Genomic DNA, 144,179 nt, shown 5'->3' with positions numbered 1-144,179 from the left:
GGCCGAGTGCACTTTTGGAAACAGTTCCCCGGCCCACAGTGCTATAGGCAGCACACTGGCAATCTGCACATCAGAATAAAGGTAACTGTATTAACCATGAATCTGTTTGCATTATACATGACTCTGGTCGTTCTTCTCAGCCACATGGTGGAGAAACCTCCAGGTCGGATGTATGTGACGTGAGACTGAGATGCTTAGATGCAGGAGAGCTCATCCACACAGGCTGACTTCTGGCAAAGAAAATAGCCTTTTGCTACATTTCAGAAAAACAAGGGCCCAGGTCAGGAAGCCCATTGGCCATGAGGAGTGTATGTAGGGAGAAGGGATCCACATATCAATTGGGACTAGTCTGGCAATGTCTGGAGATATTTTGGGTCGGTATGTTACTGAGGTAACCAGCCAACTAGAAGCAGGGATACTGCTCCCCAATAGAGACTCACTCACTGGTCAAACACATTGGTAGCATCAGTGCTCAGATACCTGGGTCTAAGGAGACATGTATTCCTTTTCTTATATAGAACATTTACTGAACTAAATGAATGAGAGATGGCGGGGAGCTGCCTCATTTCTTCTATATAAATGAACCCTGTATGATAACTGGAATATTAACATTCTAGACTGATTGCAGGGATGGTTTTTCAGCTGCACACTTTCTGTTACAGCACCAAGCAGCAAAGCAAATACATCATCCTGAATCTGGAGAATATCTACCTCTCTGTGACATTAAAGAAAGAAAAGAGAAATGGAACACAAGGTTCTGGCCCCAGCATGTGACAGACACACTGACGTTTTCAATTTGCAATACCTTTAATTACGTGTTCTTTAAATAAATTTTTAGGTATTCTTACAACTATTTGATGTAGTCATGTCAATGTCATAAGGACATGAGGACTCAGAGGGATCTGCTGTAGGGTGAGGTGGGACTGTAGGAAGCAGTTGCAGTTTTGCTTGACACTCCCCAATTTCCTTTGTGTCTGCTGAGACTCGTATACTGTGCATTGTTTTTCCTCAGGCTCTGATCCTGCAGGATGTGCTACCCAAGCCTCCCAGCTGTAGTTAGGGAATTCTCCATGTAGCAGATAATGTTACCCAAGTCTCCCAGCTGTAGTTAGGGAATTCTCCATGTAGCTGATAATGTTACCCAAGCCTCCCAGCTGTAGTTAGGGAATTCTCCATGTAGCTGATAATGTTACCCAAGCCTCCCAGCTATAGTTACAGAAGTGGTCCCCTTCACTGGGTATGACTTTTCTCATGCTGTGACAAAAATTCCTAACAGAAGCAACTTAATAGGAAAAGAGTTTACTTTGGTTGTAGTTTATCATAATGGGAAAAGAATGGTGGGGTTCATGGCAGTAAGAACTTTGAGCATGGACTCCTCATACCTCCAGAGACCTGGAAGCTGGCATCTGGAATGCTGGCTGCCCTCTGGATTTCCTCTTTTCCCATCTTGTTGTCTGGACTCAAAGTCTATGGGATGATTTTCACTCTTCAGTTACTCTTCTCTGGAAACACCTTCATGGACACATCAGAAGTGTGTCTCCTAGGTGATTCTAAATCTCAATGAAGACTATTATCCCAATATATAAAGACTGTGTGGAGTTGACTTCCAAAATGAAAAAGATCTTTTTCTTTTTGATTCATTTTAACCCTCATCTTGGTTTTCAGAGGAATGGGTCCTGTCTGACAATGTGGTATAAATCAGATGGGCATTTATGTGATGGTTGGCTTTGTTCTTTGCATTGGTAACTTTTATCTTTAAAACATTTTTCATGAGTATAGAAACTGCTGGCTTATTTTAGTCCCATGAAGCCTTAAGTACTAAACCAATCTGGAAATCTCTGAGATGAGTTAGAACTGTATCTCAGGTGGAAGGCATCTTTATATTGATGCGGTGATATATAACACAGCTCTGGTTTCCATGAGACTGAGGAGCAACTGGAGATATCTCATGAGGCAGCTCAGCACAGTGATGGAAGGTACCCTGGCAGGAGCTACAGCTCCATCATGTAGTTAGCTGTGTGGGAACTGAAGATGTCCTGTTTATGGGAGGCCAGGATTTCATTTAATGCTGGTTAGGTTGTCATGAAGCTTAGAAAGAGTTCCATAAATCATAGCTTTGAGAACATGAGAGATACCGTACATTGTCCATGGGTAATCTTCTCCACGACCCTCCTCCTTCATGCTGGTGAGAACATTTGGTCCTCCTCCATGCTGGTGAGAACTTTTGGCCCTCCTTATGTTGGTGAGAATGTTTGGTTGGCAATGAGAATTAGATGCCTGCCTTCTTTATCTGACCATTGCAACCCCCTCCCCCTGCAATCCATTAAGAAACTCATCAATTTCTCTTCTACTAATCTGTTTGTTTGCTGTCTATGACAGAAGTCCCAGGCCCTTTGAGATATCAAAGCTAATGTTTCTTTACTTCCAAGCTACTCCACGCCCTTGATGCTTGGGTGAGCTTAAAACAGTCACCTTTCAGCCCTACTCTCTCTGCTCACTGTCTTCAGAGCAGAGCAGACCTGGTCTTGTCCATCTTTTTCTCCTCTTCCCATTAAGATTAAGAATCTGATGACCACAAAGATCTGGTCTACAAAGGGATTTCCCTTCTATTTTACTCTGTAACCCCCGATGATTGTCTACATGACTTCTCATCTTCTGTTGGCTTGGGTTTGGCTGTGAGAGATCTTTAGAAATTTTAGTATTTGTCATTTCATGAAGAGTTCAGCCTTTCTCTTCTTGAGGACTGGAAAGAAAGTGCATCCTATTGTCTTTAGAGACAATGACTGACCAGATTATGATCTTTTGGATGAGAACAATGTCCTGCTCATCATTTTGTCCTTAGTGTTAAACAGATGTCTGCTGCATGAACAAGGGGCCATGGGGAAATGTAAGCATATAAACCCTAGTTTTTTTGACATATATGAGAAGTTGAATGTTCTTTGAGGGAGGTTAGTGAGAGGGATAATAATCAGGAAGTTCAGTGACCAGAACAGTAGGCATGCACTCTGTGGGTCAGGCAGGACCAGGAAGTATGGTGACCGGAACAGTAGGCATGCACTCTGTGGGTCAATGCTCTCTTCACTTTAAATCTCCCTTGGAGACCTAAAAATGTAAGTCCACTGAAAATCAATTTTAGCTGACTTTTTCTTAAAATAGCCACATTCCTGTAGCTGCCTTTTATATTATATAATTAATGAAATTATATCAAATAACAGGGCTGGCTGCCAACCACATCCATGGATGTGAAAGGTCCCTTTTCATGCCAAATTATACCCCCATCTTTCTTCTTACGATATTTGGAGTTTGGGAATTAGAGGGCCTAGGGCTGACAGGTTGGAGGATGCTGAACTCGCTCTTGGGAAGTTGTTTCACAACACAACTGAAGCAAAGGCAACTTGCTAACAGAAATCCTAGAAGCAAGGAGACTATGAAGCTGCCCATCAGTCATTTTGGCAACTCCAGACTCATATGTCTCCGTTGTAATCTAGACTGTCGTCTATCTACAAGAATATGCAGAAAAATTATTCAGCAAACTCATAAATTATTGTAGGTTTTTTAGCTGTAAAAATTGCCATTATTATATTTCATGTAGGGAGGACATGTATATATGCATATACATTTTATAGATTATATATACTCACAAATAAGTATGTATATATATATACATATATATATATGTATATATATACAGTTTTTAACAATAAGAACCTTTTGGAGTAAGAGCTATTTTCCTTTCTTTTCTTTTTTATTAGATAGTGTATTTATTTACATTTCAGATGTTATCCTCTCTCCCTAGTCCCCTCCCAGAAACCTCTTATCCCATCCTCCTTCCTTCTTTTACTTCTATGAGGGTGCGCCCCCACCCATCCACCCACTCTCACCTCTCTACTCTTGAATTCCCCCACACTGGGGCATCCAGCCCTCACGGGACCAAGGACCTACTCTCTCACCCATGCCCAACAAGGCCATCCTCCACTACATATACAGCTGGAGCCATGGATTCCTTTATGTGTGTTCCCGGGCTGGCAGTTTAGCCCCCCAGAGCTCTGGTTGACTGGTATTGTCACTGTCCCCATGGGGCCGCAAGTCCCTTCAGCTCCTTCCTTCAATCTTCTCTCTAACTTCTCCATTGGGGACCCTGTAATCAGTTCAATGGTTAGCTGTAAGCATCCACCTCTGTATATGTCAAGCTCCGGTAGAGCCTTTCAGGAGACAGCTATAATCAGGTTCTTGTCAGCATGTATTTCCTTGCATCCACAAGAGCCTCTGCATTTGATGACCACACATTGGATGGACCCTTAGGTGGGGCAGTCTCTGGACGGCCCCTTCTTTAGTCTCTACTCCACCATTTGTCTCCATATTAGCTCCCGTGAGTATTTTGTTACTCCTTTTTTGTTTGGTTTTTTTATTGGATATTTTATTTATTTACATTTCAGATGTCATTCCCTTTCCCCATTTCCCCTCCCTAGAATCCTCTATCCCATTCTCCCCCCCCCTTTTATTTTTTTAAAATGTTAATCCAAAGGCTTTATAAGTTTGGTAATGCTCAATAACAAGATGCCCACACAATCAGAAGTGTAACCCAATACCCAACCTAGATATATCAACTATTTTTGACTGGCAGAGACATGTGAACATCCGTCTCCATGTTTCTCTCTCTCTCTCTCTCTCTCTCTCTCTCTCTCTCTCTCTCTCTCTCTCTCTCTCCTCGTCTCTTAGCTTCTCCTCTTCTCCTTACTCCTCTTCCTCTCTTTACTCCTACCACCTTAACTCCTCCTACATATCATCCTTTCTGTTAAAATAAAAAAGCCTTTTCTTTCAAAATACAATTAGAGTAAAACTATACCAATTTGTATCAGTAAAGTACAAGATAGACCTAATACCCAGTTCATCATTTTGTTGACTAACCAGAACCTCTGTCATCTCTCTTAACTAAAAGACTTAGTTCTGAGCCTGGCTTTTTTCTTGGCTTTAGAATGAATATCGGCTGAAAACTATCAAATCTTTTCTCTCAAAGTAAATAGCCGGGACTGGCTATGAGACTATAAGTCTTCAACCCCGTCAGAAATCTAGAATGACTTAGTTAAATGAAATTATGGGAAGCACAAAGCATAGCTTCTAAAACTTAGCCAATTTATAGAGACCGCTGAACACCTGGACAGTCCCTATACTACAACACGTTGGAGCATTCGATCTTTAGCTTTCTGGCCCAAAATCATCTGACAGACCTAGTGATGCAGAATTATTAAGGGCTGATTACTCTGTCTTTGCAGATATAATCGTTCGATTATTATGCAAGTGTGTGCTTTTCTGGACAGTGATTTGTCTGTAGATGAAAAGAGGCAATTCTTGCCTAGTGGCTGTCTCACCACAACTGGAGTAACTCCAAAGATGCTCAATTTCTTCTTAGAATTCAAGACAGGAAGCTTTCAGGAGCAGACAGGTCTCTAGTCAAAATGAACATTAATACAGAAATGTTTGTAACATCAATTCTGTGGACTTCTGATGTTTTAAAAACCAACTATCCATGTAAGGCAGTTTGGACTGTTGTCTGTTAACTCCTCTCAGCTATTTCTAAATAAAATATAGAAAACACCTTAACAATAAACTCAGAGCCATGAATTTGGTGTAGGCCCTTAACTCACAGGCTAGCCATCTCAAAGCAGTTAAAAAAATTAAAGAAAGACTGGGTCTAAGCCTTGTGTTCCTAAATGTGTTATATAGACACAATGCATATGAGAGTAACAATATTTATCTCACTTTTATATCAGTAAGAAACTCGTACCAATGAAAACCTTAAATTTGAAATCAAAGTAAATTTTGTACCATTTAAGAAATTATAACTTCAGCTTAATAACAATTATACAGTTTTCTACCAATAGGTTATGGCTATGCAATAAATCCTAGTTAATTCTCCCTGTTCCAACAAAACCACTACTTTTCCCTAGAAAGACAACCCAATATTAACCACCTCAGTCCCCAAGCCCAGGGAATAGTGGTGTCTATAGAGCATAAGCCATTGGTGTTCTGTTCAGGAACTTTCCCCCTGTGCCCGTGTATTTGAGGCTCTTCCGTACTTTCTCTTCTGTTAGTTTCAGTGCATCTGGTTTTATGTTGAGGTCCTTGATCCACTTGGACTTCAGCTTTGTACAAAGAGATCAATTTGCATTCTTCTACATGCTGACCTCCAGTTGGACCAGCACCATTTGTTGAAAATGCTGTCTTTTTCCACTGGATGGTTTTAGCTCCTTTGTCAAAGATCAAGTGACCATAGGTGTGTAGGTTCATTTCTGGGTCTTCAATTCTATTCCATTGGTCTTCCTGCTCGTCTCTGTAGCAACACTGTACAGTTTATATCACTATTGCTCTGTAGAACAGCTTGAAGTCAGGGATGGTGATTCCCCAAGAAGTTCTTTTATTGTTGAGAATAGTTTTCACGATACTGTTTTATTTTTGTTATTCCAAATGAATTTGAGAATTGCTCTTTCTAACTCTATGAAGAATTGAGTTGGAATTTTGATGGGGATTGCATTGAATCTGTAGATTGCTTTTGGAAAGATGGTCATTTTTACTATATTAATCCTGCCAATCCATGAGCATGGGAGATCTTTCCATCTTTTGAGATCTGTTTTGATTTCTTTCTTCAGGGGCTTGAAGTTTTTGTCATACAGGTCTTTTACTTGCTTGGTTAGAGTAACACCAAGGAACTTTATATTATTTGTGACTATTGTGAAGGGTGTCATTTCCCTAATTTCTTTCTCAGCCTCTTTAGCCTTTGAGTAGAGGAAGGCTAGTGATTTGTTTGAGTTAATTTTATATCCAACCACTTTGCTGAAGTTGTTTATCAGGTTTAAGAGTCTCTGTTGGAAGTTTTAGGGTCACTTAAGTATACTATCATATCATCTGCAAATAGTGATATTTTGACTTCTTCCTTTCCAATTTGTATCCATTTGACCTCCTTTTGTTGTCTAATTGCTCTGGCTAGGACTTCCAGTACTATATTGAATAGGTAGGGAGTGAGTGGGCAGTCTTGTCTAGTCCTTGATTTTAATGAGATTGCTTCAAATTTCTCTCCATTTAGTTCAATGCTGGCTACTGGTTTGCTGTATATTGCTTTTATTATGGTCCTTGGATTCCTGATCTTTCCAAGACTTTTACCATGAAGGGGTGTTGAATTTTATCAAATGCGTTCTCAGTGTCTAATGAGATGATCATGGTTTTTTTTTTTTTTTTTTTTTTTTTTTTTTTTTTTTTTTTTTTTTTTTTTTTTTTTTTAGTTTGTTTATGTAGTGGATTGCATTGATGGATTTCCATATATTGAACTATTTCTGCATTCCTGGGATAAAGCCTATTTGATCATGATGGATGATTGTTTTGGTGTGTTCTTGGATTCGATTTGTGAGAATTTTATTGAGTATTTTTGCATTGATATTCATAAGGGAGATTGGTCTGACTTTTTTTTTTTTTTTTTTTTTTGGTTGAGTCTTTGTGAGGTTTAATTATAAGCATACTTGTGGCTTCATAAGATGAGTTGGGTAGTGTTCCTTCTGTTTCTCTTTTGTGGAAGTTTGAAAAATATTGGTATTAGGTCTTCCTGGAAGGTCTGATAGAATTCTGCACTAAAACCATTTGGTCCTGGGCTTTTTTTGGTGGGGAGACTGTTAATGACTGCTGCTAGTTCTTTAAGGATTATGGGTCTGTTTAGATAGTTTATCTGATCCTGATTTAACTTTGGTACTTGGTATCTGTCTAGAAAATTGTCATTTTAATCCAGATTTTTCAGTTTTGTCGAGTATAGGCTTTTGTAGTAGGTTCTGATGATTTTTTTTTGAATTTTCTCTGTTCAGTTGTTATGTCTCCTTTTTCTGTTCTGATTTTATTAATTTGGATACTGTCTCTGTGCCCTCTGGTTAGTATGTCTAAGGGTTTATCTAGTTGATTTTCTCAAAGAACCACCTCCTGGTTTTGTTGATTCTTTGTATATTTCTGTTTGTTTCTACTTGGTGAGATCTTTTCTTAATACTAAAGCAGTATTAATGTTACAACATGCAGCTCCTTTGTAATAAGCAGTGTTTAGGAGAATTTAACTTCTACATCTCTTTATTTTCATGTAGTTGTAGTCTGAGGCATATACTTGGGTGTGGTGGCAAATGCCTAAAATTCCACTACTCAGGAGGTTGAGGCAGGAGGATTCTGAGTTTGAAGTCAACCTGATTCACATAGTGAGACTCTGTCTTAAAAAGACAAAGTGAAAGAAAACAAAATATTGAGAAATAATCATATCTATCGCTTTTGCAAGCAATGTGTTTCATTGAACTTCTGTGCATTTCTATGCATGGGGTGATAATCTGAAAACAAACATTTTTATTGACTTTTAATAGATTCTTTCTCACATACAAACACTCACAATCACAGCCCTTCTAATTATAACAATACACACACACACACACACACACACACACACACACTCCACAAAGTCACATACATTCATAGTTATACATCATACACTCAGTTATACACACACAGTCACACACACCTTCCTATACTCACAGTTATACACAGTCTCTCTCACACCACATTCACACACACACACTCTCACACACTCCACAAAGTTACATACACTTACAGTTATACATCATACACTTATACACACACAGTCACACACATATTTGTACACTCACAGTTATACACAGTTTCTATCTCTTGCAACACACACACACACACACACACACACACACACGCGCGCGTGCGCGTGTGCACCCATTCTCACTCAGTCATCCACAGACACATACCTGTGGTTTTTGAAGAGAGTGACACTGAGACCGTACTTTAAAAAAAACTGCTTTAAAAACATCAATGAAATGATTCCTAATGATACTCTGCTATCGTCATAGATCAGTGCTTAGCCCAAGTGTCCTCAAAGCAGTTTCCTTCAACAGCTGGTGGGAGCAGATGAACACTAAGTGAGACCCACAGCTGAACACTAAGTGAAGCTGGGGAACCCCACCGAAGAAAGGGAGGAACTATTATAGGAACCAGAGGGGTTGAGGACACCACGGAATCAACTAAGCAGGGCAACTCACAGAGACTGAGGCAACAAACAAGGAGCCTGGACAGGTCTGAGTTAGGTCTCCTGCACACATGTTATGGTTGTGTAGCTTGGTGTTCAAGTGAGCCTCCTAGTATCTCTGATGCTTTTGCTTGTTCTTGGGACCCTTTTCCTTATTTTGTCTCACTCATCTCATTTAGCCTTGGCATGAGGGCTTGTGCCTAGTCTAATTTGTTATGATATATTTGGTTGATATCTCTGGGAAGCCCCCCCTTTCTTTCTCTGGAAATGGAAGAGTAGATATGGGGGAGAGAGGAGGTGTATGTCTGGGATGGGAGGAGAGGAGGTAGAAAAAACTGTGGTTGGGATATATAAAGAAATCTATCTATCTATCTATCTATCTATCTATCTATCTATCTATCTAGAATAATTTTGCCTTATTTGTTTGTACTGTGCCAATTAACCTAGTAGGAAAATTCCTAAAACACTGAAGGTAGCTTCAATGTAATTGACCTCTAAGATGACATTAAAGAAAATATCTACAAAGAATACAGTTATAATTAGTACAAATGTTTATTTAAAGCAAGTTCAGTGTAAACTACAGTTTGCATAAAACCATCTAAAGCAACTCTAGGCAAAGCGCATTTTCAGCTGGCCTCTAGTAAGGGTTGCGACCACACCCATGAGCTCTGCGGCTTCTCGTCATTCTGGCCTGTGCTTCACTTAGGTCAGCCATGGGCAGCATAAAGTCATGGCAAATTATTTAATGAAAAGTATGTGTTCTCTGTGTCCACACTGCAGAGGATGAGCTTTATGTCCACATAGTTCTGAGCATATAGTTCTGAGCACCACATGTGTGGGTCCTCTCGTTGACCAGCCTGTTTTCCTGGGGAGAACCTGAGCAGCTGGACACATTCCCCATCCGACAGTCTTCAGGGCCGCTCTGAGGTGCACTTTTGGCATCTGAACTAGGCTGGAGTGTCGGGGTGTAGCTCAGTGACAGAGGACTTGCCTAGCACGAAAGCCCGGGGTCTCTGCCCAGTACTGTATAAGTAGAACAGCTGTAGAACTGGACTGGACTGACTTTCTGGGAACAGGGCACTTGGAGAATCACTAACCCAGGACTTTGTTCATCTGTTTATAGAGTCATAAACCCTGAGCCTTGCTATGGGGCAGATATTGTAGTCAGTGCCAGAATGGGGATTCAAGTGCCCTTGAAGGCAGTTCTGGGCTGTTTTTTCTGCATTTTTGGTTTTGTTCCTGGTTTTTCCTTTTCTCTTGATTCCCTCTGGTCCATGCTTCTGCCTGTCCTCACTCCTGTACTCCTATGGAAACTCAGTACTGGCTCGGAGTTGGCGCTAGTTTATTTGCTTTGTTTTCTAGATGAGGCTACCAGGGCATCTTGTCAATGGAGTCCACCACAGCCACTAAGGCTGAAAACTGTGAGATCCATTGAAGTGTGTCTACACCCAGCACCCGGGTCTTCTTCCTTCCCTGTCTCTCCCTTCCTCTCCCCTCTCCTTTCTATCTCCCCTTCCTTTCCTTCCCTTCCTTTTGCTTCTCCTCCCTCCTCTCCTCTCCACTTCTGTCTCCTCTCCTTTCTACTTCCACCTCCTTTTCTTCCCCTCCCCTTCTTTCTTTTCTTCCCCCTTTCTGCCTCTCCCTTACCCTCCCCTCCCCTGCCTCTCCTCCTGTCCTCTCCATCTTTTTTTCTCTCCATCCTTTTCTCCTTCCTCCTTCCCATTTAAGTTGCCCAAGCTGTCGGTCCTCAAACTCATACTGATCTCCCTGACTCAACATCTTAATGCTGACATCCTAGGTATGAGACACCACATCCTGCTTCACACCTTTCAAAGATGACTTTCCTGGCCTAATTATTTCTAAATTTTGAGGCAACAACAAAGCTCACCCACGTATGACTCAAGTGCCCACTGGATGTCACTGTTGCTCCATGGTTGTGCTACAGACACGCCCACAGGACACCAGGCTGTGGGAGCCTCTGTAGGGCTGTCTCTGCATTCTGAACTGTCTGGCTTTGTATGATTTGCGTTTTGAACATCCCGAGCTTCTGGAAACAAGGCTGGACTGCAAATAAGCAGCTCAACCAGGAAATGACATTCCTTTTACCAAGGAGTGATCTCAGGCGGTGGTCTGGATCAAGCAACAAGGGGACTATGGACACACAGTGCCAGTCACTCACAGGCTGGTCAGGGACAGATGCCCCTTTCCTTTGTTTCTACACTTAGAATGTTGAGAATTTTTGTGACACAAAACCCCATTGGCAGGGCCCATGGAGTGAGAGAGAAGGGTAGCTCCTAGAGCTGGCTGGAGATTTTGGCCTCTCTGAAATCTTACAACATCCTAGATTCTCCTTGGTTACATGCAGACCCCCCACTCATTATGTGGTCCTCCTCGTAAGCATGGTAGTATGCCAATGGAGTCTCATCATCAAATGTGGTTTTCTGTCTACTTCTGGTGTGTGACTTGGAAAGCTTTGTGTTTTAGAACCAGGAGGAAGCTCCACCGAGACCATTTGTTGCCCACTTTTTCTCCTTTTGTGTAGACACACGCATGGACTTGGGCTCACCCAGGATGGGGGGTATCACTCTTATCACAAGACTTCTCTCACTTTGACACCCCAGCACAGGATCTCAGGTGCCCACAATCAGTCATTGAAGGCAAAGGACAGACGTAAGGAATCCTTGAGTTTTCACAGCCCAAGGCACTCAGAGGCAAGACAAATCCTCAGTGTTACTTAAGCTTGGACACCTGACTTTTTCCTTGGGTTCATTTCTGGCTCAGAACTTCTGTGAAATGCCTGACATTTGATGCTACCTCTGGAGTCTAACAGATGCAGACTTGCTGGCCCTCTCTCTGGCTGTGCAACCTCAGGCAAATTCCTTAAGTGTTTCTCAACTTTAGTTACCCCTTTGTGGAAGGAAGTCAATGAGAATCATTATGTCAAACCCTCAAGGTTCTGCTGAAGATGAAATGGAATGCATACAGGGTGTGTAGCCATTTTATATTTGGTTCCAAAATGTAACTGCTATTGTAGAGAGGACAGAAGAAGTCTATATTGTGAGTGCCAGTTTCAGAGAGGCCCAGATGGGCTATGCTAATCAGATTATGCTCTTCAGTCACGTAGTAAGTATTCTTTTTAATTTTAAATTTTATTTAATGTGTATGTATATGTACATGTTTGTGTATGTCACTAATGCATAGGTATCTGCTCAGGCCAGGAGAGGACGTTAGATATGGTTGTTAGGAACAAACCTCTGGTAAGTAGCAGGTGATCCTAACCACTGAGCGATCTTTTCAGCCCCATAATAATTATTCTGCAGAATCTTTTACTTGTCTGGCATGAAACATGAAGAAATATTTTGCATGTTTCAGAAGCCCAGACATTTAGAGACAGAGACACAGTGATGTTACCCACACAGTGCAGGGCAGTGGCTAATGGTGGTTGGCACCTTGATTGTGTCTGGAATCATTTAAGACACCTGCCTCTGGGAAGGTCTTTATATGTATTTCCTAAGGCTTTTTGCCTGTTTGTCTTCACCTCTTGTGGGTTTGTGCATCTACTCTATTGCTGCTGCTGCTGCTACTTCCATCTTTCCTTGATATCAGACATATCTTCTTTGGCCTTCCAGTGCAGACTGAAGGCCAGTAACTCTCCAGGAACATCTTGTCCCATGGACTGAGCAGCTATAGGGCTCTCAACCTCTCCAACATGAAGACAGCCACTGTTGGATTATCCAGACTCTATCATGTAAGCCAACCAAATAAGTACTCCTTTAGTGTGTATTCATTCCATCAGTTCTTCTTGGAGGAGTGGACTGAGCACACTGGAGAGCCATGACTAATACACACAGACATTAGTGTGTTGTCAGATTTGTTACAACAAAACACCTGAGATTGTTAACTTAGAAAGAGGAAATGGTTATTTTGACTCAATTTGTAGGCTTTGCACTATGGTGGTTAGATAGTCTTCCTTGTTTTTAAAACATATGATGATGGTGGTGATGGTGATTGTGATGATGGTGGTGATAATGATGATAACAACAACAATGATGATGTGCATGCATGCACATGCACATGTACCATGGCATGTGTGTGGAAGCCAGAGCACAACTTTTAGGACGACTCTCCTTTTACTGTGGCCTCTAGGGATTAAGTTCAGGTGTTTAAGCTTGTGTGACAAGTACTGCTATTGGCAGAACCACCACACTAGCCAGAGAAACCCTTCTTAAACGTTCTCACTACTTTCCCATGGTACCAAACTGAGGGCCAGCTCTTTAATGCATGACTCTTCATAGAACATTCCAGATCCAAATCACAGCAATTAGGTTGTGTGAGGTATAGAGACTCACTTTGCAAGTATGAAAACTTAGTGTGAAGAAATATCGAGCTAAGAATTTTAATTGTGTTTTAAATTCTTATTTTGTGTGTTTGTTCTTGCCGTGGTGCCCTTCTCTGGAGGTTAGAGGACAACTCCCAGGTATTTGTCTTCTCCCTCTGCCTTGTGGGTCCTGGGGTGTGAACTCAGCTCATCAGGCTTGGCCACAAGCAGCTCTCTCCACTGAACCCTGATTAATTTTTATCATTTGTTAGATTCTTTTATTTAATAGTCCAGGGGTACAGATAGAGGTACGGTAGAGGATGGCTAACGGACACTGTCTGAGGCCGACGGGTGGATCTGGGGTGTGGTGTGGTCACATAACAACACACCGGAAAAGCATTTGAACAAATGGAACTTTTCAATGCCGTCACACATAAATGTTTACATTTAGAGCAGAGCAATAAAATCAAGATGATCAGGAAGACAATACCTCTCTCATCTGAGTGCAGATAGCTCTTGTCATCCTTGCTGGGAGTTTAAACAAATCACCTCAATGTTTAAAGCAGCTCAGCTTTGTATACGAATGCACAATGTGTAGATTTAATAAAAACCCACACAATCAATTTTCTTTTGCTCACCTAATTACTGCAGTGGTGCTGTTTAAATGGCAGCACTGCCCCCGGCGAGCGTCGTTCCCACCAAACACGGAGCCTTGGGCTATCATCTTTCCCTCTCCTCTGCGATGTTTACTGCAGACAGAACTGAAAGTTTATTTACCAGCCGCACATTTTACAGCTTATTTAACCACCGCTACAGTTTACATAGTATGTCAGACTCAGGTAGAGTTACCCCACCCCCGTCTTTTTTCTTTTTTTAACTTGACAGAAATCAGTATATTGTTTCAGTTGACTGGATTGCTTGAGTGGAATTCCACCTGCAGAGACCACGACCCAGCATGATGTTTGCAAACACCAAACCGAGCCATGTTAGAACTCTGTGTACCTGAAAAGTCCTATAAAAATAATGTTGGAGGAGCTGAAGAGCCATCTCCTACGTCCATGATGGCTTGCCTTCATGAGGTTGTCTCTTCTGCAGTGTGTGAAGCCATTCTTGCAGATGATGTTCTGAGAGGAGGAGTGAGCACCCACGCAGCTGGAAGTGTGTAGACTGTCTGATGCTCTAACCCCAGTCTCTTGAATCAAAATACCAAGTAGCTTAGTGAGTGTGAACTTGCCCAGTAGCCTTTAAGAAAACCCTCACTAGGTGATAAGATTTTTTTTTTTTTTGTTAGCTAAGACTAAAGTGATCGGGGCTATAATAATTTTAGGCTATTTAAAATAATTCATCACAGTATTAGTTCCCATGTTCTTTCGAGACCTTAATAACTATTGGTGTGATTGAATCTCTCCCAAGCGGCTTAGGAAGGTGTTTTGGTACTCTGCTCTGAGTTAAGCAGTACAAAGGGGGACCTTTGTGTTCTTTGATTACCTTCTTAACACACAGGTTGGTAGGCAGGAGAATTTATAGAACTCATTACCCCACTTCCCGTCACTTTTCCTTGTTAGGGTTCCACAACTTATTTTTTTAAGATGTCTGGGTGCCAGTGGTCTTTTCAGCCAGCCCCACCTCAGGAACCTAGCCACCAATCAGAGTCCAGTTGTTTTAGGTGTTGCTCTGATTAACACCTTCCTCTTGGCCTCTTCACGCAGTTTAGAAGATGGGGTCCTGATGTTAACTAGTCACTGGAGAGACAGGAAGGCAGTTCCCTGAAGATGCTATCCCTGGAAAATACCAGAGCCAAGCGGAATGAGCATGCAAATACAGGTGAAAGGCTCCAGTGAGTTAATGAGGGGTTAAATGGGCAGAGATTCAAACACTGGGGTTGTGTTCAGAAAGAGCACCACCATTTCTCAGATTGGTAATTAAGGAGTTAAGCTTTTAGGAGCTCAAAGAATCACAGTTAGAAATGCCGAGAGCCCCACCAGCCATTCTGACCTTTACCTCCAGGGTCCAGATCCAGACAAGGGTCTTAATTAGCTGCAAAGAAATCTAGAGGTTTGGCAAGAAACCAGCAGACATTAAAGAGACAAAGCAAGGAGTAAATAGAGAGCTGTATTCCAACAGAAAAGTTTAACTTGGAGAAATGTCTATGTAACCTCCGTGTAGCAAGGTATGTTTCTGTTACCTCGTGTGTTGCCGTCCCTTCCTCATCTCCCTTCCTTCTCTCGTTTCTTTTTGAGATCGTAATGTAGTTAGTAATTATGGTATTTCCCATCCCCTTTCCCTCCTTTGTTTTATCTTTTAATATTTCCATCTTACCTACTCTTTTGCTTATATTTTTCCTCTTAAATTGGTTCCCCCTCCCTCCTTTGCTCCTTCCTCCTTCTCTTCTTCCTCCCCTCCCCTTCCCTCCCCACACCAACTTAACTTGATTCTTTTCAGTGGCTTTCATTTTTCTTTGCTTACCTTATCTTTTATAGTTCTGTAACCCCCTGGATGCATTTTGCAGCATTTGTTGCATTTTCATAGAAAATGAATGTATGTTTATTGTACAAATAAACTCAAGCTATATGAAGTTCACAAAATCACAAAGGGCCTCCCACACATTCAGATTTTTCTGTACATTTATAGATGAGTCTAATAACTTATATAGTTATTTAAAATACTTTTTACATTATTTTATGTGTGTGTGCACATGTGCTACAACACCCACGTGGAGGTCAACAGACAGCTTTCTGGAGTGTTAACTCATCTACCCTATAGGCCTCATGGATAGAACTTGGCTCATCCATAAGGCTTGGTGGCAAGCACCTTTGCCTGCTCAGTCACCTTGTGCCCACTCTCCCCAAAAGACTTCTTAACAAAGAGAAATCACAAACAATTCAGCAATGTGCTATTTTTTACTCTGATATATCATGTTGTGGTTTTGTATAGATTTATGTAGGTAACATGCCTTTCTATATAGATTAAATTTTAATTAAGTTTCATTAGCATACATAGTACCAGTTTTAGAATTTTATTTGAAGAATTCCAGCATCAATTTGAATCCTCTGATAAGGATGTTTTAAGCTGTGTCCCAGTACAAATGCATGTAAAATCTGATTTTATTTATAAGTCTAGCGTGTCATTGTTGGCTCATGTCTTTGAAAACTGTCTTGGGAACATGGTGTAACTATGACACTATGTTGATCCTGGAACAGAGAGGAGACATCTCAAAGAGATACACTTGCTCCTCATTGACTATCGGAAGTTACCTTTTAATTTTACTTCCAAACTTAGTGTGTTTTAGTACATGGCAGAGATGCAGGAGTCTGATCTTCTCCATGGAAAGATACTAATGGCTTCTATGTGACAAAGGAACCTACGGACAAAGAATTCTCCAAGATCCAGAGTGGGAACTTAATCTTACAGCATACTACTTACCCTCCCCACAAGCCCCAATGTGTGCGAGTGTTTTGTGTCTGTGTCTCTAGACAGGGTCTTCTATGTAGCCCTGACTGGCTTGGTACCTCTACACAAGCCAGGCTGACCGCAAACTCTGTGCAATCCTCCTGCCTCAGATTCCTGAGTGTGAGGCTACAGGGATGAGTCACCATGATTGGCTGCGTACAATTCTGTCTCTCAAAAATGGAGGAACTTTAAGACTACTTTTCCTCATCCTGCGTGTGAATAAAAACTGGTATAAGAGAGACAAGAACGGAGACAGCTAGGGGCCTATCCGCCTAGGGAAAGACTGCTTACCCTGTTGTACAGCCAATGTATGTGCCACGGTGTCATGGTTTTCCACAGGTTATAAGATGACCTCAGGCAGGGTGAGAGAATATTAGATCCCACTGGATTTGGTCAGACTTTAAATAAAGCTCTTTTCTTTGACTAATTTCTCTGGACTATAAGGGAATGAGGAGATGGGGTTATGGTCCTAGGTAGCCAGCTACAATGTTCTACTTTTTATGTGTGGGTGCACACTTATTTGTGTGCAGGTGCACATGTGTATACAGACTCAGAGGACAGCATTTTTTTTTGCAGGCATTTATATCTTACTTTGAGACAGGGTTTCTCACTGGCTTGGAGCCTGCCAAGTAGCCTGGCTTGCCAGCAAGTTCCAGGGATCCAGCTGCTGCTCCCTCGTGCTGAGCTTCCTTGTGCACGCCACCCACCACACCTGACCTTTATGTGAGTTCTAGGAGTTCATCTCAGGTTCCCGTGCCTGCAAGGCAAGTACATTACAAGCCATCTTCCCAGCCTCCTATGATTATATTCTTATCCTCGCTGCTATTTTAATCTTTTATTTATTCAGTGATGCTTTTCCTCTTCAAGTCTTCCTGTGACTTGATTCATAGAGTTCCCTTCCATTACCCTCTTCTCTTTGCCTGGAGATGATGGGCTTGCCTCTCCTATCCCCCTCTTGCTGTGTTTGCCTGCAGCAGGCTATGGACTCGCTAGGCTTCCTTGAAGCTGTCTCTGAAGAACCTCATTCCAGAAGGGTCTGTTTCGACTCCAAAGAAGGGAAAGCAGGCACAGAGGTGCTGGAGAACTTGGGCTAGCAGGCTCTGGTGAGTCTCCCCTTTTCCTGTAAGCCTGCCTTTGTTCAAACACCCTTGAACTAAACTAGTTTTCTTTTCAAAGGGGGTAAGGGTTAGTTTATTCTTGAGCCAAATGAGAAGGTCTGTAGCTGGAAGGAAGGAACCAAGCTGCCCCAAATGACATGTTTCAATAAATGGTTTATGACATCCTTAACTTTCTAATACATTGGTGGTGTTAACTCAAGTCCCAGGAAACAACAAGAAACCAACAACAGTCACCTGTTTGAGAATCTCTGGCTGACCGATTACATCTTGTGATTGTGGTGATCTGGAAAGCTGCCGATCCAGAGACAAATTGTCTTGGTTCTCATGTGCTGTCAACAAGGCCACCCGATGTTTCTCTCACTGTATTTGGAAACCTCATAATTTATGTCTTCCTTTGTTCTGTAACCTTTACAACACTGTTGTAATGTTGGAACATCATATCTGGGGTAATTTAAATTCATGGTCTTGGGCTGTGATCATTCATTTTTGGCTTGAGGTAAAGGTATGGGTTTTGTGATGACAGCTGGGTCACATGTAGGCAGCTTACAGCAGCCCTCAGGATCGTGGCTTTAGATGTCAGATGCTCTCTGATGACATTCTTAGTGTGAGGTTGGCAGAAGCATGTGATCTGCTGAGTCACGACATCCTCACAGGCTTTATGTGCTGGTTACAGGTATAGGGGATAGAGATGGGCACCGAATGGCTTTAGATGCTTCAAGATAATTTGGCTCTAATCAGCCTTGTATAATCTTTGACATAGTGGTGGCTGCTTTTTTTTCTCCTTCTGGGGACTACAATTCATATTTGTACTTGTTTACATTTTTTGTTAACCCTATGCATAAAACAATGTTCTGGTTCTCTGGGTCTTCCTCCCTGAGGACTCATATGCTGTGAAGACCTTACATTACATGGATGCCCATGTTTTCTGCTTGCTCTTCTGCAGAGATTTCTGAAGGGACTTAGTAACAGGAGGTGAAATTTCCATTGTCATTTCTCTCCCACCCCACAGGACTTTTGACAGAACTTCCTGTCTTTTAAGTGTTTCTCCTAGAATTTAACAAGCGCATGCAACTTACCATTATTTGGTATCTGGTCAGGACATCCAAACCCGAAGAAGACTAAGTCAAAGAGAGTTGCACCTTTCTGACTTAGATGCTACTGATGTTGATGGTTTTGTCTCGATTGCTCCCAGCTTCCAGGTTACACCTTTTCATTGAGTTCTGCACCTAATGACTCTCTCCTCCCCTGCGCTCCTGTCCAATGTCCCTGATCATATACTGGGATAATTATCCTTCTTTCTGAAAGACCTGGTCTAGAATTTTATTTTGTCAAAGTGATCTTCCTTTCTATTTTTATTTTGGAAACTATTTATCTTGCCTTTACTCTTGATCATTTTTTAAAACTCAAGGCTGGGGCTGGTGAACTGGATGCATGCTAGTGAATGGTGCTTGGAGCTTGGAGACCTGAGGTCTGTGATTGACTGCCCTGTCCTCGGGGACATCCAGCTGTGGGGCTTGGGGAGATTACTCACTGGGAGATGCCGTGTTCCTAATATACACAAGGCCCTGAGTTTGATCCTCAGATCACACACACACACACACACACGTTTTTACAGCAAAATTAAAATTTTGTGTACCCAAGGACACTATCAATAGAGTTAAAAAGCCAACACAGGGAATAGGAGAAAATATTTGCAAACCAAATATCTAAAAGTAATTGATATTCAGAATATATTAATAATTCCTATAACTTAACAATTAAAAGGCAAGCAATATGACTCAAAAGTGGGTTTGCATAGACATTTCTCCAAAGATCTAATAAGCATATGAAAGGGTGTTGCACACCACTGATCACTAGGGAAATGTCAATCAAAACCACAAGGAGACACACTCCACACCCACTAGAATGGCTAATTAAAAAGCCTCCAGCAAATTACACCTGTTGGTGAGGATGTGGAGAAACGAGAGCCCTCATGTACTGTTGGCAGGATGGAAAATGGTGCAGCTGTTATGGGAAGTCAAATGATAGTTTTTTCAAAAAATTAAAAGTCGAAATACCATACGATCTGGGCATGTTGTCCAAAGAACTGTAAATAAAGACTAGAGCCTGTGCTGGCATCTTCACTGGCAAAGCGCCAGGCCTCAGGTTAGCAAAAAGGTGGAAGCAACATGTGTCCACAGCACGAAAAGATAAAAAAAACGAGGTACGAATCGATCACCGAATATTCTCCAGCACTAAGAAGGAAGGACATTCTGACATATGCTACGCCATGAACGAACTTCGACGACAATATGCTAAGGGAATAAGCTTGTCCCTGAAGGACCATTATTGTGTGGTTCTGTGTGCACGAGCTGCCTAGAGTAGTCAAATTTACAGAGCAGAAAATACAGTGTTGGTGTCAGGAGATCTTGAGAAGGTTTATTGCTTAATGGATATAGCTTCAGCTTAGAAAGATCAAAGGGCAGGAAGATGGTAGAGTGGGTGAATGGCTTGTTGCGCAAACATGGGGGCCTGAGATTGGATCTTGAACACTCACATTAAAGCTGGGCAAGGCAATATGTGGCTGTAATCCCAGAGTTGGGAGAAGTGAGTACGGAGACAGGAGGATCCAAGGAGTAGCTTGGTCAGCCAGCATAGCCAGATATGGAATGCTGACCTCTGGTTTACAAGAACACAAGTGTATAAGAGTGCTTTTGTGTGCATGTGCGTACACACACACACACACACACACACACACACACACACACATGAGCACGTGAACAGGAGTCCATGCTTTCCCATTGCTTCACAGAAAATGTCCTGTAGACATGTGGTAGTGTAACAAACGGACTGTACTGAAGCCTCTGAAGATGCAAACTAAAAATGGCTACAAGTGTAAATTAGTTTGTATTTACTTTGCTACAATTTGAAAAGCAGAAAACAGTTTGCTACATGTTTTCAATAGCTTCTTCTGTTTAGTTCTAAGATATCTAGTCTTCCACTACACCAGAACAGGGCTTGGCTCTGCTTCCAAGTTCATGGTGTGTGCTGGCTGCTCAGCTTCATAAGCAGATTCCGAACCCCGAAACACAGTGGTGAGAGGTGAGTTCAGGGTTCTGTGTCACTAGTGGTTTGCCCTGCTCCTTCTCTCCCGCCACCATCCTGGATCAGTTGTTTGTTCTACATTGCTGTTTTTTTTTTTTTTTCATGTAGTATCAAGCAATGCTGAGGAGAAAGCAATTTTAAATATCTGGAGAAGACAGTTTCATGAAATGAGAACAGCAAGGAGGAGGCTAAGTTCAAATTAGTCCAAATCTACATGATACCAGAGAAGACTAACATCCAAGTAGGTCAAAGAGTGGCTCAGCGGACACCAGCCTTCATCTGTGCAATTGCTTAAACCATGGATTCATGAGGGACAGGGAATCAGATCAGTAGACAAATTGCTTGCCACTAATGCATAAGGATTGGAGTAAGTAGCACCCACATAAAAGCTAGGCTCATGTGTGGTCACCTCTAATTGCAGCAATCAGGAGGTAGAGACAGGGTCTTCATGGGAAGCTAGGTTACCAGGATTTGGTGAGCTCTGGGCTCAGCAAAAGATTCTGCCTCAGTAAAGTGGAGAGTGATAAAGGGGGATCCCAATATCAACCACATTACACACACATGTAAAAAAAGATGAAATGAGAACAGCCAGGACATCTTCCCACATCAGTGCCATCAGTTTCAACACTGAAATCTGGAAGTATCCTCCTGAACCCTGTGGTTTGGTCACTTCCAGCAATTGGAGCACAAGCCTTATGTAACTCACTCAGCACACATCAAGTAGGGGAGTGAGTAGAGTTGTGACCATTTGCTTAGGACTTTATGGCCACAACTAAAATAAACATGGCTTTGTGCTTGAATAGAGGACTATTTTCTCCACATGCTCCAGTCTTCCTGAGGAGTTGGCGGGCTTGGACTTCTCAGTTAGAGCATATCAATCAAAATTTTCCTATATGTGCAAAATATCACCTGCTTTGTGTGCTTAATAGACAAACATCACATGAATAATCACAGACAGAACTTCGGGAAAGATCAACCCATCTGTGCATTCAGGTTTCTTTTTCATTGGTAACAATAATCAACCTTGGATATGCTCACACTTCGGGTTTCTGATTTATACGCTGCTCAATTAGTGCCCCATTTAATCTGCTCACCTGTGGTTGCTTTGTTCTGAGTTTTATGGCTCTTTTGTTTTAAATCCACTCTTGCATACATTTTCCTAGTAAGGTTGATTGCAGCCACCCCTCAGTTTGAGGGAGAGATTGGAACATTGCCACGGTGTCAGAATTGCCTGGATAAAGAAAAAGAGGTCCTGTAATTATTTTATTTTCTCCCCAGCATGTGATTTGTTGTTGATGATACATGGAGAGGGTGCTCTCTGCGTTAGGCTGGCTGAACCCTCTGCCAGAGCATGGGTGCCACTGTCGCCAAGCTTGGAACTATAGCTAGTTAGGCAGACTGGGAAATAAAAATGAACTTTTTGATATGTCGAAAACAGCTCCATACTGAGTGATGTTCCCACATGCTCGCCGAGGTCATGGCTGAGGCTCATGGGAAAACTGGGAAATTAAAGAAAGGGGGAAATACTAGTTGAATCTCTGGAAAGAGTTATTGTGAGGCATACAATGGAATTTTTGACAAAAGAGCTCACCAACCTGTACACATTTTCTTTAGGTTTCCTCATATACTCATATAATATACATATATTTGTATATGTGTAAAATCACTACCAAGAGAGGTATTCTTTCAATGTATTCATACCTACAAACAAAAGACCAAACATAAAAAGAGGTGGCCTCTTCTTCCCTTAATAAAAAGAATGCATATCACAGTGTTTACGTAGTAGGCCAATTATTTTAAAAACTGGGTTGCAAGGAAAAAGTCACTCACTGGCAGGGACCTTACATGACAAGTTTCGTTCCACAGTGGATTAAAACGGTTGAAAGGAGATGCTAACATAACTTCGACTACAGCAGTGTGAACACACCACTGTAATAATTCATTTAGAATGATGACACCTGAGACCTAATTTAAAAGTCCTAGATGAATACCAGCCTCACATTCAACCCCGAGGGCTGCTGCAAACCTACCTAAGAAAGCCTAAGAACCATAGTGAGTCTAATTGAATTGGACTTAAACGGACCATTGAGATGGCCTCACGGAGCTCGGGGGAATTCATATTGTCTATACTGTATCAGAATCACAGCTTGAGCTGAATAACTGGTTACATTCAATCATGTTACTGTAACTCACGCTTGAGGTAAAGGGGAAACCTTTTGCTATCAGCAAGACTGGATGGAAAACAATTTCAAATCACTTTAAACCCAGTTGGCAACTACTTTGCCAATTATGGAATCCAGTGGGAAAGGTGTGTGCAAGGGCTCAGGACTAAATGATTTATGTCAGGCATCCGGGCCTCCCGAGGCATGCAGGGGAGTGTGTGGAAGGAGGGGCGTGTGGCTAATTATTTCTCCTAAGAATACTTGAGCGAGGTAATTTGTGCTTGCAGATGAGTCACACTGCAGGCTGGATAAAAGGCAAAGTAATCATAGAAATTCCTAAGATCCCGTTTGGAGGTGGCTAAAGAAGGGACCTTAGGATTCAATTCGATTTCTCATCTCTTCATGTGGAAACATTTGGAGATGTAGAAAATAAAGAGCTAACTCACTGCTCTGCTCTAATGGGCAGGTGGGGATCAAAGTCTGTAATTTGTACTTTACTACTGGAGCTGTCTGCCTTCAGATGGGGACCTTGTGGCAAACATGACAGCTCTCACTGTCAGATGGATGGGGGCCAATCTGGGGTTCTTTAGGATGACCCTGAGAAGCACGCTCACATTCTTTTTTTCTTGCTTTTTAAGTCCCACTTTACTTTTGGATGATCCCTGCTGCAGACAGAGATGAGTGTCTACACTTCTCAGTGCCTTCCGACACAAGGAGCTGGCCATTGTCTGGGGTTCGTATGTGCAGCTCTCCAGCTGAGAAATGATTCCAAAGTTATCCTAAGGCATTTGCCCCCACTCCAATCCCCAGACTCTCAATACAGAAAGGATACTAGAATTTCAACATAGAAACTTACAGTGGACACACACACAGATTTCTACAATGGTCTTTTCAACATTTCAGAGGGGTGTTTTTAGTAATCTGAAGATTATGAATACTGCTGATTATATTAACTTCAGTACCAGGGTATGCATGAGTCTTGTTGGAAGCGCTTGTGAGTGTATCAATAGCATCTTGGTTTTCTTGCTTTCTTGTCATCTGTGTTTTTCAGCAGCTGCCTACTATCATTACAGCTAATATAGTGGATTAAACTTCTGGGCTGGCTGGCGGCTCCAAAGATGTCTCTAATGGTTTCAAATGCACACATCTCTAGAAAACACTTCTGACCAATGAACCCCTAACTGCAAATGACACAGGCAAGCTTCATTGAAAATGACACCACTGGAGGGAAGCTTGCTATCATTTGGGATGCTTCCTCACTAGGGAAAGAAGGCCATTTCAGCAGTTACACCAAAGGGACACTGCCATGCAGCACTTCTCTCTCTAAGGCACAGAGTGGAGCAATGGGGGCAGTTAGCACTCCTGCACACTATTTACCTATCGCTGCGATGCCCAAATAAGAATTGAAGCACAGCCAGAAGATAAAGAGATTACAGTCTTTCTAGTACATCTTCACACAGAATGGAGACATTTGATCATCTAAATAGCAGCTCTTATCTAGAATGAATTGCATTTAAATACAGAGCTTGTGAAAATGGGAATTAAGAGTCAGTAGACAGAGTAGGTACAGTATGGTGAGAATTTTGGGACTGGTCACTAACAGAGCTGTCTTCTAATTCTTGGCTGCAACCATAGTGAATTTGTTCCTGTTGTTGTGTTTCCCTTCCTCAGCTTTCTCTAGAACATGAAGGAGGTAGACCAGATGGCTTATTAGAACTTGAAAATTATTCAGCGTGTTCATTTTTGCCAATATCTGTGTTAGACAATGACAAGATCATGAAAATATGGCAGGTTTTGTCTTGGCTTTTGGGTATTTAGGTATCTCAGTAATTTAGGTGTTATTGAATTAAATACATTTCAACTAATACATTTTTTGAGATAGATAGAAGGCACTCAGTGCCATGATAAGATATGAGCAAGATTGAACAGCCAGAGGCTTCTTGAGGTTTGAATCTGTTTGGGTTGATGCTAAAGAATATGAAAGGGCAGACTAGAATTTCAGTTAAGTAAATAACATGAAATATTGTGTCACTGTGTAGCCCAGCTCACACCTCAAATAGAATAAGATTTTATTCTGGAGCAAAATATGAGTAAGCATGGCTTGGGAATACCAACTTTGATGACCCCAAATATCACCTCCAACATGGTAACAGTCTCTTGAAGTTCTTATAGTGACAGAACAAAGGAAGTTAAAAATTAAAACGCCATTTGAACACATTGGTGGGCAAGTGGGAAATTATCTGTTATTGGCCTCAGATACTATCTGGTGACACTTGGTGTCTGAATTGATGGAAGCTAATGGCTTGCTAAGAATACATTTTATAAAGGTTTTGGTAACCACAAGAATATTATGCTATAATATTTCTCTAACCAAGCCCATGACTATTTATCTGGTTGATGTCTGTCATAGGGATGTTTGGGCTTTAAAAGAGCTTAAAAATAGCCTGGGATAATGTGTTTCTGGTCTGCTACATTTTAACTTTTTATGATCAAGTTTAGCCATTTAGTTCTGTGGAATCTTTAACACAGCTCTCCACTATTCCTTGCTCCAGAACTTGTGTTTATACCCCTGCTTTAGTGTCCCATGTGCTGGGATTACAGGTATGTGGACCATACCATGTTAGTTAACACTGTTTCTGAAGAGTCTGCTGTCAGAAAGAGGTTGAGCCTGGATTATGGAACATAAACATATGGATAAGTGGAAGGGTTACGTTTGTTGTGGTGATATATCAACCTCATATTGAGAGCAATGAGAAACCATTAAGGCATTCTACTGCAGAGTGGGGCTGACTTAGATGAATTTTTCCTTAGACCAGGTATATTCAACCTTTTGACACTGCAACAACATTGTCATGTACAGATGTCTTGAGCCATGTTCCTACCTATTGTAGGACCCATTTGTTCTGTAGGCTAAGGGTGGATTACTTGTTTCAGAGTTAGTCTTTCTATATGGCTACTGGACCCATTATGACTTGCTAGTTTAGTTCAGTACTCAGGTATGGATCTAGAGAGGAGGACAACCCCAGAACCACACCTTTAATCTACTGTTTGTTGAAATTTGAAAAATAAACATGAAATGGCTTGTTCAGGTGTTCTGGTGCCTTATAATGTGGCTGCCAGGACTCAGACCAATCTGAACTAGACCCTGATTCATGTTCTTGGCTTCTTTGTAGGATTTAATAGTAGATTGTCAAATAAATTAGAGGTTCTTCTATATCTCTTTAACGTTTACTGAGGAATTAACCTGCCTTCAGATTCACTAATCCCTTAGCAAATATTGGTATGCCAGATTATTCAGATGGTACATTGAGAGGAGTCTTGAGGGAACAGGAAAGCAAGCATGGATGGAAAAGGATGCTCGAAAGCCTTACCCAGAGCTTGGGAAAGATGTTCAGGGAACCTTGACTGTCATCTATCCATCCCTTCTTCCTTTTCTTCACCCCTCATTTTCTCACTCATCTGCCATTTTTCTTTCCCCTCTTTTCCCTTGGTCATGTATTCATTCAATACATTTTGAACTACATGCCAGGTGTGATGTTGAGCCCTGGGAAGCAAATATAACTAACTCAGATTCTGGATCTTCAGCACAGCTTCAGTCAGGCAAATAGGAACTGGTAAAGAGGATTATTACAATGTGAGTGGAAGCTAAGGAATCCCAGAGGAGTATATCATCACATTTAATCTCCTAGGAGACACTTCCAGTTCTATCATGAAAGCCAGCTCTGAGAAGGCTGCACTGTGTCCTGGCAACATGAGTCTGAAGAAGAGTAGAGAAAGGGACTCTATGTTAGGGAGGCTTCTGTTACTGTAACAAAATATCTAAGGCTGCAAGCTAATAACAGAAAATATTTATTATGGCTCATTATTTCAGAGGTTCAGTCCATGGCTGTTTGACTCTGTATGGAACTGTGACAGCACAATGCATCATGGAGGGAGTATAAGACAGAGGGAATCAGTTCACCTGAGCTGGGGTGGAGAAACAGAGGAAGGAGCCAGGGTTCCAATAGTCTCAACAGCCTATACCCTGTCACCCAACTTCTTTCTACTTGGCCTCCCCCTTAAATACATCACCACCTTCCAACAACACCAAACTGTCACCCAGGTGCTGTTGAGAGTTATTCCAGACCTAAATGATAGCAGGCTCTAAGGTCAAATGTTCTTACTCCAATATGCTCTCCTACCCAGGCTTTGTGGCACACACAGCAATCCCATAGTTGTAGTGGCTGAGGCAGGAGGATTGTGAGATTGCAGCCAGTTGGAGGATATATAGCAAGATTCAAACCAAACCATGTGAGAGCTGGTTGGGGCTGTGCCTCTCTCAGCTTGTTACATTACCACTCATGAACTGTGTGCTCACACATACCCCGTATGCCCACCGCTGATGCTCCAACCCTGCTTCCCACCTAACACAGTGATGGTGAGGGATAATGTAGAGGTGTGGTGGAGATTGTCGGCATCTGTGTTGGCATTGCCTCTGGGACTCATGTTCTGGTAACTTTCCTGGCAGTAGTTTGAAAATCGCTCTTGTTGAAACCCAGTTTCACAGTTTCCTTACTTCACTTCGGAAAGAGAGCCAGGGCATTTTATTTGCTACCCACTGCTTAACTATGGCAACTCTCAGCACAATTAAGGTCTTATTGAGGGAGAAAAGGCTTTGATCACCTTTAGTGACTCTTGGAAGCCCCTTTAAGTGCCTCTGCGAATTCTCACCTCTTTTAATAGCCTGGATATGTTCAGTGACCCCTGTCCCACCCTCTTACAGATGCTGTCTACAGTTCCCTAGGCACAGATGTTCACAAACTTAATGATCTTTGAAGCTATTGTTAAAATAATATCTAGGATATTGATAGCATTGGGGACCTGGGTGGAGCTTGTGGGGAGACAGCAGGACCAAGAACATGCAATTCTAAGCCTCATTTCCAGCTTGGAGTAGGAAGACTTTTCCCACCCTTGTGTGATAAAAGACTCCGGACTGAGAGAGATCAGGTCAAATGATGGGGCTGAGCCCAGTGCTGTGGTGCATATCTGTAATCCCATTACTCTGGAGGCTGGGGCAGAAAGAGTTTGAGTTTAAGAGCATCCTGGGATACATAGAAACTTCATCTTAAAAAAAAGAAGGGGGTGGGGACAGGGCTGAGAGCTGGGATATGGGAGAGGGGCTTTGCTGTGTTTCTATCATATAGATCTTGTTTCCTTGAGCATTGAAAGATGTGAACACTCTGGAGTTTCTTCACATTGCATGACTAATACATATAACATACATGTGACTTGTTCACCACTAGTGTTATCATGTCTAGTCAAATTCATCCTGAAGGTGACAGTTGACAATGATCCTTTCTAGATGCCCAAACATTCTCCATCTTTAACATAATAAAGTCATGGGCAATGGTGCCTAGAAAGGTTAGACTCTGTCTTCTAGCTGCACCACTGTACTCAAATCCTTTCATGTCTGCAAGTGAGTATGTTAGTGTCTATCTATAGAAGAATGATGTCTAGAGCTGTTTTTAATAGACTGTGTGTCCACTATGCAATGATCAGTCTGATGATGGAATACTTACAGACTTTAACACATATAGACAGTAACCAAAGATTTTAGAATACTGACTTAACATATATCAAGAATGTTTGTCTAATCTGACAGTGAAAGAGAGACAACGCAGGAGTCTGGAGCTAGATTACTGGGAGTTCCAGGCCAATTTGTACACAGTAAGACCTCATCTCAAAAAACAAAACAAAACAAAACAAAACAAAACAAAACAAAACACCAAACCCCACTACTGATCTGTAGTTTCTAGCTGTAACTTGAAGTCTCTCTAGTGGTCGTTTTCTGGTAGACTTCATACACCAACAGAAGTGGTCATCATCATGGCAAATTTTCCTATCTTTTTATTGGTGAGGAACAATTTAGGTGCTATAATTCTTTGACATTTGTTTTGGGAAAGTAGGAAGGAAGATGAAGGTAGGTGGAAGAGTCATAAGGGCTTCTTCCCAGAGGCCAACAGTCATCTTTGTAAATCTCTCTTTTATGTTATTCAAGAAAGCAATACCCAAGACTGAAAGGATTGGGGATACAGAAAAGGAGGAAGGACGGGATGAGGGTTGTTTGTGGATTGATATAAAAAGCTAACATCTAGTTTACTGTAGGGGGACAGGGAAATGGCAAATTCAGCTTGCCTGAATGCACGCGTGTCCGCACGCCCACATGTCTGCCTGCTGCACCCACAATCTCGCTTCTTTTCTCACCACATCTTGCTTTTGTTCCCTTTACTCCTGTCCTTCCTTAAATTATGTGTTTATAAGCCTGGATTTTAATAACTGTTTGAGCTATTATGAGATATGCTATTGAATAGCTATATAATCTCAGCGAATGGAAACGATTAATTAAAACCCTAGCTTTTGGTAGCCATCACTGTGTAAGATGTTTTGTTATGACAGTGGATAAGTAGCATAAGTGAGATTCTACAAGTCGTAGACTCTTAGAAAAGAGGCGGGTTTGTTTCAGTTTTCAGTACAGCCATCTAGAGCCCAGGTTCATAAGCTCACTTAGGGTTCTGGACTCTTTTTTATTGCATTATTTTATCACCTCAAATGTCCTGTCCTTCTCTGGATAGATTGAATCTGCCATTTAACTTTATCGGAAGAGAGACAGGAACTTCACAGCCAGAGCGTTCTTTAAGTAAGAACAGGGGTATATTACAGATCTGTTGTCACCTGGCTCTACCCCAACACAAGGTGTCTTAATGGCGTGTCAAGGGCCATGAGGTGTTGTCTTAAGGAAAAAGAGCAGAATGGAAACCAGAGGGCAGCAGTCACAGATTCCTCACTTAACTGTGAGCTCAGAAAATAGAAAACAATTATTAACACATGATATAAGCCATACAATGCGAGATAGAGCAGAACCTCACACTGGTCTGAGTGACTGGGGCTTGGCAAGGGTTGCACATGAAGTGTGGATAAAAGCCAATGTCCACAGGGAGAGGAGTCAGTGTGCGGAAAGTGACTTGGGTGTGGACCCAGTGACACAGGTTCTAACCTTTCCCTCCTCACTGGGCTCTCTGTTCTGGGTCTGCCATTAATCTAATTTCAACCTTGGGTTAGTCATAATTTCTTTTTAAACAGCATCTTCAGTTAGGAGGTATTCAATGAATTTTGAGTCTCCTTCCAGTGTCAAAGTTCCTGTGAGTTTCTTGTTGAGTATTCCAATAACTTAAAGGATACATTTTTGAGGGCCTGGGGGGTGGGGAAGGCATCCAGACACTCATGAAGCCTAGAGTGAACTGGAGTCTCTCATTTGTATTGGTTCTCTCTTCCCCCTACATAAGCACACTGTGTGTGTGTGTTTTCGTTCGTTCGTTTGTGAGTCTGTCTACCCTGTTACCTCTCTGTTCCTCTCTTCCCTTTCTTTACCTCCAGTCTTTACCTACCTAGGACAGATCCTAAACTTGTTGGCTAGATTTAGTCTCCAGCCTTCCCCCAAGGTCTGTCAGAATCCCAGGTCCTCAGGGGCTTGGTAATCTATTTTTATTCTCTGGCTCTTGAAAAGTATCTCTCTGTGATTTATTTTTGCTGGTCAGTCAAGAGGGGTCCCAGAAGTGCAGGGCAGACCTCTTCCCAGAGAAAAAGCAAATCCCTTGAATATTTTGGAAACTAGATCTTCCCTCACACAATACATTTCCAGCAGCTTCGTCTCCCTCCACTCGTCACAGATCCTCCATCCACTCCCCTGCACCTCACTTCAGCAGGTCTTCAAGAGACAACCAAGCATGACAAAAACCAGACAGGCAGACAGACAAACAAACAAAAAGACCAATAAGAAAAAGCAAAAGCCCGCCCAAAGAGGCTGGACAAGGCATCCCATCAGAAGGAAGAGTTTCACAAGCAGATAAAAGAGTCAAAGACACACCTCAAACTCCCACAGGTAGGAGTCCTAGAAACACCAAGCTAACAGAGATACATGTATACATACAGAGGACCTGATGCAGAACCCTGCTTACTCTCTGTGAGCCATGTGACCCTTGCTTAGATGAGTCAGTGGGCCATGTTCTCCAGCTGTCCTCCACCCACTCTGACTCCTACAATCTTTCTTTTCTCTCTTCCTTGGGATTCCCTAAGCTCTGAGGGGAAGGAACTGATGAAGTCTTCCAATTTAGACTATTATTTCCACATAATATCTGGCTGTGGGTCTCCACATCCACTCCCGTCGGCTCCTTGAAGAAGCTTCTCTGACAAGGTACCAATCTATGACTATAGCAGAATATCATTAGGGAGCTTTTTAAATTTTTACCTTTTAGGCCAGTCATGTTTATCTTTATCCTAGGTCTCTGGGCTATCCAGTTGCTGGTTCCTGGCTATCCAAGCCATGTCTGGCATAAGCTCTCTCTCGTAGAGTGGACCCCAAGCTAAACTGGCCATTTGCTTGGCCATTCTCACAAGTTCTGTGCCACCATTGTCCCAGCACATCTTCTAGACAAGGTCGATTGTAGGTCTAGGGTTTTGTGTCTGGGTTGCTGTCCACATTTCTCTTTGGTCACCTGCAGAGCCCCTTCCTGCACCACAGAGACTGGAACATTCAGTCATGAGCTGAGTGGAAGTTGTTTTTGGCAATGGGGTCCACTGCCAGTTTTCAGAGAGTGGCTTTCTGTCCTAGCAACAGCCTGGACTGTTTAAAGATCTCCTCAGTAAACAACTCAACTGAATGCAACCCAGTCCCACCACTGGAAGCCCTTCCTGGCTACAAAAGATCACCAATTCAGACTCTGTATCCTCCATTACTAGGAGTCCTCACTAGGGTCACCCCCACAGATTCCACTACACTAGCCCTTGTCCTACATTGTCATGAATCTTTCCACACTGGCTGAGAGATAGATAGCCTGCTTTGAGACAGCAGAATTGACTGAGCGTTTTTCAGAGTGTTTTATGGAGTGCTTCATTTCCAGAGAAACTTGACATCGATCCATAGGCAGCTCTACAAGCTGAATCACAGCATTTAGTATGTTTACAAAATTGCTCATACAGTTCTAAATTACAAGGAAAAAAGATATATCAACCCGATTCCTTTCTCCTCTTCTTGCTTCAAAAACACCAATCAAGAACCACCAATAATCAGGGCCACAAAATGAGTGCAAATGTTGTCATTGACAGGGTAAAGTTTTAATTCATTTCTTTATCATCCAGAGGGGAAAGTGAGAGCTGTGTTCTGGGATTTCACAATCTTCAGCTCTTAGCCATTGTCATAACAGCATTAAAAAGTTCGCTTTTCAGACAAGGTCTCATGTAGTTTAGCCTCAAACTTTCTCAGTAGCCAAGGACTTGAACTTCTGAACTCCTGCCTGCACTTCTTAATTGCTGAGATTACAGAATTGCACCGCCATGCTGTTTTATGTAGTGTTGGGGATCAAACATAGGGCTTCGTGCATAACCCACAAGCTTTCTGACAACAGTAATCATGGTGACCAAGGTGGCTTTGCTCGGTTATGCACATGTAGCGCCACCTTGTCTGGATTTGAATACTAATACTAATCATGTGATATGGATGGAATTACATACACCACCAGCACCTCGATTTCCTCACCTATAAAATGGGACAATAATAGTCGTTCTTAGCTAGGTGTAGTGAAAATAAGCTACCTGTTATAACAGGCTAATATTTCTGGATATGTACATGTATGCATTCAGTAAAATATAAAATTCAAACCCTCTTAACACAAACAGTTGGCTTAAAGCTAGTATCATTTTATTGTCATAGGTATGTGAATATTATAATTAAAATTTTATCTCTTGATCAAGCTTGTGCAGTTAGAGTATTTCTATCTGATTGTTTTAAACTCCTAAAGGTTCTGTAACACCACTCAAAGTTGCAACAAAGATCTCCAAGCTTTTATAGAGACACTATATTTTAAAAATGGGTCTGGGGCACTTAGGTGTAAATTTTAATTATGACTGTAAATTAGTTGCTCTCTTTGCCTGTGATTTTTCTTCCTGCCCCTGAAGCTGATTAATACAGTAAATATTTCCCCTTAGAAAGTGCTTTGTCCACTACATCAGAGGATCCCCAAGTGCTAATGAGATCTTACAGTCCAACCTGGGAGACGAATGAGCTCCATGGTGCGTGCGGGAGTGATGAAGGCTGTGAAGACTGTTCTGCTTTGGACATTAAATGTCCCTCCAAGAGTGTGCTGGAGGCTTGGCTCCCAGTGCCTCGGTGTTCAAGGGGAATGTTGGGAGGTGAGGCGACAGTGAGAGTTCTGGCCTCAATTGGATTGGTCCACTGATGGATTGATGGGAGGGAGGTAGAACCTAAATGGAGGAAGCAAGGCCTCCAGGGAGTGATTTCTCGTGAGCCCTTTCCTTTCCTCTCTGTTTCTGTGCCTCTGACCACCATGATGTAGGCAGCTCCCATCTTCCATACACTTCTACTGAGATGCCCGGCTTGGCTTTGACCCAGGCACAGAGGATCTGTGGGCTCAAATGTCTGAAACTGTGGCCTGCAAATCACCCTTCCTCTCTTGCTGTTTGCAATGGTTTTGCTCCGCAGTCCAGGCTGATTTCAAACACCATCCTCCACTTTTACCCTTACTCGTATTGGGATTATAGGCACAGGCCACCTCGCCTGGCTTAGGCCTTGCCTCCTTTTTAGTTAACTCTGATTGTTTACATTGTATTTTATTTTTGGGTCAAGGTTTCACACTGTTACTAAGATTGGTCTAGTACTCACTGAATGGCCCAGTCTGGCATCAGACTTAGGCAATCCTCTTGCCTTAGGGTCTGGAACTTCAGGAGAGCCGCTCACAGCTTGCTTTATTTCAGATGTTTGTCATATGGACAGAAAGCTGACTCACAAAGTCACCAATAAAAAATAAAGATATTTGAAAGCAAGACAAGCCATTTCTGAATGAAGAGGCCAGACGAAGGAGGTTACACACACTGTCTCTAGAGCACGTTCACACATTCACAAAGTAACAGTAACCAATTACTTTGTTTTTGTGAATGGATGATGATAGAAGGGAACACCGATTCCTTCCTTCTGTTTTGCTCTCCGGCATCCACGTGGAAGCACTTCCAGACAAGCACTGCCCTGCAGCGTTACCTTCATTTCCTTGTAGAAACTGTGGTCAAGGAGCTTCCTGTGTCTCTGAGCTGTACAGGTGCTACTTCCCATACACCTGCAGAACTAGAAGGAGGAGCCCAATCCTTGTTTCCTCCTTTATGTCTCCTCTTTCTCTACCACTTCTCTTTCTTTTCTCCTGCACGCTTGTGTGAATCCATCTCTCCCTCAGTATCTGTGTCTATGATGGTACAGCACCTTCTTCCTGTCCAGATTGTCAGGTAATTAAACAGATTCTGCCTATGAGTTCATCATTTGCCAAGGATGGAGGCCATTTATGCTTACCAACCAGTTCTGGTTTTATCTATGTAGTCAATCATTTCATATCCAAATTAACCTCCTTTTGGTAATGAGGAAATGACTGCTCAAAAATGTAAATAATTGTCCTACTGTCACATGTCCCAGGTACATCGGAGTTCAAGTCTGTGCAGTTTTTCTATTGTGTCACAAAGTGTTGAAGGTGGGTGGGTATTTTGATGGGTAGAACTTAGTGAGGAGGGATTCCATGTTATAGAAGCAAGATAAACAGGTAGGCACAGAATGCCAGGTGTTATTAAGAACAAGTAAATTAAACCAGTTGGCCAAAAATGTTAAGGCTGGAAACCAGGATTGGTAGGGGATAAGGCAGAATAAATAGGAGTGGGTAAGTCTGGAGGCACAGAAATAGACAAGGCTTGGGGCCCAGGAGTGGGTAAGGCTGGAGGCACAGAAATAGACAAGGCTTGGGGCCCAGGAGTAGGAAGGCTGGATGCTCAGGAGTGGGTAAGGCTGGATGCTCAGGAGTGGGTAAGGCTGAGGCTCAGGAGTGGGTAAGGCTGGAGGCCCAGGAGTGGGTAAGGCTGGAGGCTCAGGAGTGGGTAAGGCTGGAGGCCCAGGAGTGGGTAAGGCTGGAGGCTCAGGAGTGGGTAAGGCTGGAGGCTCAGGAGTGGGTAAGGCTGGAGGCTCAGGAGTGGGTAAGGCTGGAGGCTCAGGAGTGGGTAAGACTGGAGGCTCAGGAGTGGGTAAGGCTGGAGGCCCAGGAGTGGGTAAGGCTGGAGGCTCAGGAGTGGGTAAGGCTGGAGGCCCAGGAGTGGGTAAGGCTGGAGGCTCAGGAGTGAGTAAGGCTGGAGGCTCAGGAGTGAGTAAAGCTGGAGGCTCAGGAGTGGGTAAGGCTGGAGGCTCAGGAGTGGGTAAGACTGGAGGCCCAGGAGTGGGTAAGGCTGGAGGCTCAGGAGTGGGTAAGGCTGGAGGCCCAGGAGTGGGTAAGGCTGGAGGCTCAGGAGTGGGTAAGGCTGGAGGCCCAGGAGTGGGTAAGGCTGGAGGCTCAGGAGTGGGTAAGGCTGGAGGCCCAGGAGTGGGTAAGGCTGGAGGCTCAGGAGTGGGTAAGGCTGGAGGCCCAGGAGTGGGTAAGGCTGGAGGCTCAGGAGTGGCGGGTGAAGAGTCGGAAATGCCTGCACTCTCTACTGCTATCCTTTAACACAGAGTCCTGTCCTTGTATTGATCAAGACTTGGAGGATCTGTCCTTTTTCCTCTAAAAGATGAACATTACAAAATGGTCTAAAATGGCAGTTTAAGACTTTGAATGAAAGGCTGGAGAGATGGCTCAGTGGTTAAGAGACTGCTCTTCCAGAGGTCCAGAGTTCAATTCCCAGCAACCACATAACAGAGTTCAATTCCTCTCTGGAATGTCTGAAAAACAGATACAGTGTACTCATATAAAATATAATAAATACAACTTAAAAAAAGAGTTTGGAAGTGATGCCCACTTAAGGAAGTTGCATGCAGAACTCTAAATGCTGAGGAACACATTGCAGACAACACAAAGACCCATTCTTACAGAGATGGGCATCTAGAGATGCCAGGAAAAGGATCTTATGTTGGTAGAATGGCCCATGAGAGAATTTAGCATCCCTCTTTCTGAGGACAGGTGCTCATGTGTCTTGAAGAGTTCATTAATGAGGCTATCTTATTTTAGAAAGTAAAAGAAGGGGGGATGGAAAGGTATTTTAGTTTCTAAGTGGCAAGTTAGAAAAGGCTCTGAAATTCTTAGAATATATGGCTGGTAAGGTGGCTTAGTTGGTTTCTGAGGCAAGTATAAGGACCTGAGTTGGATTTTCAGAATCTGTATAGATAGCTAGGCAGGGTGGGGCACACTTACAATACCCCCTCTAGGGGGCAGAGACAGATGGATCCCTAGGACTGATTGGGTAGCCAGCCTAGTCTTATCTAATTGATGAAATTCAGGCCAATGAGAGACACCATCTCAAATAAAAATAAGGAATGGCATTTGAAGAAGGATACCTGAGGTTGATTCTCTGGCCTCCACACATGTGCACACACGCACACACAGACAGGCTCAGATAAGCACACATGTACCTGCATACATTCGTGTACCTGTGTACACATTGCACACTACATGTACATACATGCTTGCATGCACTCTACATGAATGCACATGTGCTTATTCACAAGTACTTACACACACATGCACCCCCTCACATGTGCACATGTGTATACCTGTATGCACATGAATAACATGAATATATACATAATCCTGAGAATGTGATACGGCAAATGAGCTACCATTAAGGATAGCATCCGAAATGAGGAAGGATTTTTTTTTTTAATGCTTTTGGAAAAAGCAGTCTGGAGTAACTGAAAACCATGCAATTAAACAGAGCAGGAGTCTTGGCATCTTGCTTGAAGCCCGCTGAGCTGTAGGACATGTGACTGAAGGTCAAGGGGAGAATGCAAGTAGATATGGATTAATAAACACACTGGAGTGTCTTACTGAGATAGTAATATTTGGATTATAAAACACTTTTAAAAACTATTTGAGCCCATGATTAATTGAGGCTCACAAATTTCAAGCAGTGAAATGTTTTTTACTGCAATTGCTATTAAGAACTCCTATCAGCTATCCGATTCCTTGATTTCCCTAGTGAATTTTATAATCTAAATTAAACAGGAATGGTATAAATTTTCCATTTTGGGGGGTTGCTGATTAAAACCAATATCATCTCAATGTACTGTTACATGGTAGTTATAGTTGACTCTATGGAACAATTTATTGTGGATCTGATTACTCCCAGTATTTTTATGAATTGATCATAAGCCAATTTGAACATTTACTGATCTAAATAAGTTTAGTAATAGCAGAATATACTGGCTTTAAGAATTAATAAAGCAATAAATCTGGATCATGGAAATGAACACTTCCCCTTGAATAACTTATATTGTCATGAGACCATGAATCATGTCTCAGGACATCTCTCTAACTCCATACATAATCTGTGGCTTGGTGTCATCACCAATTCATAAGTATGCCTGAGACAGAAAAGTATTTTATGAATAGAATTTTTTCCCTAAAAATTTTCCATAGCAGAACTGGAGATTTATTTTAGTGGATAAAGTACTTGCCATACCAGTGTGAGAACCAGAGCTCAGACTCTAGATTCCTCGCACCCGTGGAAATGCCCAGTGACTGTGGTGCCCATGTGGAGAGGAGAGATGGGGGACTCACAGAGGAAGCTAGGGGCTGGACTAGCCAAACCGGAGAGATCTGGGTTTACAGAACAGTGTGCCACAATACACAGTATAAAGTGATCAAGGAAGGCGTGCAGTGTCAACCTCTGGCCTCTACATGCATGTGCTCTGCAAGTGTGTATACAGGTATGTATTTGTATGGGTATGCATGATCACATGTAAATACATGTGCACACACACATGAGTGCACATATACACATAAAAGGGTTTTGTAAGAGATAAATTTATATTTAAAAATGATAAAATGCCCAACATCAACCTCTATTTTATGAAAATTGCACTTAGAAAAGCCACTGGGTGTTCATCATGATGGTCCTTCAGCAGAGGAAGATAGTATGGGGAACATACAGCTGTCTCACTGCCTTGTGGAACAGGAACTAGGTGCCCTGGGTTTGGGGAGGGAACCACCACAGATTGAGAAATAAAACACAAGCTTCTCAGGGGATGAGGGATTGCTGGTCCTGACCCAGAAGGGAAGTAGAAATTGCTGGCACTGACCCTCTCCTCCCTCAAGCACTGCTGGATTCTTCTCAATGGGCTAGAAACATACATTCCTTAGGCAGCAGGAGAGGGTGACATCCGTTTCTGCCCAGTTTCCCAGAAAGTTTTGTAGGGGCTACAACACATATATTTTCTATATACAAGATTTGGCTGGATTAACTTTATGAAGTGTGTGTGACAGACCACAGAACGGTGCTGGGAGTGGATAATTAGGGATACAGGTTTTGGTGTATGTTGCTATGTCTCCCTTTACCCTTTGGTTCCACCCTCAAGAAAGTACAGGACACGTTGCTTTCTTGGTGGCACCCTAAAATGTTTGCCAGCTCTCTAACCTCCATGTGAACACTGACACTACCTTGACTTTGAACTTCATTGTCCTGGTCAGTTTCTTCCTGGGCTTCACAGAGTGACCTCGAATGCCATGGTGGCACTTGCAAAAGTCTGGGCTCTTTCTCACAATGGTGATCTGAGGGGACCTTTTCCAGCATGAGCCATAGGTCACGTGACAGTTTCTGCCTCTTTGTATTCTCTCACCCTCTTGAAATGCCCCTGCTTTGCTATGTTGGTACAGTGAGGGCACCTAAGTTCATAGAGGTCACCTCTTATTAATAGTGCCTCTGAAGTGTCCTTCACAGGCTGTATTTGAATGCTTGTGGTACTGGCTTTCTTTTGGGGGGGGGTTGTTATAGAACTTTTGAGATGTAAGTCTCGCTGGTGGAGATGATTTTTGAGGCCAGACCATAAGGTATGCGGCCTGACTCACTCCCTGTCCTATCTCCACTTCCTGGTTTATCTTGATTAGAGTAAGTAGTCTCACACTCCTGCTGTGTATCTTTACTGCCATGGTGGGCTATATCAGCAAAAAATGAGCCTAGATAAATGCCTTCTTCCTTGGGTGGCTTCTTGTCAAGTATTTGGTTCCAGCAATGAGAAAAGTAACTGCTACACTGTGCCCCCCCCCCCCCGATGATGGAAGTGGCATACTCTCAGAGTCCATACTACAGACTGCTAGAAGGATTTCTATCCTGGGTTCTGAGCAGTTGAACCACAAACCCTAGAAGTGGCCAGAAATGTCTCTGGTCTATCTGAATATGTAATACAGTGAGGCACTTACTAAAAGGAAGTCTTTGGCCTGTCTAAGGCCCAGGTGCGTGGATGAAGTCAATGAGAGTTAAAATTTTATACACGCATCCCTCTTGTATACAGTTTGCATTCCTGCACTTATTCACCAACTGGAAATATTTGAAAAGAAATTGTGTTTGTAGTGAACATATAGACTTTCCTTATCTTTATTTCTTAAACAATATGATATAGTAACATTTATATAGCATTTACATAATGCTGGAAATTATAAGTAATCTGGAGACTGTGCAAATTCTCTCCAATGTGCAAATTCTCTCCTCTATCTACCTACCTATCATCTATCTATTTATCTATCCATCCGTCTATCTATCATCTATCTATCTATCTATCTATCTATCTATCTATCTATCTATCTATCTATCATCTCTCTCTCTCTCTCTATCCATCCATCCATCTATCTACCTATCATCTATCTGGACTTCAGCATTTGAAGCATTTGATATGTTTGATGGGTCTTGGAAAACTTATGGATGTTGAGTGACACCTATAATCTATACTTTCTGTTGATTCTCTGATGTACAAAGGACAAGCATCAAGAGACTAGGGATGAAAGAGGCAAGTTAACATGATTGAGAGGTTCCGGAAAGCCTGTCAGGCCTAATACAGATTCCTTGATGATTTATAAAGAACAAAGTTTCCACCATAAAGACCTTCAGCCAAGTTCGCTGTTAATTTCTCTCTTGTTTATCATCTTTTCAATTCCCATGTGGCCATGCTCTTATTAAAAAGACACATGAGATGGTCAAAGGCAGGGTGTTAGTTTGTTTACCAGTTTTGCTGACTAGCAACCTAGGGAGGACCTTCTGGAATGATACAGGGAATGAATGAGCTGACTGAGGGTCTACCAGATGCTGCCAAAAATCTGAGGGCTTTAAGAAGCTCAGGGTAGACAGAGAACTTAGAATGCTTGGGGGAGTCACATATATCTGTGTTGGAGGTACATTCTTCAGATGACCCCCATAATGACCCCAGACCTGTGTCATGTCCTCTCCTCAAGAGTGAGTGCAACTTGTGGGTAAGTTGTCACCTCACTCTTATGACTTTGTTGTTTTATGGTACAAGGGATTTTGCAGATAGAATTACGCTATGAAATCGATCACTCTTAAGAAGGATAGTACCTGGCTTGAATTCATCAGATAGGCTGATTACATATGGGTATGGTGATCAGAGATGAGAAAACTTTGCAGGGGACAAGACTTGATGGCCACGGGGCAAGAAATACAGACTGTAGATGGCTTGTAGAAGCAGGGAGCTGGTGGTACTCACTTAATAACCATCATGGAGATGGGACCTCAGTTTGTCAGCCACAAGAACTGTCAGCAAGGAGAGAGAGTCTGGATAATATATCCTTCCTAGCTTCTAGCTGAGGATTCATCCAGATGGTCACCTTGTCTGCAGCCTCATGAGACCCACCCAGGCAAAGAGCCATGCTGTGCTGGACCTCTGGGCCCAGAGTGACAGAGTAAATGAATAGACATGGTATTAAGCAGATAAATCTGTGGTCGTTTGTGAGACGGCAAATATGATTGGTAATTTCACACTTTTGGGGTGTGCCAATCACTGCTGGATCACTTTCCTCCAAGTGAGTCAGGTCATCGGATCAGGGCATATTAGGAAACTGAGGAGGTGTTCTTCACAGCAGTTCCACACAAGATACATCCATACTAGGCTAGCAGGCTTGCTCTTTCCACCTGGTGCACTCTGAGGATTTAGTACTTCTGATTATTATAACTGACAAAGGTCAGGAAGCATGCTCAGGGGCTTTCTGTTCTCAGACCTAACACCACTCCTCTATTCTGCCCTTTCCTTGGGTTTGGAGTCGTCACTTTCACTTTTACTCTGAGAAAGGACCTTCCCAATGACCCATCGCCACATTGTACCACACCGCATTTCCTCTGAACATAATGACTGCACTTTAAGTCTTGCCTATGTGGTTCCAATGTGACCCTTAGATTCTCGTGATCAATCCGTGCTCTCTCCTGATCAGAGTCTGCACAGTCAGGTAGTAGAAATGGAGACGCTTTGGCTTTCCTTTCTTCTCAGACACTCATGCCTTTCATTGCAGGACATTTTTGAAGTCAATGGAGTGGGGATCCTCCAAGGCCCTTATGCATAAGCGTCAAGCAGGGGCTCAAGGTGAATCCACATTCTCAGCCTTTGGTGTCTATGCCAAACACCAGGTGGGTGTCTTCAATCCCTGCCAGTTGATTGTGACTACAGATTTAGCTCTCCAAACCATAGAGTAAGCTGCAAAATTATGCATTGAAATTGGGGCACAGTGACCACTCATAAAAGGCCACTATCACCTTTGATAATATGACATTTTAGACATTGATTGACCAAATGACTGCTTTGGATCATAGGTTGATGCCCTGGGAGGCCTGCTTTTTTCTGAGGGGAGGCTAGGAGACTCTCATAGTCAAATCTTATTATTTTAGGAAATAGAAAAGTGGCCCAATTTTCTTGTTTCATTGAGTTGGGGAGCACTGTTAACTCAAGGAGTTGGCTCTTTGATAGTGTTCCCATCTAGACTATAGTCTTCCACCTGATAAGAGGTATATGTACACACACACACACACACACACACACACACACACACACACCACACGGGGAGAGAGAGAGAGAGAGAGAGAGAGAGAGAGAGAGAGAGAGAGAGAGAGAGAGAGAGAGACTACTGACAGGAATAAAGACTGCCACATCTTATCTGATTTATTATACACAAAAATGTACCCTAAAAGGATGTGAGGTTTCAGACTCAGAGAGAGAAACATGATATGTTCTGTCTTATAAGTGGATATTAGATGTAAAAACAATTACGCTATAGTACACAGACCCAGAGAGACTATATAGCATGGGGAGTTTTAGGGTGCAAGCAAGGATCTCCCTGGAAAGGGAAAGTAGAATAGATTTCTAGGGTGGATTGGGAGCAGGTAGGGTTGAGAACAGGAGGAATCAGGTTTCGGGGTGTGTGAGAGAATACTGGGGGAAATGACTGGATTTTGGGGAGCATTTCAGGGTGAGATGGAAACCTAGTATTATGGCTTGTATATGCTCAACCCAGGAAGTGGCACTATTAGAAAGTGTGGCCTTGTTGAAGTAGGTGTGTCACTGTGAGTGTGGGCTTTTAGACGCTCATCCTAGCTGCCTGGAAGCCAGTATTCTGCTAGCAGCCTCCAGATGAAGATGTAGAACTCTCAGCTCCTTCTGCACCATGCCTGCCTGGATGCTGCCATGTTCCTGTCTTGATGATAATGTACTGAACCTTTGAACCTGTAAGCCAGCCCCTATTTTTTTGTTTGTTTGTTTTTTTGAGACAGGGTTTCTCTGTGTATCCCTGGCTGACCTGGAACTCACTCTGTAGACCAGGCTGGCCTCGAACTCAGAAATCCGCCTGCCTCTGCCTCCCAAGTGCTAGGATTAAAGGCGTGCGCCACCACCGCCCGGCGCCAGCCCCTATTAAATGTTGCTCTTATAAGAGTTGCTTTGTCATGGTGTCTGTTCACAGCAGTAAAACCCTAAGACACCTAGTGTAATGGGATCTCCATGGAATCTAAGAGAATAAAATGCCCTAGCAAAGACTCCTAGTTATAGGAGATATGGAACCTGCTATCTTCTTTAGCCAGATGGGGCCTCAAATGAAGGGATTGGGACACCAGATACAAAATCTCCAACCTACAGCTTGTCCTGCTTGCAGAGTGTTTTGGGACCTGAGCCTAGCAGAATTGTTATTAAAAAGAACAGAAAGACTTCATCTAGCAACTGATGGGAGCAGATGCAGAAACCACAGGCAAACATTAGGTAGAGTTTGGGGGGTCCTGTGGCGGAGGTGGGGAAGGATCAGAGGAACCAGAGAGTCAGAGACACCATGAGAACATGGCCCACAGAACTGACAAGGACTCCTGGAGACTCATAGAGATCTGGAAGCTTGTAGGGGTCTGACCTAGGTCCTCTGCATGAATGTTACAGCTGAGTTGCTTGTTGTTCTTTGTGGAATTCCCAACAGAGGAGCAGGGGCTGTCCCGGACTCTTTTGCCTACTTGTGGGATCCTTTTCGTCTGCTGGGTTGCCTACTTAGGCCTTGATATGAAGGGATGTGTCTGGCCCTATTGTAGCTTGTGATTCTGTGCTTGGTTGGTGTCCCTGGCAGGTCTGCTTTTTTCAGAGGGGAGGCTGAGTAGGGGAGATGGATCTTGGAGAGAGGGGAGGTATGAGGAAGAGAGATTTGGGGGTGAAGGGGATGGAGAGGAAACTGCAGTTGGGGCGTAATATGCAAGAGAAGAGTAACAGAAAGCAAGTGAGGTTTGCTCAAGTGGGGTGGGAGGAAGCAGAATGCTTTTGCTTAGATATCTGATACCTTTCTGGGTAACTCCACTTTAAGTTATGGTCCAGCTGAGCACTTGAGCTTGACCATTGCTTGTGACTTGGGCTCAGATTGGCTCCAGAGTATTCACTGTGGCTGTAGCAGAGGAGCAGCACGAATCTTAGGGGTAGCACTTTCCCACTAAGGTCGTGCTGGAGGGGCAAGAGGACACATGGAGAAATGGTATGTTGGAGGGCAGGCTTGAATGGGCACCCTGACATGTGTACCCATATTTAATGTGATACAGCAAGTCATGTGACTTAACTCTGAGTGCAAGAGTGGGAAAATAGACTTCAGATTTGGAGGAAGAAGGTGAGAGACTATATGAATTTCCTTAAAACTGGAACCAAACTATTGCCTTCCAATATGTGTGTGTCACCTATCTATTAACCAATCATCTGTCTGCCTACTATCTGTCTGTCTGTCTCTTTGAACTACCTTCCTAGCTGAGCACTAAGTAAATAGTTTTAAACATAGATTTAATTCACTTCAAGAAGTAAGATGAGTATATGTGTGTTTTAGTTCATTTTCATTGCTAAAACAAACTATCTGAAGCCAAGTGCATTGAAAAGAAAAGAGTTTTTTTTTTTTTTTTTTTGGCAATCTGAAGGTTCCTGCACACAGCTCTGGCAGGAAGGAAAGACACGCGGGAGGGTTAAGCTTGTCTTGTCATAAGAATCTATTCTCTTGGAAGCTAACACACTCCTCTTGGACTTGATCTACCCATGCAAGGTGGCATGAGGCCACTCACAGGGGTGGTATCCTATGACCTCATTCTCTTCCACAAAAGGTCCTAATACATCAGCTCTGCCACAGGCACAACAATGCTGTAGGCGCCCATTACAGTAAGAGCTCTGAGCCACAGAACTTCAGTCTTGGCCGCTCAACCCATATGGACAGGCAGATAGGCAGGATGCTGAATAGAATTCAGCTTTCTGAGGATAGGCATCCATTTCTTCCGGCTGCTCCACATTAATTCAGGTCACTCTCAGTTAAGAAAGGAGACGAGACTGTTTCAAAGAAAAATGTTCTCTATGAAATATTTAAACAAGGTTAAAACTACCAGCAAGGTAGAGTTGAATGTTTTATGTGATAACGGCGGCTCACATCTTAGTTCCCTGCAGGTGGTAAGAGAAGATCCATAGTGGCCAACTCCTGCTAGTGTTACCCAGTCAGCCACATCTAAAACCAGGGCTAGCATTGTGGGGTTGAGTTTCTTCAATTGTTTAGTGTTGTGAATGGCAGCTCTTACTGCTCTAAGGATCTGGGGGAAGAAAGAACATTGGTGAGCATGTCTATCTTTACTGAGGACCTACCATGTGCTACAGACTGCTGCTATTCTGGACTGAAGAAACTGTGGCTTAAAGACAGAGGCAGCAGCAGTGAAGGTCTTGAAGTCAGAAGAAGAGTCAGGACTCAGAGACCCGCTATCTTCAGAGGCCAGTACTGTATTTGGGTATGACAGTTTCTTCTCATACTCCAGCGACTGGGACATCATTCTTAATAGAACAGGTTTTGTAAAAATCTTATAGTAATCATCTTAAACTGACCTCAGAGCTCTTTGAGTTGACGTCAATTCAAGTTACCAGTACCACTCAGCCATCATTTGTATCTGATCGTTCAATTTGTTTTCTTCTTTACTCCTCTCTGTTCAAGTTCCATCAGCACAGTTTTACAACAGCACAGTGCTGTGTTCTGGCACTTTCATCCTTGTTCAGACAAACTCTTGATTTTCTTAGGTGACAAAGTACAAAAAGCCAGAGGAGTCCTTCTGGGGATGGGGCTGCACCGTGAGCTCAGTCCTTCTGGGGATGGGGCTGCACTGTGCCCAGGAGCTCTTGGGCTTTAACTCTCATACAGATGTAGGAGACAGTTAAAAACCATAGCCTTAGCTGACACATGGCTCTCTCTGATTATTTATTACCTAGACTTTATTGCATCAGTTAATTAGGACACAGGAAGGTGAGCTCCTGTGGTGACTGGCTCTCCTATATGTCTTCTCCTCTGTGATGGTATAGGATGGAAGGCTGTGCTCAACTGGTCAATGAGTATGTCAAACCTTTAGAATATGCAATCTGTATTGCTAAGTAATCATGGTCTGGTTTAAATAATAGTTGTATTCAGTATGAAAGTAGAAAACACAAAAATAACTGAAAAGAAAGCCAGGAGTGAGCCTCATGGAAGGCATCCAAGAAATGATCTTGATGACATGTTCATGCACATGGGACACTGGATATCTCTCTGTGACTGGTAAGTGGTACAAAATAAATGCACATCCTGTTTGGGGATGAGTTCTTGTGATTTCTCTGCGTATTTCTATCTAATTCAGCTTTCATGGATAGTCTATGACATGTGTGCTTGAACATACAGGTGCTCAGAAGGCTGACTCCACTACTATTGGATCCACCGCCCAGGCTTGATAAAACTGTGTCTTATATGTCCCAGTGCCACTTTGAAAGGAGGGTTTTGGCACAGCCCCGTGAGGTGTGGAGTGAAAATGAGAGTATTTGGTTGGCCTTAATCCAGTATCACTGGTGTTCTTAAAGGAAGAGAAAATGCAGACATATATAGGAACAAAAGGAGGAGACAGCCACATGCAAGCCCCAGACAGAAACCTGGAACAACTCCTGTCCCTTGAGCCCACAGAGGAGTCAACCTTGGTGACACCTTGAAGTGGAACTTAGAGTCTCTGAAGAGCTAAGAGACATACATTTCCATTGTTTAAGCCACGGAGTCTGTTGCTTTATTGTGGCAGTCATAGCAAATGAACATACCTCATGTAGAAGGCTGATACCTCATGTATTAGACAAGGGGTGGGGGGTTGTGGATGGAAACAGGGAAAAAGAAATCTGGTTGGAGTTTAATATCCCATTGAAGTTTTGAAGGTCACTCTCTTGGGACTGGTATCAGAATAACTGATGACCTGTCCTGTCTGAGGTCAGTTTATTTCAGATAACATAAAAATGTCAATTGGCCCAAACATAATTCTAAAAGTGAGATTAGTTTCATTCTTTAATGAGGAATTTGTATTAGAATATTACAGTCCATACAGTATAAGTAGAGATGCCAAATGAGTGAGATTAGTTTCATTCTTTAATGAGGAATTTGTATTAGAATATTACAGTCCATATATTATAAGTAGAGATGCCAAATGGAAAAAAGTTCTTGTGTAGTGGTAGAAATTTGCATTGACTTACTTCTCCCACCTCAGGTTATCTCTATTTCTGCATTCTCTGACAAAACCTCTGGCTGAAGGCAGCCTGGACCCTCTGCAAGCAACCGCTATGAATTCCTTCAGATGGGTATTTGCCCTGCATATTCCCATTCACTTTTTGTTAAGATCAACTGCCATTATTTGTTTCGTCCAGACAACCACCCTGTGGAAACCCAGAAAAACCTGCAAAATAGAAACGAGGTGATCTCCTTGAAGTGGAATGTGAGGGCTTTCTCAGGTCAGTGGGGAGGAGCTAGCTCTAAGGCGTACCCAAGATCTGAGTGGGGTCGCTGGAGTGCCCAGTGCATCTCCCGACAGCCTCCTCACACACTTGGATAACATAAAAGCCTTTCTGTCCACTGTGGCCTGTGAACTGGCTTTCATCATTGGCACCAAAGACCAGCCACTCTCGAGGAATAAAGGACAGGACGATCAATCCCAAGGGAGACAAGTCCAGTTCCAGAATGTTCCTTTGTCCAGGAACAGCTGTGGGGAATTCAAGACTAGCCAAGGATGTAAAGATCACAGGATCTCTTTCTTTCATTGTCTACTTGTTCGTCTGGGCACCACACTGTGCTTCCGCCATTTGAGGAGCTGCCCACCACAGTGAAGGCATGAGGGCTTAGCTCAAAGAGCTCTTTCTTTCTGCAGAGCCTACAAGCAGCTGTTAACCCTTGCTTTACCTTCCTTTAATTTAAAAATTTTTTTATCATGTATGAAATTGTCAAAGAAAGAATAAAAATTTAAAGCAGGTTTTGAAATACATAATCACATGATACAAGACTATGCAGATCATCACTGTGGTCAGTATAAAGAACAATGCAACAGCAGACACCCAGACATCATCTTTAAGGTCATGTGCTCCTTTGGGGACCTTGCTTTAATACTAGGGGGTTTTATTTCTTGTTGGCACACTGTATTTTAACATAACTATGACATGTGGTTTAGCTACTGGGGTCAGAATATTCAGGTATGAGATTACCAAAGTCAGCATTGATGCAAATCATGCTGTTTGCACAGACAACACAATTACGTTATATTTTAAAGTTGGTAAGAGTGCAATCATATGAAGATTCACTTGTCCACCCTTTGTAAGTGATTTATAGGGTGAAGACATGAAGAGGATAAAGGGTAGTCTTGTCTTTTGGCCTGTTCCTTTCCTGTGTTAAACATCCTTGACTTGAGAAATGGTAACCTTCTTCCAGATTCTTGTTACCAAGTCAACTCTGTCACACCTTGCCATTATTCATCTAGGGGTATTTTATCTTTCTAGATTCTTTAATTATCAACTCTCTCTTCACAATCCACTTTCAATCTAGGGTAAATCAGCACAACAAACATCAAACAAACAAGCATATCCTATAGGTCACACTCCTACCCATATCATGCCAGATGGATTCTTGGGATCGCTTTGGGGTAACACAAACTGAGGAGGGACTCCTCCCTTTTGCTGGGTCTTCTTAGGTATGAACAAGTATCCATCTATGTAGTGGCAGTTCTGGAATCGAGGTGACCACTAGCCCTTCTGCCAACATGGACCATGGACATTGGAGTAGACTCAGTTCATGGGCAAATAGGGTGGAAGAGGCTTGGGAATAATCATAGAACCACTGATACCCACATATTTGCTGTGAACCACATATTAGATAAGGTTAGGTATAATTTTATTGTCATGAAATCCTTTGAGGAAGATATTTCTAGAGCTTCTAAGGTAGGTATTTTTATCCCCTTATTACAGAAGAGGAACATGACGTTTTTAGAAGAATACTCGCTTTCCCAAGGTTTTGCTGTTCAAAAATGTTGGGGCTGCTTCTGCATTCAGTCCATTGCTTACAGCTCAGGGCAGACTCTCATTTAAAAGTTGGACACTGTAGGCAGAACTGTTGTAGGATGTTCCTGTCATGCAAGCCACCTGTTCAGTGCACCCCAAAGCTTGACACTGTTCAGGTCTAATTCAGAAAAAAAGGGCAATTATCAGGTTTCCTTTTCTACTATTCCTTTGTGGTCTCCCTTTCCTTCTCATAGAGAAGCAGCTGGGCAGAATGGAGTGTTTATGGATTTGGAAGGTGGATTTCTTCAGACTGAAGGACTTTGGTTGGGTTTCTATTCCTATCTGCAAAACTAAACCAAACTGGACCAGATGGGATGAAACTAGACCAGACCAGACCAGACCAGACCAGACCAGACCAGACCAGACCAGACCAGATCAGAATCAACTAATCAAGCAAATAACAACAACAACAACAACAACAACAACAACAACAACAACAACAACAACAACTGCACTGGGGCTGGGGAGAGCTCAATAGACGAAATGCTTGGAGTTTTGAGGATGCTACTTCACTAAGAAGACATCTCCATGATCAACAGCTTCAGTTGCACTAATGGGGTTTATGTCTAAGCATCTTTGCCAATCCAATGAAAGTCATACACACAGTAGATATAATAACAGCTGTAAAAACTTTGATCTTCATCATTTATTTAAAAACCCAGGTCATTTTACAGTTGTCTCCCCATCACTGGACATATATAAATGTCTGGGGCACTCTGGGAAGCCCCCTTAGCCTAATTTGTGATTGTAGGGTCTCAGTGAGAGATCCTATCACAGAAAACAACGTGGAAGACTTTCATAAGTAATAACAGCTGAGTTTGACTTTTGGCCTACACATACATACTTATACATACATACTTATACACAACAAACACACACACACTACACTACATGCTAATACACATCACACACAGAACACACACTTGTACATATCACACATACACCTATACACATCACACCTATACCCACAAACACACATGTACACATCACACACATACTATATACTTATACACATCACACACACAACACACACACATATACACACATGTACACAACACACACACACACACACACACACACACACACACACACACACACACACACCAAGAATCATGATATTGCTGTTGGGCATCAAGAAATCCTGTTTTATTGTTGTTGTTTTTCTTTGATTTTAAAGAAAGATGTAATAGTTGGCTCATTTTGGAAGCATCATTGTATTTTAACAAGTTTTTTCCCTCTAGGAACTTAGCAGTTAGCTCAGACAATGACTTTTTACTGGTGACATTTAATGCCGAATGATGGACAAGGAAAGGAGCTGTTGCCGAGCACATGAGTGGTGACTGATTGTCGAAATCTTAGTGATCTGTTTATGTTGGTCCAACATGGGGCTTACTCTGTCTTCTTTGGTTGGCTCCACATGGGGGAATGTTAGACAAAAATTGAAAAACACATTGCCAAGAAACTAGGTTAAACTCAGAACTGATTTGGTCTGCTTTTGTATTCTCTGTTATTACATCTACTGTGTGTATGACTTTCACTGTATTAGCAAAGATGCTTAGCCATAAACCTCATTAGTGCAATGAAGCTGTTGGACATGGAGATGTCTTCTTAGCGAGAAGCATACGTTATACGTTATAGCATGCTGCTATAGTGTAGCTGATCCTTTAGCAATTACTGCCTTAGAACACAGAACAAAAAATCTTCCTATTTTGTTTTTTCTACACAGTGTGTGTGTGTGTGTGTGTGTGTGTGTGTGTGTGTGTGTGTGTAGCCCTAGTTGTCCTGGAACTTGCTCTATAGACCAGGCTGGCCTCAAACTCACAGAGATTCACCTGCCTCTGCTTCCTAAGTGCTAGGATTAAAGGCATTTGTCACCACCACGCAGCTGATGACAAATCTTCCTAATCGTTAATCTTAGTGTGAGACTAGCTAATTACAAAGACTATCTCACACATGCATGCGTGCGTACATACACAGAATACCATCAAGTATTACAACTCTGGAATTTCCATCCATATGGTGGCTTTAATTGGTGATCTAATGTAAATCCTCCCTTATTAGGGAAGACCTAGAGAAAGTGTGAGCAACTTTGTAGGGAGAGCCAGGTTCTCCGGGTCCAATTCCTTCCAAGGCCCTTCCTCTTTCCCTTAAGCATGATGCAAGTTCCCTTTCCATAGGTCTCTGCTCCCCCTGAGCTCCAGGATAACCTAGAACCCACTCCTTAGGACTCCTCTGTGCCCCACAGCATCTGCTCTCACATCCTCAGCAACACATTCACTGTCCAAATTCAACTAGAACCCAAGACAGAATGGACTTTGTTCTATTCATCACAGACCTGCAGCACCTCTCTACCAATGTGTGGTAGACAGAAGGTGATCAACAACCATCTGTTGCCTGATTGGCTGCACATCTACTAGTGAGTGGTGACGTCCACAGAAGCCATGCTGAGTCAAAGCCCAACCCTACTTTCACGGAGCACCTGGTTAATTGCATGGGAGGCCTCACATCAGTTAGCCTGTTTGTGACAGTGGCATTACTGAAGGCCACTTAAGAGTGCAGACAGGGGATCCGGACTAGGCCCAGGAGGCTTCCTGTAGCCAGGAAAGGGAAAACTATACACATCATGCACACACGTGCTCATTGTTTCTGAATCAGGGTTCTAGAAAGGCTTCATCCCAGTGATGTCTGCAGACATGCGGTCAGACCGAAAGTTGCTCTGGTTTCTGGTGATCAGTTTTGTCTGTGAATAGGCTGGCTCTTGCTTGCTCCACATTTACTAAGATGGGATTGTTTTCGTAAGACTGTGAATAGAGACTCATCATGGGACCTGTCTAAGAATTATTTTTATTTTTAAAGAACCCAGCATTTCAATTCCACAAAATCATTTGGAATTGGAGAATTCCAGTCTTTCAACCATACATAGGAGGGAACAAAGATGCTGGGAATCCGTATTTGCTTGCTTCACTGCTTTTTGAATGAATTTACTTGGAAGGGAAATCTCCACTTGACACATCTCACTCTGAAAATTTAGTTGGGAGGGAGCAGTCAGCTTCCTCTGTGGCCACATGATGTCACTGTTGCTTAAAAATGTTTAGGAACAAAAGAACGCCAGTTGCCAGGCTGTTTTGGAGGGTTCCAGGAAGGTTGAGATGTTTGTTCAACAAGGGGAACATTTTTAATATATGTTTAACAGCTATTCCTAAACACAATAGCAGCTTGTCTGTAGCCCCAGGACACTCGTCACTTAGTGTTTTCACTTCATTCAAGTCTATCTTGTTCTTACCTAGTGTTTTCTTCTGAAGAGTCTAGAACCTTTGTATTTCCTTAAAAGTTTAAAGTGCAAGTATTTCATTGGAGGAGCATAGAATCCCAGTGAATAAAACAACATGTGTCCTGAACAAAGGATTAGGATTCTGCCGGCCACAGAGCCTATGATTGACAGACTTACAGGAACATTAGGTACAGTGAGATGTTGGGTGAGTTCATATCTTGGAAAGCTTCACGGGGGAAGTGACTTAAGATTGTCTTTCAAGGGTGAGTAATATTTTCCCCTGTAGAGATGAGAAAGGGAGCAAAACTAATGAAGGGTTTTTACTTGTGACCCATTTACAAGCTCACCGGCAAAGGCTCTTTGTTCTATGCTGACTCGGGGACTTAGGGACCCAAGCTGAGATACAGTGATACCTCTGACTGTTACTATGTCTGCCCAGAAGTGACTGAGTCACTGTGCTCTGACTTCACTGGTCACAATAGATCTCAGGCCCTGGTTAATGGAGCTGTGCTGGGAGATGTCAGGGAGAGGGAGAATATTGGTGAGAATATTGAAAGATGGTTTCCCTTTCCGAAGATCGTACTACCTCCCTGGCAATGAGGAAAATGCCATCATCTGAATTGACTCAGTGAATAGATAGCCTTGGTACAGAAAGAGAAAGTGCCTCACCCAACACTGCACCACCACCTTCACCCTAGCTGTTAGCTACTGGTCACTGAGCCAGTAGAATGGACAACAAGGATGTGACGTTATTTCAGGGGTCTCTTGTCCAGCATCTTTATTCCTTCCAATGCTTGCTTGAAAGACCGGAATTCTCCAACTCCAAACTATTTTTTGTGGAAGTGAAATGCTGGGTGCTTTAAAAATGAAAATAATTCTTAGAGAAATAGCACATTGAGTCCCACAGGGTTGATAGGATAGGGGTGGTGATTTTTATTACAGCACAAAGAAACAAACAAATTAGCAAGCAAATACACTTTTAAAAGGACCACCATTCTCATTCCAGGCCTGGCGTCTCCCACCCTTTTCCAGTAGAAGGTCAAATTCCAAGCAGGCACAGCTCTGTCATCTACCAGGAGCACCCTGGTGACAAGCCCATGGGCAGGACTGAGGAAAGCCATCTAAAGACTGACCCATTGTCATCTGTGGTGAATGGAGCGTTTGCTTGTTTCAAATGACACACCAGGCCACTCTCTGCCAAACAGCAAGGTGCTTCCCCATGTGAGGGAAGGAAATGAAAGGAACAGCCAGATTTGGTTACTGTCGGAGCCACATGATTCAAAGACATCCTTGTTAATGACAGCCGCACAGCTGGATAATTAATCAAAGTATGAAGAGAATATGGAGCACTCTAATGCACAGAGCTCCATCCAGTCTCGGCGGGATGAGGCCATCATCTGTTTATTCTTCTCTGGAATGGCTTGAGATTATTCAATTATTCAACAGCTTCCCTCCTCGCTGGGATGGGGTTGTATGGTTTTTAATTGGCACCAGGGTCTTTCAGCTCCTATGAACTTTGCTAGTCACTCTTGTGATTCTAGTCCCCCAGAAGCCCGAATGTTTATCTTTCTCCAGAGCTCGACCCAAACAATGCACCTTGAAGCAGCTATCAGCTTTTGCAAAAACAGATCCACCACACATCTGGTAGCAGAATCTTGACAAAAGGTCTGCCTTCCAGGCTTGCATTTTGTCTCCTAACGTGTGTTGTTTTGCTGTAGAATAATAAGATTTTTTTAAAACATGCATCTTGGGCATGGGTTTTTCTCTGTCGTTATGGTTGTTCATGTTGTAAATGTGTAGATGTTGTCTTTTCCTTAGGAGAGATTTGTGATCTTATTTCTATACCAGTGTATAAATATTTGCCCAGTGTGGAGTTTCTTTGATGGGTTTACTGGAATAGAAATTCAATATTTCTAATACATAAAGGCATAGTTTTTCAAACCTAGCCAAAGAATCGCAGTTGTTCATCAGAGGATAGATTGCTACCTCTGTTAGGGCCTGTGGACAGAGTCACACTGCAGTCTCATTAAGTGGGGGGCTCTGATCGTTCCCTCCCTTCTAAACCCTCTGTAGCTGAGGGTTTTTTCTCCTTGAAACGCAAATTCTTCCAATCTCCTGCATTCATTAACTCAGAATACTCTTCTGCAGCTGTCCCCCCCCCCCCCCATTGCTCTGCCAGATAACATTCTCAGAACTTTCCTGCTAATACCTACTGTTGTTCTGCTGCCAGGCAGCTGCCAAGCACCCCCTTCTCCCAATCCAGCTCCTCAGCCTGGTTCTCAAGATTCCATTCCATCCATCCCACCCCAACAAAAGACTCTGTTCCCTTTAAAAATTAATTTTTAAAGTTAGCATGCCATGTAAGGGTTAAAAATTGCCTTGAAGTTAGCATATCAAGGAATGGGTTCTGTTATGACACTTTCTTTTTAGAAGGATTAATTTTGATTGTGATTTCCTGGCTATGTGTTGTTTGTGTGTATGCACCATCTGTGTGAGGGAACCTGAAGGAGCCAGGAGAGGGCCTCAGATCTCTTAGAGCTGGCGATACAGGCAATTGTAAACTGACCAACACAGATACCAGGAATGGATTCTTATCTTCTAGATTTTAAAGAACAGCGAATGCTCTTAAACACTTATCTGTTAGCCTCTCCAGTCCCCTCTCTGTGGAACGTCATATATACATCTACACACTTTCCCCCACCCCCACTGCCCACCTCTCCTCCTCTCTCCCTTCACTGAGTTGCCTCTTCTGGATCCATGTCACATGTATTCCACTGTCTCTCTTCCATGTCACATGTATTCCACTGTCTCTCTTCCATGTCACATGTATTCCACTGTCTCTCTTCCATGTCACATGTATTCCACTGTCTCTCTTCCATGTCACATATATTCCACCATCTCTCTTTCTCCCTCTTTTTATAGCTCTTCCATATCTCTTGTACCTCCCTACACACACACACACACACACACACACACACACACACACACACACACCACATTCAAATCTAGATCCCACATATGGGAGAGAATATGTGATTTTTTTTGTCTGAATGTAGCATGGTTTGCTTAATATAATAATTTCCAGCTCTATCCATTTTCTTGGGGCTATCATAATTTCATTCTTCTTCAAGGCTGAATAAAATCCCATGTGTACATACACCACACTTTATCCATCCATGTGTTGATGAGCATCTGGGCTGGCTCATAGAAATGCAACTGTCTCCACAGATATGCAGCGTGTCTGCGCTGTGTTGACCGCTTCTCTGGCCATCATGATACAAAGTATCTTCTGAGCGGATAACCTTTGTATCCTTCTAGGAGCTTTGTAACTAAAGTTACGAAGTTTACAAAGATCTCCTGGTTACACTGTCTTCCCCTCCCCTGGGAATTTGCTAACATGAAGACTCTAGACGCTAGATTCTGGATGAGAAAGGAGGTTGCCCTCATGGTTTCCCACTGGTTCCTCAGTGCATATTTGTCTGAGGACAAATTCCTTTGAAAAGTACTGGCTGTGCTTTTGCCTCTCTGTTTCCATTCGTGCTGTTTCCTTGCTGGAAGGCCTCTTCTTTCTCCTTCAGCTTTGGTGCTGTGCTGGTTAGTGTTTGTTAATGTTACACAAGCCCAAGTGCACCAGGGAAGAGAGCAGTTCCATTGAGGAATTACCCCCATCAGATTGGCCTGTGAGTGTGTCTATGGGGCATTGTCTTGATTGCTAAGTGACACAGGAGGAGGGCCCATCCCACTGTGGTTGGTATGAACTCTGGCAGGGGAGCCTGGGCTATGCAAGAACAAGGCACATAAGCCAGTAAGCAGCCTTTCTCCATGGACTCTGCTTCATTTTCTATCTTCTGATTCATGCCTTTGGCTTCCTTGGATAATCGGCTGTAACCTGTAAGCTCAAATAATTTTCTTTCCAAGTTGTTTTTGATTAGTGTTTTGCCGCAGCCACAGAGAAGCAAACAGGGACACATCCTAAAGTTCTAATGGCTCCAAAGCCTAAGCTGGGCTAAGGGAGAGCATAGGGATGGTGGTATGCTGTACCATTTGCAGGCTGCTAGGACCCAGGGAGTTCCTAACAAGGGACCCTTCCCCAGAGAAGAACATCCACCCTTCCTGAGAAGCCACACCAACCACACCAACCTCTGTTGGTAATTACAACTTTGAGATTGCAGGAGAGTAAATCTTCCACCCCCAGAGCTCCCTCCAATCAGCTCGTCATGTGCATAGTCCCTATTCCTGCCGAGGCCCTTCGGTTGTAATGATTAAGAACGATTCTGCTTCTGGGGATACCGGCCTGCCTTCTTTCCTTTCCAGACCATCTCCACGGATCCTTATGTAACAAGTACATTTTGTTCCCCTTAGCTTTTGGAATGGTGAGTTGAACTTTCTTTTCCTCTTAAATGGTCATGATTCACTTATTAAATATTGGTTTGGAGTTTATTTTGGAAGACAGGTCATTATGAAAAAGCTACACAGAGACATGTACCCTTGAAAATATAAGTGTCCCATTGATTACAGCATCAATAAGTTCTCAAGTATATTGAGGTATGAAGGGACATCCATTCAAGGCAAAATGGCCTCATCTGTCAGATCGATCTCTCTCTCCCTCTCCCCCTCTCTCTTTCTCTCTTCTTTTTTATTGGATATTTTATTTATTTACATTTCAAATGTTTTCCCCCTTCCAGGTTTCCCCTCTGCCAAAGCACCTATCCCAACCCCCATCCCCCTGCTTCTATAAAGACACTCCCCCATCCACCCATGCATTCCTGCCTCACCACCCTATTCCCCTATTCTAGGGCATTGAGCCTTCACAGGACCAAGGGTCACCCCTCCTATCAATGCTAGATAAGGCCATCCTCTACTACATATGCAGGTGGTGCTACGGGTCCCTCCATGTGTACTCTTTGGTTAGTGGTTTGGTCCCTGAGAGCTCTGGGGGTTCCAGTTGGTTGATATTGTTGTTTTTCTTATAGGGTTGCAAACCCCTTCAGCTACTTCAGTGCTGAAGTAGCTCAGTCCAATGGTTGGCTGAAAGCATCTGCATCTGTGTTGGTCAGTCTCTGGCAGAGCCTCTCAGGAGACAGTTATATCAGGCTCCTGTCAGCAAGTACTTCTTGGCATCCACAATAATGTCTGCTTTGGTGACTACATATGGGAAGGATCCCAGGTGAGACAGTCTCTGGATGGCCTTTTCTTCAGTTTCTGCTCCATTCTTTGTCCCTGCATTTCCTTTAGACAGGGGAAATTCTGGGTTAAAAATTTTAAGATGGGTGGGTGACCCCATCCCTCAATCAGGGGCTATGCCTAACCACTGGATATGGTCTCTACAGATTCTCTCTCCCCTTTATTGGGTATTTTAGCTAATGTCATCCCTACTGGGTCCTGGGAGCCTCCTGCTTTCCTGGCTTCTGTGACTTTCTAGTGGCTACCCCTAGTTCCTCATCTTCTGTTGCTATACACCTCTGTTCAATTTCCTGACCCTTTGTGCTTCTCATCTGTCTCCTCCCACACCTGATCTTGTGCCTTTCTCCCCTCCCTCTCCTCTCTTTCTCCCAAGTCCCTCTCACCCTCTACCTCCCATGATTATTTTGTTCCCTCTTCTAAGTAGGACTGAAGCATCCACACTTTGGTCTTCCTTCCTCTTGAGCTTCATGTGGTCTGTGAGTTGTATCGTGAATATTCCACACTCTTTGCCTAATATCCACTTATCAGTGAGTGCATACCATGTGTGTTCTTTTGTGACTGGGTTACCTCACTCAGGATGATATTTTCTAGTTCCATCTATTTGCCTGCAAATTTCATAAAATCATTATTTTTAATAGCTGAGTAATAGACCATTGTGTAAATATACCACTTTTTTTGTATCTGTTCCTCTGTTGAAGGACATCTGGGTTTTTTCCAGCTTCTGGCTATTATAAATAAGGCTGCCATGAACATAGTGGGGCATGTGTCCTTGTTATATGTTGGAACATCTTTTGGATATATGCCAGGACTGGTATAGCTGGGTCCTCAGGTAGTACTATGTCCAATTTTCTGAGGAGTGTCCAAACTGATTTCCAGAGTGGTTGTGCCAGCTTTCAATCTCACCAATAATGGAGGATCGCTCCTCTCTCTCCGTATCTTCACCAACATCTGCTGTCACCTGAGTTTTTGATCTTAGACATTCTTACTAGTGTGAGGTGGAATCTCAGGGTTGTTTGATTTGTATTTCCCTGATGATTAAGGATGTTGAACATTTCTTTAGGTGCATCTTGGCCATTTGATTTTCCTCAATTGAGAATTCTTTGTTTAGCTTTGTACCCCATTTTTATTTGATATTCTATTTATTTACATTTCAGATGTTATCCCCTTTCTCCATTCCTCCCTCCCCCCACATTAATCCCATATCCTATCCCTCCTCCTACTTTTATGCTTTTATACCATTTAAATTACATACGAGTAATAAGGTCAGTTCTAGGTTGAGGAACTAGCAATACAATAGATGCAAATAGTCAAAGAACAAGCAAGACAATAAACCCAGATAGTCAAAAACCACACAGTACAATAAAGACAGTCTTGTGATCACCCCCATGATCACTATTTCTAGGGGCTTATCAGGATGACCAAAACATCTGAGCTTACTTCCCTGTCCTAGCACAAAGTCATTTTCATGCTTGAAAATGTCTTCCCTTCTTTGTTCTAGCTTAAGATTGAGATTCCTGCCTGTAATTACTTCTTTGTTCTAGCCTAAGATTTAGATTCTTGCCTAAAATTACTTCTTTATTCTAGTCTAGGATTTAGATTTCTGCCTGAAATTACTTCTTTGTTCTAGCCTAATGTCAGATCCTTGCCTGTGGTCCTTTTACTTGTCCTTGGCCTGTGTCAGATTCCTTCCAAGCAGCCCATTTTCTTGTCCTTGGCCAATGTCAGATTCCTGCTAGGCAGCCTTAAAAGCTCTCTACATCTCCCCCTTTTTATTGCATAAACCAGACTGAGCCTGTCTTAGATTGTTCTGACAAGAATGCCTTCATTACCCATCATGGAATATGCATTATCAAAAGCAATGCATTTCTGTCTTAGGTTGGTAAAGCTCTGCGCAGAATCTTACCTGTCCTTGGCTTGACAGCCTGTTAAATTAATAACTCTTTTCTGGGGGTCAATTTTCAGTTTCAAGTCCTGTACTTTGGCTGCCAACCTGTTGATGTTGCTTTAACATGACGGGTAGGAATAAAAGTATTTCCAGGACAAACAGGGCTAGCATGATCAAACTATATATGCCGTTCCTGAGGTTTGACCAAAATGGAAATAGTGACCTCAGGCAATGGATAATTTTATCGGCATTCTCTACAGCATCAAAGCTCAACAGAGCAGCATTCTTTAAATTCATAATCTCACTATGCAAAGTTAAAACATCCATAGATATGTTAGAATTATGCCAAATACCATACAGGTGTCTTTCAACTTTTTTCTAATTATGACAATCATTGTAAATTTTAGAAATAACACTACTCCAATGGTATTAGTCATGACATTCAAGATAGTCCCAACTCTTAAACCCTGAACCTCCTTCAGATAATTTGAATAGGATATAGAGCATCAATATATATTTATATATATATTTATATAGGTATTTTCCAAACACCTATATAAATCCTCTTGTATACTCAACGTATTAGTAACTTTTTTTGTTAGATAATTAACAAAAATAGCTGTATTAACTTCTTGTGTCAACACTATTGCAGAAGCAGTGGTTCTAGCAATTAATGTAATTAAAGCTGTTATGCCAACAATAATCAAGCCTGCTACCCTCTTGCTTCTGCTTAAAGCCTAATTTACTTCTTCCAGCACTTTCAAGCTTTTTTCAGAGAATTAAGGTTTTTTAATACTCAGGGCAGTAAGACAAAAGCTGTATGATAGACCCCCTTAGCAAACATGCCAGGTTTTAACACACTAACAGAATTAGAAAGTATACAATACAGTCAATGCAACTTACAATAAATACTGTAGAAGAGACAAAACCAATTTTAGCTTGACAATTAAAAGAGCCTTAAAACATGCACTAACTCTTGTTTGAAATCCAGATTCTTTCTCAACTTTATCTCTTGCTATCATAACATCACAGAGAACTGCTGGTAACTTCCAAATATGTCTCTGAAAATGTCCAGATCCAGCCTTCCAAATGAAGACTCTTTTTTCCAATATTGGATTGATTTCTAGACCAGTACATGATTGAGTCTGAATAACTGATCAGCTTTAAGAAAAATACAAGATTCATTATAATTTCTCTTTTTGATTCTCTGTCCCACAAGGTCTAAAAACTTGAGGCAAAACTTGTCCCATCTGGAATCCAGGCAAGCAAAGGTGGGTCAGGAACATATGTCCAATACAGCTTCCCAGTCACCCTTGTCAGGGCACTCAGCAAGCTCACAGGCCAGCATCATTCTTTGTCTCAGCAACAGCATGTCTTACCAATCACTCTAGTAGCCACCATGCTCCTACAGCATCCATTAGATTCCTGGTCAGGATCATGCCATATGTCAGTAAGTGGATCCTTCCTTTTCACCTAGGTGTAAGTATGCCTAGTTGTAGGATGCTGTAGACACTCAGAAGAAAGTTCCTTGGCATCCATTGTTTTTTTAAAATTTAAAATAAAAAGTTAAAAGAGCATGATTTAAATAAATTTGTGGTGTTTGGGTATATACCTCCCCCTTTTTTATTTTATGAAGATATTATTTTAAAGTTCCATGGGCCCCTTCCATAATACCTTGTCCTTAAGGATTATAAGGAATCCCAATAAGAAATTGTTGGCAAAAAGTCTCAACTGTGCCAATACAATTGCCAGTTACATTATATTTATTTGTTTGTTTATTTTTTACTGGATATTTTATTTATTTACCATTTAAATGTTATTCCCTCTCCCATTCCTCTTATCCCATCCCTTCTTCTCCAACTTCTATGAAGTTGTGCCCCCTTGCACCCCACTTATAAATTGGGTAATTTGGGTTTCTGGAGTCTAACTTCTTGAGTTCTTTGTGTGTATTGGATATTAGCCCTCTATAGGATGTAGGATTAGTAAAGGTCTTTTTCCAGTCTGTTGGTTGCCATTTTGTCCTATTTACAGTGTCCTTTGTCTTACAGAAGCTTTGCAATTTTATAAGGTTTCATTTGTCCATTGTTGATCTTAGAGCATAAGCTATTTGTGTTCTGTTCAAGAAAATTTCCCCTGTGCCCATGTGTTTGAGCCTCTTTCCCACTTTCTCTTCTATTAAATTCAGTGTATCTGGTTTAATGTGGAGGTCCTTGATCCACTTGGACTTGAGCTTTGTACAAGGAGATAAGAACGGATCAATTTGCATTCTTCTACATGTTGACCTCCAGTTGACCCAGCACCATTTGTTGAAAATACAGTCTTTTATCCACTGCATGGTTTTTGTTTCTTTGTCAAAGATCAAGTGACCATAAGTGTGTGGGTTTATTTCTGGGCCTTCAATTCTATTCCTTTCATCTACCTGCCTGTCTCTGTACCAATGCCATGTGGCTTTTTTCACTATTGCTCTGTAGTACAGCTTGAGGTCAGGGATGATGTTTCCCCCAGAAGTTCTTTTATTGTTGAGAATAGTTTTCTCTATCCTGGGTTTTTTGTTATTCTAGATGAATTTGAGAATTGCTCTTTCTAACTCTATGAAGAATTGAGTTGGAATTTTGATACGGATTGCACTGAATCTGTAGATTGCTTTCTGCAAGATGGCCATTTTTTACTATATTAATTCTGCCATAGTAGATCTTCCCATCTTCTGAGGTCTTATTCCATTTCTTTCTTCACAGGCTTGAAGTTCTTGTCATACAGATCTTTCACTTGCTTGGTTAGAATCACACCAAGATATTTTATATAATTTGTGAGAATTGTGAAGGGTGTTGTTTTCCTAATTTCTTTCTCAGCCTCTCTATCCTTTGAGTAGGGGAAGGTACTGATTTGTTCGAGTTAATTTTGTATCTATCCACTTTGCTGAAGTTATGTATATAGCTTTCTGGTGGAAGTTTTGGGGTCACTTAAGTATACTACCATGTCATCTACAAATAGTGATATTTTGACTTCTTTCTTTCTAATTTGTATCCCTTTGACCTCATTCTGTTTTCTATTTGCTCTGGCTAGAACTTCAAGTACTATATTGAATAGATAGGGAGAGACTGGGCAGGCTTGTCTAGTCCCTAATTTTAGTGGGATTGCTTCAAGTTTTTCTCCATTTAGTTTGTTATTGGCTACTGGCTTGCTACATATTGTTTTTACTGTGTTTAAGTATGGGCCTTGAATTCCTGATCTTTCCAAGTCTTTTAACATGAAAAGGTGTTGAATTTTGTTAAATGTTTTTTTAGTATCTAATGAAATGACCATGTGTTTTTTTCCCTTGACATTTTTTTATATAATGGATTATATTGATGGATTTTTGTATATTGAACCAACCCTGCATTTCTGGGATGAAGACTACTTGCCTGGTGAATTATCATTTGGATATGTTCTTGGATTTTGTTTTCGAGAATTTTATTGAGTATTTTTTCGTCAATATTCATCAGGGAAATTGGTCTGAAGTTCTTTTTTTTGTTGGGTCTTTGTGTGGTTTAGGTATCAGTCTAACTGTGGCTTCATAGAACGAATTAGGTAGTATTCCTTCTGTTTCTACTTTGTGAAATAGTTTGAAGTATTGGCATTAGGTCTTCTTTGAAGGTCTGATAGAATTCTGCACTAAAATCATCTGGCCCTCATTTTTTTTGGTTTGTAGATTTAATTATTGTTTCTATTTCTTTTAGAATCATAGGACTGTTTAGATGGTTTGTCTGATCCTGATTTAACTTTGGTACTTGGTATCTGTCTAGAAAAGTATCTATTTCATCCAGATTTTCCAGTTTTGTTGAATATAATATGCCTTTGTAGTAGGATCTGATGATTTTTCAAATTCCCTTGGTTTCTGTTGTTATGTCTCCTTTTTATTTCTGATTTTGTTAATTTGGATACTGTCTCTGTGCCTTCTGGTTAGTGTGGCTAAGGGTTTATCTATTTTGTTGATTTTCTCAAAGAACCAGCTCCTGGTTTTGTTGATTCTCTGTCGTTTTTTTTTTTTTTTTTTTTTTTTTTGTTTCTACTTGGTTGACTTCAGCCTTGAGTTTGATTAGTTCCTGCCATCTACTCCTTTTGGGAGTATTTGCTTCATTTTGTTCATAAGTTTTCAGATGTACTTTCAAGCTGCTAGTGTATGCTCTCTCCAGGTTCTTTTTGGAGGCACTCAGAGCTATGAGGTTTTCCTCTTAGCACTGCTTTTATTATGTCCAATAAGTTTGGGTGTGTTGTGTCTTCATTTTCATTAAATTCTAGAAAAGTCTTTAATTTTTTAAAATTTCTTCCCTGACCCAGTTATCATTGAGTAGAGAGTTGTTCAGTTTCCATGTACATGTGGGTTTTCTGTTGTTTTTGTTGTTATTGAAGACCAGCCTTAATCTGTGGTGATCTGATAGAATGCAAGAGATTATTTCAGTCTTCTTGTATCTGTTGAAGCTTGTTTTACGACTAATTATATGGTCAGTTTTGAAGAAGGTACCATGATGTGCTGAGACGAAAGTATATTCTCTTGTTTTAGGATGAAATATTCTATAGATATCTATTAAATTCACTTGGTTCATAACTTCTGTTAGTGTCACTGTGTCTCTGTTTAGTTTCTGTTTCCCTGATCTGTCCATTGGTTAGAGTCTGGTGTTGAAGTCTCCCACTATTATTGTGTGAGGTGCAATGTGTGCTTTGAGCTTCAGTAAAGTTTCTTTTATGAATGTCAGTGCCCTTGCATTTGGAGCATTGAAGTTCAGAATTGAGAGCTCATCTTTGTAGATTTTTCCTTTGATGGGTAGGAAGTGTCCTTCTCCATCTTTTTTTTTTTTTTTTTTTTTTTTTTTTTTTTTATAACTTTTGGTTAAAAGTCGATTTTACTTTATATTAGAATGGCTACTCCAGCTTGTTTCTTGGGATCATTTGCTTGGATTTTTTTCCAGAGTTCTACTCTGAGGGAGTGTCTGTCTTTGGCACTGAGGTGAGTTTCCTGTATGCAGCAAAACGCTGGGTTCTGTTTATATGTCCAGTTTGTTAGTCTATGTCTTTTATTGGGGGAATTGAATCCATTGATGTTAAAACAAACATATTCAGGACCAGTGATTGTTGGTTCCTATTTTTTTTTTTTTTTGTTAGAGGTAGAATTATGTTTGTGTGGCTATCTTCTTTTGGGTTTGTTTTAAAAAGATTAATTTCATGACTTTTCTTGGGTATCATTTCCCTCTTTGTGTTGAAGTTTTCAATCTATTATCCTTTGTAGGGCTGAATTTGTGAAAAAATGTTTAAATTTGTTTTTGTCTTGGAATATCTTGGTTTCTTTATTTATGGTAATTGTGAGTTTTGCTGGGTACAGTAGCCTGGCATTTGTGTTTTCTTAGGGCCTATATGACATCTTCCCAGGGTATTCTGGCTTTTAGAGACTCTGTTGAGAAGTCTGGTGTAATTCTGATAGGTCTGCCTTTATATGTTACTTGACCTTTCTGTTACTGCTTTCAATAGTTTTTCTTTGTTTTGTGCATTTGGTGTTTTGATTATTATGTAAGGGGAGGAATTTCTTTTCTGATCCAATTTATTTGGGGTTCTATAGGCTTCTTGTATGTTTTGGGGCATCTTTTTCTTTAGATTAGGGAAGTTTTCTTCTATAATTTTGTTGAAGATATTTACTGGTCCTTTGAGTTGGGAATCTTCTCTCTCTTCTATACTGATTATCCTTAAGTTCAGTCTTCTTACTGTGTCCTAGATTTCCAAGATGTTTTGGATTAGGAGCTTTTTGCTTTTTGTATTTTCTTTGACTGTTGTATCAATGTATTCTATGGTATTTTCTCTCTTCTATCTCTTGTATTCTGTTGGTGATGCTTGCATCTGTGACTCCTGATCTCTTTCCTAGAATTTCTATCTCCAGGGTTGTCTCCCTTTGTGATTTCTTTATTGCTTTTATTTCCATTTTTAGATCCTGAATAATTTTGTTCAATTCCTTCACCTGTTTGGTTTTTCCCCCATAATTCTTTGAGGGATCTATGTGTTTTCTCTTTAAGGGCTTCTTGTTTACTTGTGTTCTCTTGTATTTCTTTAAGGGAGTTATATATGTCCTTATTAAAGTCCTCTATCATTAACATGAGATGTGATTTTAAATCAGAATCTTGCTTTTCTAGTGTGTTGAGGTTTCCAGGGATTGCTGTGGTAGGAGAAATGGGTTCTGATGATTCCAAGTAGACTTGGTTTCTATTGCTTATGTTCTTGCACTTGCCTCTCCCTTCTGGTTATCTCTGGTGTTAGCTGGTCTTTCTGTCTCTGACTGTAGCTTGTCCCTGTAAGCCTGTAATCTTAGGTGTGATAGCACTTCTGGGATACCAGCTTTCTCTGGGTGGGATTGGATTGTGGAAAACTGTGGCACAGGGTTAGCTCTGGGGTGCAGACAGAAGCAAGAAGTATCCTGTTCTAGGTTGCTCCACAGTTCCTGTGTCCTGTGGGCTCCATCTGGATCCCACTTGGGCCAGGTATTGGAGCAGTAGTGGTGGCCTAACCTGTGATCTTCAGTGTGTCAGCAATCCTGGGAAACCAGCTCTCTCAGAGGCTGGGATTGGGAGAGGCTGTGGTGCAGGGTTAGCTCTGGGGTGCAGACAGAACCCCCCATCCCGCATTATGTGTGTGTTCCTGCTTTCAGCTCTATTGAAACCTGTGTTTAGAAATTGCATTGGGCTGAATTCTGTCTCCTGTCTTTCAAGTTTGTATAGTTCACTTTGGGGAAAGTAGGTGTCAGACCAGATGTGTCTGTCTGTCTGGATGCAACCCTACTTCAGCACTAATAGTTATGTTGTATTGTATTTAGTCCAGGAGCACAACTGAATTGTTGGGACTATTTAGAGAATATTTTTTGAGTTTGTTTAAATTAATTGTGGGTTATCCCTTCTTTCTTGAGGAAAGGATGCAACATTACAGAAAAACAGCATGAAAAACATTTCCTGTAGATTGTCACAGAGCTTTAAAAAATTAAAGCATTTTTGTTAGCCTTCCTTCCTTTCTTTCTCCCTCCCTTCCTTCCTTTCTCCCTTTCTTTTTCCCTTTCTCCCTCCCTCCTTTTCCCCCACAGTATTATTTAGAAAAAATGGGTTAATAGGACACAAAACAAGGAGAAGGAGGCCATTTAAATTCTTCAGTATCTACATACAAAGTCGTTTTTTTTAACCCTAGGGATTATTATCATTGTTCATTCAGAAAGTGCCATCTGCAAGTGAGATCTCATTAGGTGGCAGATTTTCCTTGTTTGTACTTTCCTAAATATTTGTTTCTTGAGTGAAGATTTTTCTAAAAATTTAAAAAGGTGGGAAAAGAGAAAGAAACCCCTCCATATAATTAGATAGTAAGTAATACAGGTCAGGTCATGCTTGTTTCTTTTTGTTTTGCTTTATTTATTTATTTATTTATTTATTTATTTATTTCCTTTGTTTTGTTAGCTTAACCAAACTAGAGTTACCCAGAAAGAGCAACCTTAATGGAAGGATTGTCTTTGGGGCATTTTTTAAAATTTGTGATTGAACTGGGATGGCCCGGCTTACTCTGGATGGAGTCAACCCTGGGTAACAGTTGTTCCTGGGTTATATATGAAAGGTGGAGTAATCCATCAAGGACAAGGCAGTAAGCAGCAATCCTCCAATCCGTCAGTTCCTTCCTCCAGGCTCCTGACTGACTTTGTGCCCTGACTTCCCTCACTTGTGTGTTAGATGAAATATAAGCTTTCTCTCCCAAGATGCTTTTAGTCACAACAATAGAAAGCAAACTAGAACAATAGGCTGTTATTGCCTATTGGGAATTAAGTTGTGTTGCCTCCAATTCTTATGTTAAACCACCGATCCCCAGTATAGCTGTATTTGGAAGTATGCAGAAGTAATGAATGTTAAGTAATATTGTGAGGGCGGGCCCCAGTCTGACAGGATGTGCATCTTGATGAATGACAAGAGGTGCTGAGATGTTTCCACAGATGTACAGATGAAAAAGGCCACGTAAAGACTGAAGGCCTCTGGGTTTCTGTAAGGAAGAGAGCCCTATCAGGGAACCACCTTGCTGTGACCTTGACAATGGAACCAGGAGAACAAACGTCAGTGACTGCTACTCCAGCTCAGCCCCCATCCATAGTACTTTGTTAAGGCAGCTTGCATTGGCTAATACATTCCTCAACAGATTATTGTCCTGAGGAAAAGATGCATTTGTGTTTGAACCTAAGACCTCATTTTGTTGTTACGAAAACTGGGTCTGCAGTAGCAGAATTCATTGTGCAGTTCTTGGGCATTCATCCTGGCACTTGCTTCTAAGTCAATGATGTGTGAGACAGAGTTGAATTCCTCAATCGTCAAAACCATTCAGTTTCCAACCAGCAGCTATAGCCTCCAGGAGTCTCCCCCACACTTAGGATTTTCTGAGTACTTAAAGTGCTAAGTCCTCACAAGCGGTGTGAGCCCTCACAACTGGAGTGAGGGCTAGTGAGACAGGTAGCACTATGGTGATGAGATGTTGGTGGCATCAGCCGTAACCCAGCTTCCTGTGTGAACAATTTCTCATTGACCGAGGAATTTCTTCTCATCCCTACTTTTTTAGGGGTAAAACTCCAAGTGTTGAAATAGAAACTAAGACAAGCAGGAAATATGGACATTAATGAATCTGTTTTCTATTAAAGAGCCCCACCCGGTGCTAGGGCTGAGGAGGAGAACTGGCTGTCTGCAAGGCTTCCATGTAGGTTATGTTCACCTCTCAGTGATTTATACTTCCAACTTTCTGCTTCTAACACCTGAAGCACACCAAGGGGGTCACCAATAATGTCATTGTTATTTTATGGTGGAGTTGATCTGCTGTTGGGCTTTCAAAGAGTTGGGGAGCTTGGATTTGATTGCTTTAAATTATATTTTGTTTCTTTCTTAATTTTGAAATGTGTTCAGGCAGGCTAATGGCCGGGGAATTCAAGCAAAAGGGAACACATTTCTTGAGCATCATGTTTCCCTGCCCAGCTTCTTCTCTTGAAAAATGCAAGATTCTGGAATTTGGTTGCTTCAAAAGCATGAAAGCCACTGGGACTGCATGATCAAGTAGAATGAGGTTGATGAGAGGCAGAGGATTTAGGGGTTAATTCTATTTTTGATTCATGTGTCAACCTGGCTGGATCACATACTCAGATAAGTTGGTGAACATGTTTCTCTGCTCAAAGAGAGCATGTTTGAAGATGAAGCTTTAACTCAGGGGAGGTTTGAGTAGAAATAACTGAGTTTCCTGGTGTGGGTGGGCCCCAGGTAGACAGTTGAAAGCATCACCAGAAAGGACTGGCCTTTGAGAGCCAGGGGGAATTCTCTGAGCAGATGTTCCTTGAACTTCACCTGTAGCTTCTGCCCCTCTCAGGCTTCCTGCAGGCTTTGGTTTGGCCACAGTGAGTCAGTTCCTTAGGATAAATCAATCTTTCACTCCTCCTTCATTGTATTGGCTGATACTGTTTCTCTGTAGAGCCCTGCCTCTTACACTGCAGAGTGTCCATTTCTGTCCCTTCCTGTACTGAAATTAGACTCTTCTACTGTCTGTAGTAGGTGGAAGTACAGCTGCATATGTCTCCTAGAAATGAACAACGGCATGACTGAAAACCCACCAAGTGGGAATGCACAAACTTATCAAGAGCCAACTCCAAAGAGTGTGGCTCTGATTACAAATCTCTCTTCATTGCTTGACTTAGTCAGCCTCCATGATGCTGCTGCATGTGTGCCTCAGGATTTCTGGTTGTGTGATGCTGCCATGATTGTGCTGCTAGGTTATAGCCCCGACCCACCAATCCTGGACCACTCTGCTGGCATATCATCCCTGCTGTAGACACTGGCCTCTTTCAAGTGTGTGCCCTCACTTCCTGAGTCAGGTGCCCTGCAGTTGGAGCTCATCACCTAAGACCAGCTGGTGCCCAGATGGAATAAGGCATCCTTCCCTTAACCTTTCAGTAGCCATTGCTCGTTGACTTCACGTTGGTGCTGTTACCATTATTTGATTCCTAAATATTTTTCTTGTGAACAAAATGATCATGAACCTGTCATACAGTAGTGCTAGAAAGACAAAGCCACCCACTGTGGTGTTGAAAGAAAATTACTGTTCAGTTTCGTTGTTTTGTTCTTCTGATCCATGTACCTCCATCTCTTGATTACAAGGCTGTGTAGCCATGCCTGGTTTATGCAGTGCAGAGGACTGAGCCCAAGGCCTTGTGCATGTCAATCAAGCTATCTGCCTACTGAGCTGTGTCTCTAGTTTCAACTATTTACATTTTGATGGATATTATCCCTCTTCTATTAAGGTAGTCACACAATTTTGCTTTCTTTACCCTCTCTCTTGAGAGCCACCTAGCTCTAACGTTTCTTCCTTTCTATTCCTGGGCTGATCAGAATCATGAGGTAACGATCCTGTAGGTTGCAGACTCTGGGGACATTCTTCCTTTTACTAGCCAGCTTTTAGGTTTCTAGTGATCCTATTCTGTAGGTTTTTGGTGTTGAATGAATTTTCCTGAAGGCTTGCAGCCAGGTGATGGGAAGGGACAGAGATTATAGACCTATCCAGAAAAGGGAATGTCTTACACTGGAGGATTATACACCCTAGCTGAGAATGTCTTATACTGGAGGATATAACCCTGTCCTGGGATGCCTTATACTGGAGGATCACTTTTCTCTGGATTATCCTGTTCTACAACATCACCCTGGTCCTTTATTTTTCACATTGAAAGAAAGGACCAAAAAGTACAATTTTCAAAGATTGTATTGTTTCTTAGGAGACTTCTCTACTCTCTAACGCTTTCAAATGTGGATAAACATGTTGACTGTAGAAATGGCTGGTGGTCCAAGAAAATGGCCTACAGAATAAACTAACCAGGGCTCATAGGGGCCACAGAAATGGAACCAACAATTAGTGTGGGTTTGAGCTGGGTCCTCTGTACATATGATATGGTTGTGTAGCTTGGTGTTCTTGTTGGACTCCTAACAGTAAGATTAGGGGATATCTCTGACTCTTACCTGATCTTGGGATCCTTTCCCGTCTACTAGGATGCCTTGTTCAGCCTTAGCATGAGAAATGTGTTTAGTCTTACTGAAGCTTGATACCATGCTTGGTTGACAGCCTTGGGAAGCCTGTCCTTTTATGAAAAGAAGTGGAGGAGGATCTGGGGGAGAGGGGAGGATGTGGGGGTGAGGGACTGGGAGGACAAGAGGGAGGGGAAGGGGAAATAGTGGTTGGAATGTAATATATGAGAAAAGAATAAAAAATGGCTCATAGTCTTTGTTTCCTTTGCTGCTTTTCATTTTTCTCTAGTGTTTGTGTTTGAGGAACTTGGTTGAAACACTGGGAGAAATAAATTTGGAGCTTTATATTTCTCCCTGGTGTTTTTTCTCTTCTTTGAATGCTACCTCTTGCTTATCTATCCACAGCACTGCATCCATGTCTTCATGGTGGTAGGGAAGAGTCCTGGGTTGGTCCTTGAACTCTTCTTGGGATGCATTTAGAATTTTTGAAAAATGTCCACTGTCTATCTGGATCTTCTGTTGCCATCAGCTCTGAGGTCCAAGTTCTTGTACCTTGTGGGTGCTTTTTGAGCTTAGTCATGGTCAGTTGGTCTATCTCCTGGTGGTACTACCCAACCCTAACTTTGAGGACTACAGACCCTCTGGGTGGCATCCTCAGCCTTCGGTCTGGTGTCACAACGTAACACCTCATGGCTGGTTAGTTAGTGCCTCTGTGAGGGGTCACAGTTTAACACTTTTTGGCAGGATACTTAGCTATCATCTGTATAAAGACCAATGTCCTACTCTCATTCTTCATGGGAACATAGAGTGACAGTAAGAGACAACACAGAGTATCCCCAAGGGAACTGGGATATTCAGGGACTAGTGTGTTAGATTCAGGAACTAAAAATACAGTAGACTCCTCTTATCCACACAGTATGGATTTTTTAAGATGGCTCACAGATGTTGAAATAATTATTGGCACTGAAATCTTTATATACTTTTTTATACATGAGTATATATACATGCTTAATTAGGTACAGTTAAATAGTAATTAGTAACATCAGCTAATAATTATTTATTAAACAGCTCAAAATACTGTTTAGGTTCTAGAAATGCATACATGTTTGTTAATTAGGTACAGTAGGATAAAATAACAGCAACCAATAATTATTTATTAAACAGCTCAAAATACTATTTAGATTCTAGGAAAGAAATGGTGAGCCAGACTGAAATGTATCTACATACACAGACTCACATACCAAATCAGAGAAACAGCTACTCAGCCTGCTGAGTTAATGTGTTCTCATCACAAAAATGAGTGTGTGAGGTGACGGGATAATTAGCCTTAGTATAAAATCTATGGATAAATGAAGACCTCATGACATATACCATGAACATGTATAAATTGTGTGTGTGTGTGTAAATACAGAGTACATGTGAAAGCTGGAGGCTGACACTGGAATGTCCTCTACAGCTCCTCATCTTAGATTTTGAGACAGTGTTTATCACTGAGCCTGGAGCCAGACTCACTGGTCAGTGAGCCCCTGGGATCTGCCTGTCTCTCTGTGTGTCATACCTAGTTTCTTTCATGGGTGCCTGAACTCAGGACCTCATGTTTGCATGGCAAACACTTTGCTCACTGGGTCCTTTTCCCAACATGTGTGTGTTTTTTATTTGTAATCAAGAGGATAAAAGAAACATAGCAAATAAACAAGCTTGGCGTTTAATGGTTGTGTGAGGACCACATGTAGAAAGACGGATGCGAAGGGTGGGAGGCTTTCAGTAGATGTCATACCACACTTCATTTACTGGTCCAGGAAAGGGCATGTGACACAAACCCGGCCAAGAATAATCCTTCCATGGGTTACTTCCAAGGAAGCACGTGGGCTCTTGAGAGCACTGGCTCTAAAATGTAAATTCAGACTGTGGTGATGCCAATGTTTGTATTCCAGCATGAAGACAGGAGCAGTGAGACCCAGGGGTGCAGCTGACATCAGGGTGAAAGATGGATGGGTTCTAGAGATGTTTGGACTCTGCAGTTTAGAGGTTACTGGTGTCTGCCCCTATCCCCACCTTTCAAGTTATATGTGCATGTGTGGAACTTGGGTACATGAGTGCCAACGTGCATGTATGGAGGTCAGAGGACAACTTGCAGGAGTCTGTTCTCTCTTTCTATCATGTGGGTCATTGGTATCAAACTCAGGTTGTCAGGTTGCCTTTATCCAGTGAAGCATCTCACTGACTCACTTTTCAGTTTTATTGTTGAAAACTTCTTGGAATCCTAAGACCCAGTGAGTTACATTATAACTAGTATTTGAATGTTACAGTCAGTAATCTAGAGTCCTTACCATTACTAAAAGGAAGCATAATAGGGCCGGTGATCACACATGTTCCCATCATGGTGGAACCCTATAACCTAGGATAAGACCTATAATCCTATAACCCTAGGTCTTATGCTAGGTTAGCTCTGTGTCTACCTTGTGCATGGTTGGTATCAGTCTCAAAGTCTCCACACATTGTTAATCAAGTGTAGAAAAAAAATAGAGTTATCACACACACTCTCTTTTTTTTTTTCTGTATCATTTGACCACATATTGACTGCCTCCTCAGGTGACCACCCATGTGACTACTGATTCCACTCAGAGTGTCACATGTCCAGCTTCAGGGAGATGAACACAATATAACTAGCCAACCACATAGCCATCGGATACCAGTTCCCCCGGATATGGATTACTCAGTGTGAAATGATACCATATCTGAGGTAACAGCACAAAGCCTCTTCATGTTCATCCTCCACATAAGGTAAAGGCCTGGCAGTACCTGTGTCTGCGTCTGCATCTGCATGGGGTGGGGGAGGCTTTGTTTGCAGACTCGGATTTCTCATAGAAACATATTCCGGGATGATGATTAAACTGGCCACAGAATTGTCCATATGGCAAAAACCCTGCCCTGCATGGTGCAAGTTGCCCGGAGCTCACACAGCTGCAGAATGCTATCCAGCTTCTGTCCACCTGGCACCCACTGAGCTCTGATTCGGAATCCAGTAGCCCAATCCTGAGGTTACCTGGAGTTCTTACACAGCATGAGTTCTTCAGTCTTTTTGAGCACCATAGGTTTGCTGAATCCCGAAACTTCTGAGACTGGTACCAGAGGATGGAGGGACCCAACACAGATTCCCACTACTCGTGTCTGTCTGCCTGGATCGTCTCTTTCCAAATTCTCTTATCTTAAAGCAGAATCTTTACACGTAGGCTACGGACTTCTCCAGTGTTTTGAGGCATTCCAGTGAAGACATGAGATTGACCAATAACTTTAATGCCCCAGTTATCTCCTGACTTGTCAGGTGTGGTGTGAACACACATTACCTTCCTCATCTCTGGTAGCACATCCTCTGGCCCCATATATGTGTTTTTCTGTGGTTCCTCTCTATTGCTCCTGCAATAGCCCCAAGTCTCTTGGTTGCTAATTTTTTTCTATTGTTAACTGAGCCTGAGGCCTCACACAAGCTAAACAAGTACTGTGCCATTGATCAACACTCATAGAACTCCGATCCAATGTTTTGTTTTGAAACAGGGTCTCACTAAATTTCTCAGGCTAGCCTTGAGTGCTCTGTGTAGCCCAACAGACCTTGAACTTCTGCCTCACTCTCCTGAGTAACTGAGGTCAGAGGTCATTAAGCCCCAGGCCTGCCTTAATTTAAAAAATTGAGCTCCCAATCTGGCCCCAAGCACAGAGCAGATCCAAGGCAGCAGCTCTGCCCCCAATCTCACAGAACCCAGAGGAAGCTGGCCTCCCAGGAGCTCCAACCTGGGCAGTATCTTAGGTAAGGAGACAGCAACATCGCCCCAAACAGGGAGTAACTGGGACCCACTGGGACCCAGGAATTCACTCCTGGCCAGGAGCACTGGTTCCTTCCTGTCTGCGCCCAAGCACTGAGCAGATCTTGGGCCCCAGCTCTAACCCCCGTAGTAACACCCACCCCACACAGTTCTGAAACAACGAAGGAAAGACGGGTTCCAGTCAGAGACAGGGCAGGTAACACTAAGGAGATCCAGATGGCAAAAGGCAAGTACAAGAACATAAGCATCAGCAACCCAGGGTACTTGGCATCATCAGAACCCAGTTCTCCCACACTAGAAAGTCCTGAATTCCCCATATCACCAGGAAAGCAAGATTCAGATTTAAAATCACTTCTAATGATGATGATAGAGGACTTTAAGAAGGACATAAATAACACTCTCAAAGAATTGGAGGAGAATACAGGTAAACAGATAGAAGCCCTTAAAGAGGAAACACAAAAGTCCCTTAAAGAATTACAAGAGAACACAACCAAACAGGTGAAGGAATTGAACAAAACCATCCAGGAAATAAAAATGGAAGTAGAAACAATAAAGAAATCACAAAGGGAGACTACCCTGGAGATAGAAAACCTAGGACAAAAATCACGAGTCACAGATGCAAGCATCACCAACAGAATACAAGAGATAGAAGAGAGAATCCCAGGTGTAGAAGATACCATAGAAAATATTGACACAACTGTCAAAGAAAACGCAAAATGCAAAAAGTTCTTAACACAAAACATCCAGGAAATCCAGGACACAATGAGAAGACCAAACCTAAGGATAATAGGTATAGATAAGAGTGAAGATTCCCAACTTAAAGGGCCAATAAATATCTTCAACAAAGTTATAGAAGAAGATTTCCCTAACTTAAAGAACGAGATGCCCATAAACACACAAGAAGCCTACAGAAAACCAAATAGATTAGACCAGAAAAGAAATACCTCCTGTCACATAATAATCAAAACACCAAATGCACAAACCAAAGAAAGAATGTTAAATGCAGTAAGGGAAAAAGGCCAAGCAACATATAAAGGCAGACCTATCAGAATTACACCAGACTTCTCACCAGATACTATAAAAGCAAGAAGATGCTGGACAGATGTCCTACAGACCCTAAGAGATCACAAATGCCAGCCCAGGCTACTATACCCAGCAAAACTCTCAATTACCATAAATGGAGAAACCAAGATATTCCACAACAAAACCATATTTACACAATATCTTGCCACAAACCCAGCATTACAAAGGATAATAGCAGGAAAGCTCTAATACAAGGAGGGAAATTATACCCTAGAAAGAGCAAGAAAGTATCTTCTTTTACAAGAAGTCCAAAAGAAGATAGTCACACAAAGATAATTCCACCTCTAATAACAAAAATAACAAGAAGCAAAAATCTCCTTTCCTTAATATCACTTAACATCAATGGACTCAATTCCCCAATAAAAAGACATAGGCTACTGGACTGGATACGTAAACAGGACCCAGCATTTTGCTGTATACAGGAAACCCACCTCAGTAACAAAGACAGACTCTACCTTAGAGTAAAAGGCTGGAGAACAATTTTTCAAGCAAATGTTCCTAAGAAACAAGCTGGAGTAGCTATTCTAAAACCTCCAGTCTGAGAACACAAAGGGAGGGACTCATGGCTCCACCTGTATAGGTAGTTGAGGGTGGCCTTGTCAGGCATCAGTGGAAATGGAGGGCCTTGGCGCCTGAAAGTTTGGATTCTCTAGTGTTTGGGAATTTGAGAGCAGGGAGGCAGGAATGGGAGGATGGTGGGAGCACACCGTCATAAAAACTCCCAGAATTATGTGGATTAGACATTACAGAGGCAGGGCGTCAGAAGACTAGATTCCAGAATTCAAACAAAAAATTATCTCGATACTAAAATGTGTTTTGAGAATTGTATATTGCAGAATACACAGCCTTGGTGTATCTACTCATCAAGCAAGCTGAGCAGACCTGCCCAAACCTCCGATGTCCTGGAATTTCAGCTGGATGCAGTGAAGACACAGACATCAGAGGCTTATCAATTTACTCTCCCCCCTCCCTTCAATATTTCAATGCCCGTAATCATCTTGAAGAAGTTAATGAAGAGTTGGCACCTCTATTCCCTAAACTTGGGAACTGAGCTTGTTAATATTGGGCTGTCTTTCTAAGGAAAAGTAGTGGTTTTGTTGGAACAGGGAGGAATAGGAACAGGGAGGAATTACTGGTAGACATCTGTATAGTTGTTATTAAGATGAAGTTATAATTTCTTAAATGGTACAAAATTTACTTTGATTTCAAACGTAAGGTTTTAATTGGTATGAGTTTCTTACTGATATAAAAGTGAGATTAATATTGTTACTCTCATATGCATTGTGTCTATATAACACATTTAGGAATACAAGGCTTAGACCCAGTCCTTCTTTAACTTTTCTAACTGATTTGAGATGGTTAGCCTGTGAGTTAAGGGCCTAAAGCAAATTTATGGCTCTGAGTTTATTGTTAGGGTGTTTTCTATATTTTACTTAGAAATAGCTGAGAGGAGTTAACAGACAACAGTCCAGATTACCTTACATGGATAGTTGGTTTTCAAAACGTCAGAAGTCCATAGAATTGACATTACACACATTTCTTTATTAATGTTCATTTTGAGTAGAGACCAGTCTGCTCCTAACAGCTTCCTGTCTTGGATTCTAAGAAGAAACTGAGCATCTTTGGAGTTATTCCAGTTGTGGTGAGACAGCCAGTAGGCAAGAATTGCCTCTTTCCATCTACAGACAAATTACTGTCTAGAAAAGGACACACTTGCAGAATAGTCGACTGATTATATCTGCCTAGACAGAGTAATCAGCCCTTAATAATTCTGCATCACTAGGTCTGTCAGATGATCCTGGTCCAGAAGGCTGAAGATTGGATGCTCCAACATTTTGTAGTACAGGAATTGTCCAGGTGTTCAGAGGTCTCTATAAATTGGCTAAGTTATAGAAGCTATGCTTTGTGCTTCCCATAATTGTATTTAACTCAGTCATTCTGCATTTCTGACGGGGTTGAAGACTTACAGTCTCACAGCCAATCCCGGCTATTTACTCTGAGAGAAAAGATTTGAGAGGATGGTTTTCAGCTGACATTTATTCTAAAGCCAAGAAAAAAAGCCAGGTTCAGATCTAAGTCTTTTAGTTAGGAGAGATGGACTGGGTATTAGGTCTATTTTGTACCTTACTGACATAAATTGGTATAGTTATGCTCTAATTCTATTTTGAGAGAAAAGTTTTATTTTAACAGTAAGGGTGATATGTAGGAGGAGCTAAGGTGGTGGAGTTAGGAGAGGAAGAGGAGGAGTAAGGAGAGGAGGAGGAAAAGGAAAGGAGGAGATAGGAGATGAGAGCGAGGGGGTAACATGGAGGCAGATGTTCGAGTGTCTTTGCCAGTCAAAGATAGTTGGTATATCTAGGTTGGGTATTGGGTTGTACTTCTGATTGTATGGGCATCTTGTTATTGAGCATTACCAAACTATTAAAGCCTTTGATTAACATTTAAAAAATGTTACAAATAAAAAAAGAAGTCAGAAAATTGAAATAAAAAATTAAAAAGAGCACAGTAAACTCACATTCTTTTCACATATCTAAAACATTTTCTTACATTGTACTCTTTGATGTTTTTCATAGGATTTTCATTTAAAGGGCACCTATAATAATTCAAATGTACAATCCAAGGGTTTTTTCCCCCTCTGTTTGTTAGTGAAGAGAATCTAAGACTTTCAAAGATGTTTATGCTCAGAGTGCTTTGGAGTTTGTATGGTCTCTTTGCAAGTCAGTTACCATTGAACATCTTGATGGTAATTTGAAATCAGATTTTAGTATTTCTAGAAATATGGTTTTTTCCAACTCTTCATGGGAACAGAATCCCCTTTCTTTTCCTCTCATGTATTTTGGAGATGTGTTCATGACATCAACAGGCTTAGGGTTAATACCTCTTGCTGGATGTTCATAGTGTTTCATCCTATGGCCTCTGGGCTTTGGAAGAATATCAGAATGCTTGGCAGAGAATTATCCAGGCACACGAGGGCCACAGTGGCTTATACCCTGGCCTGGGGTCTAATGCTTCACTAATAACTCTGGGTGCCTGTTGGTTTAGTTCCTGTCTTCCTGGCCTCTCCTACATAGCAGCTGCAGGCCTGGCCTCACTTACCCTTTTCCAACTTCTCTTCTTTGCAGCCAAACTCAGCACAGCTTTAACTCTTTGGTCCAAGCATCAGCTGTAGCAGTGATGGAAGGACTCTGTGCCCGGACACCTGTGCTTCTATGTCTGCTTTGAAATCTACTATTTCCTGAACAAGACATTTTAGATTTGGTAGGATGACAGAAAGAGGCAGAGTCCATACTTGCATCCAATGAGATCAGAAAGGAGAATGTATAGCAGATGTAGGTGCTTGTGTGACCTATATATGGAACTAAGGAACCCATGGGAGTAGGGGGTTGGCAAAACAGTAGCTGAGAACCTGATAAGCCCTGGCAGACTGAGAAGTTTTTACACTTTAAGAAGTGTGTATTTGTCAGGCAGTGATAACAGATGCTTTTAATCCCAGCAATTTGGAGAAAGAGACATGTAGACCTCAGAGTTCAATGCCAGCCTGGTTTACATACCTAGTTCCAGGACAGCCAAGGCCACATAGAGAAACCCTGTCCTGAAAAAAAACTGAAAACAAACTAACTAAAAATAATCAGTTTGTACTCATTCTCTGTCATTCTTCCGTCCATTTTGCACTAGTGAGTACAGAAGAATAGTCTCACCCCCCCGCCCCCGACCTTTTCTTCCCTTCAATGGCCTAAACACTGGGAGCATAGAAGCTGGTCTCCAGGGCTTGGCTAAGTGCTTGAGCTTGCTGGATAGATATACTGGGTACTTGTTCTTCTGTAAACCAGTCCACTGCCTCAGGATGAGCTGCAGTGAACTGGTACTATCTTCCCTTAAGCTTTGTTAGAGCAGCTTGCTTCTGTATTTTTCATACTCTTTGGGATCTTTCAGACCTGGAGCTCAGACATAGCCTCCTGCAATATTCACTAGAAATGATTTCATGTACACAGAGAGCTTCTGAGGTTAGCAAGCAGCATAGCAAAACCATAGAGTGAGTGCCTGTTGTGCCCCTGGGACAGCAATGGGGAGAGCACAGAGAAGAATCTGTGTTCTGTAGAGTTGTGGCATCAGGTTTGCAAGATGCATTGGGATTGGCTGGTGGTTATTGCTGGGATAAGTCCTTACCAGAAAATGATGACTGGATCTGGCTAGGGAGGTGCAGAGAGCAATGTGGCCAGAGAAATTTTCAACACAACCCACCGGCTGATATTCTTTTTTTTTAAATTTTATTTACATTTCAGATGCTATCCCCTTTCCCCATTTCCCCTCCCTAGAAAACCCCTATCCCATGCCCCCTTTTCCTTTTTGCTTTTATACATTTTTTAAAATGTTAATCAAAGGTAATGCTCAATCAGAAGTGTAACCCAATACCCAACCTAGATATATAAACTATCTTTGACTGGTGGAGACACGTGAACATCTGCCTCCATGCCCCCTCTCTCTTTCTCTCTCTTTCTCTCTCTTTCTCTCTCTCATCGCCTAGTTTCACCCTTCCTGTTAAAATAAAACTTTTCTGTCGAAATGCAATTAGAGCATAGTTATTCCTAATTGTACCAGTGAGGTACAAGATAGTCCTAATACCCAGTCCATCATTTTGTTGGCTAACCAGAACCTCTGTCATCTCTCCTAACTAAAACACTTAGTTCTGAACCTGGCTTTTTTTTTTTTTTTTTTTTTTTGGCTTTAGAATGAATGTCAGATGAAAACCATCCACTCAGATCTTTTCTCTCAAAGTAAATAGCCAGAATTGGCTATGAGACTATAGGTCTTCAACCCCGTCAGAAATCTAGAATGACCAAGTTAACTGAAATTATGGGAAGCACTAAGCATAGTTTCTAAAACGTAGCCAATTTATAGAGACCGCTGAACACCTGGAAAGCCCCTATACTACCGAATGTTGGAGCATCCACTCTTCAGCCTTCTGGCCCAGAATCATCTGACAGACCTAGTGATGCAGAATTATTAAGGGCTGATTACTCTGTCTAGGCAGATATAATCAGTCGACTATTCTGCAAGTGTGTCCTTTTCTGGACAGTAATTTGTCTGTAGATTGAAAGAGGCAATTCTTGCCTAGTGGCTGTCACTGCACAACTGGAGTAACTCCAAGGATGCTCAATTTCTTCTTAGAACCCACGACAGGAAGCTGTCAGGAGCAGACAGGTCTCTAATCAAAATGAACATTAATATATAAATATTTGTAACTTCAATTCTATGGACTTCTGACGTTTTGAAAACCAACTATCCATGTAAGGTAATCTGGACTGTTGTCTGGTAACTCCTCTCAGCTATTTCTAAGTAAAATATGGAAAACACCCTAACAATAAACTCAAAGCCATGAATTTGCTATAGTCCCTTAACTCATAGACTAACTGTCCCAAATCAGTTAAAAAAGTTAAAGAATGATTGGGTCTAAGCCTTGTATTCCTAAATGTGTTATACAGGCACAATGCCCATGAGAGTATCAATATTCATCTCACTTTTATATCAGTAAGAAGCTCATACCAATGAAAACCTTAAATTTGAAATCAAAGTAAAATTTGTACCATTTAAGAAATTATAACTTCATCTTGATATTAATTATACAGATTTCTACCAATAGGTTATGGCTATGCAATGAGTCCTAGCTAATCCTCTCTGTTCCAACAAAACCACTATTTTCCCTAGAAAGACAGACCAATATTAACCACCTCAGTCCCCAAGCCCAGGGAATAGGGGCGCTGACTCTTCTTTAACTTCTTCAAGCTGATTAATGGTGTTGAGATATTAGAAGAGGAGTGGGGGGAAGAGTAAATTGATAAACCTCTGACGCTGTGTCTTCACTGCATCCAGATGGAATTCCAGGACATCGGAGGTTTGGGCAGGTCTGCTCAGTATGCTTGATGAGTAGATACCCCAAGGCTGTGTATTCTGCAATATACAATTCTCAGAACAATTTTAGTATCAAGAAAAAACAATTTTTTTCCTAGAAGGTTGACATTTTTTTAAAGATGTTGGTTCTAACAACTTTTCTTTTTTTCCCCTCTTTAAAATTGGTTGTAATATTTACATTTCAAATTTTATTCCCTTATCCCATTACCCTCACCACTCAGGAACCCTTTATTCCATCCCAGCTCCTTGTGCTTCTTCTATGAGGGTGTGATTTTCCAGTTTCTGTGATGCTGTTTCCATTAACATAAATTGCCTCCTAAATTTCTAAATCCTTCCCTTTGTGTTATTAAATCTCCTATTTTTTCTTTTTTTCTCTTTTTTATCCTTTTTCCCCCCTTTTCATCTCTCTTTTTAAAAATTGGGTATTATATTTACCTTTCAGATTTTATCCCCTTACCCCACTTCCTCCCACCACCCAGAAACCTCCTTTCCCATCCCCCTCCTCATACTTCTATGAGGCAGTGCCCGCATCTACCTCCCCCACTACCCCCTCTCCACCCTCACATCCCCCCCCCCGTGTTCATTTTTTATGTGACCAAGTAACTCCTCTCCCACCTAAGCCTGACAAGGCCATCCTCCCCTACATATACTGCTGGAGTCATGGGTCCCTCCCTATGTGCTCCCAGGCTGGTGGTTTAGACCCTGGGGGGCTCTGGTTGTTAGGTATTGTTGCTTTCCTCCTGGGGTCACAAACCCTTTCTGCTCTTTCAGTCTTCTCTCTAAGTTCTCCATTGGGAAACCCTTGATTATATCAGTGGTTAGCTGTGAGCATCCATCCATTTATCTAAAAATTTCTCGAATTCATTATTTTTAATAGCTGAGTAATACTCCATTGTGTAGATGTACCACATTTTTTGTATCCATTCCTCTGTTGAGGGACATCTGGGTTCTTTCCAGCTTCTGGCTATTATAAATAAGGCTGCTATGAACATAGTAGAGCATATGTCCTTATTATATGTTGGAGCATCTTCTGGGTATATGCCCAGGAGTGGTATAGCTGGATCCTCAGGTAATGCTATGTCCAGTTTTCTGAGGAACCAGCAGACTGATTTCCAGAGTGGTTGTACCAGCTTGCAATCCCATCAACAATGGAGGAGTGTTCCTCTTTCTCCGCATCCTCGCCAGCATCTACTATCACCTGAGTTTTTGATCTTAGTCATTCTGACTGGTGTGAGGAGGTATCTCAGGGTTGTTTTGATTTGCATTTCCCTGATGACTAAGGATGTTGAGCATTTCTTAAGGTGCTTCTCAGCCATTTGAGTTTTCTCTGTTGAGAATTCTTTTTTTTTTCTTTTTTTCTTTTGATTTTTTTTTTTTTTTTTTTTTGAGACAGGATTTCTCTGTGTAGCCCTGGCTGTCCTGGAACTCACTCTGTAGACCAGGCTGGCCTCGAACTCAGAAATCTACCTGCCTCTGCCCCCCAAGTGCTGGGATTAAGGGCGTGTGTCACCACTGCCCGGCTGAGAATTCTTTGTTTAGCTCTGTACCCTATTTTTCAATAGGGTTATATGGTTGTCTGGAGTATAATTTCTTGAGTTCTTTGTATATCTTTTGTATATCTTTGTATATCTTGGATATTAGCCCTCTATCTTTGATTTGCATTTCCCTGATGATTCAGAATGTTGAACATTTTTTAAACTGCTTTTCAGCCAGTTGAGATTCCACAGTTGAGAGTTCTTTGTTTAGGTCTGTACCCCATCTTTTAATTTGGTTCTCTGGAGTCTAACTTCTTGAGTTCTTTGTATATTTTAGATATTATCCCTCTATTGGATGTAGGGCTAGTAAAAATCTTTTCCCAATCTGTGGGTTGCTGTTTGTCCTATTGGCAGTATCCTTTGCCATACAAAAACTTTTCAATTTTATAAAGTCTCATTTGTCAGTTGTTGATCTTAGAGCATGAGCCATTGGTTCATGCACAGGAAAGTTTTCACCATGCCATTGTGTTAGAGGTTCTTTCCCACTTTCTCTTCTATTAGATTCAGCATATCTGGGTTTCATGTGGAGGTCCTTGATTTACTTGGACTTGAGTTTTGTACAAGGAGATATGAATGGATCAATTTGCATTCTTTTACATGCCTACCACCAGCTGAAACAATACAATTTGTTGAAAGTGCTGTTTTCCCCCCCTCTGGATGGTTTTGGCTTTTTTGTCAAAGATAAGTGACCACAGGTGTGTGGGTTCATTTCTGGGTCTTCAATTCTATTCCACTGATTTTCCTGCCTGTCTCTGTACCAATACCATACAGTTTTTATCACTATTACTCTGTAGTACAGTTTGAGGTCAGGGATGGTGATTCCTCCAAAAGTTCTTTTATTGTTGAGAATAGTTTTTTCTATGCTGGGTTTTTTGTTATTCCAGATGAATTTGAGAATTGCTCTTTCTATCTCTGTGAGGAATTGAGTTGGAATTTTGATGGGGATTGTATTGAATTCATAGATTGCATTTGGTAAGATGGCCATTTTTACTATATTAATCCTGCCGATCCATGAGCATGGGAGATCTTTCTATCTTCTGAGATCTTCCATCTCTTTTTTTTCAGAGACTTGAAGTTCTTGTCATATAGATCTTTCACTTGCTTGGTTAGAATTAGACCCAGATATTTTATATAATTTGTGAGAATTGTGAAGGGTGTTCTCTAATTTCTTTCTCAGCCCATTTATCCTTTGAGTAGAAGTATACTGATTTGTTTGAGTTAATTTTATATCCATCCACTTTGCTGAAGTTGTTTATCAGCTGTAGGAGTTCTTTGGTGGAATTTTTGGGGTGCTTATGTATACTATCATATCATCTAAAAATAGTGATATCTTGACTTTCTCCTTTTTAATTTGTATCTTCTTGGTCTTCTTTTGTTGCCTAATTGTTGTAGCTAGAACTTGGAGTACTTATTGAATAGGGAGATAGTGGGCAGCCTTGTCTAGTCCCTGATTTTAATGAGATTGCGTCGTTTCACTCCATTTAGTTTGATGTTGTCTATTGTTTTGCTGTATATTGCTTTTACTATGTTTAGTTATGGGCCTTGAATTCCTGATCTCTTCAATACTTTTAATTTGAAGGGGTGTTGTATTTTGTCAAAGGCTTTTTCAGGGTCTAATGAGATGATCATGTGGGTTTTTTCCTTAGAATTTGTTTATATAGTGGATTGCATTGATGGATTTCTGTATACTGAACCATCCCTGCATCCCTGGGATGAAACCTACTTTGTGGGGAGCTGACAGAAGGTGGCTATCATCCTTGCAGCCATCTTGAGCCATATACCCTGACAAGAGACTTATTTACAATAGCCTACAACAGCTGAGAACACTCTGATAACATCTTGTTTTAGATACCCAGGATTTTCCCTTGGGTGCATGAGACTTAAAGGTGTGATTTAGAGATAAGACCTAAGGGCGTGACTTAAAGGTGTGGCTTAGAAGTGAGACATATAAAAGGTGAGAGGCAGATAGAAGAAATTAGTAGGCACTTGAGACAGGCAACTAGGAATTAGACACTTGGGATTAGACACTTGTACTTTGAAGAGTACTTGAGACTCCAGACCAGAAGAAAGCAACTAGGAACTAGACACTTGGAAAAGGACTAATGACTGGGAAGGAGACTAGCAACTTGGTACTAGGAACTAGGGACCTGAGAGTTGGTACTAGGAACTAGGGACTTGGAGAGAAGAAGAGAGAATGAAGAACAAACGGGATTGAATCACACTCTGTCTGGTCTCTGTTCCTCAAGTCCGTCCTCACTCTCTCTCTTGCTGAACCCTGACTCACAGACCAGAGCACCTTGGAACTGTGTGGGCTCTAACAATTTGGCCCCTGAGGCTTTTGGCAGTGCGGGTTCCAATATTAATAGAGTGATCCGTGACATTTTTGGCTCCCAACGTGGGGCAGAGTGGTTCTCAATATTTTTGGTGCCTAATGTGGGGCAGTGCAGTTCTCAACATTTTGGCCCCCAAGCGTGGGGCAGCTTGGGCAGCGACACTACTTGGTCATGTAAATGATTGTTTTAATGTGTTCTTGGATTCTGTTTGTGAGAATTTTGTTGAGTATTTTTGCATCAATATTTATAAGGGTAATTGGTCTGAAGTTCTCTTGATTTTTTGAGTATTTGTGTGGTTTAGGTATCAGCCTAACTGTGGCTTCATAGAAAGAATTGGGTAGTGTTCCTATTTTGTGAAATAGTTTGAGAAATGTTGGTATTAGGTCTTCTTTGAAGGTCTGATAGAATTCAGCACTAGAACCATCTGGTCCTGAGCTCTTTTAGGTTGGGAGACTTAATGACTGCTTCTATTTCCTTAGGACTTATGAGACTGTTTAGATGCTTTATCTGATCCTAATTTAACTTTATTACCTGGTATCTGTTTAGAAAATCCTCCATTTCATCCAGATTCTCCAGTTTTGTTGAATATAGGCTTTTGTAGAAGGATCTAATGATTCTTTTGAATTTCCCCAGTCTCTGTTGTTATGTCTTACTTTTCATTTCCGATTTTGTTAATTTGGATTCTGTCTCTGTGTCCTCTAGTTAATTTGACTAACAGTTTATTTATCTTGTTGATTTTCTCAAAGAACCAGCTCCTACATTTTGTTGATTCCTTTTATACTTCTTTTTGTTTCTACTTGGTTGATTTCAGCCCTGAGTTCATTTCATGTTGTCTTCTCCTCTTGGGTATACTTGCTTCTTTTTGTTCTCATGATTTCAGATGTGCTGTTAAGCTGCTAGTGTATGATCTCTCCAATTTCTTTATGGAGGCACTCAGAGTTATGAGTTTTCATGTTATCACTGCTTTCCTTGTGTCCCATAATTTTGGGTGTGTTGTGCCTTCACTTTCATTAAATTCTAAAACGTTTTAAATTTTTTCTTTATTTCTTCCCTGACCAAATTATCTTTGAATAGAGAGTTGTTCAGCTTCCATGTGTATGTGGGCTTTCTGTTGTTTATTTTGTTATTGACTATCAGCCATAGTCTGTAGTGGTTCAATAGAATACATGGGATTAATTCAATTTTCTTGTATCTGTTGAGGCTTGGTTCGCTTCCTATTATATGGTCAGTTTTGAATATGGTACCAAGAGGTGCTAAAGAAAGTTATATTTTTTGTTTTAGGGTGAAATGTTTTGTAGATATCTTTTAAGTCCATTTGGTTCATAACTTCTGTTAGTTCCACTGCATCTCTGAATGTTTAGTTTCTGTTTCCGTGATCTGTCTATTGGTGAGAGTGGGGTCTTGAAGTTTCCCACTATCATTGTGTAAGGTTCAATGTGTGCTTTGCATTTTATAACATTTCTTTTATAAATGTGGTTGCCCTTGTATTTAATTGGTTCATAGATGTTCAGAATTGAGAGTTAATCTTGGTGGATTATTCCTTTGATGATTATGTTGTCTTTCTTCATCTTTTTGATTACTTTTGGTTGAAAGTCTACTTTGTTTGATATTAGAACAGCTACTCCAGCTTGTTTCTTGGGACCATATTTTGGAAAAAAAATTTCCAGCCTTTTACTTTGAGGTAGTGTCTGTGTTTGTCGCTGAGGTGTATTTTCTGTATGTAGCAAAATACTGGGTCCTGTTTACATATCCAGTCTGTTAGCCTATGTCTTTTTATTGGGGAATTGAGTCCTTTGATGTTGAGAAATATTAAGAACCAATGATTTTTGCTTCCTGTTATTTTTGTTGGAATATATGGAATTATGTCTGTATGGTTCTCATTTTTTGTTTTTTGGGGGGGAGGGGAGGGAAGATTAATTTCTTGCTTTTTCTTGGGTGTAATTTCCCTTCTTGTGTTGGAGTTTTTCTTCTATTATCCTCTGTAGGGCTGGATTAGTGAAAAGTTCTTGCTTAAATTTGGTTTTGTCATGGAGGAATATCTTGGTTTCTTTATCTATGGTAATTGAGAGTTTTGCTGGGTATAGTAGCCTGGGCTGGCATTTTTGTTCTCTTATTGTCCGTATGACATCTACTCAAGATCTTCTAGCTTTTATAATCTCTGGTGAGAAGTCTGGTATAATTCTGATAGGTCTGCCCTTATATATTACTTGACTTTTCCCCTTACAGCTTTAATGTTCTTTCTTTGTTTTGTGCATTTGGTGCCTTGATTATTATGTGATAGAAGAAATTTCTTTTCTGATCCAATCTGTTTGGTGTTCTGAAGGCTTCCTGTATGTTTATGGGCATCTCTTTCTTTAGGTTAGGAAAGTTTTCTTCTATAATTTTGTTGAAGATGTTTACTGTCTCTTTGAGTTGGGATTCTTCACTCTCTTCTATAACTATTTTCCTTAGGTTTGGTTTTCTTATTGTGTCCCAGCCTTCTTGAATGTTTTGAGTTAGGAACTTTTTGCTTTCTGTACTTACTTTGACTGTGTGTCAATGTCTTCTAGAGTATCTTCTATGCTTGGGATTCTCTCTTCTATTTCTTGTATTCTGTTGGTGATGCTTGCATCTGTGACTCCTGCTCTCTTTCCTAAGTTTTCCATCTCCAGGGTTGTCTGCCTTTATGTTTTCTTTAATGTTTCTATTTCTATTTTTAGATCTTGGATGGTTTTGTTCAATTCCTTTACCTGTTTGTGTTTTCCTGTATTTCTTTAAGAGACATATTTGTTTCTTCTCTGAAGTCTTCTACTTGTTTACCTGTTTTCTCCTGTATTTCTTTAAGGGAGTTATTTACATCCTCCTTAAGGTTCTCTATCTTCTTCATGAGATGAGATTTTAGATATGAATCTTGCTTTTCTGGTGTGTTGCGGTATCCAGGACTTGCTGTTGTAGAAGAATTGGGCTCTGATGTTGCCAAGTAGCCTTGGTTTCTGTTGCTTACGTTCTTGCCCTTGTCTCTTGCCATCTGGTAATCTCTGGTGTTAACCAGCCTTGCTGTCTTTGACTAGAGCCTGACTCTCCTGTGAGCCCGTGAGCCCGTGAGCCCGTGAGCCCGTGAGCCCGTGAGCCCGTGAGCCCGTGAGCCCGTGAGCCCGTGAGCCCGTGAGCCCGTGAGCCCGTGATCCTGGTTGTGTCATAACTTCAGGGGGTCCAGCTGTCTCTGTGATCCTGTGATCCTGGATATATCAGAACTCCTGGGGTCAAGCGACCTCTGGGCGTAGGCAGAGTGGGTGGAGAGCCAGAGCCCAGGGTCCACTCCCTGGTGCAGGTGCAAACCGGAAGAAAAGTGTGCTTCTAGCTTGGCAGGGGTTCCTGCATCCCCTGGGTCCTGGGGTTTCCCAGTTAGGTCAAGTATTTGAGTCAGGGTTGGGACCTCACCTAAGATCCTGGGTGTCAGAACTCCTGGGGGGTGTCAAGCTGCTTCTGAGTGTGGGCAAAGTGGGCATGAACGGACTTCTTATTTTCAGTTTTCTATGACCAAAATATTCCACAGAATGGTGTAAGGAAAGAAAGATTTATTTGGGCTCATGGTCTCAGAGAAATCTCAGCCCATTATGAGGGCGAGGCCTGAGGGCAGGAGTGTGTTACAAAGGCAGCTCACATACTGGTGGATCAGGAAGTAGACAGCAGGTAGAACTCAGGTCCAAGATAATAACTTTCAAAGACTTTCCCCTGGTCACATTTCCACCTGAAAGGTCTAGAGCTTTTTACAACAGTGCCACCTGCTGGAGAGTAGGTATTCGGAATGTGAGTTTGTGGGGGCACCTCAGAGTCAAACTGTGAAATTAATCAAAGGAAATCACGATGAGTTGTTCAAAGTTAAAGCTGAAAGCCCGCCCAGCCCCTAGGCTGGGCTCAATGGCCAGAAAGAAATGATGGGTTGAGCATGGAGACGAGGTTCCCAAAGCTGATGCCAGGGTCAAAACACAAAGTGACTCTACTGAATCTTCAGGTCCTTTCTCTTGGGTGAAAGAAGACATGGCTTTTTGCTCCATTTTGCCTGATAGTGCAATGCCGAGGCTGAAATATTTGTGTTTCTCTAGTCTATGGTAGGCGGGGTCACTTTGTTAGTGTATGTAGACCTTTCTACAGCTTGGCTTTAATTTCTACTTGGAATGCTGGTGCTGATTACCTCCCCCTCCCAGGCCTGTTTAGTCACTCTGAGCCTCCTAGATGGTTCTATGGCATAGCTCCTACCCTTGACCTGCTGTGCCATGGCTGAACCCTGCAGGCCTTCTCTTTCTCCTTTTATTTGAATATGTCCTGCAGACATTTAAATGGGACACACGGTCTCTCCCAAGCTGTGCACGCAATCTCGAGTTTGCTCTGTAACAGATACCCTCTCTGGGTTGAAATGACAGCCTGAGATCTCAGCCTTCAACGGAACAAATTAGAGTTTTCAACATATCCCCCTACCAAGAGGATTCCTGAGTGCTGTTTGCCATTTTGGAAAAACTATTTATTTGTTAAACTGACATTTGTAGTGCTTTAGCCACTAAAAGGAGTTGTGTTCCGGAATCATGTTAGAAAAGTCTACAGATTGTAATGTCGAGGCTGATTTAAAAATGAGTGCCTATTTTCCAGGACACGTGAGACTTCATGGAAGTGATTTTTTCTAAAACCCACAAACCCACAGTTCATTGCGTGTTGCCCATGCTGACCTATAATGTGCCCATGCTGACCTATAATGTGCCCATGCTGACCTATAATGTGCACTCATTTGCTCAATCACTCATCATTCACCCAGTATCTGTCAAGTGCCTCAGGCACTAGGGGTAACTTCAGGATCCACTATGTGGTAATAATGACAACAGTGGATCATTGTGATGATAATATCAACAACAATAATGGCAGCACGTGAAGAGATGACAACTGTGTTCTTATTCTGTGAGTGACAGGCATTCTGCTAACCATTTAAATTTCATTTGTTTTTGCAGCTTTGGAGATCAAATCCGAGACCTTGCACACAATAGGCAAACATCCTGCCACTGATCTATAACCTAAGCGCTGCACTAATAATTTTCAATGCTTCATAGTAACATAGTCTTACAACAGAGAAATTTCAGTGCTTTCCTAGAGTTAAATAATGTGATGGCAGCACTGCTACTAGGTTGTATTGGAGCCAGCGTTTCTGACTACAGAGTAGTGACAGCTCACAGTTGACATAAGCCCAAGCCTTTCCAATGCTTAGCCTGAGCACAACGCTGAGACTTGGTCATCAAGTTTACCACACTCGTGAAAGAATAGGGGAATGTGATTTCCAGGTCTTAGTTTCTTTTCAGCTTCTGCCTGCTTCGTGTTAGTGCTTCATTGGTGCATAGGCCTTCGACATGAGAAGTGCTTAAAAGTATTTGTTGATGCTGTAGTCTATTTGGGCTGGTATAGTAGAATACCATGAGCTGGGTGGCTTCTAAACAACAGAAATTTATCTAGCACACCCAGGAAGACTGAGAAGTCCAAGATGAAAACATCCACACACTTGATGTCATGTGAAGCCCATTTCTTGTCATAACGCTGTGTCCTCATGTAGTTTGAGAGCAAGAGATTTATTTGATTTCTCATCTATCTGTCTATCTATCTATCTATCTATCTATCTATCTATCTATCTATCATCTTCCTACACACTTATCTACCCACCTATATATCTTACTGCCTGTCTGGTTAGTGTGTGTGTGTGGGCGCGCGCTCGCGCGCGTGTGCGTGCCTGTACGTGACTCCCATTCATGGGGCTTCATCTCATGAATCATTCCCCAGATTTCAAAATGTGGATTTCAAAGGAGCTGCAGATCATTTGCTCATTGTAGTTGATTTGACTGGGAAGTAACAGCAGCTTGTGTAACTTCCCAGATGTAGCTCACTTACTCTGTTTGCCTTCATCGTTTTTTTTTTTTTTTTTTTTTTTTTTTTTTTTATTTATTCCAGGAAGCAAACCTGCCCTTGTGTACTTGTGTTGAAGCCACTGGCAACTGAAAAAGCACTCAGCTGATAGCCCAAAAGATCATTTTCAGTTTCTACTAAATTTTCTCCTTTACTTAGGTTCATTGGATTTGAACACAATGAAGAAGAGGAGCAAGAGGAGGAGGAGGAGGGGGAGGAAGGGAGGAGGAGGAGCAGGAGGAGGAGGAGCATTGGGACCATCATTGGTCATGGGGTGTTGACTCCATGACTTTCCCCACCCCATACATTCAGGCAGATTTAGATACACCTTTCTTTCTCTCCTCCTCAAACTCAGTAAAACCATTTCCTCCTAGTTATTTTTTCTTTTTAAAAAACTCTTTCATACTTAGAAAAAAAGGTAATGAGTGGAGAGAGGAGCCCCTCTCCCCAAAGAGCACTGAGGTTAAGCCTAGCTGGATGGCACACTGACTCGTGAGAGGGTATGTGTGGAAGAGTCACTGTATCTCTCTTAGCCAAGGAAGAAATAACAAATGACAGTTGAAAGCTGTATTCAATTATTTAGAAAATTGGAGGAAAAACTTTGGTCTGAATTTGGAAATGAAGCAAGAGAAGACCACAAGGAACATTTTTGGAAAGCTGTGTCTCTGAACTTCTGTGAGAGGCTCATCTCTCCTCTGTTGAGACCCTTGGTCTGTGAGCACATGTTTCCAGTCTGTATCCATCACTTTCCTTGATGCTGTCACTGAAGATCTGACGAGAAGTCACTTAATGGAGGTCTTATTTCTGTTAATGACTTGAGGGGATTTGAGGGGAGGATGTGGGTGTGGTTGTGGTGGGCGTGGTCGTGGTTGTGGTGGGTGTGGGCGTGGGCGTGGGAGAAAGCACACTGTACTTGCCTTCTTCCTCTCCTCTTACTCTTGCTGAGCTCAATGCTTGTAGAGGGTACACAGAGCTCGTCTCACAGGCAGCACTCGTGAAACCAGCAATGTTAAACTTGCAGGCTTTATGTGAAGGGATTTATGCATGTTTTCTGAACAGAAAACTGATCAGAAAAAAAAAGCTGGCATAGGAAATTAGTATAAGTATGTATATAGTAAGTAAACTGACGTCTTTTTCTATCTGTGGAGCCAGGATTCACCGGACTCCCCCAGACTATTATGTTTATCTCGGACTCCTGAGCACTGTTTCTCAGTCAACAGAACCCACTGGTCATTATCACAAGGAAACTTTTTTTTTCTTTCCCAAGGTTGTACTGTGCTTAAATATGTCAAAAAGAAACTGCTTGGGGTCAGACGCCAGAAGTTTGAAGCAGCCCAGGTAACTAAGTTGTGTTGAGCTGATTTCTGTCTTTTCTCTTCAGGATCATTCCTCTCCCAGTGGTGGCATTTGCAGGGACCCACACAAACACCGAGAACCAGCTTCACCTCTGCCGGAGGCCAGCTCTGCTTTTTCCTGGAAGAGTTTCCTCATCCTCTGCACTGACAGAGCCTGGCTTCCCGTGTCTGTATATTCTGTCAATGGAACAGCCATGCAGGCAGGATCAGCTAGCATATCCTTGCATGCCTACTACAAAGCCCTTTCCACAGTAGAAATTATACCCAAGCCCCCAATTTTAGAGTATGTTTACTGTAAAATATTTTTAAAAAGTAGTATAATAAGACTCAATCTCCTGTCAAACTCTTACTCATCATCCAACCCCCACCAGAAATACTTGACTCTGTGAAGTGTGTGTGTGTGTGTCTGTCTGTCTGTCTGTCTGTGTGTACCTGTGTGTTTATGTGTGGAGGCTACAGATTGTCATTGGACTTCCACCTCCACCACTCTCTATTTTAGTTTTTGACTTTCTGTCCTGAATCTGGAGCTTGCTTTTTCAGCCTGGCTCTCACTGAGTTCCAGGGACCTGCCTGTGTCTTTCCACCGTGTGTTGTTTGTGCATGTTGCATGTCTGGCCTTTTATACAGGTGAGGTGTATCTGACTCAGGTCCTTATGTCTGTCAAGCAAGCACTTTATCCATTGAGCCATCTCCCCAGCCCCTATGCTCATCTTTTGATGTGCATTTGATCGCGCCAATAATCATGGCATATAGGCTATCATACTAACTGTATTTTATAAGCTGAGGTTGTGGATGGTAAGTGAGTTACTTAAGCCATGCTCAGGGCTAGAGAGATTGCTTAGTGGTTAAGAGCACCGACTGACCTTCAGAGGACTCAGGTTCAATTCCCAGCATTCAAGTGGTAGCTCATAACTGTCTTATCTTTGATTCCAGAGGATCTGACTCCCCTCTTTTGACTCTGTGGGCATCACACATGTATGTGGGGCACAGATTTGTAAGAAAAACATTTTAAAAACACCACCGTTATTAAATAACACAGAAGGAACTTGAATTATTTTGTACCCTTTACATATGGGCTCCGGCTCCTTCAGTGATACCAGAGGTAACTAGTGTTGTCGTTTACATTAAACTAGTATCACAGACAGCTGTGAATGGAACTTAGACTGGAGCCAGCTAGACAGGGGCTCTCTGTTTTTCTATTATTCTACAAAAGCACAAGGATTTAAAATAGAATTATAGCAACAACAACCAAAAAAATTCATCTTGAAAGTATTCCAAGTTACATGAAAACGAATGCTTTGATTTGAAGATTCATTTCATTGGTTATATGTTTAATTAAATCGTCTTCAGTTCCTGATCATGTGGGTTTAGAGATCTTGTTCCCACCACCTATTCTGCTACTGTGTATCACCGTCACATAGGCCCAAAGCAACAGCTATCACTGACTAGAACTTCCAAAATAAACCTTTCTAACCTTTCATTATTTCAGGCATTTTGTTACAGTCACCCAAAACTGACAGAAACAAGGGTGTTCAGAAAATGTAGCCCTGGTGACCAATGCCTGTCTACTTACGTTTCCAAGGCCCAGAGAGGGGATGAGGGATCAGGAAATCAATTTTATGTGATGTTTTCTATTTATTTGTCTCTGTATAAATGTTCTGAGCTCATCAAATTCCTGTATCATTCACTTCAGCTTGGCAAATAGGAGAAATGAATCTCACTCTCTGTGTCATTGCTGAGCTGCATTGCTGAGCTGCTGTGGAGAGTGGATTGTTGAGTCAATGCTATGGTATAATTGAAATTTTAAGTCCATTAAGTCCCCAAGCAATAGATTCCTCTCCCCACTTCCCATACTCCCTATTTTGGCTTATTATTCTCATCTTATTTAAAAATAGCACGGAGTCTGAGGCAAGATGGTGCAGTCCTCTGGAGATTGAATTGTTAATGACCCCCATCTTCAAATGGTCACTGATAACAAACAAGGAGACGGGATCTCCAAGGGGGCAGAACATTAATAAGGGAAGATTTTAAAATTAATTTTTCAAGTTAATTAAAATGTCCAAAAGCACAATAAAACTGCAGAAAATCTGGCAAGGGAACGGCAGCAGGCCTGATTAATGCAAGGCAACTGCCTTTCGAGGGTAATAGTAATAATGATGAGATTATGGATATGGAAGAAACTGCTAGAAAGATGCGTGACATGTGCAGACTACAGACTGCATCCCAGTCACTATTTTATGGTGCACAATGGATCTTATTAAGGAGGAGTAACATCAGGAATCACCACCAAATTGCTCAATAAAAGTATTGTGTAATTGCCAGTGTTGCAGCAGCTGGAGCAGCAACAGCTCCCATTGATGCTCTACATACGCTCTGCATTGCTTCTAGTTTGCTAAGGGCTGTGGGTTCTAACAGCCTGTTTAGATCGTCACTGAACAGTACATTTAAGAGAATGTGAGTGTGGCATGAGGAAGTTGCTGCTTTGGATGCCAGGGGCTTCTGTTCAATAGAGGTTAAGATATCAATGTAACTCACTCTAATTATGATTCAGACTGTGTTTAGGAATTTTTCAGGGATCAAAAGAGGAAGAGATTCAGGGCTACAGGGAAATCTCAGTGGTTAAGAGCAATTGCTGCCCTTATAGAGGATTTGAGTTTGGTTCCTAGCACCCGGCTGCCTAGTCAAAGCTATCTCTAGTTTGCAAGGGATTTGGTGCCCTCTTCTGGTCTCTGCAGGCACCTGCATGCAAGAGGCAAAGTAGAGATGGTCGGAGCATAAGCTGAGTTTAAAAATCAAATGATTTTGATGTTGGTAAAACTGTGACTGGTGGAAGCAGAGACTTTCTACTTGTGAGGCCTTAAACGTCTGAATGAGCAACGTTATACTTAATATCTTCAAGTCAAATAGGAGACAATGTAAGGAATGCTAGTCCGTGTTCATGCTGGGAACTGTTGCCACAGGAAATGAAAGGACCTGCTGGGTGTGGAGGAGCGCATCTCAATCCCAGTTGTTTGAACCTGAGGCAGGAGGATTGCAAAGTTGACAGCATAAAGGATATTTTTGGAAACCTTCTTGAGAGAGATAATACAGAGATAGAGACAGAGATAGAGATGAGACAGAGGGGGGAGAGTGTAAGAGGTGGATTAGAGAGGAAGAGAAAGAGGAGATAGATAATAAACAGACAGACAGACAGAGAACAGCAAGTGAATCATGTATCTCATGCTCATATCTTGAACACAGAGTCTTTGGATGCTTATTTATATTTTTAAAATTTTTTAACGACTGTTAATCTTATGTGTAGAGTACATATGCATGCAGATACCAGAGGTCAGAAGGGGCATCAGATCCCTGGGGCTTGAGCTATAGGTGGTCATGAGCTGTTTGATGTGGGTGCTGGGAGCTGAACTCAGGTCTTCTGCAAGAACAGTGAGTCCTATTACCCCACATGCATCTCTATAGCCCCTCTTGGGGCATACTTGGACTTGGTTATGCCTTAGGAAATTGTTCTGGCTATATGGTAGACTTGTAGAACAGATGATAAAAATAGCTAGAGTGCTATGACATAACTTGACAGAACTGAGGGGTAGCTGTCATTTGAATGTGAAGTAGTTATTCTCTGGGAAGTAGTTGGGAGGCAAGACGTTTGGCATGGAATGAAGCATGTGTGGAAGATTTAAACAGTGTCCACTTGCACCCAAGGTATATGGCGGCTTTTCTGGTTCTGAGGTGGAGATGATGGGTGCTCAAGCTTAGTTCTGAGTTCCTGGGAAGATTCTGAGCTCATGAGCATGCAAAATAACTGGTTTATTGCTGGGAGTTATCTTTGTGTGTGCATGTGTGCTTGTGTGTGCTTATGTGTTGCGGTAAATCTCCAACCCAAATAGGACTGATCAAAGAAAACACAACTCAATAATTATGAATATATTCTGTAAGCCTAGATTGGGCAGATACCCCTACACTACTCTGTTCCCCAGCTATGAGACCTTTATAACTTGAGGGTTTTCCAGACCCTGTGTCTGTCCTTCTACCTCCTGCTTCCCAGTTGTCCTCCTCCATTGTCCTCTGTCGTCTTCTCTCTCCTTCCTCCTACACTGGTGACTCTGCCCAATCTAGGCTTGCAGAATATATTCATAATTATTGAGTTGTGTTTTCTTTGACCAGTCCTATTTGGGTTGGAGATTTACCGCAACAAGTGTGTGTGCATGCGTGCATGTGTGTGCATGTGTACACATGTGTATGCATGAATGTGGAGGTCAGAGGTTAATGTCAATGCTTTCCACAGTGACTCCATCTGATCTTTTTACAGAGAGCCTGAGTCTGTAGCATACTGATTGGCTAGTCTGGTTGGCCAGTGGGCATCTGGGGTCCTCCTATTTCTGCCATCTGAGTGCCAGGGCTACACATGTGAGCCACCATACCTGCTGTGGGTGTTGGGGACCCAAGGTTAGGATCCACTCACGTGGCAGGCACTTTACTGACAGAACCATCACCCCAAAGTCTCCCTGCTCTCTTTATTTTTTTGAGGCAGAAACTCCCAATCCACTCCAGAGTTCCTGGCTAGTATGAATAGCTGGCTTGCAGGGGATCCCCTGTCTCCATGTTTTGAAGTTGGGATTATTGGTGGCCTGAGCAATACCCAAAATTTTGATGAGAACTGGGGGTCTGAATTCCATCTGTCTTGTTTGTAAGGGCTTTAAAGCCTGGGCCATTTCCCCAGTCCTGGTCCTTTACATTTTAAATGAGTATTAGTGAGACCTTCTAGGTGGCTTCCTGACCTTGACACAGTCTTCTTTCACCTCAGGACACATTGTTTCTATTTACAGACTTCCAAAGTAGCTATCAAATTTGAACCTGGCCTTCCATGTCCTTTCTTGGTTACTGATTTTCACAGGTGTGCTTGTCCCCTATCTGGCCCATGCTTAGCTTTTGTTGGTCAACAATCAACAGCCCTCTGCTCAGGACTTCTTGGAGCCATACCTGTGAGCAGCCCTGCCACTCCTAAGGTGCCATTTCTCTTCTTCTGGCCCACAAGACAATTTGGATGTTTTTGCTGTTCCTTTTTAGGGTCTTGTCATTGTTGTTGTTAACATAGGTAAGATGGTTCTTACCTTGTGACCTTAAATGTCAGTGGGACTAATGGAGTTTACCAGAAGCTCTGTTCTCACCAGGCTGGGAGACCAGTCTTACTCCTTTTTATAAAGTTTGCCAAAGAGTAGTGGGGCCATTCATACCCTCTCAGATGTGCCGAGTGAGACCCTGGCTCTTTGCTTTTGTTTGATGAAGGAATTACTGCATAGCTCAGCTAAGAATCCCGTCTAGCATAGAGCCTTCTGCATTAACGCTTGTAGAAGACTGAACTTTCCCGAGGGCACTTAGATTTTTAAAAACTTCTATTTTTTCCCACATAAGCTTGGGAAATGTTGGATTAAGCATTTATATGAGTCTCTTTTTGGAGAACTGCTTAGGGACTGAGGTAATGTAGGTTATAGATCTCCAAGAAGTGGCGTTTTATGATCCACCAGAATTAGGGATAACTCTCATCTCTGGGTCAGGTCCTCTTTTGATTTCTTTTTTCATTACAATAAAATGTAAATTTCAGGACATCAAGAGGTAGTGACAAACCGAACGAGATTTTATTGTCTTTTTATATTCTATACAACTCAGAATGAAATACCACCTGAGCATAATTTACCCCGACTAGAAGGTAAATGAATCCTGTCAGTGCTCATGAGCACCTGGGGCTCGGAGCTGGCTCAGTCCAGTTTGCCAATGGGAGAGAATGAGGGAGCTCTTTCTGACTGCCTTCCATCTGTCAGCACAGGAGAACAACCATCCCAACAGGGACACTGTGCCTTAGCCTTCTTAGAAAGCAGTTGCAGGTCAGTCGGTGACACTAAGGCTCAACATTCTTCTTACTGCCTTGAGTCTGCTCTCCCTTTGGAATTCGCAAAAGCAAACTTACCTTCTGACCAGCAAGGGACCCCACAGAACCACTTTTTCATATCTCCTTCTCTGGTTTCTTATGCATGGTGATGTCTGTTTCTCTGTTTGTTGGGTTCTAGCTTTCTACTCCCTATGCATGGGACTTTACTCTGTCCCCCAGAGGTTCACTCTTACCCATTTTCCTTGTGACCTTTGTCCAGTTACTTAGACATCACAGCCCACGATGGCCAGAGCTGCTCATCTTTGCCAATTTCTGGCTGTCTCACCTTGTGTTTCTACTTCTCTCCATCCTCCCAGCTGTGGAGGACTCCAAAAATTTCTAAGCTGTATCTATGACCTTGTAGATGGACTATGACTAAATCCATGCATTTTCAGTGAAGGTTCACCGATTCTTGCTGTGGCACAGATCTTGGGCCCAGATGAGGTGTTCTGTACCCTTTCAATGCAATTAGCTTCAATTTTGTTCCTGCTCAACCATATGTAACCACAGGAATCTTTTGGTGTGTGTGTGTGTGTGTGTGTGTGTGTGTGTGTGTGTGTCCAAGAACTAGTACCCACAGACCTATTTTCCAGATTCCCAGACTTGTGTGTACTTTAGGGGTGATATGTGTAGCACTTGAGTGGTTTGCTAAGGATGGGAATTTAGGAAGCTGCTGGGGCTATGGAAAAATTGCTAGAAAGATCCCTCAGTACAAGCTGATCTTGACCTTCATTCTCTTCAGCAAGTGTTGTTAGCAGTTTCTGCCCAGATTTAAATATTCCCAGGGAAACTCCTTAAGACAGAAAGCTTACAACTCAAAACAGCCTCAGGAAGTTCCTGAAACTGAGCAAATTCACCAGAGCCCTCTCTCCAAAGAATAAATATAAACTTTGGAGATTCACTCCAGATAAGCCAAGCTACCACAAGAACTCAGTGCCTGGAAGAAGCAGAAACAAGACTAGCTACCTGGAAGTAGCTTAGGCCAGTGGTTCTTCCTGGAAAAGACATTCTATTGAACTCAACACAGTTGAGCTGTCTGCAAGGTGTGCTGTGTGTTCTAGGTTCTTGGATCTGTGAGCTGTCACTCATGATGTGGTGGGGTTTTGATGATGCAGCTGTCTTTGAGTCATTTCTGCTCCTGTAAGTAGCCCCTCACCCATACTCTTGTAAGTAACCCCAATAAAACTTATTGGTTCACCAAGTTGGCCTTTAGTGGTGTCTGTACTTGGGTCTGTTGTGGGATACCTATCTAGAGTGAGTAGATATGCATATGTTATATCTCCTCAAATCTATTATACAACAGCAATATGAAGCAAAGCTGATTGATTGACAGAGAGAGTTGCACTGTGGTAGTTTTTGAACCATAATTCCCAGATGTCTTAGTTAGGGTTTTACTGCTGTGAACAGGCACCATGACCAAGGCAACTCTTATAAGGACAATATTTAATTGGAGCTGGCTTACAGGTTCAAAGGTTCAGTTCGTTATCATCAAGGTGGGAGCATGGCAGCATTCAGGCAGGCATGGTAAAAGAGGAGCTGAGAATTCTAAATCTTCATCTGAAGGCTGTTAGCAGAATACTGGCTTCTAGGCAGCTAGAATAAGGGTCTAAAAGCTCACACCCACAGTGACACACCTACTTCAACAGAGCCACACCTTCTAATAGTGCCACTCCCTGGGCTGAGCATATACAAACCATAACAACAGATAAACTTTTGCTTCCTCTGAATCTGTAATTCCTGGAGTGACAGGTCTTCTGTCATCTCTGCTCATGGGGTATGGGTCTCACAAGAAGGTGTGGAAGGGCCAGCTCCCCATTTCACAGAGTACGGGTAACTTGTGTAAGTGTTGAGGAAGGTAAGCATGTTGGGGTGAACAAGACATAGTGATGAGGTCTTTAAATTCCTGAGCTTGTTTGTCCTTCAGAAAGAGAGCTCAGTGTACTCTATTAGTGTTCTGGAGATCAGTGTATAATGTTAAGAGTCTGGTGGTTTCGTCAAGGTGTTGGGGAAGCAAGACACCAGGCATATGGTGGACCAATGGCAGTTCTTAATGAACAAGGAGAGCTCCAGGGAGGCCCCCTTCTTGTGGCCTGGTGCATATTCAGATGCTGCTATCAGATCTTGTGTGGAACTGTTTGATCTCTACTCTGGCATAACTCAGCCTTTGACTGGCCTTTCTGCCCCACCTTTCTGTCCCATCATCCTTTTGTAGACCTCCCAACTCTGTCTCCATTCTTCCTGCACATAGAGGCCTCCTCTTTAAGATTGACACCGGAAATTGGATTAGAGTATGGTATGGGGTTCTTCAGGCAGCCTTCTGACTCTTCCAGGATCTGTTGGGCACCCACCTCATTCTAGTAGGATCATCGTTTTCTCTATGGACGATGCTCCCTTCCATCCGGCTGCACTGAGGCTTTATAGCTGATGGTCTTTGTGAAGACAACAGGACCCACTGTCACAGAGAAGTCCTGGCTCATCCCTTCCTGGGGGAGGGAGTACCAGGACTCTACACATTGACAGGATGTGGTTCCTCTTTACTGAAGCCTTAGAAGGGTTGAATAACTCCAAAGAGCAGAGTATGGCCTGATGTAGACCCAGTTCTCATCTCCAACATTGCCTGTCATCATCTCACCAAAGACCTGGCAGAAAGGGTGACCTGTCTCCCTCAAATACACTTAAGTTTTATTCATTCTAGACAGGGATTCATGCAATCCAGGCTGGCCTCAAACTCACCATGTAGAGCGTTTCCAGGTGAACTTTTAATCCTCCTGTATATATCTCCCAACAGCTGGAATTAGAGGTACATAGTACCATGTGTGGTCTATGTGTTCCCAGGGACCAAGCTCAGGACTGTGTACATGCTAGGCAAACATCCTGTCAACTGGACTAGACCCCAGCCCCTGAGTATTGTTAGAGCCACATTCAGGCTTATGCGTGCAAATCTTCACTCTAGTCTAGGGGAGACTGTTTTGTTTTGTTTTGTTTTTTCTTGGTTTGGGAATGTTCAGGTTTCATGTCCCAGAAATCTCCTCAATCCCAGGTAAATCCAGAAGGCTGGTCATCTCCCTCACATACTCTTTCCTCAGGCGTTCCTTAGGCTCTGTTCATCCACTATTGAACATTTTGCATGTGTGCTCCCTGGGCCTTGCTGGTGGACTTTGGACCACATGAAGGCAGGGCTTCTATTTTGCACATCTTATCTCTCCTCATGCCTGTGATGAGCAGGTGCCCAGGACCTTGGCTGAACTTGAGTTACTGCTTAAGGCTTAGGCATTGGATAAATGTTTATGCTCTTAATTTAGAATTTTATTTAACTTTTAAATTTGAAATAAATGTGATGTTTTGAATATGCTTGCCCCATGGGAAGTGGCACTATTAAGAGGTGTGGTCTTGTTGGAGTAGGTGTGGCCTTGTTGGAGAAAGTGTGGTAGCATGTGGGCAGGCTTTGAGGTCTCTTAGTGCTCAAGCTTTTCCCAGTGCAGAGGAGAGTCTCCTCCTGGCTTCCCGTGGATGACAGTCTCCTCCTGGTTGCCTTCTGATCAAGATGTAGAACTCTAGGCTCCTCCAACCTCATATCTGCCTGCATGCTGCCATGCGTCCCACCATGATGGTAATGGACTGAACCTGTGAAACTGTAAGCCAGCTCAATTAAATGTTTGCCTTTGTAAGAGTTGTTTTGGTCATGGTATCTCTTCACAGCAATAAAACCCTGACCAAGGCAGTAAGTATATATTTATAAGATACAATGTGATATCTTGACAGGTATGCATTGATTATAGCATGATTGTTCCACACTAGATAATACAGATTACCTTGCAGACTTCAGTAATGAGAACATTTAAGATCTGCTCTTTCAGAAAATACAAGCTTATGTTTACCTCACTATGCAATAGCTCATTCAGGCCATGGTAGTGAGTATGCTTCTCCCTATTTTAGACCTTGCATATACTAACTAGATAATATGGTGTGGGTGGTACCCAGGTGTACAGATTGCCCATTTCTGACAAGATTCCTTTTTATTTCTGGAAAAGACAAATAGAAAACAGTCTTTACAATGAGCATAACAGTAAAATGTGTTTAAAAACTGCTGACTTCTTTTGTTTGGTTTGGTTGTCTTGAACATTGAACACAGGACCTTACACATGCTCGGCAAACACTACCATTAACCTACAGCCTCAGCCCCCCTTTTACTTTTAAATTTTGAGACAGATTCTAAGTTGCCCAGGCTAACCTTGATTTCACTTTGTAGATCAGGCTATAAAGTTTGAGTTAATTTTTTATTTAGCCACTTTGCTGAAGGTGTTTATCAGTTGTAAAAGTTATCTGCTAGAAATTTTTTGGGTCACTTATGATACTATCATATTATCTGAAAACTGCAAGACTTTGACTTCTTCCTTTCCAATTTGTATCCCCTTGATATCGTTTTGTTGTCTGATTTCTCTAGCTACAACATCAAGTACTATATTGAATAGGTACAGGGAGGGTGGTCAGCTTTTTCTTGTCCTTGAATATAATGGAATTGCTTTAAGTTTCTCTTCATTTAATTTGATGTTAGCTATTGGCTTGCTGTATATTGCCTTTATTATGTTAAGTATGCACCTTGTACCCCCAATCTCTCCAAGGCTTTTAACAGGAAGGGGTATTGGATTTTGTTGAAGTCTTTTTCACCTTCTAATGAGGTGATCATGTGAGTTTTCTCTTTCAGTTTGTTTATATGGTGGGTTACACGGATGTTGCGCTATTCCTGCATTCCAGGGATGAAGCCTATTTAGTCATGGTCGATGATGTCTTTGTTGTGTTCTTGGGTTCGGTTTGTGAGTATTTTTGCATCAGTGTTCGTAAGGAAATTGGTCTGAAATTGTCTTTCTTTGTTGAGTCTTCATATGGTTTAGCTATCAGGGTGACTGTGGACTTATAAAATGAGTTTGGCAATGAGGATTACTGATATTAGCTCTTCTTTGAAAGTCTGGTAGAATTCCGGCCCTGGGCTTTTTGGGGTGGGGGGACTTTTAATGACTGCTTTTATTTACTTAGGGGTTATAGGCCTATTTAAATGTTTACCTGATCTTGATTTAACTTTGGTAAGTGATAGCTATCAAGAAAATGATCCATTTCATTTAGATTTTTCAGTTTTGTGGAGTACAGGTTTTTGAAGTAAGACCTACTGATTCTTTGGATTTCCTCGCTATCTGTTCTTCTACCCACCTTTCATTCCTGAGTTTGTTAATTTGATGTTCTCTTTCTGCCTTTTAGTTAGTTTGGATAAAGCTTTGTCTATCTTGTTGGTTTTCTCAAAGAACCATCTCTTGGTTTCATTGATTCTTTGTTATTGTTCTCTTTAATTTCAGCCCCAATTTTGGTTATTTCCTGCAGTCTACTCCTCTTGGGTGCATTTGCTTCTTTTTCTTCTGGAGCTTTCTGGTGTGCTGTTAAGTCACTAGTATGAGATCTCTCCGGTTTCCTTATGAAGGAAGGCACTTAGTGCTATGAACTTTCCTCTTAGCAGTGATGTTATTGTGTCCCATAAGTTTGGGTTTGTTGTGTCTTCATTTTTATTGAATTATAAAAAAAAATTTTAATTTCTTTTTCTCCTTGACCCCGCAGTCATTGAGTAGGGAACTGTTCAATTTCCATGAGTTAGTAGGCTTTCTGTTGTTTCTGTTGTTCAGCTTTACTATGTTGTGATCTGATAGGATGTGGAGGGTTATTTCAATTTTCTTGTATCTCTTGAATCTTGCTTTTTGACCAAATATATGGTCAATTTTGGAGAATGTTACATGAGGTACTGAGAATAATTATTTTATGTTTGGGTGAAATTTTCTGTAGCTATCTGTTACCTTGATTAATCATGTTTGTCAGTTTTATTATTTCTTTGTTTAGTTTCTGTCTTCATGACCTGTTCATTGGTGAGAATAGAATTTTGAAGGCTCCCACTATTAATGTGTGGGGTTCGGTGTGTGATTTAACTTTTAGTGATTTTTCTTTATGAATGTGGGTACTTTTGCATTTGGGTAATAGATTTTTCAAAATTGAGACGTCATCTTGGTGGATATTTGCTTTTATGAGTATGAGGTGTCCTTCCCCACCTCTTCTGATTAATTTTGGTTGAAAGTCTATTTCATTAGATATCAGAATGGCTACTCCACCTTGCTTCTTGCATCTTTTTGCTTGGTAAACCTTTTCCTAGTACTTTTCTCTGAGGTAATGTCTATCTTTGTTTCTGAGAAGTGTTTCTTGTAAGCAGCAGAATGACAGATTCTGTTTTTACATCTACTCTGTTAGCCTGCGTCTTTTTATTTATTGGGGAATTGAGTTCATTGATGTTGACAGATATAATGACCAATGACCATACCTGTTATTTGGTGTTGGTAGTGTGTGTGTGTGTTTCCCTCTTTTGTTTTTGCTGGTGAGGAATTCTTTATTTCCTGTGTTTTTTGGATGTAGCTAGTTTTCTTGGGTTGGAGTTCTTCTTCTAGTATCTTCTGTAGGGTTAAATTCGTGCATAGATATTCTTTAAATGTATTTTTGCCATGGGATATCTTGTTTTCTTTAGCTGTGATGATTTTGCTGGATATAGTACTCTGGGACGGCATCTGTGGTCTCTTAAAGACTGTAAAACATCTGCCTAGGCCCTTCTGGCTTTGAGAGTCTTTGGTGAGAAGTTGGGTGCAATCCTGTTAGACCTGCCTTTATGTGTTACTTAGATTTTTTTCCCTTGCAGCTTTTAATATTCATTGTTCTGTACATTTCATGTTTTGATTATTATGTGGTGGGAGAATTTTCTTTCCTTGTCCTGTTCTATTTGGTGTTTTATAAGCTTCTTGTATGTTTATAGGCATTTCTTTATTTAGGTTGGGGAAATTTTCTTCTATGGTTTTGTTGAAAATATTTTTCTGGGCCTTGTAGCTGGAAAGCTTCTCCTTCTATTCCTAATAGAGGAGCAGAAGAATCTAAGGGTTTGGTCTTTTCATAGTGTCCCAGATTTCCTGGATGTTTTGTGTCAGGAACGTTTTTAATTTAGCATTTTATTTGATAGATGTATCTATGTCTTCTATCGTATCTTCTATGCTTGAAATTCTCTTATATCCCCTGTATTCTGTTGGTGATGCTTGTATCTGTAGTTCCTGTTCTCTTCTGTAGGGTTTTTTTTTTTTTTTAATCTCCAGGATTCCCCCAGTTTGTATTTATTGCTCCTATTTTTATTTTCAGGTCTTGAACAGTTTTATTCATTTCCTTCACTTGTTTGACTATATTTTCTGGTATTTTTTTTTTTTAAAGAGAATGTATTAGTTTTCTCTTTAAAGAACTCTACCATATTTATATGATTGGATTTAAGGTCATTTTCTTGAGCTTCAGCTGTATTAAAATTTGAGAGCTTGCTGTAGTAGGATAGCTAGGCTCTGGTATTGCCATATTGCTTTAGCTATTGTTGACTGTGTTCTTTTGCTGGCCATTAGCCATCTGATTGTCCCTGGTGTTGGCTGACCATGAATGTAGGCTGACTTTTGGGCCAGAAAGTAGAGTGCAGGGGACATGGTGTAGTTTGCTGCTATCAGGTGTGCTTTAGGTGGACTTGTAGGCAGGAATTGATGGTGGGCGTGTTGGGTTCTAACCTGGATGTTCTAGTTCTGGCAGGCCTCCAGGAAAGCAGATAGAATTGGAGCAGGAAATGGAGGGCAGGGGGCAGGAGGTAGTTTTGTGCTGCTGGGAGTGCCTAAGGGGACCTGGAAGACAGGGGACTTGGGGTAGAGTCCTACCTGGTTGTCGCAGATCTCAGCAGGCCTGGTTGTCCCTGGTGCTGGCAGGTCTCCAAGAATACAGGCAGACTGTCCAAGAAGACTGGACAATGAAACTCAGGAGACAGGGCAAAGCTTACCTCACCTCTGCTGGAGTATACCCCAGGAAGACTTGGCAGGCAAGGTATCGGTGGGGAGAGGCTTAACCTGGATGTTCCTGCTGCCACAGGAACCTTCTTGAGCTAGAACTTGAGTGCAGGGAACAAGGCACATTTCGCTGCTTCTGGATTCACCTAAGGGTACCTGGCAGGCAAAGGGCCTGGGGTGGAATCTTACCTGGTTGTCCCAGATGTTGGTAGGCCTGGTTGTCCTTGGTGCTTGCAGTCCTTTGAAAGTGCAGACAGATGTTCCAGCTGTCAGCAGGCAGTTTCATAGATTACCTCTATTAGCGTTGGTGTCTGTCTTTCTAGATTCTTTTCTGTGTGTCTATATATATTCTTTTGGGCATGCTACTAGCAAGGCCAGGAATCTGTTTTGCTTTCTGACCATTTATGGTTTTCATTTCTGAAAGGCACCATATATTCATTTGCATGTGTCTCTGGGTGGGTGTCAATTCTTCCGATAAAGTCATATAACTTTACCATATTAAAGCTACTAAATATTCTTTTGTAAAAACTTGAGCAATATTTTTTTCCAAATTTAATTTCTTTTAGCCATGATTTTCTCTCCAGAAATTTAAATTTTAATGGAGTCTAATTACCAATATTAACTTTTTAGTTTCTGCCTTTGTCTTCACATGAGATGGGCCCTGGCCACCCCTAAAATATATTTTAAAAAATCTATGACTAAGTACAGGTTTCCTTCTTTGTATGTTATTTTCAAATTCATCTGGAATTTATCTGGCATAGGAGTTATGTAGTAAGGATACAGATCTACTCTTTCCTTCCTGGAAGGCATGCTAGTGATTCCAACGTCTTTCCCCCTTTAATTAGAAATATCAGCTTTAGCACACACACACATGCTCGCACGCATGTGCCCCCCCCCCACATATACATTGGTGTCTGTCTTTCTAGATTCTTTTCTGTATGTCTACATACTCTATATATGCAGATATATGTATGTATAATGCGGTTTTCTATTACTGTTACTTTCTAAAATGCAAGTCCAGTTTTGATGCTTTTTTCCTTTAATGGTAAAATGTAGAATGGTCTGGTCCCTCAGGAGCGGCTTCATTACTTGTTTCTTGCTATGACATCATCTGTCACTCTGCTCCCAGCTGAGCCTCTGCCGCAGCCATCAGTGAACATGGGTTGGGCAGTAGCACTGTGCTTACCACTACACTGATTGTCCTGCAACATGGCTTGACTTTTGTCTATGACTTATTTTTTTTTTTTCAATGTTGACAAGAAGATGAAAGTCTCAAAATAGTGCAGGTCTCCAACTTCTTTCTCTTATATTTGATTTCTGTTACTGCTAAATGAATTTTTGAACTTAAAAAAAGGGTCTTCAGGGTTAGGCATATGTGGGGCTGCAGCTCAAGAGTAGCGTGCTTGTCTGGTGTACTGAAGACCCTGAGTTCAGTCCCCATCAGAAACCTGAAGGAGTTGAAAGGTTTGGAAGTTGCCTTGATAGGAAAGGAGACCTTATTGATAAAATAATTGGCCAGTTTACTAGAATAGGTTGAGATTCAAACTTTCAGATAACAATGGCAACTTTTGCTTTTCTTTTTCTCTCCAGCATCCATGTTAATTTATTTCAGATGCATGTATTATATGTAGACATGTTTGGTTGTCTTATTTTTTCTGCAAAGCTTTTTTTCTCTGCATTTATTGTTCTGTCCTTTCTGCCTGTGTAACAGTTAATCCTTGTCTACTTTACTGGATTCAGAATCACCCAAGAGCACCTTTGGGTGTGCCTATGGGGGTTTCCCACAGAGGTTTAAAGAAAGGGAGAGGCCCTTTAGTGCAGGTGACCACATTTCATGGTCTGAATAAAAAGAAGAGACGGAAAAAGCCAGCAGGATACCAGCATTTTTCATTCATTCCCAGATTTGCTCACCTGTAAACAAGCAGTTCTCCATAGCTGCAGCTGAAGACTCAAGCCACCCCAGCTGCCATGCCTCCCACACCAGCTGCCACGCCTCCCACACCAGCTGCCACGCCTCCCACACCAGCTGCCACGCCTCCCACCCCAACCACCATGCCACCCACTCCAACTGCCATGCCTCCCACCCCAGCCACCATGCCTCCCACCCCAGCTGCCATGCCTCTCACCCCACCTGCTATGCTTCCACCCTAGCTGCCACACCTTCCACCCCACCCACCATGCCATCCACCCCAGTTGCCACGCCTCTCACCCCAGCTGCCACACCTCCCACCCTAGCTGTCAGGCCTCCCACTCCAGGGGCTGTGCCTCCCACCCCAGCTGCCACACCTCCCACCCCAGCTGCCTGCCTTCCTTCTCATGATGAACTAAACCCTGACCCAAGGTGAACACTTTATCCCTTAACTTGTATCTTGCCAGATGTTTGGTCTCCATGATGAGGGCAGTTACTTCTGTAGCCTGTGGGTGATACTGGCTGTACTTGCTATTATCAGTTTGCCTTGGTGCCCAGTCACAGTCCTGGCTTGTAGCTCCTCATCCCCTGCCCTACTTGACCTTCAGTGTCTGAGGGGAAGCTTCCCTTTCCTACCTTTTGACTCTGAACTCTGCTTGGGTTGACTTGACTAGTGCAGTGTACCTGCAAACAACGGTGGCCTGCTTTGGACAAAGGCTTATGAAGCACCATGAGTTAGACTTGAGCTACTGTCCCCTAGTGTAGGAAGCCCCAGTGACAGCTGCCCGCTCTTGAAAGGGAATATGGGATGAGAAGATTCAGGGAGCCAAGCAGAGACTGGCAAAGCTGCAGTCCACATGGACACCTGTGAGCAAGTGATGAATGTTTGCTATAGTAAGCATGGAGATGGGGAGTTGTTTGTTACTATGGTTACCACATTTCCTTCACCTTTCCTATACAGTCTTAAAAATAACCATACTCCTTCTTCCCCTCCATTAGTCATCATCAAAAGCCATCAGGAAGCTATAATGAAGTAAGCAAGCCAAAGAAGACCGGGGACTGTGTGTGAAGTGGCAACGAGGCTGTGTGGGCTGGGGATGAGCTATGTCCTAGCAGATGAAGAGTTATAGTGAGAATGCTGGGAGCCATTTATCTTTGTATTTATTCGAGATTTATTTTAAATATATATTTACTGGATTTACACACACACACACACACACACACACACACACACACACACACACACACCTCTATGCACTTTCCCATGGAAGCCAGAAGGAGACATTGAAGTCTCTAGAGCTGGAATTATAGGCAATTGGGAGCTCCCTCACATGGGTGCTGGGAACTTAGCTCAGGTCCTCTGCAAGGACAGCAAGTGTTCTTCAACACTGAGCGTCTCTCTACCTCCCTCTGGTCTTTTAGTGTGTGTGTGTGTAGGATTCAAATATATATATATTTGAATCATATATATATATATATATATATATATATATATATATATATATATATATCTGTATGTGCAGTATGGAAGTCAGAGGGAAACTTGGGTTGCCTTCTATTTGTTTGGGGCAGGGTATTTGCTGTTGTATACACCACACTAGCTGCCCCACAGAGTTTTGGGGTTCTCTTTTCTCTGGCTCCCTTTTTTCTAGAGGAATGTTGAGGTTATAGCCACATGCTACCCTGCCAGCTTCATGTGGGCTCTGGGGATCTGAACTTAGGTTCTTTTGTTTGTCTGGAAAAAGCTTTACCCACTGAGCAACCAACCTCTCCAGTTCAGAGTAAGTTATCAGTCTGTTAGAAAGATGAGAGACCAGTAGGACTGAAGTTGACACATAAACATACAACCTACCATTTAGAAAATATTTATATGAAAATGTTATTCATTGCTTTTCTGATTTTGTGTGTACACATACAAAATGGGGGAGGTCAGAGCACAACTCCCAGGAGGTAGTTTTCTTCTAATGTGGGTTCTGGGGACCAAACTCAGGTTTGGCAGCAAGCAACTTTACCTACTGAACCATCTTGCCAGCTTCCCTATTTATCTGAATTCTAATTTAACTGGGCATTTTGTATTTTATCTGATACTCTTAGATACAGAAAACCCTGTAATGGCAGATTGGGGTGGGAGGTTCTAACATGTACTCCCATGGTGTGTATATATATTGATGTATATGTATGCATGTGTTGTAGCTCTGCTTATCTTGAGGCTTTGGGGATAATAAACTACCATAGCTTTGAGTTTACGTCACATCTGGCTGTCAAATTCTTCCAGGGTCCTCGATTCTTTTACTAGGTCTTGTGTTTATAACGTAACTCCACGGTTTGGGACAGACAGCAGGGAAATGACAAGCACCTGCTCTGTCAGGAATTACTCGTGGAATGATGAGGACCCAGGGCCTGTCTGCTGGCTGGCTTTGAGATGGTTTGAACATCAAATTAAAGACCAATTTTGACATTATTCAGTATATAAGATAGGTATGCTTAAATCAATATTGACATAATAATAATATTGACATAATAAATTAAGATATAGACAGAAGAGAATTTTTTGTTTAAGTAGAAGGGTGATAATGTAAATTTGCTATTTAGCCATTTTCGTAGTAATAACCATTACAGATAAGAAATATTATGAGTGCAAAATCTTTTGAATGATTTGGGGACTCACCAAGAAAATTTGACAAAATTTGTAGAGTATCTTTCTAGAGATACATACTTATCACAAAACAAAACAAAACAAAATTTCTTGCAATGAGAAAAGATCTTCCTGTAGTTCTGAAGATGGGCCACTAGGAGCAACACAAAGGATGCTGAAGGCACCCAGGATGGGCCCATCAAAGGAACAAGTTCTCTGGGACATTCCAAGTCTAATTATAGAAAACAACGACATGTCCTCATCAAGAGACATTTCACAGAATGACCAACTTGAAATTAAAAAACAAAACAAAACAAGGCCTACCTAAGTAGACTCAACCATTATTTCCAGGCAAAAGGAACTAGAAACTGGGGAAAGATGGTATGGATCTGGACTCTATCCATTGCTCCAGGACATTATTGAGACATGGGATGTTGGGAAGGGTGTGTAAAAATGTCTGCGTTATCCTTTCAACTCGGTGTAAAACTAGAAACCCGTTACAAGTTAACAAAGAATGTAGACTGACCTTTAAAAAAAAAAAAAACAACAACATTGTATCTTTCTTCTTTCTGTAAAACGAGAAACCCGTTACAAGTTAACAGAGACTGCAGACTGAACTTTAAAAAAGCATTTTATGTTTCTTGAACTTGTTCTCCTGTATACTTTAGGTTGTTGCTTCTGTTCCCAGGTAGTTTATCTATACATTTTATTTCAGATCTGGGTAGTGTTGGGCTTTGGTTAGAGAAAAAGGAGGCTGGCGTATGTGTTCGTTCTACCTACTTAACACTTCCATTCCAAAGATGCCCAGAGACCTTTGTCCTTCATTAGACGGGTGGTTTCAAGATCTGTGACTTAATGTCTCCTCTGAACCTTCATAGTTGCAAATGCCTAAGTAATATGATGTATTGAACTGGGTTCAGTCTTATTTCAATTTCTCTCAATTGGCAGGCAAGCTTTTTGCTCATTTTCAGGAGGTGAGCGTGCTTCCCAGCCTTCTGTGACTTCGTCTCCTTGAGCTCTGCCACCACACTGTGTACTCACTCAGCTAGTGTGCATGTGGACGTCTCTTTCCTTACACACTGTGGACACTGTAATGCTGCCTTTTACTGTTTCATGCTTCTCCTGAGAAATCTCACAATTATCCAACTTCTTTCTTACGCTGAAAGTGATTACTTCTGTCTGAATTCTTGTTTCATCATTCCTGTATATTTCAAGTGTAAAAACTTGCAGAGTCTCAACTGCAGTAGGATGATGATACTGCTGCTGGTGCTGCTGGTGCTGGTGCTGGTGCTGGTGCTGGTGCTGGTGCTGGTGCTGGTGCTGGTGCTGGTGCTGGTGCTGGTGCTGGTGCTGGTGCTGCTGCTGCTGCTGCTGCTGCTGCTGCTGCTGCTGGTGATGCTGCTTGTGCTGCTGGTGCTGCTGCTGCTGGTGCTGGTGCTGGTGCTGGTGCTGGTGCTGGTGCTGGTGCTGCTGCTGCTGCTGCTGCTGGTGCTGCTGGTGCTGCTGGTGCTGGTGCTGGTGCTGGTGCTGGTGCTGGTGCTGGTGCTGGTGCTGGTGGTGCTGGTGCTGCTGGTGCTGGTGCTGGTGCTGGTGCTGGTGCTGGTGCTGGTGCTGGTGCTGGTGCTGGTGCTGGTGCTGGTGCTGGTGCTGGTGGAGATGATGATAGTGGTGGTGGTGGGAATAGTGATGATGACGGTGATGATAATAGTGATGAGTTTTTACTCGTATAAAGTGAGACTGCTGAGTTCTATCTGCAAATCTTCCTTTATTTCAAAAGTATTTTTCTGCCATGTATTTTTAACGACTTTGCTACTTCATTCCCTCCAGGCCTAGGAGTTATTTGTCTATCAGTTTCCTACTATCCAGTCACCACAGTAACCATATGTCTGCTTGCTTTCCTGTCTGTGATCCCTTTCCTAGTCATTCTGGGTTGTTTCTGCAAACTAATGCTCTGTAGTTTCACCCTTTTAATTCCATTTCATGTATATGGTGTTTTGCCTGCAGGTAAGTTTGCGCCACGTGTATGCAGTGCCTGGGGAGGCCAGAAGAGGGCGTTGGGTTCTACAGACATTGAGTTACAGTTGTGGGCCTCTAGGTAGGTGATGGATATTGAATCTGGGTTCCCTGGAAGAACAGCCAAGGCTCTCAACTGCTGAGCCATCTCTCTACCCATTATTTGTTTTATTTTTGAGACGAGGTCTCTTGTAACCCTTAAACTCACTGTGGAGTCAAGGGTAATTGTGGCCTTCTGATCCTCCTGCACCTGATCCTACCACACCTGGGTTTTATGCAGTTCTTGGGTTGGAATGTTTGGCTTTATTCTGGGTAGGTATGGTAAGCTCCCTGTCAACTGAGCTACACTCCTCATCTCTTTGCATGAGCAGTGGAAGATCTGAGAAGTGTTTCCAACAGGGGACACTGAGGAAACCCAGAGATGACTGACAGCACAGAAGTTTCCATACTTGATGGTGAGGGCCAGCAGGAGGTGGCAGCTAATATCCCATGGCTTCAGCTAGCTACTTGTAGGGTTTCTCCAGTGGTGACTGGAGCCATGAAGAAAACAGTTATTCTGAAAATGTCTCCTGAGGCAGGACAAAATACCCCATTTCCCCCTTACACATAAATCGCTCAGCGATGCCTCTCATCTGCCAAATCCTGCATCTATAAGCTAGACAAATCCTAACATCTACAAGCTAGACAGCGCAGCCTAAAGTTGTCAGCAAGTGTGGAGAAGCCAGAATGGAATGGGATGGTGTCTTTTGTCCCTTAGAGACCCTGAAGTAGAAATATATTTTGCTAAATTATTTTCCAAACTCCATGTTTCCCTTGCCCTGTGCACACTTGTGTGATATGAATAAGATCTGTTTTCTGTGTTATTTTAAAGAGCATTTGGGGATGCCTCTGGCTTTTATATATTTACTCAGATGCATTATCAGAGTTTCCCATGGTTTTCGACTTCAGGTGACTCTTCGACAATGAATATGGATGATTTCTCTCTCTCTGGAATCCTTGGAGTCCATCCTGTCTTGTGAGTCTGCTCCTGAGAATTCTGGACTTTCCATTCTCAAAAGGTTCTGTGTGGGGCGTCTGGATCTGAATGACCTGTTCAGTAACCTTCAATTAAAGAGGAGCACACTGTCCCCAGTCTCTGTAGGTGGAGCACACTGTCCCAGTCTCTGGGCAGGAGCACACTGCCCCCAGTCTCTGTGGGTGGAGCACACTGTCCCAGTCTCTGGGCAGGAGCACACTGTCCCCAGTCTCTGTGGGTGGAGCACACTGTCCCCAGTCTCTGTAGGTGGAGCACACTGTCCCAGTCTCTGGGCAGGAGCACACTGCCCCCAGTCTCTGGGTGTCCTACTTGCTGTGCCATCTTTATGCTCAGAATAAAGTTGCTCTGCCTTGCTTCTGACCTTAGTTCTGCCCCAGTGAGACAGAGCCCACTTCTCCCCAGAGGACCCAGTACAGTAGCAGCTATAGGAGTTACCAGTTTTCTCTGCTAATGTATTCCCAGTTTGTAGATGTATACAATGTGGTATGATGTTCATGTGTGTTTGCATGTGTGTGTGTAGGTCAGAGGACAACATCTGGTGGGATGCCCCAGGTGCTATCTACCTTGTATTTTTAAGACTGGGCCTCTCACTGGCCTAAAACTCATTAAGTAAGCGAGGTGGCTACCAGACAGTCCCGAGGGTCTGTCCATCTCTGCAATGGTGTACTACAAGCACGTGCAATCGTCCAGAGGTTTTTGTTTTTTGTTTTGTTTTCTTTGTTTGTTTGTTTGTTTTGTGGCTCCTGGAGATTGAAATCAGGTCTCTCGTAAGCACTTACTGACTGGCTTATTGCCCTTGTCAGACTTAAGCAAGTTCTAGAACAGTTCTTCAAGTGTAAGCCAGATACATGACCATCAATACCTTATGTCCTACTGGGAAGTCAGTGTCATCTGACTAGACTTGATTACTTAGCTTGCAAGCATCATATCTGATATCTGAGGGGAAGTGTTTCAGGACATCCCCCAGGACAGCAGACTATGTGGATGGTCATCTATCAAAAACAGCATAGAGTTTACATATCATCTCCAAACACCCCCTCACATGTACTCACACCTTGCTTAAAGATGGAGACATGTTCTGAGGAGCAGGCTGTTATGTATCTGTATGTAAATGTGTGATCACATAACACAGATAAAGGTAAACACATCTCTACGCGACATCTTCCGGGACTCCTATTGTGTATGCTGTCTGTCATTTGCTGAAAGGTATGGCACAGGATTGTGCCTTCAGTCATCTCTGGACACCCCCCATTTATAGCACAATGTGAGTGCTATATTATGCATCATTTAGGGGTGCAAGACGAGGGAGAAACCAGTACATGCTAAATACAAATTTAATTATAAGAGATTTTAAAATCTGGAGTTGGTTGACACCAAGGACATGAACACACAAATCCAGAGGCTGACTATGTTTAATTAGTTGATTGATTTAATTGCTTAATTGATCCTGTTGATTTCCTGATTAATATGACCCCAGAACACCGCTTATAGGTTTACTGCTGGCACCAAATGAGAAGATCCCATATACTTGCCATAATGGACTTTGTTACAAAATCTAAACACTCTTGATATTAAACAGATAGTGGTTCATCATAAGGTAATAGATGGAGGCATCTCTTCACCTGTGAGATGTTGCCTGACTCTACTTTGGCCATTCTAACCACTTGGGAGGATGTCTTACCAGGAAGCATCAAGAGAAAAGGCAGCACAGATGAGCAATGAAGATAAAAAGGCAGATAGACTGAATAAAGACAGATCTGGTCCCTTGGAAACCAACTGTGAGACACTGCTGTATAGAAGCAGGCCTACAGCAGTCTGTGAGACACTGGTGTGTAGAAGCAGGTCCACACCAGTCTGTGAGACACTGGTGTGTAGAAGCAGGCCTACAGCAGTCTGTGAGACACTGGTGTGTAGAAGCAAGTCCACACCAGTCTGTGAGACACTGGTGTGTAGAAGCAGGCCTACAGCAGTCTGTGAGACACTGGTGTGTAGAAGCAGGTCCACCCCAGTCTGTGAGACACTGGTGTGTAGAAGCAGGCCTACAGCAGTCTGTGAGACACTGGTGTGTAGAAGCAGGCCTACAGCAGTCTGTGAGACACTGGTGTGTAGAAGCAGGTCCACACCAGTCTGTGAGACACTGGTGTGTAGAAGCAGGCCTACAGCAGTCTGTGAGACACTGGTGTGTAGAAGCAAGTCCACACCAGTCTGTGAGACACTGGTGTGTAGAAGCAGGCCTACAGCAGTCTGTGAGACACTGGTGTGTAGAAGCAGGTCCACCCCAGTCTGTGAGACACTGGTGTGTAGAAGCAGGCCTACAGCAGTCTGTGAGACACTGGTGTGTAGAAGCAGGCCTACAGCAGTCTGTGAGACACTGGTGTGTAGAAGCAGGTCCACACCAGTCTGTGAGACACTGGTGTGTAGAAGCAGGCCTACAGCTGTCTGTGAGACACTGGTGTGTAGAAGCAGGCCTACAGCAGTCTGTGAGACACTGGTGTGTAGAAGCAGGCCTACACATCTGTGAGACACTGGTGTGTAGAAGCAGGCCTACAGCAGTCTGTGAGACACTGGTGTGTAGAAGCAGGCCTACAGCAGTCTGTGAGACACTGGTGTGTAGAAGCAGGCCTACAGCAGTCTGTGAGACACTGGTGTGTGGAAGCAGGTCTACACCAGTCTGTGAGACACTGGTGTGTAGAAGCAGGCCTGTTACTGACCCTTGGGTAAGATGATATTTTGGTATTGGACATGATCCTTGGAAGAATCATGAGCTGGTTATCCTTAGAAAACTTTACCAGGGTCATCATTAGTCTCAACATTCACTGTTATTGGGGGGATGGGGGGGCATGACAGAGCTTTGGGCATCTGGGTATCAAAGTCAATTCCAACTTGGGGTCAACCGTTCTTATAAATCTTGAATATAAAGCTATGATCACTGGATGGGCTCATGAGCCAGTAGTGTTATGTGATCTTGATAAGCATTGTGAATTGTTCCCAGTTTTCCTTATCTTAATGAAGCGAAACCAATGGCACTCTGAGTCCTTATGAATTAAAATCATTAATGGGCCCAGTAATCCTTGGAAGTATTTTCTATTTCCATTTTTTCACTGGTAAGTTGTCTACTGTGATCACTTTGAAGAAAGCCTAAGAAAATACTATTGGACACGCTGGCTGTGGTATTGTAGTCTGTTACCTTGGCAACCTGGCATCTCCTTGAATTGTCATGGAACTAAAAACTGGCTTATGACTGTCAGTCATGATGTTACATTAGAATAACTACCTGTCAGTCTGTCTGTCAGTCATGATAATGTGCCAGCTCCATGATAATGGTCAACCATTGTCACTGTGAGGTCATGTCCAAGGCACTCGGGTGTCTTGGCTGTTGTCTAATTTGCTTTTAGAGGTGGACATTGTGCCCACCTTGCCTTTGATGACACGGTGCTGTCCCCATTCTAAGATTTTATTGTTCCAGGAACACCTAGTTTTGTAACGCGGTTTTCTGCCCCAGCCTTGGTTCAGAGTGGATGATCAGCATCTGAGTTTCTCAGTAGTGTCAGTGAGTCTCCCTTCCTGTAGGAAACATCCTTTGACCTCTTATAGTACACTCCTGACTGGCACTGCGTTTACACACTTCCCCTTCCTGTCCTCTGTAGCCAAGTTCTCTGAGCCTTGACTTCCTTTTCCAGATCATTCACTACATCGGTTGGTCTAGTCACACAGGTCACACTTTCTGAGATTCCGAGAGTTGTCTCCTTCAGTATCTTACAACTGTCTCTGGGTTTCTTCCCCACAGACTATGATGCCCCTTTGTGCATTTCTATGTCCCAAGGCCAAACCTCTCAGTTTCCATTCTCATGAACACATAACCCACTCATTAGCTAGATGTTGATGCTCTCTGGCCACACACTGTGTACTCTTGGTATGCTAGCAACCTCCTGGTGCTACATCACATCAAGATTTGCCTTGTTACTTTCTTTTTCCTACAAGGGGCACAGGGCAAACCCTGTCCTTTAGAGCATGGCATCAGAGACCAAATGGAGAACCTGGAACTTTATTAGTAATTTGAACAGAGAAAATTTCTTTATTCCAGAGATATATGAAGTAGTAAAATGCATTTAAATGTAAACAAAAGGGGTCTGATGGATACAGAAATAAGGGAAAATACTGTTTACTGATAGTGCCAAATGAGACTGAGTATAGAGATGATTGAGACCTCAGGACCTGAGATGTCTAACCTCTTCCTCTGAGGCTGAGGTCCAGATCACCTTGGAGAAGATGAAGTTGCTATGGGAACGTCTAGAGAACTGGAAATGGAGAAACTGAAGGCACAGATGGAGCTTCTTTTCAGGAGTTAGCTCACTGGGTGGTGCAAACAATTGTTAGGCGATGCAGGGAGGCTAGACCTGGTCCAGGAGAGCTGGGAAAGTTTGCAGAACTAGACCTCCTGCACACAGATATGCAGATATCTATGCCATAGATAGATAAATAGATAGATAGATAGATACATACATACATACATAGATACATAGATAGATACATAGATAGAGATGAATAACTCAATGGAAATGATAAGAGAAGCCTTGAGCTGGGTTGTGTGTGGATATTATGCAGCGTTACTCCAGCATCTTTTGTTGATAAAGATAACACTCCATCCCCAAAGGGGCTAGTGACAAAGTCTAACTCCAATATGGCAGATTAGAATGATAAAACCATGGTATGGAACTTGGAGGACACACTGAAGGTGGGGAGAAGCAGAGTGGTAATTTGCAAACTACTGTGGTAAATACTTCCATTAATGTGTAGAGTCTACTCTCTCAGTGCTGGACCTGTGATGGCAGTATAACTTGCTCGGAACAGGAAAATTAAAAGCAGTGTTATATGACATGAACCAAGGCCTTAAACTCCATGCAACGTTTCTCTGTCTTCCTTAGGAACCCAGTGCCCACTGAGAACTTGAGATACTCTGTTGGGATCCATGGGATCCCTGTTGCTCTGCTCCCTTTGCTGATTTTGCTCTGTATTTTGAGCTGTAATAAATCAGGAGCAGGACCATATGCTAGGTTCTGAGAGCCTGCCTAGTAAAATCATCAAGCTTGAGGGTGACCATGGGGACCTCTGACACATTCTTGCTGACACATCTGAGGTCTCTGAATGATCTCCAAGCAAGTTATTGGGGGGGGGGGGATCACAATTTCTAATACAAAGGAAGTAGCCCTCTTCTGTGGACCTAGAAGCTCAGAAGAATCTGGGAGTGAAAATCACCAAATCTCAAAGCCTTGTACTTTGGCTATTTGAACGTTGATCTCTGTATAAGAAACATCTAGGATGAGGGTTTAATTTCCTTTGATACTCTGATACTTCCCCAGTTAATGGTACCATCTTTTCCTCTGTCCATTCATCAGCTGTGGGAAATCAACATCTTAACTATTGTCTGGACACTCTCTGGCTTTCATACATTTACTTGAATTATCAAAAGTCCACTTGGATGGCCATACTCTTGATTCAGTAAATCATCAGTTCTCAGCAGTTGCTGTCCAGTTTTCTATATTTGACACATCTCTTACAGTCTTCTAGGGCTGGCAATCTCGTGAGCCGGTACATTGCTTTCCACAGTGAAAATGCTATCAAGTGCATCAGAGCAACCCAGGGTTTGTTTTTCTCTTCCCCACCTACCACCAGGAGGAGCTTTTCCTTTTCTTCCAATTCAGCAAGCCCTCTACTTATTCCTGCCACAGTTTGATTATATATGTATAAGCAGTTTTGAGATTATGATATGATTATACATAAGATCGCACTTATTTCTGGACTTGTAGATTGATGCTGTCTTCTCCTTTTAGTGAGTATGTGTCCATTAGTGTGCATGCATGTGCGTGCACGTGCATGTGCATACATTAGAAGACAACCTCAGGTGTATTTTTTCCTTCTTTTGAGACATTTCTTATTGCCTTTGAACTGGTTAACTAATTTTAGGCTGTGTGATCACTAAACCTCAAGTATCCAGCTGTCTCCCTCTCTCCACACTGGGATTTCACACTGACACCAACATGCACAGCTTTTCTTTCCTCCTCCTCCTCCTTCTTCCTTTTTTTAAAAACAAAACAAAACAAAACAAAACAAAACAAAACAAAACCCTATATTGTAGATACTGTGGGTCAAACTCAGGTCATCCTGCAAGCACTTTCCTTCCCTCACTGAGCTCGGTCTTCAGCTCTCTTCTTTCTCAGATAAAGAAACAGCCCAGAGGAGTGTCTGGTTAAAAGGAGGGATTCTCTGGAGCCGGAGGGTCACGGTGTCCATGCAGACCTCCACGTGACCCTCTTTTCTCCCTCAGTGTGCTGCATCTCTGAAGAGCTCCTGAGGAAATGGCCTGGTTTGCATGTTCTCATTTGGATTCTGAGGATTGCTTCAGGATTGATGTGACTGGTGGCAAATCTTTATCACATACATTTGACCTAAAAGAATCAAGGACATGGGAGAGCAGGGCTTCGTGAACCGTTCAGTGTGCAAGCAAGTCAGCTGGGGATCCCAAACAGTAAAATGTGGATTCAGAGTCGAGAAGCTGTGTTTCTCACACTCTCCCGGGTCTGGCTAAGGCTGCTAGTCCACCCCACAGTCTGGTTTTTTTTGTTTTTTTTGTTTTTTTTAATGGACAACTTCTTGACACGTTAAAGAAAGATAAGAATATAACTTTCCAACTTTGCAATTTGGTAAAATAGCATCTGTTTCTCCATGTCAATCCAATCTATGAACAGCTAAAAACCAAGTAAACAACAACAAAAATAGGGCTATAAACATCAAAACAGAATCAGCCAGATTATGAAATAAACATTTCTGGGACTTTCTCATTCAAATGTGTGATTGGCAAAGCTGCCGAATGCTGACGTAGACACCTGACCTGTCGGAGTAGACCTCGACAAGTCAGAGACAGACGAAATTTGATTGGCAGAACCAGAGTGAGCCATTTTGTAAGATGTGAGGGATTCTTTGGTTAGCCTAACTCTAGTCAGGTCCTTCTGACTCCAGTTTTCCCTGGTTTTGTACCCCTGCATCCATCTATTACCATTCATCACTCAATTTCAGCAAGAACCCTGCTCTGTTTAGATGTGGCTCAGCCGGCGCAGGTCTAGGCTGAGGGCTTGCTTCCAGAGGTGGTGGAATTGGAGTGTGGTAAGAGGCAAGGCCTGAGAGAGGTCTGTGACCATCAGCACAGCAGAGGAATGCTGGTTCCTGCTATGTCTTCTCTGTGGGATGACTTCTTAAAGCCAGAGCCTGGCCTTGACCAGCTCTCCTTGGCTTCCTGTTGGCAATGTGGCCACTGGATACTGTACATGTCCCTGCTGTGACATGATGTAGCAAGAGGGCTTTCACCAGACACAAGCTGACTCATCAGGCTCTTGATTCTCCCAAGATATGAGTTAAATGAACCTATTTCTTAAGCAGCTAGCCTCAGGTGTTTTGTTAGCATGATGGAAGAAAAACTGGTAATATGGTTGCTATGGAGTTTTGATCAAATCTTCCACCCTATACACATATCTGATTACTTGGTGTCTAATCACTTTCAAACCTGATTATATCCCTTTTCTACTACCTTTCATCCATCCGTGATGTCTACTGACTCTTGGCTCCTTTAAGCAAGAATCCTGTAGGGCAGGAGTTGAGCTCAGCCTCTCTCCCTCCCTCCCTCCCTGGGGCAGCAGCCCACTTGGAGCAGAGTTTCTGTCAGTTGGCAAATGTCATGTATTATTTCTCCTTTAATGACGCTCATAGCTGTATTGGGTGACGCTTATGAGAGGCAGCACCAGATGATGAGGTTTCCATGGAGACTTCAAGAAGGTTCTGGTTGTGCTAAAAATTCAAAGTGATACTTGCTGAGCACCCATCTCTCATTCCCCTAACCTTCTGTCTCTTCTGTATTGCCAGGTTCTGCCACAAGTTAGCTGTCATCTGGCGCCTTTCCTGGTACACTGGTGCAGAGCAACAGCTCATATTCAAGGTCAAACTTTTGTACAAAAGTTACAGACACAGACACAAGCACACACACGCACACTATTTGGAGTCGCAAGCATGCACACTAGTCAGTAAAAAATACACTAGTTACAGTAACAAGTATGCACACTAGTTGTAGTCATGAACACACTAGTTACAGTCACAAACACACTGGTTACAGTCACAAATATGTACACTAGCTAGAGTCACAAACACACTAGTCACAGTGACAAGCACACTAGTTACAGTCACAAGCATGCACACTAAAGTCACAAACACACTAGTTACAGTCACAAGCATGCACACTAGTCATAGTCACAAACACACTAGTTACAGTCACAAGCATGCACACTAGTCACAGTCACAAACACACTAGTTACAGTCACAAGCATGCACACTAAAGTCACAAACACACTAGTTACAGTCACAAGCATGCACACTAGTCATAGTCACAAACACACTAGTTACAGTCACAAGCATGCACACTAAAGTCACAAACACACTAGTTACAGTCACAAGCATGCACACTAGCCAGAGTCAGAAACGCTCACATTAGTCACAGTCACAGGCATGCACAAAGTTCTGACAACTTTGATGACAAGGATCAGCTTCTCAATCTTGGGACATCTGGTCCTCACAGGCAACTAAATTCACTTCATCTCCCACTCTGTACCTCACCAAACTGAGAGTCTGTTCACATGTCCTTTTATTCACTTTTTGATTGTTTGTTTCTCTAATGACAAAGTATTCGCATTCAGAGTTTTGTTTCTTCTCCCTCCCCCCTTTTTAAGTAAAGTGGAACCATAAAGTTACTTACTTCTTTCTAAAATAATATACTTTCCCCTTCAAGTAGCAGTGATTCGGGGCTGACAATTCAATTTATTTATTTGTCTACCTATCCATCCACTTACTTATTTATTTGCTGTATAAGGTAATAGCTTATGGTACTTACCCAGAGCCAGCTGTTTGCGGGATGTGGTGAGCAGGTGGTGTGGGAGGCCTCTGATGAATTGCAAAAGACACTCACCAGCTGCCGACACTGTGTGTAATGAGCAAACCTGCAAAAATCTTTATTTTCAATTGGATTGTACCTTTAAGGAAGCAAGGGAGACAGCCAGTATAACTACAAACCATGACCAACAACCCACATAAACAGTGTGCAAACACAAGTGATTAATGTACCGGCATTTCAAAACATTCAAAGCTAATGAGTCAGATTTACTAGGGTGCACAGGAGATGGGGGGAGGGATGTGGAGGAGGAGAGGACAACTTAATGGGCCTTAATGGCCTTTAGTTGAAGCCTAAGAATTCTCCTGCCTTCCCTCCACGGTGCTGTCTGAGCTGCTGAGCAAACCTGCAGCAGGCCCATGAAGGCCATTTTTTTTCCTGGCCACTCAAAGAGAGGCGGTCCAATTTTAGGATAGAATGGGGGGCACAAGCTGGTGACCATTGCACCCTTCAGTGATCTCTGATGATGTGCAGGGATAATGGGTTACAACGACAGACATTAATAAGGTAAGATAAGAGGGGGGAGGTTTATTAATTTTTCAAGTAAGTTAGGATGCCCCGGGGCATGGTAAAAGTGTAAAGAATCTGGTGAGCGATGAGGGGCCTGGCTGATTAATGCAAGTCAGGAGTCCTCCGAGGGCCGTAGCAATAATGATGAGATTATGGACGAACCCACTGAAGACAAATGAGTTGCTCATGGAATAAGAACGAACTGTTCTTCTTTTGGAGTGCATGGCAGATTTGCATTGGGAAGAACGGTACAGATGGCCTTTTGCAGGGCTAGAGCGGAGAAGCCATTGCTTTATCAGCTGCAGTCTGTCCTCACTTCAGGAATCTGAGGCCTGACTAGAAGGCTGAAGAAGGAAGCCATCCTGTTGTCCCTTCTGTAGCAACACGCAGAGCTGGGACCTGCCCCCTGCGCCACAAAAGTTATAGAGTCATCTCCATTTCCTGTCCTGGAAGACCCCACTCTTCCTGCTGGATTCTCCCAGGATATGCAAGGAGTTGGGTCTCTTTTTGGCTCATAATTCCCTAGCCTGGCTCAGGTTTCTGCTTTGTTCCTGCTGACCATCCAGTCTAAGGAGGGAGAAAAGAGACTTAGACATTTTTTTTTTCTCATGGGTTTGGGATTCTCTAGTGAGGTTTCCTGTCTTCTTTTGGGATATTGGCCATCTTGCTGGTGCACTTTGAAGTTTACCTCCTAGTCTGTGTCTTTCCTGCACAGGCAAAAGGAGCCAGTCCCCATCTCGACCCCAGCTTCTGTACCAAAGTGCAGAGGTTTAGCAATACAGCACCTGGACTTCGGAGAAGCTACGTGTTACTTGAGGAACTTGCTCAAATGATGGCTTCAGCTCTTCATGCACAGAGGGTTCCAGCAATGTCTCAGGAAGCTTCTGTTTCTAGTAAGCACTTTACAAGCGTTTAGGATGTTATGTCCATTGCTTGGATATATAAGCTGACTGAGTGTAGCTTTCTATCCAAGTGACTTTTTTTTTTATACTGGCTCAACAAGACTGGAGGAATTAACAATTAGATGTAAATCTGTCCCTGAAACACAGTGATGGCTACTTAGATCTTTTCTATGTTTGGTCACTTGCAACACAAGCCCTTCGATGCCCCCTGGAGGGAGTATTCCATAAAGCACAGTTTTAGGGAATCTTGAATCAAATGTGAAAGTTGATCACAAGGAAGGACAATAAGAGAGAAGACAGAGGCAAACATTGAGTCCTCCCAGGGCTGAAACGGAAGAGGACATTGGACACTAAAGGATCCGTGATACTCAGGGTTCTTGACTGTGACTTCTGGTCACGAAGCTATTCTATTCTATTATATAATATTATTCTATTATTTCTAATCTATAAATCTCAACATATAAAACCAATTAAGCAATTACTTATTTAATGTCCATTTTATTTAGACTTTATAACAATCATCTTTACAGAGTTGATAACACAGTAGAAGTTATTTTAATGAACAAAAACCATTGAAATTAGGAACCATAGACACTGGTTCCAATCTCAGATCAGTCTCTGCTGTCAGCAGGTTGGCTGATAAATGATATATAAATGACAAAGGTTTGTTGATAACTGGATTTACCATAGTAGGCCATCATTAATCAAATTGATTTAGGTTCTTCAGTGGAGAGTAATAGGAAAATTTGATGCTAAGATTAGATCAATGATGCTAGTTTCATAAGGGTTCAGATTATCCTGCCCACACTTCTAGTTTTGATACCACCTTGTGTATCTGAGGCCTTTTAGACTTCTGACCTTTCTGCCTCCACCGGCAGAGTACTAGGATTACACGTGTGTGCCACCATGTCTGGCACGTGATAGATCATGAGGTTTAATGCCTCCTAGGCAAGCGCTCTTACCAATCGGGTTATATCCTCAGGTCTATTCATTAAAAGTCACTTGGAAAGCAACCAGAACATTAAAATAAGAGCTACAACCCCTGTAACGTGGAGCAGCAGCCCCGCACTGCATTACTGTAGTCCCAGGGCATTGTTCCTGCAGCTGGAGGGTGTGCCCTTAGACAGGACTTACTGCTGAGCCCTGATGCAGCCCTTCAGTCATGGCATTCATCTGGGGCAGGAGAATGTCCCTGTGTTCCTAAAACGTGCTGCTAAAGCAGGAACACTGCTGAGTCTGTGGCCATCTGAGATGCATAGAGAGACCTGGCTCAAAACAAGCAAAAACCCCGATAATAAAGATATAAAAAATAATAACGGCATACTATCATGCCATTTCACATGCATGGTGGTGCACAAAGACACCAGTGCAGCCCACGATGTCCTCACTCAGGTGCAGTGCTGTGATGTCCTCACCCACTCAGGTGCAGTCCTGTGATGTCCTTACTCTGCAGCTCAGTCCCCAAAAGCTAGGCCAATCGTTATTTCCAAATTTACACATAGTGACTTACTTGTTTGGCTCAAGTTCATAGTCTGTTAAAACTTGGTAAGATTTTAAATGTACATTCACGTAAATGGTAGTATTGAATGCATATGTGTGTGTGCTATCTGTACCCACACACACACCTATTACATGCATGCATACTTACATAAAATACATTTTTAGCTTAAACCACAATGTGTGAGAAGCCAGGGAACAAAATATATAGTAGGTGCCACACTTTGGGAAATAGACACTTGAGCAGTGGATTTCAAATAAAATATGTGTGCAGACCTTGGAGATTCTCTGAGGAGGGTTGGGTTTGGAATGATGGGCAGTGTGGAGGCTGCTTAATGTAGACCTTGGGATGGAGACCGGAGGCTGGCTACAGGGGATAGACATTAGAGAGTATCTCAAAACTTAAAAAAAAAATAGTTCTGGATCATCCTTCTTCCTGGCTATTTGTTTGAGAAGCCAAGATGAGAAAGAATAGAAAGAGGCCTGGAGAGGAGGTTCAGCTATTACAAACGCTGTGCTCTTACAGAGGCTTGAAGTTTAGTCCCCAGAGGTCATACTGGGTGGATTACTAATGCCTGTAACTCCGGGGGAATCTCTCTTCTGCACTCCTAAGGCACCACATGCATGTATGTGTGTATATTCATACATATACACACAGAAAGTTTAAAAATGTTAAAATGAAAAATAGCTGGCAGTAAATGAAGGGGCAGAAATGTAGAGATAAAAAGTAAGAATGAATCACAGCAGAAGCCGTCTTCTAGTATGAATAATCATAGAAAAGAAATGGAGTCCCAGAATTTTCCAGAAGGACGTGAAGTGCCATGCAAATCTGTCTTTGTTTTCTTGTAGTCTGTTGCAAAAAAGGGATGATGGATGGAAAAGATGAAGACACACAAGTGAACTTCAGAAGAGTTGGTTACAAGGAAAAGTGAAGGCTGGCAAAGACACGATCCAGGAAGCTGCTTCTGACCAAAGGGTGTGTGTTCAAAGGCTTTGCTTAGGAGGCCACCGTGACTCTGGTTGGCTCTTCACAAAGCCTCTTTGTTTCTCTTTGCTTGCCATCCATGGCATCTCTTCTCTCTCCCACTCTTAGCCCACCACACTGTGGGGCCATCCAAATAGGATGGACTTGCTTTTTCTTCAGGTTCACACTGTGCATACTGACTAACCTACTCCCTGACAATCCAGCAGCCTTTCCCCAGATCCTGGCACCTCTTATCTCTATGGTAACAGAAGGCATGGTGATGCTGGGGATTTGCCTCAGAGAGTTGGCCGGAACAAGCTGCTTTCCTGGGATAGCTTGTCCTTTTGCAGTTAACCTAGCTGCCTGGGGAGAGGTGCTTTCCCCAGCAGGATGACAGGCAGCCTCCAGATGCGGGCACTTGGCAAGTCTGAACTGAGTGTCTCCGGGAAAATATGATGTAATTAACAGAGCCTCGGCAGCTGGAACGATTCAGCACCTCACATTGATTTTCCATGTCTCCTATTTACTTTTCGCTTTTTAAAACCATCTGCAGTGACAGGAAATCAAAGCATTATAATGGTGTGCATGAGGGCCACAGTGCTAGGTCAGCATTTCCTTGAGAAATTCTGAAATTAATCAGTTTTCAATCACTCTGCCATCCCTTTCCACTCCTAAATTAAGTTGGTCTCCAAAATGCTAAAAAATAGTAATGTGGTTTTGGATATTAAAAACTCAATTGCATCATTGTGAAATTTGAGAGGACTGCTGAGAGTAGGGAAGTCATCCCAAAGCCCAGGCAGAGTCTTTTCTCTGCTGGGCTCAATATGAGGGTAGGAAAGACACCTGGGGACAAAGGGGCACTCTGTTCACTCTTCCCAAGTTCTTGGAACTCAAAAATGTTACCATGTGGAGCGAGAGAGAGAGGATTCTTGTTTTGAATTTAATTTTCTTTTAGAAAAACAACAAACAAACAAAAATTCCATTATATGTGTTCTGTGTGTGTGTGTGTTTGTGTGTGTGTATGAGGGGGGGAGGGAGGAAGAGAAAGAGAGAGACAGAGAGAGAGAGAGAGAGAGAGAGAGAGAGAGAGAGAGAGAGAGATCACTTATGTTCTATGCACATGTGTGGAGGTCAGAGGACAATTTGCAAGAGTCAGTTGCCTTCCACTACGTGAGTTCAAATTTTGGTGGTAAGGCTTAGAGGAAAGTCGCTTTCCCTGTGAGCCAATTTACCAGCCCCTGTATCTTTCCCAATGCACTTCTTCATAAAGTATCCTGCAAAGCTGGGCTGCTTTTCTCATGGTATATCACTATTAGTACCAACCCTGGCAGGTAAAGGAATATTGGGTTAATTTTACTCTAGAGTCCTCAAAATTCTGGGCAAGGGTAGAGAGCTGGATCAGCAGGCTCAGGGGACTGCTGCTAAAGACCCGGGGACCCAAGTTTGGTCCTCAGGACACACAAGGTGGAGAGAGAACAGACGCCCATAAGTTGTCCTCTAACCTCTATTCCTGTGCAGTGGCACTGTGTGCCTACATACATACACATACATATAATTAATAAATAGTAAACAAATAAGGTAAAAATAATGCTAGACAAAGCAGGCAGGGAGCTGTGCTGGGAAGCAGATCTCCTGGTTGACGGCTGCTAGCTTTGGATCTGTTTGATATTGGATTAAATTTGATTTAGTCGTGGCAGGTGGCAGGTCTTGTGGTCTTGGTCATACTGACCAACTCACTTTTATTTGTCTTCTTTATTGACTCAAATAGTATAGTCATTTTGTAAATAATTAGGAAAATTGAGAAAAGAAGAAAATTGCCCATAATCATACCATTCAAACACGATAGCTCTACTGCGCTTGGCCTGTTATTTGGGGTCATTTTCAAATTCTGTGTTTTGATATGTGCAATGTGCAAACAACTTTGCTGTTTGATTTTTCACTTGCTAGATGTCAGGAACCCTCTTGCATGCTATTCCTAGCTTCAGTAAATATCTTGTTAATTGCTGCCTGAGCAGCTGGAACGATTCAGTCCCTCGTATGGATTTTCCATGAGTTCTGCAAAAGTAGAGGCACCCCATTATTTTTAACTAGTTCCGTATTTGGTACAATCAATCAAAACTATTTTTTCAACATAATTAATCCCATGATAAGCATTTTTATTTGTAACACTTTTCCATATAGGAGATTATTTCTTTAGAATAAATCCGAGATATTTCTCAGTATCTGTGAACATTGTATGGCTCTTCATACGTATTGTTGCTATTCACAACTCTGATGCGTGTATCATTATCTGAGATGCCCGAGGGACTGTGCTCTTAAATGGTGCTGTGTAGGTCACATGTGCTGCACCACGAGAACTTTATGCACACAGTTCTGTGGTGCAAGGGAGTGGTCAAAAGATCATCATTTTCAAACCTAAAGGTGTCTGCCTACTGTGGTTGACATCCTGAAGTCACTTCATTATAAGTCATTTCTTTTCAGTGTGCAATAATCAATGCATTCTTTGCTGCTTATAATGTTCTATTTCATCATACCTTAGAAAACTAATTTGCATCACAACACCTTGGTTGAGCTCCGAGTTTGAAGAGGTTGAATATCTCTTACTTCTGTGCTCTACAGAATTTCGTGGGTATGCTTTCGCTGGGAATAACACCTTTGGCAAATAGAAACATTCTGAGTGGAAAGAAAGTACACTTTCTAGGAAGAGAGTACGAGTCTAGAGACGTGGAGGGAGAATGGTACCACGGAGTCCCAGCAGCAGATGTTCTGGGTGTTGAAACTCCCACCAGAACAGCTGTGGCAATGTAGAATCACATCTGGGCGTGTGACGTGGCTGCATCATTACCTACCAACAGCAAAACAGCCAGATGCTTCCAATTCATTTTAAGGATCAAGCTTAAGGTCAGAACCTGTGAAAAGTCCCCACTTCCCAACCAAGAGCTTATCAATTGCCATGACAGTTTCTGCAGATGCATCCTCATGGGCACCTTAAGGACAGAGCTGGTTGCAGCAAGTAGAAAGCACAGCTGCAGTGCACCCAGACCCATGGCTCCAGGCTTCTGCTGTCTGGCTGGAGAATGAAGTCATCAAATCCTTCCACACAATGGCTGCAGTGTGGCTTGTCACAGTGTGTGAAGCTTCCTGGGTGGGTTGTGATTTATTTCTCCTCTAGATCTTGAGGCTCTGTGTATCTCTGTGTCTGCGTCTGCGTCTGCGTCTGCGTCTGCGTCTGCGTCTGCGTCTGCGTCTGTCTCTCTCTCTCTCTCTCTCTCTCTCTCTCTCTCTCTCTCTCTGTCTTTCTCTGAGGAAAAGAGGGAAAACATATCTCTTTCTGTTATAGCTTTTGCTTTTCCTCTAGTCTCCTACTCATGAATTTCTTCTAGGTCATGTGAGCATCTAACCACTTTCTGGAAGCAGAAAGTCGTGGAACAGAAAGTTCTTTGGTCTTGGAGGTGACTACTGTGGGCTTTGACTGCATGTCTCTTGTCTCCTGTCGTTGTTCTAGTGTTATATGGATGCAGAAATCACTGCCTATGATACCTGGTGTCTTGGAGGACAGTTTGCTTGTTACAGTGCTTTCCTTGAAAGTAAAAAGACTCAAGTTTTATTCCCTAAAGCCCATGAAAAATTGTTAAGGTGTGGCAGCATGTGTTTATAAACTCCACGAGGGAAGGAGAGGCAGGATCTCTGGGGCTTTTTGGATATTTTCTGTTGCCTGGTCAGTGAACTCCAGACCAATGGGAGACTCTGTCTCAAAAGAGGTAGATAGCGTTTCTGAGTCAGAGCTTTCCTTTTAGCCACCACACACATGGACAGTCACATACACATACACAGTAAGAATAAAAAGTGGTTCCTGGGGCAGGGCTCCAAGCATCAACCTATGACTGATGATAACCTTCAGCCATCTCCTGTACACCCCTGTTAATGTCAGGAGGGCTGGTCCTTGAGGGAGTACCATTGCACAGATGGATCTCAATCTCACAGGTGTCCACATGAGCAATCCCTTACTGAGGTTAAAGGTTTCTCTCAGGAACAGCCTGTGTGCTTGCTCCCTCTAATGGCATAAGGAGAAGCTGACTAGAAACATTTGGAGACAGAAGACATGTCCTCTTGTGCTGCGCTTCAGTGATTATAACTGCAGAGAGAAACAACGGTCTCATAAGACTTGAAGATACTACAAAATAGTGCATTGAGCCTTTGAGTTTAGAGATCACTCACTTTCTTTTTAAAGATTTACTTTTGTTAAATTGCGTGTATTTGTTTGAGTATCTGCACAGATCAAAAAAGAGCATCAGATTATCTGGAACTAGTGTTACAGGCAGTTGTGGGCTATCTGAGGTGGGTGCTGGAAACTGAACTCGGGTCCTCTGCATGAGCAGGATTATCACCTAACCACTGAGCTTCTCCAGCCCATCTCACATTCTGAAAATGCCCCACTCAATCGCCACATTCGCAAAGCTGTGTTCTTAAAGACAGCAACTTCTGATTTTAGAATTAGAGGAAAACCCTTCACATAGAGCTTGTAAATGAGAGAGGACAAGGCCTGGTCTCATCCAGTGGTTTGGATCCATCTCTTGCCTTGCTATTCTGGGAACTGCCTATTGGGTGTTCTACTGTAGAAACAAAATCCCGAGAGTCCCATGTTGTGATGCAGGTTCATCACCCATGTTTCTGGGGAGCCTGGGACAGAAGGATCAAGGCCAAGGCCATCTTAGGTGAGTTTGTGAGACCCTGTCTTCAAATAAAAAGCAATTGAAGACTGGAGGTGTAGCCTCCCAGTATAGCGCGTATAGCCTTGGGTCCAGTTCTGGGAACTGTGTTGGGAGCAGACAGTGAGGAGAGTAATATCAAAGACACTTAAAGTGATTATTTTTGTGTGTGTTTCTTTCTCTTCATTTTTTGAGAAAGCAAAGGGAGCAAGAAAATAGTCAAATTAATATAGCGTTGGATTAATGTAGAAAAGAAAAGGTTCTGAAACAAAATGAACTGGGCCATGCTCACAGCCTGCAGGGTTGTGAGTTTCTTTTAGATTCAAATATAATACTTTTGGTCCATGTCCCCACCCTAACCCCAGTGAATTTTTGGACATCTGCTTTCACCAGCAGGCCTAACCAAGATTTTAACCAAATCTGGGTTATATGTTACTCAACATAGCTACTCTCTGAACATGGCTTTCTTTCCATCTTCCTGCTTTTCCTCTGAACCCAAGTCCTTGGAATGTTTGTCTTTCACTCTATCTGGAGTCTTTTAACCTTCCTAAATCCATCCAGAATTTTCACTCCTAAACCAGTCCATTGCCAAGGAAGGGTTGACCCTAACTGTTGAACTTTAAGGCATTGATTTCTGTAGTGTTCACCACATCAGACATAAAGTCATATGTGAAAGCCTCAGTTCTCTGTTGCTTGAAAATCACTTAGTTCCACCTCCATCCATGCTAGTTTCCCAATGCCCCTATAGCTGTTGGTATACAACTCCTTAAATACTCACTCTCACTGTCAAATTATTATTAGCATAGAGTAAGAGAAGATACTCACAAGTTATGTAATGTGTTAATGCTTTAGAAGTGACCTTGTCAAGACTAAGGCATCAATGGCATTTCTAGGAATCTTACAATTTCTCAGTTGACAGTCTGTGGCCCTCACAGATATAGTGGAATACTGGCAAGTAGTCTAACAGGCCAATATAATTTAGAAGCATACAGGTGTGTCTAAGAAGTCAAACTTTAGTCCTGGACCTCAACCTGTAAGGCTGACCGCATACACCCATATCTTTCCAGGGATCACCGTATGGGTCTGGTGGGATCCTTCTCACCTGCAGTTCATCAACAGGAATTGGCTTGTAACCATCTCAGGTTCGTGTTGCCCCACAGAAGGGAAGAGATTTTCCTTAGTTTTAATGTTATTTTTCTCAGTTATGAGTTTTTTTTACATTATCTGGCAAGAACTTTTTTTCACCTGTTTTCTCAAACACCCAGCTTTCATTTTTGGCAAAAGAGCACCCATGCCTGTCTTCTGCAGCCTTCCTTTGATGTTCTGGATGTCACCAAAAGGTTCTAAGTTGCCTGCTCCCCACCCCGTGTATCTGTTCTTCTGTCTGGCTTTCCTCCCCTTGTATATTTATACATTTATCATGTTTTTTTCTTTTTGGGGTGTGTGTATGTGTGTGTGTGTGTGTTTAGGGTATGTGTGGTGTATGTGTGATGTGTGTGTGTACTATGTATGGGTGTTGTGTGTGGTTTGTGTCATGCACAAAAAATGTGTTCTCCCATGCAGAGGCATTTGAAATTCAGGAGGTGACTTCAGAATGTCTGCCTCAATTGCTTCTACCCTCCTTTTATTGAGAAAATTGCTCCTCCCTTCTTTTGGCTAGGCTGGTTGGCCAGCAGGGGCCATGGGAACTCATGTCTCCTCCCCACCTACTAACAGTAGAGTTATAGGTACATAATGCATGTCTGGCTCTAGTGTACACGCCAGGATCTGGACTCAGGTCGCCATGCTTGCACACATCACCCACTGAGCCATCTTCCATCCGCACAGCCTTTCTTTATGTTTCCATATTCATTTACTTAGTATGATGTTATTTTCTTAAAGTATATTCATCCACCATGTTCCCTGGTTACACACACACACACACACACACACACACACACACACACACACACAATGCATGCCCATGTAGTCACACACAGAGAATAAAACATGAAAATATTTTAAAATTATGTACAAAATTTATAGACTTGCCTCCAAAACCAGAGAATTATTTTATAGTATTTACATACCATTTAGTATTATAAGAAATGTAGAGGTGACTTAAATAGAAAGTTGTACATACCTTATACACAATAATATACCTCATTATATGAGGGACCCCAGAATCTTGGATTTGGAGATGGTTGGAGGTAGTGTCATCAATTCCCTGTTGATGTCAAGGACAAATTCTACTTTATGCGAACACAATGAAAAGAGCACCAAGGAGGAAGCTCAGACCCAGCAGCACCCTCTCTTCCTTCCCTTATCCCTGTCTCTCCACTGAGAATGCCCCACTGTTCTTGAAGCTATTTGCCTCGGTGCCTGCCCAGGTGTAACACTTTGCTAAGATTCCCACCTTATCCAGTTTAGTTTAGACATTGTTTGATTATTCCACACCACAGTAGTGAAGATTTCCCTCCAAGTCTTCTCAGTCTCCTCTCAGCATTACTGTGGCCCTCTACTCTAGCCTGTGGTGCATATTATTTGGCCCGGTGCCCATTGTTTTCCCTGGGCTAAACCACCTATGCATTCGCCTTTCGTTCTCTGGACTTTCCTCCACATTAAAGTTTATATTCACCTGAATTTCCATTTTCTTCTGTGAGCCAATCACTAGCGTTCCATGCCCTTATGACATCTGATAAACTCCTCTCAGGCATTCATTTCCACAGATGCATCAAATAAGCCTGAATCCCCTGCCTGCCCCATCCCCACTGCCAACTTGGACATCTTTTCCCAGAATTCCCCAAACCCCTGTGGTTTCCGTGTCCCCAGGACCTGACATTTGGGTTTCTTCATCTTGCTTTAGTCTGGAATTTCTTTCCTCCTCTCTTGTTTCTTGCATTCAGTTTTGTTTCGTCTCGTTAACTGATGGGATGTTGGTTAAAGCACTAACTCTGGTTAGCTTTATGACTAAGGACCTGCAGAAGTGATCTTCCCTTAATCTCAGTTTATCTGAAGCATTCTTTATCTTCTGTTACACTGAAGGAAGAGGCTGGCATAATGGAGACCCAGCTGCCTTACACTGGTCTCAGCGTTGCTGGGGAGAGACGAGGAGCCATCTCTAGTCTTCTTTTTTGTGATAGGCTCTCATTTCTGCAGACCAACAATCGTTCCTAGCTCTAATATTTGAGATTTCACAATATTACTTTCTGTTGTTGCTTTTAAAATGTAACATTCTGCCTCTCTAGAAATGTGTCTTTCACATCTCAAAAATCAAACAGTTGTTAGATTATTTTTTACTTATTTTTTTCACACAGTTTTATCCTACCACATTCTTTTTTATTTTTTGAGTCATGGGTTCACTATCTAGTTTTGGCCAGCCTGAAAGTCACTCTATAGACCAGGTTGACTTCAAACTTACAGAGGTAGACCTATCTAGACCTCCTAAGGTCTGGGATTAAATGCCACCATGCCTAGGTGTTTTATTGGAGTTTTAGAAGGTAAGCACATTGGGTGGAGCATCTAAAGTTTCTTTTTCCCCCCTGTTTTCTATTTCTTTGACTTTTAAAGAAGAGTTGATAACTCTTATCTTCCAAGTGGTCTACTGAAGACTGTTTCACTTGGTTATTCTATGTGTAACTCCTATACTCTTTTGCCCTCTGACTGTACTTTTAAAATGTATCCAATTCTCATTTCATGAAGATAGTATAGTCTCAAAACTTCCTGATGATAATTACTGCACAGTTTTTATTTTGTTTCCTGTCCTGCTTCTGTGTCTTCTTAGCTGCTTAATAGATAGATAGATAGATAGATAGATAGATGATAGATGAACATGTTTATTTTCAGCCCTTTGCTATGTTTGATGCCTTCTTCAAATGTTGCAGTACCTGCATACTTACCACAGTGTAAGGAATGGACTTATATTCAGTCCACAGGAGAATGATGCCCTTGGCAGCTGGCCTCTCTGCAGATAGTGTAAGAATGAACTGACTGTGTGCATGGTTCAGCTGGTCCCACAGAAGATATTGGGAAATGTATACAGGCTTGTTTGATGAAGATCTCAAATGGAGTCTCTGAAGATTATTCTCTTAGTGTCAATTTGTTTCTTGCAGAATCACCCATCTTTCTGCCTGGGGCATACATATCTGAACTCTTTATTCAGGATCATTTGGAACCAACTTTTACCCAAGGGCTTTATTTGAGCCCAGCATCCTTTTGATGAAGCAAGATGATGGAGGCTGGTAAGAAAGGGCTGGTTAGTGCCTGGTGGGCTGGGGTGGGTAAGGGAAGAGACAGTGAAACCATGTGTGAGTACACACTCTGCTGCAGGTCCTGCCCTACCCACCTCCCAAGGGATGCTCAGTGTCTAAGGACTCATGATCTCCAGGTTCTGCAGGTGAACCACTTGGATTTCAGATATTTCCACTCTGCTCTGCTCTTGTTTCCCATCATGTTCTCTTCCCCCAAAGTTTTGACAGTTGCCCAGTTGCTTGCTGTTATTTTCTCTCTTGTGTATGCATTTATAGGTATTTAATTTTTTTGTCATTTCAGAAAGGTTTTAGATGGGAGACTAGACTAACAGGTTTCCTCTAACAGATTTTAGCAAAAATATTAATCTTTTCTATATGACATCCAGAAATGGAGGTGGTGTGTGTGTGTGTGTGTGTGTGTTTGAGAGAGAGAGAGAGAGAGAGAGAGAGAGAGAGAGAGAGAGAGAGAGAGAGAACCAAGGCACAGAGAATACCATAGGGTTCATATTCAATTTATAGTAACTAAGAACTTCACATACTTCCAAGTCACTATATCAGGAGCAGCCATTTGAATTTCTGGCCTCTGTGAATCCTTCACTGTGCCAAGCTCCAGTGAGGCTGGGGCTAAGAGACCTCAGAGAATTGTCTCCCCTCAAGCAGCTGCTGCAACATCAGGAATCTGGAAGGCCAGCTTCTGGGAGGGCTTTGTATAATTAATTGGGGTCTGAAGTTGGACTCCTCCTATCTCTCTGTGATGTTCACACTCACCCAAACTGCTGGTGCTGTTCTTAAAGGAAGAAAACAATGAAGAGACAAAGACTCCTTGTCCTAGAAATCTTGTCACACAGGAATGGTCTTGAGAGACCCTCCTTCCCTTATCTACCAGATGTGACTTGAGGGGGTCTGTTAATAGCCAGTATTTCTGAAGTTTTACAGACTTTTTTTTGGAAGAAAATACAAATGATACTTGTTAAAACAAATAAAAACAGCCAAGAATCAGGCAACTGAAAAACTACCAGGCACACTCTCCAGAACAGCTGAGCTATACGGATAGACTCAGTCTAAGATAGAGAGAAACAGCTCAAGAAAACATGGTAGGCAAACACAATGGAATATTATTTAGCATCAAAGAAAAATTAAGTTACATAGTTTTCAGCAAAATGAGTGAAATGGGAAGACATGGGGTTGAGTAGAATAAATCAGACATGGAAAGACAAGTGCCACAGGGCTTCTCTCATATGTGGTGGCTGAATGCTGTCAACCTGAAGGTACAGTGGAAAATGTCTATGAGAGATTGGGAAGCTCGGGCAACAGGAAAAGGAAGGACAGTGTTGATCAGGATCCATACATGTATATGTAGAAATGCCATTCTGAGCTCCAGTAATATTAATGCATATGTAATACATGCTTAAATAATTAAACATTATAGTGCCATGTAAAATGTCTTAAGACAGTTATATCTCCCAATTCAAATAAAACCCCACAACACCAGCAAACTGCCACAGAGAAGATCCCCTTTCTCTATTTAAGTTGAGTGAAGTCACCTTGCTTGTTAGTAGCTGGATTTTAAAGATCAATTAAGGATATATCAGGACCTGATTTGTAGCCACTCTTAACGCTCTTGTCTTTAAAAGTAGTGTGCTAGTAACCATCATTGTTGCATTGTGGGAAATGTGACATCGGAGAATTAAGGTTAAGACTTCTGTATTGGTTCAGGCAAAATGTGGCAGGAATCCAGGTGCTACTTTATACAAGAATACCAGTTACTGGGTCCTCAAATTTCTAACTCCTAGAGCTTCAGCATGGGACCTCCACTGAAGTTAAGATTTTAAAGTGGAAATTGGTATTGATGAGATCACATGGGTGGGGACCTCCTGCTGTCTCTGCTCATAAGAGGAAGAAATTTAGACATGTTGTAAGTTGCCAGGGCTGCGACACAGAGAAGGCTTGTGAAGGCATGGCAGGAAGGGAGCCACCAGCAAGCCAGAGGATGGATGTTACCTTCTGCCCTTCACATGTATACATTCATTTGTGCATGTGTACCTCGCATCCACATGTACACTCATACACACATACTCTCTCACACAGCGTGAAACTGAAGGAGAATTACACACTCAGACTGAGAGGAGAAAAATAGATACACACTGGTGCACATATTCATAATTCTCATACATGTGTACACACATGTCATGCACACACATGTTCATACATACATGCATACACACACACACACACACACACACACACACACACACACACACGCGAGCATGGGTGGGAGAGAAAGCAGTAGAGTGAAGGAGAGTGTGTTCTGTGAGACTGTCATTCCCCAGGAGAGCTTAAGTGCCACAGGGTTGCCATTCATGTCACTTTGGGTTCGCCTTCACCCCCTCTGGTTCTCTTTAAATCCAGAGACTGTGTGAGACTGTAAGGAAGCCCATGTGTGTTTGCAAATGTGATGTGCTGTCTAATGGATATTCATGAATTCACTGAAATGGAACAAAAGGGATATGGAACAAGTTAATATTTTCATGTTTGATTTAACTAACAGCTTATACCTGAGACTCATTCAGCTGTGAGCTGGAGTTCTCATTCAGGCAGAAGAAGCAGTGCAAGAACTGAAGCCTGGAGGTGGCTGGCCACACTGAGGCAGGGGTGCTCATTCTTGTAGGATGAGACTTTCCTGCAAGCATGAAGCTTCTCTGGTGCTTGTTAAATAGTGTATCTATGCCATGTGTTTGTATACAGTGGGATTAGGGGACCAAACTGAATCACTGCTGATAGTTGCTTGAAGGGATGTTTGACTAGGAGATTTGCACAGTGTTCTTAATAATCTTTTTTTATTTATTTATAGAATGTTATCATTCCAAACACACAGACTGCTATCCCCAAGGAGAGATGCTTTCTATTTGAGGATCACCAGCTCTGCATGTTGATTTTCGAAGAGATAAAAAGAGCATCTGGCCACCATAGCACAGGCTCACTTCCCTACCCTCTTCATTATGCAAAGAGCCGATGAGATTTTTGCTTCATTCCTATTTACACAAATAAAGACAGCAGTCTGGGAGATATGTCACACTGGCATGAAGTGCCACCAATCTTGCTGGGTCGAAATGTACATGTTCTATTAACAACAATTATAGTGTATAATTAAGATTTGAGTTCCCAAGTGGAACTCTGTAGCTTCCTCAAATAGCCATGGGGTTAGGAAAGACATGGGAGAGTAAATATATACCTGCATCATTCTCCCAATAGTTGCCCAAGTCTTGCCTCACCTCAGAGTATCACTAGTGTGTGTGTCAAAGATGGTCTACAAAGAACATAGTGTTCAAGTGCCCTCTACTGTAGCCAGGGGTGATGTGCTTTGAAATTAGACATGATGTTAGAAGAAAGACACTAGCAAACAAAGTTATTTGAACATTCCCATGCATTTATGGGGTCCTTATGTGATGGGGTCCATGTAGCAGAACGAGGTTCAGGTTAAGATTATCTCAAATGACAACTCCTGCATGGGGCTATCTGTGGAAGAATTATTTTTTAGATCTCCATTTTTAGGTTTAGATGAAAAATTTCGGAGGCATTTGTAATTTTAGTCCACCCATGCTCATATATAAACAACCACAGAGAAAGGATTAATGACTTTCAAGTCTTCTCGCCTGGGAGGGTCTCTGTCCACCCCTCTTCTGCAGATTTTACTCTTCAGCCTCTAAAGCTGCAGTTCTCAGCTTGTTGGTCTTGACCTTTTGGGAGATGAATGACCCTTACACAGGGGTCACTTAAGACCATCAGAAAACCCAGATATTTGCATCAATTTATAACAGTACCAACATTATAGTTATGAAGTAGCAATGAAATAATTTTATGGGTTGGGGTGTCACCATAACACAAGGGTATTAACGGGTTGCAGTTAGGAAGGGTGAGAACCACTGCTTTGGAAAGAGCTCTGACTTGTGTTACATCCATGACTGCTGATTATGACAGATACATTTCTATAAACAATTATCACAGTGGCAGGGTTACAAATTATGGATTGTGATGTTGCCTCCATGGAATAAGGCAATTGTTTTTTATGACTGGGTGGCTCTCAATAATGGTCTCAACAGCCAAATCTTAAATTTCTAACTGTAGTTCAGACACAGAGGAACAAATGCCTGAGAATCCCACAGCAGGCTCACAAGGCCAGAATAGCTGTTGATAGAAAACTTCAGGACTGAGATGGGTCAGATATATTGGGGGAAGGAGACTATTTGGGGGCACATTTGTATCATTTGTAACACAGTGAAGCATTCTCCTCTAGATCTCTGTTGTAGGGGACCGTGGTTACAGCAAGGGTGGTTAAGCGATGCTAATTTTTGTTACTCTGTATTTTCTAGGGGAGGTTGGGATGGGAGTTTGTGCTAGATCACTGCTCCATCCAATCAGGTTGGCGGCACCTCAATGTGCTTCCTTGCTGAGGGATCAGAGTAGATACTGTCTACACGAGTGTATGGCTTGGAAGGGTTAGGTGCAAATAGTACATGATCTTTATTAAGTCACTTTTCAAAATCCCTGGTAGAAAAATGGCTCAGGAGAAAAAAGTCTGCTGAGGCCTTGTATGGATTTCCTCGATATCTGGATGAGTGAGTGTGGAGTGTGGGCAAAACAAAACGAAACAAACAAAAACCAAAAAACAAAGAGGGTGAACAGGTATAAATAAGCCCATGGATCCTGACATAGGAGATCATGAGGGAGTGATTTTGTTGAACTTCTTGTTTGAACTTATTGATGACTGTCCAGTCACTCATTCTCTTCCCTTGTTTTGTTGAGAACTTAATTTGTTTAGAATATGGATTCATGGGGGGGGGGTGGAGGTGGTGCATAACAAGTACCTTTCTCCAGTTGGAGTGGTTAGAAGTATCCAAGGAAATGCTTTTCTTTGAAATACACGGAGAAGCGGAGAAGAATGTCTTCATTCTGTTGGATATAACATTTGTGTGCCCTTAGTGTGCACCAGCCGTGATTGCTGTAGCCAACTGCCAGACAGAGGAGGGCTTATCCAGTTGTGAAAATAAAAGACACCAAGTCACTCAGCTTCCATGAGCTGACCACTTCCATCTTTCTGATCCCTCAGAGCGTATCACACACATGTTCGTTCATTCACTCAGGAGATAGAACATGTTTTCCTCACTCTTAGCTGCTTTCAGCTGGATTTTCTGTTGCTTGCAAATCAGGGATGGGCCTGGCACTATTTGGAGCAGTGTGTCAATGTGACAAGTCACTGTGATGTGCTTGGATGGCCAGCACTCTGGAGCGCACATACTGACAAGGCAAACACATTGGTGGCCTTCCGGATTTAGTTCTGAAAAGAGCTCTATTGCCTCTGTTCTTCTGTAACTGGAGAAACTAGAATAACTAAGTCTATGAATATTAAAAAATGGACTTTATTCCGTGACAATATCATATATGTAAACAATGTATCTAAAATTTACCACAGCACCCTCCCCTCCTTTAGGCACCCACAACATACCCCTTCCCTTCATTTCTTGTCCTGTTTATTTGTTTGTAAGTCACTGGGTTCAGACTGTGCTGCCTATGGGAAAGTTGACTGATATTGTTGACTTGATGCTGGGCAGGAGGCCATGACTAGAGAGTTCATGAGCCCAGTGATGTCACATTATATCCAGAAGACATCATTTCATAAACCACAGAGAGTTCATGAGCCCAGTGATGTCACATCATATCCAGAAGACATCATTTCATAAATCACAGAGAGTTCATGAGCCCAGTGATGTCACACCATATCCAGAAGGCATCATTTCATGTCCCAGTTCTCACCTTTCTTCAGCCCCTTTCCTTGGTGTTCCCGTTTAGTGGTGAGCACTCAGTAGTCCCTTAATCTCAGCACTTAGACCAATTCTGAGTCTGCGTGAACTGCTTCCTTCTGTAGGGGAAAGTTTTCCAGTCATGGGAAGGCAGAACTAATCTATGAGTGTGAACATACATACTGCCCCTTCCGCCCCTGGCCTGGATACCGGTGGCTGGATACCGGTGGCTGGAGCAGTCGGCTGATCTGCTCCCCTCTGGAAACTGACTCCAGAGGCACCCTAGGGAGGTCATGGACTGCAGAGCTGCAGAGGTACCCAAGAGAGATCAAGGACCGCAGAGATGCAGGCATCCTAGAGAGGACACGGCCCACAGAGCTACAGAGCAAGGGACACTATATCCTGAAGCATCATAGAGGAGCAACTACATTCAGAGCAGCAAACACCTAGCTAGTCTACTACTGTAGAGACACCACCATATCCTGAAATATCCTAGAGGAGTCACCGTACCCAGAGCAGCTGGAGCTAAGGAGCATAGAGTTATCCGGACCCTGAGGACTTCTGACACAAGCAAAATAACTGGAAAGGCAGACTCCAGTCAGAACCAGTGAGTGCGAGTAGCACTACAGCTAACCAAATGGCGAAAGGCAAGCGTAAGAATGTAAACAACAGAAACCAAAGTTACTTAGTATCACCAGAACCCAGTTCCTCCACCATAGCAAGTCCTGAACACCACATCACACCAAAAAATCAGGACTCAGAATTAAAATCACTTCTCATGATGATGATAGAGGACTTTAAAAAGGACATAAATAACACTCTCAAAGAATTTGAGGAGAACGCAGGTAAACAGGTAGAAGCCCTTAAAGAAAACACAAACAAACAGGTGAAGGAATTACACAAAACCATCCAGGATCTAAAAATTGAAGTAGAAACAATAAAAAAAATCTCAAAGGGAGAATCCCCTGGAGATAGAAAACCTAGGAAAAAGATCAGGAGTCATAGACATAAGCATCACCAACAGAACACAAGAGATAGAAGAGAGAATTTCATGCACAGAGGATACCATGGAAAACATAGACACAATGGTCAAAGAAAATGTGAAATGTAAAAAGCTCCTAACACAAAAATCCAGGAAATCCAGGACACAATGAGAAGGCCAACCCTAAGGATAATAGGTATAGATGAAGGTGAAGACTCCCAACTTAAAGGGCCAGGAAAAATCTTCAACAAAATTATAGAGGAAACCTTCCCTAACCTAAAGAAAGAGATGTCCTTAAATATACAAGAAGCCTACAGAACCCCAAATAGACTAGACCAGAAAAGAAATACCTCTCGTCACATAATAATCAAAACATCAAATATACAAAACAAAGAAAAAATACTAAAAGCAGTAAGGGAAAAAGATAAAGTAACATATGAAGTCAGACTTATAAGAATTACACCAGACTTCTCACCAGAGACTATAAAAGCCAGAAGATCCTGGACTGATACCATACAGGCCCTAAGAGAACACAAATGCCAGCCCAGACTACTATACTCAGCAAAATTCTCAATCAATATTGATGGAGAAACCAAAATATTCCATGACAAATCCAAATTTACACAATATCTTAACACAAATCCAGCACTTCAAAGGATAATTGGTGGTAAACTCCAACACAAGGAGGGAAACTACAACCTAGAAAAAGCAAGAAAGTAATCTTCCAACAACCCTAAAAGAAGGTAGCTGTACAAACATAACTCCACTGCCAATAACAGAAATAACAGGAAACAACATTTATTTTTCCTTAATATCTCTTAATATCAATGGACTCAACTCTCCAATAAAAAGACATAGACTATCAGATTGGATACATAAACAGGACCCAGCATTTTGCTGCATACAGGAAACGCACCTTTGTGAAAAAGACAGACACTACCTCAGGGTAAAACGTTGGAAAACAATCTTCCAAGCAAATGGCCCCCCAAAACAAGCTGGAGTAGTGATTCTAATATCAAGTAAAATCGTTTTTCAACCAAAAGTAATCAAAAAAGATAAAGAAGGGCACTTCATTTTCATCAAAGGAAAAATGTACCAAGAGGAACTTGCAATTCTAAACATCTATGCTCCAAATGCAAGGGCACCCACATACATAAAAGAAACTTTACTAAAGCTTAAAGCATACATTGCACCTCACACAATAATAGTGGGAGATTTCAACACCCCACTCTCAGGTATGGACAGATCGTGGAAACAGAAACTAAACTGAGACACAATGGAACTAACAGAAGTTATGAACCAATTGGACTTAACTGACATCTATAGAACATTTCATCCTAAAACAAAAGAATATACCTTTTTCTCAGCACCTCATGGTAATGTCTCCAAAATAGACCATATAATTGGTCACAAAACAGGACACAACAGATACAAAAAGATTGAAATAATCCCTTGTACCCTATCAAACCACCATGGACTAAGACTCTTCTTTGATATGGACAAAAACAACAGAAAGCCCACATACACGTGGAAACTGAACAATGCTCTACTCAGTGATAACTTGGTCAAGGAAGAAATAAAGAAAGAAATTAAAGACTTTTTAGATTTAAATGAAAATGAGGACACATCATATCAAAATTTGTGGGACTCCATGAAAGCAGTACTAAGAGGAAAAATCATAGCTCTAAGTGCCCACAAAAAGAAAATGGAAACCGCATACATTAATAACTTGGCCACACACCTGAAAGTGTTAGAACAAAAATGAGCTAATATACCCAAGAGGAGTAGACAGCAGGAAATAATCAAACTCAGGGCTGAAATCAACCAAGTTGAAACAGAAAGAACTATACAAAATATCAACAAAGCCAGGAGCTGGTTCTTTGAGAAAATCAACAAGATAGACAAACCCTTAGCCAGACTAACCAAAGGGCGCAGAGACAGTACTCAAATTAATAAAATCAGAACTGAAAAGGGAGATATAACAACAGAAACAG

This window comes from Arvicanthis niloticus, chromosome 14 (genome assembly GCF_011762505.2).
Source record: "Arvicanthis niloticus isolate mArvNil1 chromosome 14, mArvNil1.pat.X, whole genome shotgun sequence".
NCBI lineage: Eukaryota > Metazoa > Chordata > Mammalia > Rodentia > Muridae > Arvicanthis > Arvicanthis niloticus.
This window is presented reverse-complemented; position numbering follows the sequence as displayed.